General features: G+C 36.4%; 12 protein-coding genes, 1 long non-coding RNA gene and 1 other non-coding gene across 23 annotated transcripts; 10 read left to right on the forward strand and 4 right to left on the reverse strand.

Annotated features, from left to right (window-relative positions):
• Window positions 1-10477: 10477 nt before the first annotated feature.
• Window positions 10478-11841, forward strand: LOC113703878 (uncharacterized). Its single transcript, XM_027225370.2, has 2 exons — window positions 10478-10925; window positions 11055-11841. Exon 2 carries the CDS (start codon window positions 11075-11077, stop codon window positions 11522-11524), a length of 450 nt encoding a protein of 149 aa, XP_027081171.1. The 5' UTR covers window positions 10478-10925; window positions 11055-11074; the 3' UTR covers window positions 11525-11841.
• Window positions 11842-12525: 684 nt separating this feature from the next.
• Window positions 12526-13881, reverse strand: LOC140012894 (uncharacterized). The gene is made up of 2 exons (XR_011819863.1): window positions 13313-13881; window positions 12526-13166 (listed from the first exon to the last, which is right to left on the reverse strand). It is a non-coding gene; the product is annotated as an uncharacterized lncRNA (long non-coding RNA).
• A 2227-nt stretch (window positions 13882-16108) lies between these two features.
• On the forward strand, window positions 16109-17062 carry LOC113703664 (copper transporter 5-like). Its single transcript, XM_027225103.2, has one exon. It carries the CDS (start codon window positions 16465-16467, stop codon window positions 16930-16932), a length of 468 nt encoding a protein of 155 aa, XP_027080904.2. The 5' UTR covers window positions 16109-16464; the 3' UTR covers window positions 16933-17062.
• A 1047-nt stretch (window positions 17063-18109) lies between these two features.
• On the reverse strand, window positions 18110-22826 carry LOC113703663 (G-protein coupled receptor 1). Of its 3 annotated transcripts, XM_027225102.2 has the most exons (9): window positions 22257-22804; window positions 21471-21502; window positions 21199-21368; window positions 20913-21016; window positions 20710-20811; window positions 20526-20582; window positions 19311-19454; window positions 18930-19000; window positions 18110-18693 (listed from the first exon to the last, which is right to left on the reverse strand). In XM_027225102.2, the coding sequence occupies exons 1-9, from the start codon at window positions 22437-22439 to the stop codon at window positions 18591-18593; spliced, it is 966 nt and encodes a 321-aa protein (XP_027080903.1). In that variant the 5' UTR covers window positions 22440-22804; the 3' UTR covers window positions 18110-18590. The 3 variants fall into 3 exon arrangements, with proteins under 3 accessions (XP_027080903.1, XP_071917422.1, XP_071917423.1); XM_072061321.1 differs by lacking the exon at window positions 20710-20811 and having other exon boundaries at window positions 22257-22809; XM_072061322.1 differs by lacking the exons at window positions 18110-18693; window positions 18930-19000 and adding an exon at window positions 19873-19933 and having other exon boundaries at window positions 19364-19454; window positions 22257-22826.
• Window positions 22814-22895, forward strand: TRNAS-GCU (transfer RNA serine (anticodon GCU)). Its single transcript has one exon. It is a non-coding gene; the product is annotated as a tRNA-Ser (tRNA).
• Window positions 22896-32102: 9207 nt separating this feature from the next.
• Window positions 32103-32690, forward strand: LOC140012986 (uncharacterized). Its single transcript, XM_072061814.1, has one exon. The coding sequence runs from the start codon at window positions 32103-32105 to the stop codon at window positions 32688-32690; it is 588 nt and encodes a 195-aa protein (XP_071917915.1).
• An 8553-nt stretch (window positions 32691-41243) lies between these two features.
• Window positions 41244-44679, forward strand: LOC113704206 (uncharacterized). The gene is made up of 4 exons (XM_027225939.2): window positions 41244-42100; window positions 44046-44141; window positions 44300-44367; window positions 44457-44679. Exons 1-4 carry the CDS (start codon window positions 41474-41476, stop codon window positions 44572-44574), a joined length of 909 nt encoding a protein of 302 aa, XP_027081740.1. The 5' UTR covers window positions 41244-41473; the 3' UTR covers window positions 44575-44679.
• A 1690-nt stretch (window positions 44680-46369) lies between these two features.
• Window positions 46370-53790, forward strand: LOC113704179 (guanine nucleotide-binding protein alpha-1 subunit-like). Its single transcript, XM_027225899.2, has 15 exons — window positions 46370-46509; window positions 46664-46817; window positions 47912-48082; window positions 48235-48307; window positions 49388-49425; window positions 49529-49618; window positions 49793-49870; window positions 50122-50229; window positions 50387-50488; window positions 50830-50885; window positions 52192-52326; window positions 52598-52691; window positions 52880-52939; window positions 53024-53103; window positions 53356-53790. Exons 3-15 carry the CDS (start codon window positions 47996-47998, stop codon window positions 53531-53533), a joined length of 1179 nt encoding a protein of 392 aa, XP_027081700.1. The 5' UTR covers window positions 46370-46509; window positions 46664-46817; window positions 47912-47995; the 3' UTR covers window positions 53534-53790.
• Window positions 53791-55716: 1926 nt separating this feature from the next.
• Window positions 55717-61775, forward strand: LOC113703035 (fatty-acid-binding protein 2-like). 2 transcript variants are annotated; one of them, XM_027224246.2, is made up of 11 exons: window positions 55717-56220; window positions 57131-57682; window positions 57844-58066; window positions 58504-58579; window positions 58671-58773; window positions 59671-59739; window positions 60269-60305; window positions 60395-60469; window positions 60549-60600; window positions 61136-61180; window positions 61336-61775. In XM_027224246.2, the coding sequence occupies exons 2-11, from the start codon at window positions 57201-57203 to the stop codon at window positions 61431-61433; spliced, it is 1260 nt and encodes a 419-aa protein (XP_027080047.1). In that variant the 5' UTR covers window positions 55717-56220; window positions 57131-57200; the 3' UTR covers window positions 61434-61775. The 2 variants fall into 2 exon arrangements, with proteins under 2 accessions (XP_027080047.1, XP_071918066.1); XM_072061965.1 differs by lacking the exon at window positions 55717-56220 and adding an exon at window positions 56901-57031.
• An 847-nt stretch (window positions 61776-62622) lies between these two features.
• On the forward strand, window positions 62623-65595 carry LOC113703596 (endoglucanase 16). The gene is made up of 8 exons (XM_027225010.2): window positions 62623-63084; window positions 63180-63392; window positions 63468-63668; window positions 63842-63919; window positions 64118-64267; window positions 64415-64523; window positions 64621-64784; window positions 64907-65595. The coding sequence occupies exons 1-8, from the start codon at window positions 62884-62886 to the stop codon at window positions 65237-65239; spliced, it is 1449 nt and encodes a 482-aa protein (XP_027080811.1). The 5' UTR covers window positions 62623-62883; the 3' UTR covers window positions 65240-65595.
• Window positions 65596-69018: 3423 nt separating this feature from the next.
• LOC113703888 (protein OXIDATIVE STRESS 3 LIKE 1) lies at window positions 69019-71632 on the forward strand. Its single transcript, XM_027225391.2, has 2 exons — window positions 69019-69738; window positions 70962-71632. Exons 1-2 carry the CDS (start codon window positions 69392-69394, stop codon window positions 71500-71502), a joined length of 888 nt encoding a protein of 295 aa, XP_027081192.1. The 5' UTR covers window positions 69019-69391; the 3' UTR covers window positions 71503-71632.
• Window positions 71633-71899: 267 nt separating this feature from the next.
• Window positions 71900-105063, reverse strand: LOC113703887 (myosin-15). Of its 6 annotated transcripts, none has more exons than XM_027225386.2 (39): window positions 104839-105063; window positions 104589-104754; window positions 104323-104466; window positions 102022-102167; window positions 101767-101923; window positions 101556-101614; window positions 100786-100942; window positions 98385-98534; window positions 98142-98278; window positions 95800-95946; window positions 95602-95703; window positions 94843-94900; window positions 94639-94740; window positions 94186-94223; window positions 93965-94091; window positions 93701-93874; window positions 92930-93061; window positions 91969-92078; window positions 91270-91330; window positions 91007-91184; window positions 90096-90301; window positions 88900-89019; window positions 82020-82118; window positions 81016-81237; window positions 80566-80705; window positions 79875-79986; window positions 79629-79679; window positions 79453-79542; window positions 79132-79302; window positions 78778-78930; window positions 77962-78138; window positions 76997-77134; window positions 73765-73835; window positions 73588-73687; window positions 73440-73496; window positions 73300-73356; window positions 73135-73215; window positions 72978-73060; window positions 71900-72446 (listed from the first exon to the last, which is right to left on the reverse strand). In XM_027225386.2, exons 2-39 carry the CDS (start codon window positions 104706-104708, stop codon window positions 72308-72310), a joined length of 4566 nt encoding a protein of 1521 aa, XP_027081187.2. In that variant the 5' UTR covers window positions 104709-104754; window positions 104839-105063; the 3' UTR covers window positions 71900-72307. The 6 variants fall into 6 exon arrangements, with proteins under 6 accessions (XP_027081187.2, XP_071917416.1, XP_027081188.2 ...); XM_072061315.1 differs by having other exon boundaries at window positions 104589-104762; window positions 104839-105056; XM_027225387.2 differs by having other exon boundaries at window positions 79453-79539; window positions 104589-105056.
• Window positions 96948-97603, forward strand: LOC113703889 (NADH dehydrogenase [ubiquinone] 1 alpha subcomplex subunit 1-like). Its single transcript, XM_027225392.2, has one exon. The coding sequence runs from the start codon at window positions 97263-97265 to the stop codon at window positions 97464-97466; it is 204 nt and encodes a 67-aa protein (XP_027081193.1). The 5' UTR covers window positions 96948-97262; the 3' UTR covers window positions 97467-97603.
• A 3250-nt stretch (window positions 105064-108313) lies between the features above and the next one.
• Window positions 108314-117088, reverse strand: LOC113702672 (LRR receptor-like serine/threonine-protein kinase ERECTA). Of its 2 annotated transcripts, XM_027223788.2 has the most exons (27): window positions 115969-117088; window positions 115492-115630; window positions 115239-115310; window positions 115071-115142; window positions 114827-114898; window positions 114626-114697; window positions 114440-114511; window positions 114248-114319; window positions 114087-114158; window positions 113931-113999; window positions 113763-113834; window positions 113583-113654; window positions 113213-113284; window positions 112951-113022; window positions 112797-112868; window positions 112641-112712; window positions 112240-112311; window positions 112035-112106; window positions 111884-111955; window positions 111717-111788; window positions 111284-111352; window positions 111129-111200; window positions 110954-111027; window positions 110505-110633; window positions 109942-110289; window positions 109452-109822; window positions 108314-109183 (listed from the first exon to the last, which is right to left on the reverse strand). In XM_027223788.2, exons 1-27 carry the CDS (start codon window positions 116072-116074, stop codon window positions 108806-108808), a joined length of 2979 nt encoding a protein of 992 aa, XP_027079589.2. In that variant the 5' UTR covers window positions 116075-117088; the 3' UTR covers window positions 108314-108805. The 2 variants fall into 2 exon arrangements, with proteins under 2 accessions (XP_027079589.2, XP_071917418.1); XM_072061317.1 differs by lacking the exon at window positions 111284-111352.
• Window positions 117089-122519: the final 5431 nt, after the last annotated feature.

A 122519-nucleotide genomic window follows, 5' to 3' on the forward strand; every position in this document is an offset into this window, starting at 1 on the left:
ATCATTAATATGCTAACTACGGACGAAAATATCATATTCAACTAAATTCGAATTAAAGTTTTCGAGCAGTGATCTTTGCCAGTAATAATTTGTTACTTATAATACAGTTCATATGTATTCACTACAACTTGAGATGTCATGATATAGGGAACCAAATTCAAACCATTTTTTGGCTGCTACATTTTTCATATTGAACTAACCAAACTATCATATCGAACTAAAGTTTTCAAACGAGTGGAAGGATTTTATTTTGTTAAGCAGATTAATCCCAAATTATAAGTAGAGGACCATAGGTAGCAAAATAGTACACTTGAATTCCCATGAAATGATACACAAATTAGTTTACCAAGGTACCATACCATAAGCGTGTGTATCATTAACTTTGATAACCATCCATGCCTTCCACACCCATTTACCAAACGCTTTGGGACCTTTTTATTCTATTTTTTTGGATTTGAAATTACACTTCGACTTTTGTTTAGCTTTCTGGGTCTACCAAATTTAAGAAGTTTCTAGCAAATTTGCAAGCAAAACTTCAAGAATTTCTTAATTGGTGAATAGTGTATAACTAAGTTTATATTCCGTGCCATATGGGAATTACAAATTTTTAAAATCAATTTAAAACTTTAGAATAAATTATTTAACTTATATTATACAAAATCATCTAAAATCCTTGTAAGGAGATATAGTTTTAAGGAGGTGCGGTGTGTAAATACTAATGTTTAAAATGTGTAAGCATCTTTCGCACTAATCTAAAAAAATATTAATTTTCCTTAAAAAGATGAGATATAATATAAAAGCATTTGTATCCTTGCTTAAAATGACAAGACAATCAGTAAAACTCTTTACCTATATAATATGTTTGAGGGAAAAAATATATTGCTTTTATCTATATAAAGTAGTTACGTATTGATGCTTTTCAATTTGTTAAATCACTTATTTAAAATTATAATATCCTATGTACTAAAACACTAGTGTGAATACCCGTACTACGCACGGTACTGACATTATTAAAAAAATAAAAATAAAAGGGTGAATTTAAAAAGCTTAAAAAATTGTACCAACACAATTAAAATATAATATCTGTCTAACAATAATTTGAAATATAATAGAATGTGTATATTATTGAAAAATTACCTTTTTCGGAAGATAGATTCTGAAAAAATAATAGAAATTTATGTTAGAAAATGAATGATATATGAATAAAAATTAATGTAATTAAATGTTGTTAAAATGAAATACTTACAAATATTATGCATTTGATTTGATAATCTTGTATGAAGGTGCGAACACTCTTCATACCAATCAACTTTTAGTATGAAAGCCAAAATTGGTGATTTAATTAATTCTGTTGAATTTTGTGAAATGCGCACTACAAATGAAAATGCACGATCTTTGCATGAATTGATTCGTTGGTTGAACAACCTATAACCATTGTCCTGAGAATTAAGTACGTGCGAAATTCAAAATTAGTGTTTTTTTTTACATAGTTTATAAATAGCATTATAAAAAATAAACATATATCAAGAAATTCTACCTTCATTTGTAATTCTCTGAGATACGAAGTATCACAACCAAATATGAATCGTGCATATCTGTCATGTAGATTAAGATGCATGTTACCACTGGAATCTTTGATTTGTATGTTAACATTGTACCTGTTTGATAAATAAAATATTATATATAATACATAAAAAATTGTTGAAATTAAAGGTACATGAAATTAATTACCTAACAACAGTATCGACTACATCATTACAATGCATACACACTGTTTGTGAAAAGTGACATTCACATAGTTGTTCACAATTTTTGCATAACTCATAGAACATAATTTCTATGTTAATGCTCTGAATATAAGCAAGTATTCGAAAAAATTTGACCTAGTAAGAATGAAAGAAGGTATAGGTTACGAATATAAATTTTAAAAAATTGTACAGTAATAAAATTAAATAGAGTAAGTTTACCGTATGCATGATTGTATATTCGGATATCCATATTCTCTTTGAATTTGCTATTAACAATGCTTGTGATGTTGCAAAATTGCTTGACCTCAACCACGTAATTAACTTTCGAGCACATGTATCATTTTCAAACCTACAATTTTTTGAAATACATGTTGATAAGAGTATGAAACAACATTAAAAGTTTGATGTAGTGTTACTGATGAAACTCACCAACTGCACAGGTATCGAGCAAAATCTAAATTGTGATTGATATACAATTTGCTAGCTCCAATTATACAAAGTGATGGTCCTGCATAGTATAGTTATATTCGTTAAAAAACTATTCATATTATATAGAATATAAGTAAAAGCATTTGATTTGTCTCTGAAATTTCGTACGCAAATACTACATGCTAGTAAAATATTATTTTTTGTAGCAGACTGATATTATATGATTTGTAGTGTATTCAATAACTTGATACTCAAATCACCGATGAGGCAAAGTTTGCCTAAATAAGCTTTACAATGTCATAACTCCTTGCAAAAAAAAAAAGCGCTAAATAGGCCCAATTCGCATCGCAAGTTACGGCATCTAGGCCTAATTTTTTTTTAGGTCAAAATCTAGTCCTAATTGGTTCTGCTGTTTCTTGATCATGTTGTATGCTTCCGAATTAAAATTGTATTAAAATAGCATGTGAACGAGCATTTGTCTTTAATTAAGGAATAAAAAGGATTTAAATTATAAATAATAAACTATAAACGGTTTATAAAGTAGATTATGGGAAAGTTTTAAATTTTAAATTTGACTGGTGATAGGATTGGTTATAACCCACTACTTTTTATGTATTAAAATAAATATAAAAATCTATAACCCACTATTTGTTCTGTTCTTGGGATTTTTTTAGGGTTAAATATAGTAAACCCCTTAACTTTTCATTTACCTCCGCTTTACCCCCTCAACTTTATATTTAGTTGCACATTTGTGATTTTTTTGAAACGTGATTGTAATTTGCGAAACTCATTTGTAGGGGTGGTTATAGTAGTATGGTGACAAATATTTCTTAATTATAAAAATATAACATTGTATTAAAATAGCATACAAATGAGCATTTATCTTTAATTAAGGAGTAAAAAGAATTTAAAGTATAAATAACAAACTATAAACGGTTTATGAAGTAGATAGTGGGAATGTTTTAAATTTTAAATTTGATTGGTGATAGTGTTAGTTATAACCCACTACTTTTTATGTATTAAAATAAATACAAAAATCTAAAAAAAAGAATGAGAAAAACCATTGAGAGGGTCTCTGCTAAAAACCCCTTCTGCAATACATATAGATATAGATTTGGCAAATCACAATATTCTCCATGTGTCATTTGCAACTAAAGAAAATGTGAAAACAGAAAATTGCCCTATTTGGTAAATGAGATTATTGGGTATTTGTCCAAAATTTTACTATAACTTACTGTAGATTTTGTAGAAATCCTTTTAAGCTGATTAAAAAATTTTTTTGAGAAAAAAACCTTCATTTTTCCCCCTTTTTTTCCTTTCTTTTTTTTTCTTTTCCCCTTTCTTTCCATTCCTCTTCTTCTCCCCCACCCCATTACTCTTCTTCTCCCTCCTTTCCCACTAATCAACCTCTCTCGCCGGCATCTCTGCAGTTGACAGACGTTAGAAACATTTTTTTTCTCTCTCCTTCATGTTTTTCCTCTACTTCCCTTCTACCTCATTCCTCTTCCCTTCCCCTAGCACGACCAGAACTCCCCCTCCTCTTCTTCCCTTCTCCCCCTCTCTCTCCCCAACGCGACTAAATCTAGTTGGTCCTTCCCTTTCCCCCACCATCTCCTCTCCCTTCCCTCCCTTTCTCTCAACGCAACTAGATCTAGGAAAAAATATTGGATAACTTTAAGCAAACTCAATAAAGAATAAATATTCCAAAAACCTTGGCCAGCGACGTCTAGGATTCTTGAACATAAAGTACGGACAACTTAATGAATGCCCCATAGGGAATTAAACATTTGAATTTAACTAACATATAACCATTAAGCATAAATCAAATGGGATAATATCAAAAGCTTCGCCTTAGATTTCTGAAACTTGCACTGACCTATCCCAGGGTTTCTATAATAATGTTGACCTCCCCTAGCAGTGTTTTGGGACCTATTGTTGACCTAAGATATCATGAATTTACTTGTGTATACTAAGCCATTAAGGTTGTTAACAAATGAATTTAGGGACAAAATAAGATTAGGCTAGCAAACTCGAGAGCAACTAATTAAACTTGAACATAATGTTGTTTGTGATACTAATTTTGTCCTCGCCTTTGTGGATGCTACCCAAAATTGCGAAATATTTCTTTAGTTAATGCTCAAAAATCCTAGATTCAAAGAAATTATACTTTCAAATGATGACAATAAAAACTTCTGTTTTGAGCGAAATTTATAACAAAGTATTGTACAAATTTCATAATCTATAACATTAGTTTTTTTCTACTAAGAGAAAAGTTCAACTTTGACACTGAAGAGTGAGAATTCTTTGTTAAGGTAAATATTTTAATAAGTAGGAAAAAAATGCATTAAAAAGAGAAATATTGACCAATCAAAATCATTCATAATTGTCAGTAAAATAAGGAACAAATATAGTATTAGTATCCAATTTTCATCTACAAAATGCATATTTTGTGCAACTTTTGACGTTGAGTTTAAAGGATTTGACTCCTACTTAAATATTTTGAATTATAATAGACAATGAAGATGAAATTTATTCATGAACCATTTCTCATTCTAAGTTGGATGCAAGAGCCTCAATATAAATCTTTACTTTTTCTATTTTATTAAGATTTTAGTCTCATATTTTTGAACTTTTTGTACCACTATTCGCAAAAAATTTTTAGATTATAGTCAATATATTATGTGATTATAATTATAGGCAATGTAGTGTACATTATTCTTACTGTTGATAGTACATAATTTTAACAAAAATTACACTTTATGTGATTATAATTATAAAAGGGCTGTGTTATATGATGGCATACTATGAAATTGTATTTCTAACTTTGTACTCTTTTATCTGATTTTATTTGCAATCACGCAACAATTAATATTCTAATATTCACTATTTAATTGTTTAAGGTACTGTTGGTACATAATTAAACAGCTAATATCAACCGAGACACCCAACATGACCCCACAATTTTTGTTGTGAGAAAAAGCAAAAAGGCCATATGTGCAATAAAAATATCATCTCACTCTTCAAAATACTTTTCTAGCGCCACTTTCTCTGGCATGGGGCTGGATCTATTAGCAAAACATTAAGCTTACGGGAGGTTAGCGTAATTTTAGAAATCTTAGGAGAGGTCAGTACAAGCGTTAGAAACCTCAGGGAGGCTTCTGAAATTATCCCAAATCAAATTTATTAGAGAATAAAATAATTCAATAATATTAGAAAACATATGTAGAGTATTAAAAATCTTCTAAAATATCTCTCTTCTAGTGAGTATGGATTTAAAAAGTCAGATTAACGCACTGTTCTAGATGACCCTTTTAACATTATGCTTGTCCATGTACATTAAGCGTATCAAGATATATGGGGGCCGTTTGGAAATAAGTCATGTCGGATATCACCAGACTTACTCAGGACTGAGAATCAACTGGTATATATGTATGAGCTTATCTTTGATAATCGAAGCCACACACATATTCATATTTGTTGCTTGGTTTTCAATCTCACCAGACTTGCTGTAAGAAGATTCCTCACCAGACACATAAATGATTGCCACTTAATAGCATTTATGCTGCTCGAGACTTGCTGACCGAGCTTTAATTTCCTAAGTTGTGTAAAAATTTGGTACCATATTGTTATTTTATCTCTCAATATCAATTTATATATATGTATAATCACAAGAAGATTACAAGTTGGAACATTTACCAGTTTTTGTTCTTATTCTTATGAATTTGACTTTGAATTGTATACAACAGGCAGGCATACGAGGCCTGCAACATTTATTAGCATTTTACCAATTGACACGAGCATAAACATAAGAATTTTTTGTAATAGCCGTCAATTAAGACTAGATGATCATCTGTCCCTTAGAAGTTAGAACCTATACGCCACTTATCATTTTGAGCAATTACAAGAATTTAGACCATTTTTAGACATAAAGCATAATTGAGCCATAGTCATGATTATCAATGATCTTTGACAGTTCGCAGCCTATTGTGCAATAAATTATTGTGTATGACTCTCAAGTAAATTTGGAACTGCGCGCGATTCTTCCGAAAAATAGTTTTTTAAGGCAAATTTTGACTTGAAATACCTGTTTTGCCCTTCAGACCTTAATAAAACTACCATGACTCTTCTTGAATTTCGCTCCAAACTTGCAGAAAACGACGTTTTTTGCTTATATTATTAGTGAATGAAACTAATGAATCAAAAATCGTTTGTTTTAGGCTATTTTTTGCTTATATTATTAGGGCATTTCTTTTATTTCACTCAAAACCGCTTGTTTTAACGATTTCTGTCAATATTTCAAATTACTTCAAATCATGAGATACCGACACGTATGATTTGAAAATACAACGGACTTTTCTGTAAGATGGTTATACCACAGGGGGCTTTTAATTTTTTTTACCCAAGATCCTAAGGTCTCTACTAAGTTAATTATATAATGCCACCTTCAAGACCGTACAAGCCATTTCAAGAATTCTATATATGCTTGTTGTCTAGTTTTGATATGGTACTGATTTAAATAGATCATCCAGCGAGGGATACACCCCCGATTTATCATCCCACAAATAAAGAGGTTGTATAATCATTTACCCAAACCAGCCTCAAGTTAAAAAAGCTAACGAGAAACATTTGGAAAAGTTGACAAGAAAGACTCCTCAATTAACATGTGGCTGTTTTCTATCGTTTGGAAAAAAAAAAAAAAAATTAACATGTGGCTGTCAAGAGAAAGGCCAGTACAGAAGTAGTATCGTACACGCATGATATACGTATATACAAAGTGATAAGGACCACGGATTATCAAGGGGGTCCCTTCACAATACATTCCATTTATCTGTTCAATGAGGGATCCTCATTTTCTATCATGCAGCAGCAGTATTTATTTTTGTTGGTTTCTCCTCCTTTCTTATCCCGACTCTCGTCCATTTCTTTCTCCATGCAACTTGTTATTTCCTGAATCGAATCAAGTCGCAGTTTCAGTTCTCTGATTATTACAGTACATTAAATAGTACCCACTGCTAGAAATCATCTGTTTAAATGGAACAAAATAAATAAATTCTGCAAATTTGTGACAGTTCCATATGTTCATCATGATCTTCTCTTGCATGCATGCATGCAGTAATTAGTCTAACAAAGGAGAGACAAGCATTGATTATTGATCAAGTCCGGCCCTCTGGATGAATGAGTAGTAGTATCTGCAATTTGAGCTATGGCGCCTGCAAGGCTACTCACTAAATCATTAATTCGTGAACAGTTTGGGACCCTAAAAGATTTTGAGTCATCTGGCTCAGGGTGCAAAGTGTGGGAATTGTGGATGTCGTATTAGAGGGGAGGAACATGGTCTAATTTGTCTTTAGCTTGGGAAGAATCCAGGCGTACCTTGTCCTGGTGTCAGCTCAACCTCTCAGTGATCTTTTCAGAATGAGGAAGGTGGCCTGGATTTTCTTCAAAATGAATGATGGTTGGTGCTTTGTTCGCATGCTTGAAGACAAGTCTAATCCTAATTGTCTAGTCTTAATCCCAACTTGGGCCATCAATTTCAGTCTTAATTAGCCAGATGAACTTATGTTCTAATCTACTCTCCTCCTATTTTGATTAAGAAAGGCAACTTGGATACTTGACAAAGTTTATTGGTTGATCATAAAATGTTTAAGTCATTTACGTGCAAAATTGAACATTCAAAATACAACCCTTGAAAAAAAAAAAACACATTTCTATAAACCATATATAGAGGAATTATGTATAGCAACAAAATTCTCTACCACCAAAAAAAAAAAGAGCTCTAAATTCAAGAATACTGCTGTAAAATAAAAAATTTTTCCTTTCTTTTCCTCTCTAAAAACTTCCAAACAATAGTATACTTGTCACGTGTTAATCCAACGCGCACTCTCGAGTAGCATCTGCAATTTCCTTATAATATAGAAGGATGTTATAATAATCTTTTTCTCTTCTCTACTTATCAGACCTACACAGCTTTCTCATCCTTTCATTTCTATCCTAAACTCCCAAACTAGCCAATGGTGTTAATTTATTCCGGAAGTAAGTGCAGACCCTGTTGAGTGTTGATTGAAAGCAAGAAAGACATGCTAATTCTTCTCACATTGTCAGGTCTAAAAGTCCGGGGGGTACTAGGAAAAAGAACAGCAATATGGCTATTGGGCATATTTATCATCAAGGATGATTATGAATAAGCAAAGGTCATTAATGTGTCTGAGGATATTAGCAATGCGAGAGAGAACCAATAGCAGCCGAGCAAGAAGAAAGGGACTCTGACTCTGGTCGTGGCCGTATTGGCCGCGGTGGTGACCCACGCGTTCCGATTACCACGTGGGGGTCCTGCATGTTGGCTCCGGCGACTCGCTAAACTGTCTTGACAGCTGGCTAAGCCAGCGACGCAATTCTATCACCTGTTCCGCCCACCACATTATCAGCCTTACATCCTCGCGGTTGAGAATTCCACTTGTGCACGATTCCATGAGATGTGAAATCAGGATGGACCCTTGTAGTCTCCTTTCGATGTCACTTTTGGCAGCGTCCCTGCTCCAAGTACAAATGAGTTTGTTTGGATTTTGGATTATTCGGGATAATTTTTTTTTTAAAAAAATACTATAATACTTTATCCATGTGGAATAACTTTTTACTGATTATGGGAATTTTTTTTTTTGAAAATATATTGGGACCAATTTACTCTTATAACTAAGAGTATATTAGAAACTTTAAAAAGTGACACTGTATGTTTATACCATGCAATGTTGCTCTTTCTTCATATATTGTACAGATTTTCTCTCTATTACACCTAAATAATTATAATTATAATATTATTTTTGAAAATCAAAATCATCCGTAATATGTTTCTCCACATGTTTAACATATATACTAGTAAATTGAAATTAAATTGATTAAAATTTACCGTTACGTCAAACTTTATAACTTTTATCATAATTTCAACTCGTCTTGAACCGTCCAAAAATTGGTGCAAATTTAATAACAAAGCGTTCATAGATGAGTTTGATTTTTTAAGTGTGTTAATCTACTTGTGGAAATAAGACTATTGGCATAAATATATTATTTTGTAAAAATTTATTTGTATAGAGATAAGAAGAATAGATGCATAAATGGAAAGAAAAATAATGAAGAGGATCTCAACGCTATCATTAGGTACTTGTTAAGAGTGTTTGTTTTTTCAACAAAACTAACTATAATTTAAGAAAGTGTATAAATATAAGAGTGAAATAAATGTGACTGTGTGTATTTTTTTTGTCAAAGCAAAAAGAATATATTTATATTAGTAAACTCTCCCTCTCATGTTTCTAATATTTTGATTCAACATGTATACATAGTTGTAGTAACTCGTTGACGATCATAGCTATCATAAAAAATATATAAGGCTCTCTTATTATGTGTCTTTGTGTACACTAGATAGGTCTATATATTCTTATTTGAAAAAAAAATTAAATTCATGATGCAAAAATAAATGCAATGCAAATGGAGATAAGATCAAAGTTTTATTATGTATCCTTGTGTATACTGGATAGATCTATATATTTTTTATTTAGAAAATAATTTGAAATTACGATGCAAAAGTAAATGCAACTCAAATGAAGATAAGATCAAAGTTGAATGGTAGACCTTATTCTCTTGTTTTTTGTGTACTTGTATGAAAGCTAAAATTAGGATTGTTTTCCTTTAAAAATTGCAAATCGTAAAAACGACAGACTGAAAGTATAATATACTTTTTATACTAGCAGTTTTGGATATATATATATATATATTATACGTGCATGATTTAAATTTTAAATTTGAATTTATATCATATAATGTAATTTAAATTTGTTAGTATAAAAAAAAATACGATGATAGTGTATAAAAAAGTTATTAAAAAATATACTATAAGAATCTAATGTTTGTAAGTAAAAAAGTAATTAAAAAGTGCGTCAAAAGGATATTCAAAAATATTTCCTTGAAGGTCCAAACTTCATCGATTTATTTGGATAGTTGAAACAATTTGACATGACAGGACCGTTCATTCTGCAGATAACCATAGCTGTCCAAAGAATTTAATCACCGCCTAAGAAAGACACCTGTAACTTTCGACCATCACAGATCAAAAATTTTACAACGATGAAGATATGCAGTGCTGATTGCCCAAGAGCAGCAAGGCACACGTGTTCCATAGAGCACTGAATAATAGCCCTCCCAGACAGGTCGTGAAAAATCTGACGTGCACAAATTTACTGTGGGCCTCAGTACCGCCAATGATTGGGGTCGCATCTTTTTGTCTATACATTGCCTCCTACGTAGGATAAAAAGAACCGCCCACCACAATACCTTTGGCTCAGAATCCCATCTGAAAACTCAATCTCCCCTCTGATCTCTCTTGCTCATCAGGGAAGGAAAAAAGGAAGATGAAGAAGAATTCAGATTCTTGAACCTTCTCTTCGTCTCCTTCCAAACAATCCCTCGACGAGAATTAACCAATTCCCCCCACTTTCAAGTGTGAAATATCCAATCTCAAAGAGCCAAACAAGGCTCTGAAATGTATATGGTATTCAAGCTCTTGATCATCGGTGGTGAGATTGTAGAAGAAGAAGGAGAGTGGGAGAAAGAAAGATAGAATCTTCCTTTCAGAGATTCAATTTTAGGAAAAAAAAAAAAACCCTCAGATTTGTCAGCTTAAAAAAACCTGCCAAACTCACAATAATATCTCATCCCCAATTTCCCTCGTTTGTTTATCTGCGGGATTCAAGCCTCAAGGTAAGCTCCTTGGTATAATAGTCTATCGATTACCATTATTTAATGTTTTACAATTCGTTAGAAAGTTTTGAAATTTAAATGGGATTCCTTTTTTAATTTTGATTTTTGTTATATAAATTTGGATGCAAGATCGGGAAAGTATCCCGAAAATGACTGCAATTGATACTCAAACATCCCCTGAAGCCAGCAGCTTGAACATGACAAAGATGTCATCATCAAGCAGCAGCAGCAGCAGCCCTAATAGTGATTTGGAGTTTGCCAAATGCGAGTGCTGCGGATTGACTGAGGAATGTACCGAGGCATACATCAAAAGGGTCCGTGAGAGGTTTCAGGGGCGCTGGATTTGTGGGCTGTGTGCTGAGGCAGTCAAGGACGAGGTGGTCAGATCCCAGAGGAGAACTGGAGATGAAGAAGAAGCCCTGAATTCCCACATGAGTTTCTGCAAGAAGTTCAGATCCTTGCGGCCACCCCCCAATCCAACTCATGATCAACTCATCTCTGCTGTCAAGCAGCTTCTGTTGAGGAGCTTGGATTCTCCTTCCCCCAAAAAGGAAGCTTTGGTTCGATCAAGAAGTTGTTTTTCAGCTCTGGATCGTTGAGAAACTCCAGTACTACTTTATACAAGTCAATTAGTCTTGATTCTCGATCTTAAAATAATTGAGACAAGGTTGCTTCAGTAGTTATTGATGATGCAGAATAAGTTAGCGGAAGTTCAGGAATTAGACTATCAGCAATTCAGCATTGGTAGTTTTTCAGTTGTCCGATATTAATGAATAATGGCATGTTTAGTAATGTTAATAATCATTAGGTGACTGCAGTTCACCTGTCAAAAACTGTTGCATTGCCTACGTACTTGTTAAAGATGTGTTCAAACCTTTATGAAAATTTCATTCAAGACTTTAGTTTTGCATAGTAATTCTCATCTTCCTGAATGTCTCCAATCTCATTCGCTCTGTGTATCCTATTAATTCTGTTCAAGATTGCTTTTGCAGTCCCTATTGGATAAGCCGATAAGGACGAGACTGTGGTTTTGCAGCTTTTGCCTTTGTCACACACGTAGTAATATTTGCTTTTCATAATCATAAAGAAATGTTGACAGATTCATCAGAAGAAGTAATATTCTTGTTGGCTTCCTTTGGGGAACAGTACTTTCTGTGGCAATGCTTAAAAGGTAATTTTGGGGGCCAGGTGGTGCATAGAAGAATATGCTTGGAATTAAGCAGCCATTTACTAGTGCTGAGATGACAGTCAATGGATTTGCAGTAGGGTTTTCTCAAGTCTGTATTTTCTGCTTAGCACCTCAAGAATCTGCTCTAGGAGAAGACACATGAACCATACTATTAAATGCAATTGCCACTGATTTGCTTGAACAAAGTTGGTGAAAATGACCAGAGTTAATGAATCTCAGGGTAAATATCTTACCGATGGTTGTGGGATGGGACAGAAGAAGATTAATGCACATCTTGTACTCCCCTTTGGTGGTCCTCTTCCTCTTAAAAAAACATGCAACAATTTTCTAGTTGTAAGTAAATTTAACAAAATGTTCTTCTCAAGAGCAAAGATTCCATGTCAAGCTCTAAAGTGGTTGGAGTACAGTTCGTTTCATCTTTGTTTTCACTTTTTTCCTTCAAATATGAAGCTTAAAACAAGAATTTTCGTCAACTCTCTGATATGCTCTTAAAAGATCATGATTGGTTTACGCAATTTTTTGTAATATCAAAACAACCATTAGCATAATCTGAGCATATGATTAGCAAACCAACTCTCAACAAACCAGTAGAATATACAGTTCAGTTGAAGTGGCTTTTGTCTGCTAGATTTGGTGGAAATGTGGTGCAATGGCATATTCAACGAGAGTATGAAAAAGATCTCATACTCAGTTAACTGCTTTAATAAAATATGCCCACCAAACTAAGGCGAAGGGAATTCAATTATTGCATGCTCTTCAGCCCTTCCTTCCTTCCTTCCTTCTTCCTCTTCTTCTTCTTCTTCTTTCTTTCCTCCAAGCCTCCACAGTCCACTTTGTTTTTGTTATTGATTACGTATGGAGAGTTAGTTGATGGTCCACCCACCCACCAAATAATTGCCAAAGCAAATGTTTTTTTTTTTTTGATAAGAGGTCCAAGAGCAAAAACCTGCATTAAGTTATTGCAGCTTATGTGGACGCTTAGCCATCTCAATCTGAAATTCTCTGCAATAAAATTACTATAACTATTTTGCCATCCGAGCCCTCCCAGAGTCCTGAAACAAAAACAACTATGTCAAACCTAACAAAAAGAGCAAAAAAAACATTACAAAAAAATCAGATCATCACAACTGATAAGGCCTTTATAACAATAGAAAAGTAAAACAAGTCACTATCCACACTATGCCCAGAAAAAACTTACTACATAAGAAAAACAGATTTGATGGTGAGAGGACAGACCCGACAAAATGAAGCAGTGCATAAACAATTTGCAAGAAACTTCAAGAAGTGCTCAAACTGGTTATTATATAATACTCGAAAGGTAAGTATTATCAGTCCACATAATAATATAAGTTGGACTGGTTAAGTGCATGGCTTTTGAGAGATAAAGAAGAACTTATCATGTCTACTTGGCATAGCAATCCACCACTACAGGAAAGAAGAAAAAGACAGAGAGCTCATTTCTTGTTGCCCCTTCGAATGAGCGAGACAAAGAGAGGAATCCAGAAAATTGGGCTAACATCAGATTTCCCCAAAGTATTTTAACATCCACAGAATATAATGTTTGGCAGCTTTTATGTGAATCCAATCTCTCTTTAGGGTCAAGAGAAACTTGTTTAATTACTACCCTACGAGAAATGAATGCTTGAATTTAGACAATACTGCTGTCGAGATAAGCTATAAATTGACAATTTCGAGATATTTGAAACGTGCAATATCAAGCACTGATATGGCCGAACAAACTGGAAATAACACTCTATCACAGGCCTGTAGTTTAACTGTGAAGGACTGGATAGGGAGGCTGAGTAAGCAAGTCACTATCTGTTGTATTTTTGGACTTTGATCCATTTTTCTTTCTTTTCCACAGATTTGTCTGCTTACGTGAGGAGGAGGAGAAGTGTAGTACCGTGACTATGTTGTATATCGCTGGCCATTTTCAGGCCTGTACTGCATTTCTTGCTGTTGTTTTTAGGAGTCTTTGCTGTTCTGACCACATTCAGAAATAACCCCACCAAAAAAAAAAGGAAGAAAATGGACAAAATTGAGTTATTTCGGTGCTGATTAATTTGAAATCTTTGCATGAAATGCACCGCAAATAATGCTAAGAAAAACTTGTCAAGCAGTACTTAGTCTTTTCCACTTTCTTACTACCTTTTTCTGTTCCCCCACATTTAGAATGGTGTACTTTAGATACCTAAAATATTATTAGTATTCAAATGCAACGTTTTAGTTCAGATTTTTTATTTCTGCTCACTTTTCACCTAAAATACTCATGCCTAAGCCACAACTCGCATGTTAATGAATTAGGTGACGGAAATGATGGAACACTCTACTTTCTTGCAGGAAGAAAGCCATTTATTTATCACATGATCCTGTCCCCTCCCTGCTGCTTGTGAACTCGGTCGTACCTAGGAGTCTGGGACTAGAAACAAACGAGGTGAGTCAAGTCTGAGTTTTGATCCAATTAAGCCAAATCTCGATTTAATTTTACTAAATTTGAGCTCGATGAGCTCTCAACTTAAAGCTCAAACTCGAGTTTGACCTCAAATTCGAGTCGAGCGGAGTCAAGTTTGAGTTTAAAAAAATAGAAAACAATTTTTTTATTTTTTATTTTTAAAAAATAAATAAAAAAGTAATTTTTCTTAACAAATAATAAAATATTGCGCAAGCTAGCTAACAAGTTGAATATCTTTGAACTTGAATTCAAACTCAACCTCAACTCGAATTGCTCGCGATCGGCTCGCGAGCAACTCGACTAGTATGCAACTCTAGTCGTACTCCAAAAAAAAAAAAAAAAATTGCTCGTGAACTCGGTAAAAATAAATAAATAAATACAAAATGAGACAGCTCTCATAATGGGAGCGGTCCTCTCAGGGATAGAGAGGAATAAAAAATAAAAAAGAATTAATCTTTTTAATACTGACAGTGTATACAATATCAATTTTAGATGAATCACAATCGTGCAAATTTGGAATTTGAAATTTAAATTTTGCACGCATATCATGGATCCAACAGTAATAGTGTATATATTGTTAGTGTATATTAAATTTACTCAATAAAAAGAGTGTAGAAATGTAAACAAAAAACGTGAGGTCATTGAGCAAACCAAAAAACAAGGATAAAAGAAGGATTAATTTATATGACATTGCACGCATACTATCACGATTAAATGCAGAATTATATGTAAAATTTAAATTCAGATTTAAATATAACCCTGATAGTATGTGTACTATCATTGGTGGATTTTAAATCTAATCATAATAGTAATGTATATATTGACAAATTTAAATGTGATAGTGTATACATTTTCAGTGTATATAAATTAACTCATAAAAAAAACCTTGGAAAAGCAAGATTATCAATCACCATGGATGGATGGACATGAGGTAAGGCCTAAAGTTTTTCTTTTCTAAAGAAAAAAAAAAAGAAAAAGAGATATAGGTGGAGATTCTAAAGATGAAGAATCTGAGTTTCCTTTCAATTAAAGCATGAAAAATGAAAAAGAAAATTTGCACATGTTCAAAGTATACATATTTGGTTATCATGATTGACCATTTCCTTTATTTTTGGCAGAACAATGCTAATACATGTACACAGGATTAAGGATTAGGTGGATGAATCAGTAATGATTTCAAACTATGTCATCAAATGTCTAACTGTATGGTAAATATATGTATAGGTTTATTTGCATATCCTATCCAATCTTCTATAAAATTTATCTTGGTTATAGAATAAATAAGATTCTCAGTCATCTTTTTATATTTTTTGTTAAAAATATTACATCATATAACAAAAAAAAAAAAAAATCCTCTACACAAACACTTTTTTTTTTTTTTGCTACAAAAATAATAAAGAACTCGTATTCTTTTATGGACGAGTATTCAAGTACTCAATCCTTAACTTAGGGAAAAAAGCAAAAAAAAAAAAAAAAAAGGTGTCTAAAGACAATTGAAGGCTCAAGAGTGTAGTACAAGTCAAATTCTGATGAAAGCAAACGTAGCACAAAAGCACAAGGCACCCTTGTGTCTCTTTGTACTCAAATTATTCCCTAATCCATCAGCGGCAACTGACTTTTTCATCTTCTTGCAACAAATCCAATTCTGCCAAAGCCAAGGGCCAAGCAACAGGCCAAAACCATCCTCCCACCAACCATTCAACCCTTCAACCAATCCAAACAAAAAACAAAAACAAAAACAGACATATATACCAAAGTCCCTTGAACCGCATCAATCAATCCTTGGATCCTCATCCCTCATCAGATCAGATTATCTATCTAGTTCCAGACTAGTGGATAATCGATCAGAGTCTTCAAATCAAGCAAACTTCTTCAGAAAAACCAACAAGAAAATCAAGATGATGCACATGACCTTTTACTGGGGTAAAAAGGTGACCCTTTTGTTCGATTTCTGGAAAACCGATTCTTGGACCAGCTATGCATTCACCTTATTGGCCTGCCTAATTGTCTCGATCTTCTACCAATACATGGAAGACCGTCGCCTTCGGTTCAAGCTTCTCTCCACCAACAAAACAACCGTCGCCCCGCCTCCTCAAGATGGTTTTGCTGCCAATTCAACCACCACCCCTCTTCTCTACTCCAAGCTTTTGACCCCTAATGCCGGGAAACTAAGCGTTGCAAGATTTGCTGGGGCTGTTTTGTTTGGAGTCAACTCTGCCATCGGATATCTCTTGATGCTGGCCATCATGTCCTTCAATGGAGGGGTGTTTGTCGCCGTTGTTGTAGGTCTGGCTTTGGGCTATTTGCTTTTCAGGGCTTCTGATGAGGGCCTGGTCGTTGTAGATAATCCTTGCGCTTGTGCTTGAGCTTTACTCTTGCAGTTCCTATTGAATCTCTACTGATCCTATTTTATGTTTGTGTCCTGTAAATCTTAAATCAAGAAAAGGTCAATCTTCTATGGTTGTTTCAACTATATGCACAGTTTTTTTCTCTTCATTTCCTGGATTGTTTAGCTGATTTTCTGATTAGATCTGTTTTTTTAATTTTATTTTCTGACCTGATCTGTGTTTCCTATTATTCGGTTATGAACCCTTTTTTTTACTGTTCTTGATCGTTTTGGTAAGAATGGAAGGCTGATCTTCTTTGCTGTGACGGGCGAAATCTGAAGCTTGTTGGTTCAACAAAGACAGGACAAGGGATTTGCTGGCTCATTCAGAGCCAAATATTGACGTCCCACCCAGTCTTGACACGTTTGGGGAAATCACAAAATGCACAGTAGTAGTGATAGCTTCTCGTGAATTAGATCAGGTATTGGGGACCATACATGGAAGGATATTTCTGTTTAAGCTTTTGCGTTGTCAACTGGAATGGAATGTAGCAGTTATTGCAAAGTCCAAATATTTTCTTCCATCCTCATCTCGCTTTTGCGTGGAAAAAAAGCTAGCAACTAATAAACTAAACAAGTTCTTCCGAGTTCTGATCTGACACATGCCTTGATTTTTGCACAGAAGCTTCACAAACACCTAATTGGTTTTCTTAAACAATGTGGTACCCATAACCATTTAGCCGTTGACTTGCTCTCTCATTCTGGTTGAGACAGGAGAACTTAATAGATAATTAGCTTGACAACTCATTCTAACAAATTAGGTACTAGTAGGTATAGCAAATAGAATACCGATTTGGGACGGTCCAGAAGCTGCACAATCCAGACAGAAAAGCCTTTACGTCAGTTTCTAAAGACCCGTCGAGGATCAGGCCAGGCTAATTAACAAAAGAAGGAACAGGGTGATTCCTCCAAGCGTAAGATAAGGGGACAGGATGATGCCACCAAGCATAAAATATTTGTGCAGAAGATACGTCCATGTGCAGGAATTCTGGCCTAGAATAGATTTACACCACGGAGACCGGCAGAAGCATCATTGACCAGTTGTTGCACCGATTAAAAAATATACAAGTTGTTCATGCAGGGTAGGATACAGTACAGACACCACACGGAAAATAACATTGGAGGAAGCTGAATGGACATATGACCCAAAACCAAAATGGTGTAAACAAACTCAATCAATTAGGAGTTTAAAAATTCCATAATCACCAGTTACTGCACGCAAGAAAGAATGATCAATTTAATCTTCTGAGCACAAGTTAGACTTTAAAAAAATCTATAACCCAATCTTAACAGCTATCACAGTAATGCATTCCCAAGTTCCCCCAAATCCAAAGTGATGCAACGTTTGTCTATATGTCTGAGTCCATCCACTGGTATCTTCTACTTGGTACCCTCCATGTAGGCCAGATTGAATATGAGCATCGGCAGTGGAAATTTGCAGCAAAATAGACTAGAAGAAGGCCAACCAGAGAAAAAAGAACTGCCCCTCCTTCCATGACGAGAGTGAACCAGAATGCTTCAGATAATCTGTACGCTGTAGCTGTTTTGAAATACAACTAACCCCAGTGGAACTTGTAGGTGTTTCACTTAGCAGAGACAACCTCATCCAGCTAAATGTACAAGAAAATCATGTAATTGCTATTGCTGGTCCTGAATTTTTAAGGATACTAATTCACTTTCCTGTTGCTGACCTCTTGACCTCAAACTTTTTGGAAACCATTTTCTCAGCCGTTCTGGCAACCTGGAAGAAACTAACCAATCACAATGCCATACAGAGATAGAAGTATTTCTTAAGTAATAACATGAGACAGCCAAGCGGTAATAAAGCTGTCTTCACTAAACATCATGAAAAGGAAAGGAAATATGTCAATGCAGAACTAGGAAAAAGACAGCCAATAGTAGATAGAAGAACACTTGCTCTTACGAACTCTGGCAGTCAAAATAGAATCAGAATGTACAGGTGAAATCAGCACTTACAGATCCATTCTTTCATATATTGCCCTGCGTACTGAAGAGTTAAGGCCATATGCAATTGAGTTGAACAGACCCTGCAAAATGGTTTAACAAATAATTGAATCCAAATTATTGAAATAAACCTGTGTGCAGCACGATGATATGATAGTTTGACTAATAAATACTGGTAAAGCTGTACTAGGCAAGGTTCCCATCTTCTAGAACTACACATCAAGAATGTCTACCAAAACCTGACCCATGCAACATAAGCACATTAGGTACATGATGCATGACTAAACCAACACAAACAATTATCATGAGAGCAAACAACACATTCTTTTAAAATAATAGATCGACAAAGTAACAAGGAACATCAAATGAAAAGCTATCGAGGTAGAGATTTACCATGAGTGCAGCCATTCCTACATCAAGAAGAGAAAGCCAAAATATCTTGTGTCCTGGTTCAATAAAATCGTGGATGCGGTTGATTGTGCCAAAGAACCATGATCCTATTAGAATGAGAGGATAATAGCCCCAGCGGTTCAGTACCTGCACAGGACAGGGAAAGGAGAAGAAATAAAGGAGTCAAGAGAAGAAATGACCAGTTCTGAACTATTCCGCATCTGTGCAACATGTTGCTTCACAAAGTCAACTTAACAATTATCTCCACGCTTACAATTTGCATTCACACAGAATGAAGAAATGCTATGTAGTTTTTAATGCTCAGGATGGTTCAGGATTCCACAAATCTGCAACTTGTTCTGATCAATCAAATATCACCATTGCATTAATAACACTCACCTCCCTTGAGGTTAGGCCAAATTACAAGTCACATACTTGGGTTTGGCCAAACTATAAAAGATCCCTCAAACTCATGACTTCATATCGAACACCCCTGTGTTTGGCAACACATATTGACCTCCTAAAAGTGATGATGTCAGCAAAAATTTTAGAATATATATGATACCTATCATATCCCTAACCTTCCTCCTCTTCTTGCAAAACCCCACACAAGCACAAGCCTTGTCCTGCACTAAAATCCCAAAATAGATTTAGCTTGATCCTTAAATGAAGGAAGGTATATGTAATTAGCCCAAATTGAATTAAATCTCTTAAAGCCATTATGCTTGACAAGGGGTTTCTGTCTCCAGTGACACAGTCAACCAGCTTGGTTTGTATGTGTGGTTTTTTTTTTTTTTTTGGGTTGGGGGTTGGGGGGGGATTTTGAACTGGAAAGCATACAAATCAAATACTATTCGAGTTTATAAAAGACAGGAGAAAAAGGAACAAGCTGGAGGAAGTTTGAGTATTAGGTAGCTTCACTGCAAGAGAATTAGCAAAGGAATGAAGAAAACATGAACTGGACATAATTCATTTATAAATAGGCAAAGAAGACTGAACCAAGGGCATCAGCACCATATGGGGTTGCAATGATGGACTCACTAGAAACAATAACCTCTGTGCACAAGTGTCATTGACATAAAGGAAGACACAAGTTTTAGTTGACTCATCGGCAATAATGACTACAACCAAATATTTCCGCTTTTATGACATCATTAAGAACAAAAAAAAAAAATATTGTGTATGCTTCAAAGAATGATCAAAGGAAATGCAGGCTACCTTTACATCTGGCCGTGAATCAAACTGGAATATCCTCTCCGACATGCCAGCTGCCATCTGAAACACCAAAGATCACATTACTACAAGCTTGACTGTTAAAATGCCACTTTTGAATATCCAATGCCTAAACCCCCAAAGAAAAACAAATGCTGAGCAAAAGAAAAGATCTGAACTGGTCACTTACACGGGTTGCATTTTTTAACATGCGTATTACTTGGAAATAGGTGACAGCATTAAAAAGAATTGCACCCCAAAGAGGAGCATAAAATGTTATAAAGTGAACCACCTGCAGATTGAAGTAAAAATTTGAGAATAAGTACTCAAATGAACCAAAATGCAGAGCATTGAAATTGCAGACAAACTTGATACCACAAAAATCATACTTGCCTTCCCTGTACGTCCTGTTTGGGCCCAGCACCATGCTCCTATACGACTTATATGCCCATGGTCATTGCTGATAGAGCGTATTACAGTCACAACTCCTGAAGTTCCTGTTAAAGTCATCCAAGTTAGCTACCGCATAGACCAGAAGTATGAAAATGTCATGCAGTAAGCACTAAGGTAGACATCATGGTGGCTAAACATTAGGACAAAGAAACTTCTGCATTCCAGAAGAACCATTCTGATGAATGCTTTGAAAGAAGCAAACTCATTCTTAAATTTAACATCATACCCCAAACATACAAATGAAACATGGGCTCTAAATCTTCCACATCTGTTTTATGTCTAACAACGGTTCGATGAAGTGTAAAAGCAATTGTTGTTGTCCACAAAAAAGAAGCCACACAAAAGAAATGTGTGGTATAGCCTTGAGCATAACAGAAAAATCCCTTTGATGGATCCCTGCAGAACCAGAGAAATCGATTATCACATATATAAAACTTATAAGAAAGAAATGAAATCAGAATCTGATTAAACTTGACCCCCACGTGGCATCTTCCATACCCTATTATGCTGAAGAAACTACACAGCATGTCCTGCAACCAAAAAAGAACGCAAATAGATGGTCATACTCCTCCTATTATGGGCAGAATAATTGAACAGACTACTAAACATTTGAATTGGAAGAATAACAAGGAAAAACAATAGAACAGCTGAAGGTTGACATAACTATTACCCTTTCACCAAATAATTATTACCGCTCATGCAATCATGAACACCCAACAACAGTCTTCACTCACTCTAGACGCCAAATTGACAATATGGATCACATCTAACACGTGCAATTGCGAAGATCTCACTGTTTTGGCAAGTTTAACAATATATATGGCGTCATCGACGGCTTCATCATGGAGCCTTAATAAGCAGAAAATGAAATCACCATATGCACATGAAAAACAACACCAAAGAGAACTTCGAATGACTAAACTTAAGGCTGTGTTTGATTCTCTCTCACAGAACCGAATAGCTTGATTCCAATAGTCTACAATTATTGTGTCTTAAACGGAGCCGGACATTACGATTCCAAAAGTCACATTTTTCATCATCAACAATTCCAATTCAGGTCTGATTTTACAGTTAATTGTCTAACCAAATTTCCATCTTTCTAGCAGGATAAATCAAATTAATGAAAATGGTCCAACTAAATATAAAACCCTAACATTTGAGACCTTTCGAGGAATAAGTACAGAGAAAGCTTAAGCGTTTAGGAAATTCAACACAAAATGTGACGAATGCTAAGTACTATATGTTGAGGTAGTTATTAGTATCAGGAAGCTGAATAATGCTTACGGAGAGGGCGAGGAAGAAGACGAGTTTGAAGGAGAACTTGCGGAGCTCTTTGAAGAGCAAATAGCAGAGCACTATGAATCCGGAACCGATAAATGAGAAGGTGGAGGCTCCGGTGTTGACCGCCGTCAGTATTCGCCGATCACTCGCCGACAGATTCCCCATTACTGCCTGCACCGTCGCCATTCCCCAATCCCCGCCTTTTTCAATGACTTTCAGTAATATTCCGGCTAGTGTTTCACTTGATTCGATTTCTACTCCCAAAACAATTTTAACATCTCTTGTTAAAATTCACCATAAACGGCGTACTATTTCTAGTATTTCACTTGATTCGATTTTCTATTTCACCATAAACGGCGTATTATTTTCTGCTGCAGTAACTAATCACAGCTAATAGAGTTGCCGGTTTTGAGGTGTCTTCTGGGATAAAGGTTAATAAGCAAAAGTTTCGCCGTTTCGATAAAAAACCTAATCACAGCTAATAGTGGGAATCTAATTTAGTCCTTTGCGTTTGCGTACTCTTCAGTTCCAGTTTCCTTAATCGTTTTCCACAGCAACATGTCGCTTTGGCCGAGTGGTTAAGGCGTGTGCCTGCTAAGTACATGGGGTTTCCCCGCGAGAGTTCGAATCTCTCAGGCGACGTATTTCCTTTTATTTTTTACTTCTTTTTTATAAATGCACAAGCAGATTTGTTTCGCAAGATCTTTTAAATTTCTTTTTTAAATGTACAAGCGGATTTTATTTGGCAACGTATTATAGGCAAGTTTTAATATTGGCCCAGAGGGATTAATATGTTACTGTTGAAAGAGCAGAACTTTTAAAACTTGAGCTCAACTTAATTAACTATAGGGTCTAGATTTTTTGGATTCAAGCTCGATTAAAGAAAGGCTTTCGGTAAATTTTAATATCTCTTTTAACAATAAAAGTAACTTTTCAAAATAAAGATTAAAACAAATATATGAATATACTACTCGATCAAACTCGCAAAGTAATCGAGGTACTTGTTTTTATACTTGTACTTAGCTGGGGGAGGGTTGGATTGGGTGGTACGAGGGAAGGGAGTGTAAGTGAGAGGTTTTGGGTTCGAATCCTCCTGCTCACACTTAAAAAAAAAAAATACTCGTACTTAGCTTGAATTTTTTATCCAATAACACTTAAACTTGACTCGAACTTATTCAACATCAAATCTATATCCAACGGTTGACTACCATGATTATGTCCCAGTTGAGCTCTCTCCCAAACACAAGAAATATTTCAATGCATGTAAAACAATTCAGGACCTTCGGGCGTTGTAAATAGTATATAAGATCTAATAGAAAGCTGGATGCGCCTAAGCCCTTGTCTATTGATACTTGTATCTGCTGATCTTTCGAGGCATTTGGAGCCAGGAGAAGTCTACTTAATCTCACCTTTCTTCCTGGATACCAATGGCCACAGCTGTAACTTGGACCAATCTACCATCTATGTGCATTGACAGACAAAGGACCTGTTTGGTTGGTCCATGTTTGGAACCTGAGTTTTTTAGAAGTTTGTATAAAACTTTACCGTAGTGTACTGTAGAAGTTTTTGAAAAAAAATTTTTAAGATGAAAAACTTTTTTTTTCTTTTCTTTCCTCTTCCTCTTCTTTTTCTTCTTCCTTCCCCCTGGCCCTTCCCTCCCCCGTTACCTCTGCCTCCGACGAACCAGCAGCCTTGTTCAAAAAAAATTTTTCTTTTTTTCTTTTTTTCTTCCCCTCTTCTCCCTCTCTGCTCCCCTCTCTCCCTCTACTCCCCTTCACCTTCCCCCTCTCCCTCTCGAAGTCAGAGAACCAGCAGCCATGGCATGCACAATTTTTTTTTTTTTTGCTTTTTCTCTCCCCATCTTCTCCATCTCCCTTTTTGTGCAATGGGTTATTAGATTGGGTTCGGGACTGTCGGCGAAAGTTAGTTGCCACGGGTTGCGTCGGCAGTCGTGGCTGCTGTGGGTTGCGAGGGAGAGATAATGGAGGAAGCGGCGGGTGGCACGCGGCGAGGGTTGGACAGCGAGCGTTGGTGGCCGAGGGTTGGCGGCGACTGTTCAACGTTGGTGGGGAGGGTGGCCAGGGAGGGGAGGGGGAGAGGGGAGGGAAGGAGAGGAAGAGGGGAGAAGATGGGGAGAGGGGAGGGAAGGAGAGGGAGAGGGAGAAAGGAAGGAAAAAAAAAAAGAGAAATGCCGGCACCGGAATAGGTGGCGGCGGCAATGGCTGGCGATGATGGTGTGGTGGATTGGGGTGAGGGAGAAAGAAGAAGAAAAGAGGAAGTTTTTTGTGTATTAGATATTTTGAAATGTGTAGGTTAAAAAATTTGATAAGTTTTTTTGGATTCCTATAACAAAAGTTGTTAAAAAACTAATAGCTAAAAAACTTGGTGAAAAACTAGGCTTCCAAACAGGCCTTTCTGGCCAAGACAACTTGTTACAAGTTTTTTAATACCTTTAACTACTGTAACTTGAAAAAAACTTCTCAAAAATTTTAAACTATATATTTCAAAATATCCAAAAATTTACACACTTCAAAATTTTTTCTTACAATTTCTTCTGCAGTAAGTTACAGTAAAATTTTAAACAAACACTCAAAAAACTTATTTGCCAAACGGGCCTAAGTTTCTCAAAGCATGATTGATTCAGTACCCTTACACATTATGTGTTTGACACTGTGGCCAATTTTATAGTTGTAGACAATGAAATTTTAATTAAATTCTAAAAATTACCATTGGTCTATTAAAATATTTTTGTCCAATCGGATATTGCTATATGTCATGTACACTTGGAAAATTTGGTTATTAAGCAGCCAATTATATTTTGCCACGTGTTAAGGTGAGGTGTTCCAAATCAATTCAAATTGCAGGGGTATCTCCACCAACCAAATCATATCATATCATGTATTTATTGGATAAATATCTAAGTATTTATTTCTTATTAAAGGGATAATATTTAGAATTGTTTAATCCAAGTATATCTCTTATATACTGCAATGGCCTGGCCAGTAAAATGGCGCCACGTCACGTGTCCCCACAAGTCTGGCCAATCGAGAAATTACTTATCTCTTTATTAATGAAGAGATAATATTTAACTGGCACAGTCCTAATATGACTGTACGTCTTGCTAGGCAAGTAGAGTGGTGTACATGATCTCAACCTCCACCTCTTGCTACAACTATAAATAGAGGTCTCTCAACCAAGTTAAGGGGACACAGAGATATCAAGAAGCATCTCATACACTCAAGTATTGAAGCTTCAAGCTACGAAGGTCTGGGTCTCAAAGCTCCTCAAGTCTCCCGCATATCAAGGCTTGAGCCTTCAAGTATTTTCAAATCCTTCAAATCTTCCATATCAAGATTTGAAGGAATCGGTGGTGGATCCAAGAACAAGCTGCGAAGCCCTTGGATTGGCGTTCGAGGAGAAGAATCGAGGGAAACTCTCCACAAGTTCGAGAAAACCCCAGAGATTGTACCTACATTCTTTTCTAAATTTATATATCATATATTTGTCGTGTATTTTTCGTGTCGTTTTGCAGACTTGAAATTTTATCGCGTACAAATTTTTGGCACGCCCGGTGGGACCATCTCTGCCTTCCATCTCTTCTCCTCGAATATTTAACTACGTCTATCACCAATGGCACCAAAGAGCAACAAAATCATGATTGCACGTTCCAAGGCTACTGATGCTAAGCTTGTTCAGGAAGCTGCACACGTTGCCACCAATACCCGCGTTATTGGCCCCGTGACAAGGAGTATGACGAGAGCCTCCACCCAAAGTAGCATAGAACCCTCGGCGCCAACTCCCGTCTTCGGGTCAACATCACAAATGAGCTATTCCTCCACGATGGGGGTCCAAGACGTTTTCACCTCGATTGAGAAGGCTCTTGTCATGCTCGAATTTGGATCCGAACCCAAATTTTATAAGCATGACGATGATTCATCAAGCACTGGATCAGCCTCTTCACATGAAACTCTTCATTCAAGATTTTGTATTGAAGATTCTGCTGCTTCTTCTGCTGCAATGCCAGCCATGATGACAAATACTTTAAGTCTCGAAGAGCAGGTTTCGAACATGTCCAAGATGATGGAAACCATGATGAAACACGTTAAGGACCAAGATGCTCTCATTGCTCAACTGCTCACCCAAAAAGATCATGCTCGTGAAGGAAGCCATGCGAATCATAAGGAGCACCAAGAGCGTGAAAAAGGTAAAGACAAGGTGAAGGAAGTATATGTGACCGCCGATGGAGCTATTCCCGTGGAACAACTGAAGGAGCTTGTTGAAGGCGTGATCAAAGATAAAAAGGAGGGTGGTTCAAAGTCAAGCTTTACCTACTGCAAGCCTTACACTGCTAGAATTGACAACCTAGCAATGCCCGCTGGATATTAACCGCCTAAATTTCAACAGTTCGATGGGAAAGGCAGTCCAAAACAACATGTGGCCCATTTTGTCGAAACTTGTAATAACGCTGGAACCTATGGTGACCTGCTAGTCAAACAGTTCATCCGATCCTTGAAGGGCAACGCATTTGACTGGTACACTGATCTCACTCCGGGGTCCATCGACAGTTGGGAACAACTGGAACAAGAATTCTTGAATCGCTTCTACAGCACTAGAAGAACCGTCAGTATGCTGGAATTGACTAACACTCGTCAGTGGAAGGATGAACCTGTGGTCAACTATATTGATAGATGGAGAAGTCTGAGTCTCAACTGCAAGGACAGACTGTCTGAACCCTCTGCCATAGAAATGTGCATCCGAGGAATGCATTGGAGCCTAAGCTACATTCTGCAGGGTATACGCCCAATCACATTTGAAGAATTAGCTACTCGTGCTCATGACATGGGGTTAAGCATCACGGCCAATGCAACCGATGGGTTTCCTATTCAAGCTCCGCGAGTGCAGCCGCCTCGTCAAAGCAATGACAGGCAAGAAAATAAAAATGGGGGCAAGCCTCCTTCAAGATTCAATAATAAGGAGTCCATGGCAATAAATACAGCTCCCATGAAAATTGCTACCAAAGTGAGCCGAAAGGTTACTGAGAAGTTGGATCTATCTCAAAATAGGTCAGTAAGAAGACCCACGTTGAAAGAGATGCAAGAAAAAGAATACCCATTTCTTGAATCCGACTTACAAGGGATGTTTGATGACCTTTTCAAGGAAAAACTCCTTGAACTTCCTGAAATGAAGCGCCCAGAGGAAGCCGGTCAAGTCAATGATCCAAACTATTGCTGTTATCATCGCCTGATTGGCCACCCTCTCACTAAATGCTTTGTCTTTAAAGACAAAATTATGGAATTGGCCCGTCAAGGAAAGATCCTCCTCGAGTAAGACAAAGCATCGGCAAACCAAACAACAATAATGTTTGGGTCTGTGTGTTGTCCGATAGAAGTTTTAGCCACAACAAGCAGTGCTTCTTCCAAGGAGGTTGAAAAATCCTCAATTGAAGACGTTATTGAAGATGACAACGAATGATGGACTTTAGTCACTCGAAAGAGGACTTGCAAGCCAAAAATAAAGAAGTACATCTTTTCGAAAAGCATTCATTCGACAAAGAAACAAAAGAGAGTGGCCACAAAACCAATTCCTTCAGATTTTCAGCTCCTTCAAGAGGTTCGGCAGCCTGTGACACTGAGAGAATTTATACCCAAAGGGTATTTAAATGACGATAATTCCACCTCTTGTAATGTCGTCAAAGCTGAAAATCCTCAAGTTACACAAATTAGCACGGAATTTGAGGAAAAACTCAAAATCATCGATAAGTCGCCAGTGGATTGTGCAACGACTATTATTTTTGATGATGATGATTTAACTGTTGAGTTCAAGACCCACAATCGACCTTTGTTTGTTAGTGCATATGTTCGAGAACAAAAGATGAATCGGATACTCATTGATGGGGGATCTGCTGTCAATATCATGTCCGTACGTGCTATGAAAGAGTTAGGAATCTCAAGTGATGAACTCTCCCAGAGCCGCCTCATGATCCAAGGATTTAACCAAGGGGGGCAAAGAGCAATTGGCCTCATAAGGCTTGAATTGCTCATTGGTGAGCTGTCTTCAAGCGCGTTATTTCATATCATTGAAGCCAAAACCTCTTATAACATGCTTTTGGGAAGGCCCTGGATTCACGAGAATGAAATTATACCATCTACTCTGCATCAATGTTTCAAATATTGTCGAGACGGTATTGTTAAGAAAGTTACTGCCGATGACAAACCTTTCACGGAAGCTGAAACTCACTTTGCCGATGCCAAATTTTATCTTCACAAAGAAGCAAAAAGAAAGGAATCGGTAAGGGAAGAAAGTCAAGATTCCAAAGTACCCATTTTGCGGTATACTCCAAGATCAAAAGGAGAAGACGGTCAGTCTCCTTTTATCAGAAATGACACATTAAATGTTCCGCTCACCAAGATAGAGCCTGTTAAAATTGAGAAGGTGAGCTTGCAAGGGTTTGTCCGTCCCAAAGAAGAACCGGCAGTGGAACATTACTCGTTACCAACTAATCGGACTCAAGAAGGTTTTGATCCAAACGCCTATAGACTTCTTGCTAAGGTGGGTTATAACCCAAATGAGAAGAATACATTGGGCAAACTCCCTCCTGAAGTGACTGGCGAGAAGACTCACGGATTGACACCTACGCAGAAAATGTTGAAAGAAAGGGGCTATAATGTTGAAAGTTCATCGATGGGTCTTGGTTATCAACCGCCCTCTCCTGTTCGTATAATGATCAAAAGAGCAAGTTGTAACTACGTGAACGAAGAAATGGAGGTCACAAGCCGGAAGAGATCTGTGTTCGACCGATTGGAAAATAAGTCAAAACGTACTTCTGTGTTTGACAGACTTGGCCCGCAGCCGAAAAATCTGAAGTCGCCCGTCTTTGAGAGATTAGGCAGTAAGAAACAAGAGTACCAAGTTGCCAGGGAAGAAAGTCTTACTCCAATAAAGAAGAACAGACCAAGAAAGCGAGTCTCCAATTTCTTCATGCACTATGGAGACTTAGTCAATGTAAGAATTGAAACCATTTTTGAAGAACAGGGTCAAGAAAGTACGGCTTCCTGTCACCATATTACGATCAGTGATCCCGAAGAAGAACAAGAAGAAGATGCAGATGACGCTCCCCCTGAACTTGAACAAGGGGTAAAAAATACAGTCGATGAGCTAAAAGAGATTAACCTTGGCACAAGCGACGATCCTCGCCCAATTTACATAAGCTCTTGTATGACTCCTGAAGAAGAAAAAGAGTATGTTGATTTGCTGCTCGAGTTCAGGGACGTCTTTGCCTGGAATTACTCAGAAATGCCTGGTTTGGATCCAAGGGTCGCCGTTCATAATTTATCTGTCAAGCGAGGAACAAAACCTGTCAAGCAAACGCAAAGGCGCTTTCGGCCCGAATTGATTCCTCTGATAGAAAATGAGATAAATCGATTGATTGAAGCTGGATTCATACGAGAAGTAAAATATCCAACATGGATTTCAAACATCGTCCCTGTAAGAAAAAAGAATGGGCAAATTCGAGTTTGTGTTGACTTTCGAGACTTAAACGAGGCTTGCCCCAAAGATGATTTTCCTCTCCCCATCACAGAATTGACGGTAGATGGTACAACCGGGCATGAAGCACTATCTTTTCTTGATGGATCGTTTGGCTACAATCAAATACGCATGGCGCCCGAGGATGAGGAGCTAACTGCCTTCCGCACTCCCAAGGGAATTTATTGCTATAAAGTAATGCCATTTGGATTGAAAAATGCTGGAGCGACATATCAAAGGGCAATGCAAAGAATATTTGATGATATGCTCCATAGAAATGTGGAGTGCTGCGTTGACGACCTTGTGGTGAAATCAAAGAAGCGAGATGATCATATTCAAGACCTTCGAAGAGTTTTTCAACGCCTTCGGAGGTACCAATTAAAGATGAATCCTTTGAAGTGCGCATTCGGAGTCACTTCTGGCAAATTTCTTGGTTTCATCGTTCATCAACGGGGAATAGAAGTCGATCGATCTAAAATTGATGCCATTGTGAACATGCCTGAACCGCGAAATATTCATGAATTGAAGAGCCTTCAAGGGAAATTGGCATATATCCGGAGGTTTATCTCTAATTTGGCCGGACGATGCCAACCCTTTAGTCGACTGATGAAGAAAGGGGTACCCTTCGGGTGGGATGAATCTTGTAGGAATGCTTTTACAAGCATCAAAGCGTACCTCGTGAATCCCCCAGTGCTGGCTGCGCCCATTCCAGGAAAACCATTGATTCTCTACATTTCCGCTCAAGAACGGTCGGTTGGGGTCTTACTTGCTCAAGAAAACGATGAAGGTAAGGAGAATGCACTGTATTACTTGAGCCGGATGATGACATCTAATGAGTTGATTTACTCGCCCATCGAGAAGTTGTGTTTGGCACTTATATTTGTCATTCAGAAGTTGAAACATTATTTTCATGCACATACTATTCGACTCATATCTAAGTCTAATCCCATTAAATATGTCATGGCAAAACCTGTACTGTCTGATCGGCTCGCGAGATGGTACCTCCAGTTTCAACAATTCGAAATCATTTATGTACCTGCGAAAGCTGTCAAAGGACAAATATTGGCAGACTTTTTAGCCGATCATCCCGTACCTGTCGAGTGGGAATTGACTGATGAACTTCCCGATGAAGAAGTGTTTATGGTCGATTCGCCGTGGTCAATGTATTTCGATGGAGCTGCTCACCGCGATGGAGCTGGTGCGGGAGTTGTCTTTTATACTCCTGAAGCAGATATATTGCCATACTCTTTCACTTTAACACGCCGGTGTTCAAATAATGTGGCCGAATATCAAGCATTGATTCTCGGTCTGGAAACGGCCGTAGACATGAAGCAATTGCATCTTAGAGTTTATGGCGATTCAAAATTGGTGGTAAATCAACTTCTTGGTATTTATGATGTCAAGAAACCCGAATTAATCCCATATTATAAGTATGTAAGACAGCTCATGGGATATCTGGGTGATGTCACTATAGAACATATCCCCAGAAACTTCAACCAACAAGCTGATTCTTTAGCAAGGGTGGCGTCCATGATCACTCTAACTTCTCATCGAAATCAGATTTCAATATGTCAAAATTGGGTCATACCCCCGATGTTTGATAAAGATGATGATGGTGAGGAAGAAAATACTTATCATATTTTTGTCCATGAGATCGAAAAGGAGGATTGGCGTCATCTCATAGTAGATTACCTTAATCATGGGAAGTTACCAGAAGATTCCAAGAAAAGGGTTGATATACGTCGTCGAGCGCCACGTTTCATTTACTACAAAGGGACGCTTTACCGAAAATCATTCGATGGGGTATTTCTACGATGTCTTGGGGAAGATGAGGCCATGCAAGCAATGGAAGAGACTCACTCTGGGATATGTGGTGCTCACCAATCTGGCCCGAAATTACACTTTCGCATTAAAAGAATGGGATACTACTGGCCAACAATGGTGAAGGACTGTATCGATTTTGCTAGAAAATGTCAAGCTTGTCAATTTCATGGCAATTTCATCCGTCAACCTCCTGAACCATTGCATCCTACTGTGGCGTCTTAGCCATTCGATGCCTGGGGTTTGGATATAGTTGGACCACTTCCAAAATCTTCTGGCGGACACATTTTCATTTTGGCGGCGACAGATTACTTTTCAAAATGGGCTGAAGCGGTTCCTCTAAGAGAGGTCAAAAAGGAGAATGTAGTAGATTTCATTCGCTTGCACATCATTTATCGGTATGGAGTCCCGCGGTATATCATCACCGATAATGGTAAACCTTTTTGCAATGTAGCAATGAACAAATTTTGTGAAAAGTTTCATTTCAAACAATACAATTCGTCCATGTACTACGCTGCTGCAAACGGACTCGCTGAAGCATTCAACAAGACCTTATGTAATCTGTTGAAGAAAATCGTGGATAAATCGAAAAGGGATTGGCATCTTCGAATTGGAGAAGCGCTTTGGGCATACCGAACCACTTTTCGAACTCCCACACAAGCAACCCCATATGCGCTTGTTTACGGTGTTGAAGCTGTTCTTCCACTTGAGTGTCAAATACCTTCGCTAAGAATTGCAATTCAAGAAGGGCTCAGTGGAGAAAATAATGTTCGTCTTCGCCTTGAGGAATTAGAAGCACTCGACGAAAAGAGATTGAAAGCTCAGCAACGGATTGAGTGCTATCAGGCTCGCCTTTCAAAGGCATTTAATAAGCACGTTCGACCCCGCTCTTTCCAAATTGGAGAGTTAGTACTCGTCGTTCGGAGACCAATCATTCTCACTCACGGCGGACAAAGAAAGTTTACTCCTAAGTGGGATGGTCCATATGTCGTTCGAGAAGTATTTAAAAATGGCTCATACAAGTTGGTTGCTGAAGATGGATTAAAGGTTGGCCCCATCAATGGCAAGTACCTAAAAAGGTACTATGCGTAATCGGAACCGCGCCATGCTCCTGACCCGCATGAGCTAAAACTGTGGATGGCAACCACCAATAGTGTAGTATGTGGTTAAACTGCTGAAACACTCCACCAAGTCTAAGGTGGTAAATAAATAGATGCTCCTGACCCGCATGAGGTTAAAATGTGAACGACAGGAACTACGTGTGACTTGATTCCCTTGTTGGGATACGTAGGCAGCTTGGAGGGCATCCTCTAAGTTCAGTTACACCGCTCCAAATCAAATCCTTGTCCCTTACAAAAAAAAAAATGAAAAAGAATTTTCTCTTTCCAAAAAAAAAAATATATAAAAAAATATAAAAAAATAAAATGCTCCATTTGAGTTCTTTTCTCTTAAAAAAAAAAACAACAAGAGATAAGAAATGAAAAGCATTTTATTATTCAAAAGAAAAACTCATTACATGGAAAAAAAAATTAGTGATAAAATAATTCAAGGAAAAGAAGAACATGGTGGAAAGTCTAAATATCAAATTTGTATTCCACTACAGCTACTTTATATGATTCAAGTGCAGGCTTCATGTCTTCAAGTTCCTTCATTGCGTCATCAGTCATGATGCTTGTATTTTCAATGGAAGATAGCTCATCATGCGCTTGGGTCATTTCAGCCTGGATCTCCTTGAAGGTCTCATGCTTTTGATCGATAGTCGAACTGATTTCCAAGCCTTGTTTCTCCAAACTGATGAGTTCCTGTTGCAGAACCTTCTTCCTGTCTTCAATGGACTGCAACTTTTCTTCAAGACTTTGCAAGTGACAAGTTAGTCCTTCTTCCTTTGCCTTAACTCTCTCGAGTTGGACGGTCGCATTGGAAAGGAGTTCTGCATGTGTTTCTTTGCTCATCCTTTCCCACGATGAGGATGCCAGAACATCATATGCCTCCGCCTTGGCAAACAATTCCATCAAGTGATCTTTTAAAGGGAGACCATTGGTAGGATCCGTTCTTGTGATTTCCGCAATGATTTTCTCTGCACACTCTTTTAAAGAAGAGATCTGCTCAGTTGGAGTGTCAAGAATCTGTCCGCGAAAAGCCATCCACAAACTCTGCAAGTACTTCCTTCGATGCGCCTGGATCAATTTTTGACCATGAAATTCTGAAACCAATGCTACCTTCGGTTTTTTCCGGATTTCGTGCAAATTAGTTAGCTCCTTCTTTGACAAAGCGCCTCCACTGGGGGCAAGTTACTTTGGGATGCTGATAATGACTTCGTCACCTTTCTTGTTTGAAATTATAGCATCAGTCTCAAGTTCAAGTGGTGAATTGGTACCAACATCTTCTTGGTGGAATTCAAGAAGTAGGGGCTGAAAAAAAAAATGTGTTTTGAGGGTTTTTTGAAAAAAAAAAAAAAAGAAAAAAATGATTACCTTAAGTGGCGACACTCCAACCGACGGTGGTGAAAAGGAAACTTCCTCCAAATCAGAAGATGTCCTTTTCTCGATCGGTTCCAATGACGGTCTTGGCTACTACTGCCACTCGCCAACGAATGGGCTCCTCTTTGGGTAGATTCGAAGCCCTGAGCTTGAGTCCCTTCTTGTTCTATAGCCTCGAGAGAATCACGATAGTCCATCGGTTCAATTTCGACATCTTCTTCTGCATGAGTCACTGGTAAAGGTTTTGAAACCTTGGGCGGCATCTTCTTTGCTGGAATCACTGGTTGCGCCTCTTTGATGGCCTGTCGAGAGTCCTTGGAAGACTTATTTCTTATAATAACGTTTTCCAAGGGGCTACTAACGGTTTTGTTCTTCCGCAAGGTGGATGAGGTAAGACCCGTTACAATCTCTATAACTCCATTAGGATGCTCTGACTCGTTGGCGGAGGTAACATTACCCTTCTTCACTGATTGTTGAGGGATCTTAACAGTGAATTTTAAGGGAGTTGAAGAGACACTATTTGACCGAGTCGACCACCAGGCATCATAGTCTTTTTGTGATCAATGGATGCTTCCTGTGCATGGGTATAGTCATCCGAGACCGCGTCTGAGTGCGAACTGAGGAATCCCATAGTTGAATAGCTTCACCTAAGGTATAAGTGTGAGTGATCTCTTTCAAGTTGTTGGGGATGTCCTGACAAAAACCGAATTGCCTGCTGAACCTGCAAGGATTATATTTTTCAGTAATGAAAGTATTGTCCTTACGTAGAGTTAAATGGCAAGAGCGTTGACTAATAAAGTAGCTCGTGAGTCTTGATGATAAGGATCCGTCATCGATCAACGCCTTTTCTTCATTCTCAGTCCAGCACGATTTAGGAAGCATCAAAGGATTCGTTTCTTTGAAAATTTCCGCAGCTTCCAATTGGCCATAAAATATTGTCATTTTCTCACCACTAAATCTTGTCATGCGCGCGTGGTGGCTACTCACTTGATGGTTTTCGTAGTACACATCGAAGTATTGACCAATCCAAGCATAGACGTAATGAATTGGAAAAGTTACCCCGCATTCTCCAAGGTTAGGGGCGTGGACGATCTCCCTCAACCCATGATATATGCTCGCAAGGACGGGAATTGTAAGACAAAATCTTTTTCCTGTGGCCATTAAGCATGCAACCTTGAAGACACTCGGGCGAATACGATCGACTTTTTTGCTTGGCAAAAGGAACTTGCAAATCCAACATGCTATGAATGCCGCAATATAGGTTTCCTTTCTTAGAGACCCTGGGATACCCAGGGTGTCAAAAGGGGCGTTGAAATCATTCGTATCGGCAAGGTCGTAAGGCTCCACGCTTCCAGAAGGGTTGTAAGTCATTTTTGGTTTAGATGTGGTCTTCCTTCTATTCGCTCTACTCGGAGGAGTCCTATACCTAGCCTCTCCTTTGAACCAGAAGCGAATCCAGTCCTTCATCCATACCCCTTGGTCATTCGTCCAAAGGTGGTAGTAGGCGGAAAAGAGGTGCCTGCAACTCTCGGGGAGAAGTGGCTTCCCTTCTTTGTCACGAGTGAGGAGCTCCCGCGCTGAAGGAACAACTTCATCGAAAAACGTGCCGTCGATCGAAAGGCCACCAAGTCGATAAAGGTCCCAAAGTGTGATGGACAACTCCCCAACGGGCGTATGGAGTGTGTTCGTCGAGGGACACCAATATTTGAAGAAGGCTCGCAAGATATTTTCACAGCGGTCGTAGGAGTATCTCGACGCGTAGACGGCTTCAAATATGCCAGCGCGTGTGAGTATGTCTTTATACCTTCCAAGCATGTCCTCAACCCACTCCCAATAATGGGAGGTGAAGCACGCCTCACCGAAAAAGGACAAAGGGGTTTTCCATGTAGTTTTGTCAACATTGAAGCCCACGAACGGAAGCGTGAATTTGGCTATTTCTGGATCTCCATTGTGAAGTGACGAGTTTAATACGACAACTTCTTCTTCCCTCGACGTAGAAGAGAAAGTCGACGGTGCCACCACTTCCTTAGTCCACTTGCTGGTCCAATCTTCGAGATGAAAGCATCCTTCGAGGGGTATGAAGGATTCAGCGAGCGGGCCGATTGCTGGTTTGTAAACATGTAGTGACAAGCTCTTTGATTGAGTTCCTCCCCGTTCATCCGTCAGTGAAATATGCGGCAGTGGCACGGCGTAGTCCTTAATTTGCATGATTGCTGGAATTTTGAAAAAAAAAAGTATTAGACAATGAAGGGAATTTCTTACAAAATTTTGGTAATTAAATTACCTAATCGGTGGCTCTCTTCAAATCCTCAAAATTGTTTCAAGCTCCTTTTCAGGCACAAGATGAGGTATCTACAAAAGAGCAAGTTAGTAAAGTTGAGATATTGACATGGACTGGGGCAAAAAAAAAAAAAAAAAAAAAAAGAGATTGAGGTCAGAGTTCTAGCAAAAAGAAGGGAAATTTCTGCTCAAATATCATATTTGGTATTGTCCTAATAGATGAAAAAAAAAGGGGCTCAAATACCATATTTGGTAGTAAAAAAAAAGGGGCTCAAATATCATATTTGGTATTACCCTCATAGATGAGCAAAAAAAAAAAAAAGCCTCAATTATCATATTTGGTATTACCCTAGTAAATGAGCAAAACAAAAAAAAAAACAAACAAAAAAAAACACAAAAAAAAAAAGAAAACAAAAAAAAGGCTCAAATATCATAGTGGGTGTTATCCTAGTGGTTAAAAAAAAAAAAAAAAGGGGCATCAGGCAGGTGGCATCAACTTGGTAGAATCAGCCGTCAAATATTCCTACTCTGAAGCGAGAAAAAGGGGTGCCGTCGATATGAAAGGGTACGAATATTTATGGGCAAGAATTGGAGGTAATTACCTTCAAAATTGTGGTAGAAGCAGGACCAGATTTTGCAAACAGCTTGCACGAGGTCAATGCAGTAGAAACAAGTCACGAGGAACGAGCAGTAGCCTGATAACACTAGCGGAAAAATAAGAGGCGGTTCGCCTTTGGAGTGTGGGTAAATTAATGCCCCCAACCATCGGGTATATATAGCAGGTATGCGGTCCATATTCAAGGAGGATTCTGGTAAAAGGTATTTCAATTTGAGGTGGCAAAGGGCTCATTATTTGCGGCTCAGCAAGTTAATATGTCAGAGCCGAGAAAGTTGACTCACAAAAGAAATTGGTTTCTTCCTGTCTAGTATAGTGGGACAAGGAGAAAGAAAGGACGTACAGTTCCGACTCAAAAAGGCTTTGGAGAAGAATTGTTTTTGCAATAAACTTCCTCTTCGAGTTGGGTTCCTGAATAATTGTGTCAAACGGTTCCTCGGGTTTCGAATGTGCTCAGTGGGGAAGTTAATTGGTTAGTCCATCAATGATTAAGTACCACAAAAGTATGGAATTGGTCTAAGGTAACAAATGTGAAGCTACTACGTAAACTGATTCGGCCTCGGGAAATTGAAATCACTGGAGCATGCAATCATCATTCCATGTTATCAATTAAGAGCTGTGAAGCTTCATACATTAGTGGGCGTGAGTTGGAGATTAATAGGACAACCGAATTAAGCCAAGAAGAAAATAAAGGAAATCGAAACTTGTTCACTCAAAGCCTGCTTTAATTTTTTTTTTTTGTGAACAAATTTCGAGGGGGCATTTGTAGACAATGGAATTTTAATTAAATTCTAAAAATTACCATTGGTCTATTAAAATATTTTTGTCCAATCGGATATTGCTATATGTCATGTACACTTGGAAAATTTGGTTATTAAGCAGCCAATTATATTTTGCCACGTGTTAAGGTGAGGTGTTCCAAATCAATTCAAATTGCAGGGGTATCTCCACCAACCAAATCATATCATATCATGTATTTATTGGATAAATATCTAAGTATTTATTTCTTATTAAAGGGATAATATTTAGAATTGTTTAATCCAAGTATATCTCTTATATACTGCAATGGCCTGGCCAGTAAAATGGCGCCACGTCACGTGTCCCCACAAGTCTGGCCAATCGAGAAATTACTTATCTCTTTATTAATGAAGAGATAATATTTAACTGGCACAGTCCTAATATGACTGTACGTCTTGCTAGGCAAGTAGAGTGGTGTACATGATCTCAACCTCCACCTCTTGCTACAACTATAAATAGAGGTCTCTCAACCAAGTTAAGGGGACACAGAGATATCAAGAAGCATCTCATACACTCAAGTATTGAAGCTTCAAGGTACGAAGGTCTGGGTCTCAAAGCTCCTCAAGTCTCCCGCATATCAAGGCTTGAGCCTTCAAGTATTTTCAAATCCTTCAAATCTTCCATATCAAGATTTGAAGGAATCGGTGGTGGATCCAAGAACAAGCTGCGAAACCCTTGGATTGGCGTTCGAGGAGAAGAATCGAGGGAAACTCTCCACAAGTTCGAGAAAACCCCAGAGATTGTACCTACATTCTTTTCTAAATTTATATATCATATATTTGTCGTGTATTTTTCGTGTCGTTTTGCAGACTTGAAATTTTATCGCGTACAATAGTATTGTACTATCTTCATAATTGGAAAGACTCTATTAACACTAAATGAATAAAAATATTTTAGTAAACAGATGACAAATGAACTACACTATTAAGTCTTTCCATTCAAACTTAATTAAAAAAATTCATAGTTTTTTTTGTCAAAAAAAAAAAATTCATAGTTGAGTCACTGCACATTCCAATCAAGTTGAAACGATTATACACCAATCACACAATAAAAAGCGTATGACATGATACTTAAACCAAACAAGTGGAGACTAGGGAAGGTTTTACATGCTTATCACACAACCATCATTTTCTATAAATTCAGTCGAGTACAACTTTTTTTATATACACTAACAGTATATATACTGTCACGATTGAATGCATGGTACATGAATAAAATTTAGATTTTAAATTTAAATTCAGATGAATTGTCATGAATCTAATAGTGATGGTGTATACAAAACCTATCCACAGTTATGTACTGTGAATACATTGTATACGCTGTCAGTATATAAAAGATTAATTCAATGGTGATGATATATACACTATCAGTATATCAAAGATTAATTTAATTCTCAGTTACAAACGTCAAACCTATCCACAGGCCTAACCAGACCGTATGCAAATTGATGAAAAGGACTGTTTCAAACTATGAATTATTCGCACAACTAGAAACCAATTTCTGGCCAAATTGCAGCAAATAGTAGAATTAAATTAATGGGAGAGGGCAATGACAGCTACGCAGAACGGTTTTGCTGAATTAAACGAAATAAAAGTTCATTTGTGCAGGATGTAAATCACTTTAAACACAAAATAGACATAAAACTAATTTTTATGAGTTTAAAAAACATATACATTAAAAATAATATACAGAGTCTTATGTATTTTTCAATGTCAATCTTGACCTTCAATCTCTTTCAGGAACTGTTGCTACAGCAACCACCCCTGCCCCATAAACTCATACAGATTGAGAGTCCTAAAAAGACCCAGTAACCGAGATGCTGGGACTGTTTTCATGGTGATTCATTAAAGAAACCCTTAAATAGTAGTACGATAATTTAAGAAAAACCTCTCCCATAACGTATTAGCAAGTTGGTAAGACATCCTTCATTCTTTCTCACCTATAAAGAGCCTACAGTAACGGAGGTAAGAATTTAATCTAGGGTACTCCATATATATATATATATATATATATATATATATATGCATGCATTTTATATACTGTTGAAAACAAGAATTGTTGAATATTCATTAATTCGAGAAAAAAGAAATGCACAAATTATATATGTATATGAAGTTATTGTTTTCTTAGTATAATTTTTCATATTGACAATTTGATTAATTTGGGTAGACTTGGTACTTAACAAATATCCAAATTAAGATTTCTAGGTGCCAACTGCAAACCAATAATTCTTGTTGAAATAATAAAAAAAAGAGCAGTTAAAAAATGTTTGAATTACACATTATTTTTACCTTATTTACACACACTGGCTTTTTTGTATCATCAACACATTTTTCAATCACCTTTCTATCTCACATACATCACATTAAAAAAGTGATACAATATATTTTTACAAAATTATTTCAAATAATTTACTATCATTAATCCTATTCTTTGGAGCAGTCAACAAATGGGATTAATCCTATTCCATGACGTCTCATACATGTCTAGTGGGTCATAACTTAATTGTTCACTCTTCCAAAAACAAACCCTTTTTTTTCACCAAATTTCAATAGTAGATTAGGCATAAGATAGGAATGAAAGGAAAAAAAAAAAATCAATACTCAAGACTTGTACCGCCTTTGCCACATAAAGCTACTGTTCTTTAATGGCACCGTCGAACACCATCTTGTCATGACGCTCCCATGCTCTTTATCTCCTACTAAACTCAATTAATTGCTGGTATATCTCCACAATTAAATCTCATTAATAAGACCTGTGATCCACGACATAAAGAATTTCAACTTGATTAGCATTTATTATTTATAATTAGTCGGTATGCCAGATTATTGTAAACGTGAACTAATTAATCTTGAGATTAAGTTTTTCTCAAGTAGTAAAACAAAGTCATGTGATATGCGGTACCCTTTTTCACGCAGAAGTAATAAAGGAAAGAGGCAAAAGGAATACGTTAGATGCATAGGATGTGAAGCAAAACAAACTTGCAAATTGGGAAATAGGAAAAGTTCCCATCAACGGTGACGCGTGAGTGTGTTTGGGTAGGAATGATATGAAAAAAAAAGAGAATAATTTGCTTGCATCACAAACACAAATTTCAATACACTTTTTTATATTTTCGACCATTTTATATCTCACATACATCACATCACAAACAAAAAATGATACAGTAATTATTTCAAATAAATATTTCAAATAAATTCCTGTCCAAACACAATTAATATTTTCAGAGAGGTTTATTATTAGAAAAGTTTTCTATTTTTTTCAGGGAAAAAAAAAACCTCTTATGTGGTCCTTGTTTGCGCACACTACTTTAAAGTTTCATGAACAGCAATTTGGTTCACATGTGGAGATACATACATGTACGTGTGTGTGTGTGTGTGGAAAAAATCCCCAATCTTCATGGATGTTGAAGCCAAACAACCACGATACAAGGACTTGAAAGTCACATTCACCCAAAAAAAAGAAAGAAAGAAAGAAAAGAAAGAAGTTACATCAGCAAGAAAATTATATACCAAACCTATCAATCTAATTATGTAAACCATTAACGAGTGCCACCATCCTCAAGTCACTCAAACTCAAAACCCCCCAAGAAAGAAATCAAGAATCCACTCCGCCTCCCAAGTCCCAACTCCCCAACTCCCATCCCATCCTTCCAAGGCCAAGCCTGAGGATCCTTCTTCATCCGACACCAACAACCAAAAATGGTGGCTTCTTGTTTAAGCATAGTCACCCTCTACGGCGGCTTTCTCCACCGATGCATCTCCGCGGCCGGTTTAGCCTCTCAAGCAACAAACATCGACGACCAAACCACCATGCATTTTTGGGGTCCGACGCCAAAAACCTTTTCTCCCACTAAACCTTCATTGATCCTGATTCACGGGTTCGGACCACACGGGGTCTGGCAATGGCGCCAGCAGATCAGCTACTTCGCCCACAAATACAACCTTTACGTCCCCGACCTCGTATTCTTCGGGGACTCGGCCACCAAGTCCCCCGAAAGGTCCGAGGTTTTCCAAGCTGTCTGTGTCGGCAAAATGCTGGAAAGGATTGGCGTTGATCGTTACTCGGTTGTAGGGACCAGTTACGGGGGGTTCGTGGCGTACCACATGGCGTCCATGTGGGCTGAACGGGTGGAGAAAGTGGTGGTCGCGAGCTCAGGGGTTAACTTGAGGAGGAAAGATAATGAGGAGCTCCTGAAGAGGGCCAAGCAGGAGAGGATTGAGGACCTGCTGCTGCCGGCAAATTCGGCGCAGTTAAGGACTCTGATGAGTTTGTCAGTTTTCAGGCGTCCGTACACCCCAGATTTCTTATTAAATGATTTCTTGGAGGTATGTATTGTAATGTTCCTTGAATTTTTCCTTCATAGCTACCGATTTTTTCCTGCTTGCATTAGATCATTAATTTAATTAATTAGTACAATGGACTACTTTATGTGTGAACAAGTCATTGTCAATCACGTCAATGGATTGTTTCTAATTTTTTGTTGCAACTACTAAAGCATTAGTGGTTTAGACTTTTGAGTATTCAATTAATCATATGTTGTTTGGACTGAGAGTTTATTTGTTTGGATAGGGTATTATTTGAAATATTATTTGAAATAATTACTGTAACACTTTTTGTGACGTGATATATGTAAGATAAAAAGGTGGCTAGAAATATAAAAAGGTGAGTTGAAAAATATGTTTATAATACAAGTGAAATATTATTTGAGATAATAGTGCTATCCAAACACTCCCGTCTATTATTTCAAATAATTATTTAGAATAATTACTGTAGTATTTTTTGTGATTTGACGTATCTAAGATAAAAATGTGGATTGAAAAATGTGTTATGATACAAACGAAATATGATTTTAGAAAAATTTGACATCCAAACATATGCATTAATTTTCTTGTCTCTATTAATATACAAAACTCTTTTGCTGGTCGCTCTTTTTCTCTCTTTTACTTCTTTTTTTTTTTTTTCTAGATCATGGTTAAAATTCAATCAATCCCATTTGCTTTTGTCTCTCGATTTTTTGTTTCTGTGATGTTGTACATGGCAGATGGAATGAACTATTTAAACCAGATTAATATGATTGGAGTTATAATCTTGATCTTATAGCTAAGATTAGCATACTTAAAATAAAGAGCTGTCATAGATTTAAAATAAAACCAAACCTAGATAAGAAATTGTCAAACTTCTTGTGCCCCCAAGGCCCCAACAATAAATAGCTGTGCAAGTGTTGTCAAAAGGATGAAAAGTCTGGTTGAAATTATTGGGAAAAAAAAATGTAAAAGATAATGTAGCCAAGCCCACCGGCTTGAATTATGAATGACAACAATTTGGCCTTAGGGGTCTGTTCTTAAATTCGTGGGTCAATGTCAGTTGGTTGTTTGTGGAAGGTGGGAATATGAACCTTAAATTTGCAGCTTCAAGCATTGATTCCATCGCAATTTGTACAAGATTTACTTCTTGGGCAGTTGGGAGAGTCCGGAAATTCGCCAATTTATGAAAAGCCAGTCTAACTTTGGTGGCTCATCATAGCTATTTTGTGGCGGGCCAACTTATCCTAAAAGGGAAATTATGAACTTTATTATGATGACTGAATTTGGCATACATAGGAAAAAAATTCCTATGATAGGTAAAAAACTCATAAAGATTTTACTCGTTATGCCCTATCATCTTCTTAAATAAGGAAAACCAACCTCTGCATTTTTATTTTTTTTTACTGAATTTGGCAAACATTGGAAAAAAATTCCTATGGTAGGAAAAAAACTCATATAGATTTTACTCGTTATGCCCTATCATCTTCTTAAATACGCAAAAGCAACCACTGCATTTTTCTCTTTGGACATATCGATGGCCGTTAGAAGTTCTTAAGTGCAGTTGTTATCCTTTCAAATGCGGAATGATCTTTCAAGAACACGTATAATCATGAATATTGTAGATGACACTTTCATCTATAAGTTAGCATTTTTATATGGGGCGTTTAGAAATTAAAAAAATACGGGGCGTACGTCAAAAATTTTAGTGATTCTGAACGATTTATTTATCCTCCAAAAGTACATAGATTACGTTTCTTTTTTCTTTGTGAATCTTGGCATGTAGATTTCAACTCGAGATGGCTAAAAATGCCAAAAATTAACCCATGATCATGGCTCCATGAGTCAAAAAATTAAAATTTCATTCATTATATTAGCACGTTTAAGTTGTGTATATTCTCTAGGGTAATTGACCCTTTAGAAGGAATATGACATCCTTGTGGGAATTAATTAACAATTGGAAATGCAGAAATTATACAGTGAGAACAGGAAGGAGAAGATGGAGCTCTTAAAGGGATTGACTCTTGGACGAGATGACAAAGTAAACATAACCCCTCTTAAACAGGTATGTCTATATATATATATCTTGAATGCTTCATCCTCGATGGACTACAGCTTTTGTTGATGAATTTGTTTAACTAATACTAACTGCCTGATCACTAATCATGCTATTAAGGTCATTAATTCAGTACCTTCATCCAAACCTGCAAATTTTGGCTGCAGGAAGTTTTAGTTGTTTGGGGAGACCATGACCAGATATTTTTGTTGGAGAAAGCATATGAGCTCAAGAAGTATGTACTCCTCTTTTCCACTAATCAACTCTTTATTGTGATGCTAGGAAATTGATCTAAAAAACTGATGATGGGTTTTCCATTTGCAGGTGTCTGGGAGAGAAGGCAAGATTGGAGATCATAAAGAAAACCTCGCATGTGCCTCAGCTAGAACGAGCTCGGCAGTTCAATAAAATTATTAACAACTTCTTATGCGGGTTGTCATGATTAATGTGACATTTTTGTAAAGAAGAAGAAGATGAAGAATTGCTTCAGGTCCTTTGTATTAATTACTAGTGATGTATGGCACGAGTGTTGATTTTGATTTGCTGATTTGTGTGTTGCAAAAAAAAACTATCATCAATAGTGCTATGTTGATGATATTAATTGGCCTTGTTTGGAAAGCCAGTTTTCACCAAAAATTTTCTGCGTTTCTCGTGAACACATTTTCTAATCATCTTTTTATTTCACGTATATGAAATCGCTATAGTATATTTTTAAAAAAAAAAAACTCCAGAAAATTGCAATCCAAACAATTCCCGTTAGATTGTTGGATCTTTTGGAAGTATATAAATAGTCCAATATAACTCAAAAGTTCATTCGAAAACCTCAACTAAAAAAACTTGGTTTACAGGTCATGCAAACCAACTCGCCTTAGAGAGCAATGAATAAAATACAGTAGGGATAGAGAGTTTTAAATGATGTTTTAAACAACAAGATTAAGTTCCCTTAAGGTTTGTTTAAAGGGATGTACACAACAAATTGTAATGATATTTTAGAGGTTTCTAAAACCTTAAGGTTTTGAGAGGTTTAAACCTTTGCATTAGTAGTAAAAAATTCAATTCAGAACGTCTGCGGTAATCCATCCTCTGATTTATATAAAATTCAGTTGGTTTTCTCTTAAGTTTCTCTTGGTCCAATTAGACCTCTCCAATAATATTAGATTAGAGGAGTAGTATGGCCTAGTGTAGGTTGAATTAAGAATACTACAAATGTTATCGACTGATGGAAAAATATAAAAAAAAATAATCAATGTTGGAGGTTAATCAATGTTGTTAAACTCGGACTAGATAACGACTCAGTTAAACTATTAAGTTAGGTATCAAATGGTCGAATCGGTCGGACTGTTCTCAAAACTTTGCCTGCATCAAGATGATGTCATAATTATTTTATACTTTTATAAGTTTCAGAAATATTGAAATTAAGTTATTAGTTATATTTGGCCAATCATACAAAATATTCCAAAAATATTAGACTTGCAATCAAATATACACCTAATAATTATATATGAAAAATGTAAATTCATGATTAAAATATATTCATTCTCCAAAACTATTTGAAAATCTAAATTAAAACAAATTAATGCAATTCGAAATCACTGGTGCTAAATTGATAAGATGATAGGGATGAAAACATCTTGATTTAGAAAATCATTCAGGAAAGCGAGTGATTTTGATATTTACACTAAGTGAGTGGCGTTTTCTTATTCTTATTAATAAATGAAAGTGTTACAATTTAGGTAATTGAGATTATGTTAGGGGAAAACAAGAAAGTAAAGTTTGAGAATCCGGTCAACCAATTGAATCGAGTCATTAATTTAGTCGATTTTTGACTAAAATTATTTTGTGCTACAAATCAATTCGAGAAGAAGGTCGATTTACGGCCGGATCGATCAAACCAACCTGTTCGATCCAGGTCTAACAACATTGAGGTTAACTCAAATTTAAATTTTTTAATTATATTTAAATTCTCACTTTGATCTTTAAATTTTAAAATGAGATGCTTTATAAAATGCGAGCCTGATATTCCAAACAATGCCTTGAATATGATGAGAAAGTGAGAACTGTAAAGACAAGTATATAGATTACAGAGATAAGAAGAAGGGGGAAAAGTAGAAAAAACCGAAACAAAAGAGAGAAAAGAGTCAAAAATACAGTTGTACTTTGACTGGCAAAAGTTGACCGAAATTCTCACTTCTGATTTCTGTCTGTAGATACCAAGACCCACGGGCCGTGAACTTTGTGAGTGAAAACTGAAAAGAGCAAACTCAGGGAAGAAGAATCCAATCAAGGAAGAGAAGCAGCAAAGCGAAGAGGGGACCGAGAAAGCTCTCTGCCTCTGCCTCTGCCTCTGCTGTGGTCAAAAAGTGATTCACCCAAGTATGTATGTATGTATGGTTAAAAAGTACACCAACGCCAACACTCTCTCTCACACACACGCACTCTCCCTCCTACTTCTACTCTGTGTCTGTAACTCCATTCCCCTGGCTGTTGTCATCAACCCCTCTTCTTATTTTTTTTTTGGATGTGCTGTACAGCCCCAGCAGCAACTCGGCCTCTGAGCCTTGACGGGTTCAAAAACCAAAACCCCCAGCTCCTTGCCTCCTCAACCCTCAGATCAGCTGAGCTCTTCTTCTTTTCTCGCAGATCCGCCACCTCCCGCCCTTCTCTTCTATTACTATCTTCTATAAGGTTTGTTTCTTTTCTTTTTTTTTTCTTTGTTTTTAAGTTTTTTTTCTTTTATTTTCCCCCTTTTAAACGTCATTTCTTGTTTATAAGTTAATTCTTAATTTGCCTATTTAAGCTTCCATGTATTGTGTGAATGATCAGCCTTTTTTTTTTTCTGAACATTGAAATTTCATTTGGATAAAGCAGCTCTGGTTATGATATATATACAACTGAGTATAATATATAATAGGCCGACAAACAAGTTTTTACCCAAGTCTACAATTGCATAAAATAAAGGGGTGGATGTAAAATTTTCGAAGCACTTTAATTGGAGCATAAATTTTTTTTCTCGGTTGTTTGACTAATACTACCAAAATTCAGTGGGGATCAAAGTCAAATCTTTTGAAATCTTGGGGATGCATCCCTCCACCTTTATGTATTTATTTATTTATTTTTATGGCAGCAACAATAGTTTTACAAATATAAAACGAGCCCAGTGTAAGTTTTAACATCCCATCTGCCTAGAGTGTTTTTTACACACTCAATGTGTCTGTGCATATCTTGAAGTGGATAGCAGAAAGAATTGGAGGTTGGTAGTTTATTAACCTGTAGGGAAGAAGGCTACTTTTCATGTTACACAAAATGACACCGAAATTTAACGCCAGAAGAAGTGCTCCTGCTTTACGTATAGTGGATAGATTTAAATGTTGCAACTACCAGCAAGTAACCGGGTTATGTTTGAGGAGTGGTCTGCTTTATAATCGCAGAATACTTGATATAACGGGTGGATCAGCGTGTAGTAAGATCGTCATTGATGAGTATCAATGATATGAGCCGGTTGAGTATAATGCAATATATTTCGAGACCTTATGGAGTTTGCATTTTCTTTATTGTGATATTAAAATGGAGAAACCCTTGGTTAAAGTGTTTTGGCATATTATATTTGACTTAAACATTCAGAATTGAATTCCTTGAGTGGCATAGTAATTCTAAGCTTTGATATCTGCCAAGACGAACCAAAAATTCCTGTGGAATTGTTTCAATTCTTGATTTATTAGGCCTGCATTTTGCTTGAGCATGACTCGATATTGCATTTTGTGTATGAACGTTACCATTAGGCACTTGAAGACCATAATCCAAGGCTAAGCAGGGGTACTGCAGTTTTCTGATGCCTGGCATAGCTTGACCAATACAGCATTTCTATGCTTATTACTGCAATAGAAAATATGGGCTTACTCTGTAGTAGACACCAAGAATACAATCAAGCTGATTCTGAAGAAAATGCACAGGTTACTTCTGCTTTATAGCTAGCTGTTCTTATCAATCTTATTTCATTTTGTAAAAGCAACTAGATTCTTTTCAACCTTGCACACTTTTTGTCTTCCATTTTCTTTCCTGCACGTGCCACCTTTGATCGAGTTTTTAACTGTGGTTTCTTCAGACTGCAGAAATAGAAAGAAGAATAGAGCAAGAAACTAAAGCTGAGAAGCATATCCAGAAACTACTTTTGCTTGGTATGCATGCTATGCCCCATTTGTTTTAAATTGCCATTGTTCTTGGACTGGTCATGTGCACAATACTCTACTTGAGCTCCACTTCTATCTTTTTCAAATTAAAATGACTAATTTTTTGGTAGGGGTGAAGGTGTACAAAAAATTATTGGGCTTTTTGTATATAACTTGTATGAGTATCCAATATGGCTATGTTGTTGAGAGCTGAATTACCAGAAAAATAGGCAGGCTTAACAAAATTACACTACATGATTTTCATTCACTTTAAGAAAACTAAAGGTTAACAAAGGCTGGTTCTTTTTGTATTATGTGCTCCATAGAAACATATATTATGAAAAATAGATACATTTCATATTGTTTCATTCTTTCCCTCACTCTAAGAAAACAAAAAGTTAACAAAGGCTAGTGCTTTTTGTAGCATGTGCTCCACATAAACATTAAAAAGACAGATTCAATTAAATGGTTTTGTTTTTCTTTTTTCCTTTAAGAAAAGAGAAAACTAAACAAAATTAGTGCTTTTTATAGCCTGTGCTTAGGTTCAAATTTAATGGATTGATTTTTCTCTCATTATTGATCTCCCAGAAACTTTGAGCTTTGCAGACCTTTCCTTGACTCATAAAGATAAAATCATCATGTCGTGGCATAACTATATACCAAATGTTAGAAGTATGCCCTTCTCTCTTAATCAGTCCTTGCCCTGTTCAAAATGGTATCAGATTCTTACTACATTCCTGATACTCTTGTAAATTGAGATTGTTGTCTGTGTCTGGCTGTACCATTTTAGAGGGACCACGCTGTATTCATAGAAAAAAAAAGTTGTTATTTTTACTCTCAACTTGTTTCGTGTGGAAAGTTGTTTGACTGTAATTCCATGGATTGTAGAAGAGATACGACATAAAATGTGCATTTTGTGGTCCTTGCTTAGTGTTTTGACATGCAGTTTTACATAAGTCGGACTAGATTTTATTTCTGTAATTGCTCTTTCAAAATGTTAGCACTGCCTTCCCCTTTTTGTTTTGTTTTTCTACTATTATGGATCTGCCATGTGATAATTCTCTAGTGCTCTTCTTCTTTTGTGGATAGGTGCTGGAGAATCAGGGAAGTCCACTATCTTTAAGCAGGCAAGAAATCACACAAGTATTCATGTTAAATTTGGATTTGTCCTTTTATGTTCTTTGAGTTCCACACTTACTCCAACATATGATTGATTTGATTGAAATCCAGATAAAACTCTTGTTCCAAACTGGGTTCGATGAAGCTGAGCTGAAGAGCTACATACCAGTCGTCTATGCCAATGTCTATCAGACAATAAAAGTACGGATACTTGGAAACGGTGTGTCGGTTGTTTCCCTTTTTTATAACATTAAAAGGGTAGCATCATGTTAGAGAAGCGCTTACTTTTTCCATGTTAACTTAATTTGATCTTTGATCCATCTCAATTTTGAGATGTGGTAATATATATTTAGTTATAGGTTATTTTGTGCACAGACATTGTATGATGGATCAAAGGAGTTGGCGCAAAATGAAGCAGATTCCTTAAAGTACGTTATATCTGCTGAAACAAAGGTTTGAGTTAACCATCTTGTTGTTCAATACATAGTTCCCTGATTCATCTGTTTTGCGGCTTGGGTCTTTCTTCATATAAGAGTTTTCAATATGAAAATGAAAAATGTACTAAAGTTGTGTCATGAAATTTCTACTTTCAATTTTATGTAGGACCAAGGATATGATTTTTTTCTTGAAGATTTTAGTATTTGATTGCTTACTTGTTATCTCGGGAGATAAATCTGTGAATGATTGTTGTTTCACTACATTAGGATGTCGCAGAGAAACTTTCATCAATTGGAGGCAGGTTGGATTACCCTCATCTTAGCAAAGAATTGGCACAGGAGATTGAAACTCTCTGGAAGGATGCCGCAATACAGGTGATTCATACGTAATTATGGTTGCTATTATTTAGTTGCAGAATCTTTCTTTACTTTTCAGTAGTTTTGCCGATTAGATTTTACTTTTATATCTTTTAAGTGTTATTATCGAGTTTCCATATCAGCTCTTCGACTGTGACTGGTTTACAACTTGCAGGAGACATACTCACGCGGTAATGAATTCCAAGTTCCAGATTGTGCCCATTATTTTATGGAAAATTTGAGTCGATTATCTGATACAAACTATGTTCCGACAAAGGTACAATGGCACTCAACTCATTGTTTTCTTACGGTTTTTGTTTCTGGGTGAATGGTCGAAGGAAACAAGTACATGGCCTACTATTTTGAAGGGGATTTAAAAGACAAAAAATATGTTGAACTCTTATGCAGCATAGTTGAGTATTCCATGCCATTGCTAATCCAATTTGCTGTAAATCAAGTTAAAAACCTTGTGGTAGGAGTAGTGGTTCAATTACTTTATGGTGCCCACTGGATGTCTAACATCTACTTGTCCCTTCCCAATTTTCTTTTCCCTTTCTTGTAGTCATTTTCATTGACAACATTCCTGATTCTTATAGTTGCTACTCTATTTCCTTGTAGGAGGATGTTCTTTTTGCAAGAGTTCGTACTACTGGTGTTGTAGAAATCCAGTTCAGGTGATAATTCTTTTTCTCAATGCTTCCTACAACATAAATAGAAAGAATTTAAACAAGAAAAGCAACAATAGAAGAGAGATGTACTACTCTGTCAGCCCCTCGTCCTTTGATAATTTCTTTGTATTCACTTCAGATCAAGTGTCCTCCTAATGAGTAAAAGTTAGTATATCTTAAAATCAGCGGAACACTATAAACATAGATACAGTTTAATAGTAAATTTTGTACAACTTCAATCCCGTCTTTTCCAACATTTACTCTTGGGAGAACAAAAGAGAAATGGAGAAATAACTGTCACTTGGGGGTTTTGTTCTTGTTTTTTTTTTGTTCTGCTCCCTGTCTCGCTTCCCTCCTTTTACAGATAAAATTCATCGACTGAATCTCTCAGTAGTATGGCCTTTTTTTTTTTTTTTTCCTAAAATACTAAATAGAGGGCCTCTCTTAATTTGTTTAAGCTTATCTGGAAAAAGTGATCTGTTGGACTATATGTGTTCTTAAAGCATCTCCAGCAGTGCTCTACACAACAAACTAGTTTCTGCTTATAATAAGCCAAAGGCAGAGCAGATCACCTCATATAGCTGTAGCTTTGAAAAAATTAGAATTTGCTGATTTTAAAAATTTGAGAACAAGCCAAATGTCTTTTTTGAAATTTCTCATTACTGTTTGTCAATTGTTGTGTTTAAATCACATTCCACTCTTATCTTATCCCTTTCTTGGTATTTTAGTATTTGCAGCTGCGATGTTGCCAATATCATTTGAACTGATGTCCGTGTATATGTTGAAACACACTGCCCATCAAAATTTTCTGCTTTTGTTTCAGCTTTCTTGATCTTCATTATATCTATCAGCTCTGTGTTTTCTGTAGTCTGTCATCATGGATGGGTAAATTAACATCTCTACCTTCTCAATAGTTCCATGCAGGTGTGGAGCCATGTTATGGCCAGGGCGGGTAACTACCCCCTGAACTTTAAAAATTAGAAATTTAGCTAGTAAAAATTTTTGATTTTGTCAAATTGTCTTATATTTGCACCCCTTGAAAGGTTTAAAACTCCCTTTACAATCCCTATTGCCCCACACTAATTTTTCTTAAATTTCTTCATTTACTTTTATTTTATTGAAAACTAAAACATCACCACTGGTATATAGTAAATATGAATATCTTTTAATTCAACTTCAATGACAACTAGAAATTATTTGGTTTACATTCTTTACTGAGATGCATTTGTCAAAGTGCTTGCACCCCCTAACCTCTAGGTCATGGCTCCGCCACTGGACTTCTATGTATGGCTAACTATTAAAGTATTTGCAGCCCTGTGGGAGAGAACAAGAAAAGTGGTGAAGTGTATCGGCTTTTTGACGTTGGAGGCCAAAGAAATGAGAGAAGAAAGTGGATTCATTTGTTCGAGGGTGTCTCGGCTGTGATATTCTGTGCTGCTATTAGCGAGTGAGCTTTTTGCTGCTTTGAATATTTTCAGTCATTGCATCGTATGCTTGTGATGACAACGATTTCCGACCTTATATATCTGTTAATTAAAATGTGATATCTTTTTCGGTAGTTACTTCCTTTAAATTACTGTACCTAGGATGAAACATCAGGAACTTGACAAATGGTTAATCAGATACCAAATTGGCTACTCATTTTTTTGCTGTATCTACTTGATGATAACCTAAATCACTAAATTGCAGTTCGATCTACTTATCAGTTTTATTTTCAGGTATGATCAAACTCTTTTCGAGGATGAAAACAAAAATAGAATGATGGAGACCAGAGAACTCTTTGAGTGGGTCCTAAAGCAACCTTGTTTTGAGGTCTGTCAATTACATGTGGTAGAATACTTTCCAACTTCTCTTGTTTCTTTAAAAACAAAAGTAACTTCTGAAAGCTTCTGTTTGCTCTTGAAAGATTTTATTGCACAAAGCATGATTATTATTTTTAGGTTCGGTGTTGAATCCATTGACTTTCCATCTAATGCTTTTCATCTTTTCTGATTCTGCAGAAGACATCATTCATGCTGTTTCTCAACAAATTCGATATATTTGAAAAGAAGGTTCTGAATGTAAGGAGACACATATTCTACTTTTTCAGTATATCAAAAGCCTATCCCCAGCATAGCATTTTGATCAATCTTCTCTTTGCTTAGGTTCCTCTAAATGCATGCGAGTGGTTTAAAGATTACCAACCAGTTTCAACGGGAAAACAAGAAATTGAGCATGCATACGAGTAAGCATTTTTTTTCAGGCTCTCTCTTTTACATCTGGGAATTGTCTAGGACACTGAAGAGGCAGGAATCCTAGCAAACTTCGTATCTAATATGTCTAATCTTCTGATGGCCACCTTTTCACTGGCTACGTTACACTCTCTCTTTGCTTCTCACTTGAAATTGTTGCAAGTCTTCCCAGTATAGGTTTGCTTTTCTTTTTCTTGATTGCATATGTTGATTATCCATTTGGTGTGCTTATCATCTTGATTTAGGTTTGTTAAAAAGAAATTTGAGGAGTTGTACTTCCAGTGCACTGCCCCTGATCGCGTGGATCGAGTCTTTAAGATCTATAGAACCACTGCACTTGATCAGAAACTTGTGAAAAAGACATTCAAACTGGTGGATGAAACTTTGAGGAGGAGAAACCTTTTTGAAGCAGGTCTGTTGTGACCTAGAAGGTTTCTCAAGAGAGTGTCAAATTCTCAAATATTCTGGAGAGAGATTTATCAGGTTTTTTTAACCCCATCTATGATAGGCTATTGGCATATCTTAATCCACAGGTTAAAATTTTTGCATTTCATTCTTTTAGCAATCTACTTACTAGGTAAAGTTGATTTTTCCTTATTTTACCGTGTTACCATGGAAGATTCCGTCCTAGGACGTATTTCAGTCCATCATATTAAGGTATTTCAAGAATTTAACTGGCATGTCAGTTTTTTTTTTTTTTTTTTTTGACTGGCATTGAGGATAATGCCATTGACGTTTTGAATTAACTAACTTGCTATCTTAGAGCTTTATCCACATAGGAATTAACATTGAACCTTGGAGCATTACAGTGAACTTTTCAATCTTTGTGCTCTTCCTTCAATTTAGTCCAAACAACAAAAAACAAAACATGTATCTTGAAAATATCAGACTTGAATCTTTTCCTCGTTTATTGAAACACTCACTGGTGGGGATGGAAATTAACGTGAAGGTTATACAAAGTTCGCTTTTTTCTGTCCGAATATGGAAAGTAGGGGTGTACGCGAACCGAACAGTTTGCGAGCACTTATTGAGGTATTTGGTCAACGGATCGTTTCGTTTTTCCTCAACTTTGATCGAGTTCGAGTAGCAGTATATTATAGAAATAAAGAATTTCTAAAAGGTCTAAACCCTAACTTAACGATTTGAGTTTAATCGAGTCGAGTTCGAACTCGTTAATGATCTCATTAAGTCGAATTTAAATTGCTGTTCTTTTGCTTGATCAATCTCGAACATCACTTTGAACATAGCACTGCTCGAACTCGTTCCGACTCGATTACGCCCTAATGTGAAGTATTCAACCTACCTTTTCACCATGCATGAAACATATGGATGGTTAGCTAGCCCTTGATGTCAATTCTTGAGATGGCCTCCATGAGAAAACTTGGCCATATTACGCGTGTAATCCCAGGAACAAATTCCTTAGATCCACGAGTGCGAAGTACCGTATCATATTAGGGAATGGAGAAATGTGACCGACCATTACACGGTATCATCAACCCACACAATAATGACTGAATAATCATGCATGCACCAAAAGCTCATGTTACACGTGTTTGTAAAGTATCAGTCTTTTTTCCTATGTAAAAATGTGAAAGACCTTTTTGCTTTTATGAACTCAACTTTCTACGACTTTTTCCAATGTCCGAATTCTTACAGAAAAGAGTCACTTTCAACCTTAGTCAACATTCATAATCAAGAAGGATTTGGCTTCCACGAAGAATAGTAATAAGACAAATAAAAAAAAAAAGGATTTGGAGGAAAAAAAATTAATAATTTTCATTTTCTCATCTCACCCTGTCATGATCAAATCAACATCCCGTTGACCTAATTACTTTTCTAAATATACCGAATCACCCTTTTCTTTTTTCTTTTTTTTCCTTTTATATTTACCAGAAGACAACTTGTAGTAGCAGAATACCAACAGTAAAAACTCCGCAGTGTCCATCCAGATTTGCAAATGTAGAACAAGGAAAAAAAAACTAAAAATTGATGCTAAAAGTATTGGAATAAAAAAAAGGGAAATGGAATATACAGTAGAGACCATTCTTTAGTTTTTTTTTTTTTTTTGGTGAAAGAAAAAATTCTACGCTACTACTAAATTGGTCTACACTAAAGAAGGATCATAATCTAAAATTCATTAAAATAATCAATCGAAAACAAGTTTACGCCATGTTGTGTTACTTGGTAGTTCCAAGAGAATATTTGAGCAATTGAATTCGAAAACACTCAAGATACAGTAGGGCCAGGCCATTTGGATTCAGTAGAGGGCAGAGTGCTCATGAATGAGGGAGGGGCAGGAACGGTGCCAAGATTTGGCCAAAAAAAAAAAATATTCATATCGTATCTTATATATAGTTTTTCATATCACGTGTGATCGTATACAAAATTTTATTTTATAATTACACGTTGTTGAAATTGAGTTATATCATATGTATACAAAATTACATCTTGTGTATTTTGCATAAAATCGACCCGAACGATTTTTCCGGCAACCGTTCAGGCCCTGAGTCCGTCATGAATTGATCCCAAGAGACTTGCGTATGTAGTATAGATAATCAATAATGTATGTGAACGCAAAAGAGGGGAAAGGGCATTGAAAGGAAAGTATCTACATTTGAAAACCAGACCAGAGAGTCTTCCGTCAGGGGACCATTTTCAGCCCTCAAACCGAACGCGCAACAGCTTCTTTTCAAACACCGCTCGTCAAAAACGTAGAAGAAGGGTCACTTTCTTTGAACAAAAACAAGTATCTTTTGAACCTTTCCCAAGAACTGCAATATAATATCAAATCAAATCGAAATTGTTAACCCAAAAAAGGGCACATGCAAATAAATTGCAATATTAACTCTTCCTTTCTTCTTTATTTTTCTTGCATTTACTATTTCTGCCGTCCTTTTCAATAACACGTTTGTTTGCTTTTGAAAGTCATAACGGCATATTCTTTCCTTTCATCCATATATTCTGCTTTTTCTTTTGCTTTCAAACCAGACTCAAAAACCAAAAGCCGTCTAGTATTTTATTTTGTCGAAAGTTTTCAATTTCAATAATGGGTTGTTGCTAATTTGATCGATCCGTCAATTGAAGCTGCCAAGTTCCTATTTTTTTTCCAGGTTTGTTCTGGTTTCTTTTCGACGACATTGGCCTAATAGTATTTAGATTGACTTTTATCTAAGTTGATGTATTGCCTGTTGCATGCAGAAGATAATAGAATAGAAGTAATCTATTGTTTGCGTCGAATTTAATCCCAAAGTTTGAGGGCTTTCTCTCATTGTATTGGAAAAAGATTGGATCTTTGTAACTAGGTTGTTTCTCATTGAAGAACTCAATTGATCAATGTGATGGACTTATTTCCCATTCTTGATCTGGATGGCTTTATTTTCAGGTGTTAAAAGTTATGTCTCTTATTTGTAATTTGGGAACTTCAAAGTAATTTGCCTGTTCTTGCATTGGACTTTTTTTATCACGTGTCTGAACGTAAAGCAGTTTTTAATGAAAAATATTGCTCTAAAAAATCTCATTTTCCCTAGCCTTTTTTTTTTTGGTCTCTATGCAGTGTCCAGCTTGATTATTTTTGTAACTTGCGTGTAGTGTTTGTAATGAATCGGCTACTAACACAATCTTAATTGGAGCACTATTCGTACTTCTCCAACCCCCCATTTCTGACCGAGCAAGTCCATGTACTTGCGTATTTGAACATATCTTGAAGAAATTAAGTTTCAAAGGATGACAACCAGATTCCAAGTTGGATGTCCAGTACGGACATTCTGTTGCATTATAGTGTTTGCAAGTGGCCAAGTTGAGTTAATGTGTTAATTGGGTATTTTTGAAGAAAGCCCTCATTGCAATAGTATTGCTTGATTACACGGAAGTCCGTCTTTTTCCTTGTTTAGATTTGTTGGCACAAAATGAGTCATTACAATGGTTTGTAATCTTATTTTGCTTTCAATTGTACTTTGTTGGTTACTTGTTTTGAGGATCAATTGAAACTATCGCTAATCAGTGAAATTGGAATTTTTGCAGGGATTATTTATTAGTGCCATTGTGGCTCTTATTAAGAATTTAATATAGTGGAACAGTTTGATTGGTTCCCATGGATCCCAATGGAGGTTCATCCAACATATTTCCAATGGATCCACTTGTACCACATAGATTCAGCACTCATTTTTTGTCGCACATTGTCTCATTTGTTGACAATTCCAGATACTTGTGTGTCCCTGGAACTTTGGCACTTCAAGAAGCTTTCAACTGTTTTTCAAAGTTTGCTGGTGCTTTCTTTATTTGGTTTGCTAGTGGTTCAAATTCCAATATAAATGGTAAGATATTGGGCAGACATGATGGTTCAAATCCTATTAATTGTAAGGGTGATAACCAACTAAAGCGTATAATATCACAAGGACAAAAGTTTAAAGGAGTTTTAGACAATTGTATATGTGAAGGGAAATCAAGCATCCCTTTCATCTTGGACAAGATTTCAAGGTTCTCTATGAAGCAATTTTACGTTGAAGCTGAACACCTCCGTTCATTTCCTGCGCTGTCATTAGCTGCTGCTCTGGTACCTCCATTAAACAATGTGTAAGATCTTCTTTCCAGCCAGACCGAACATTTTGGTGAAAAGTTCTTAACTTTTATTAGATAATGATTTAGGAGCATGAGTTTTGGTGTTCTCTGTTGGTTTAGTATCCAGATGGTTTTGATTTTTAATCCGAACTTTGTGTTTTGGTGGACTTTATCAGCTATCCAGATGTACTGGCCGTTCCTTTGGAGGCTGGTGACATTGCAACACAGAGATGCTTGAGTCAGAGGCCTTGTGAGATTGAGGATCAAGGGCGCAACGATATTTCTTTTCAGAGTCTGAGCTGGACTGGACATGCTGTAGAGCCTAGAACAGGCATTGAGTTCCCTACCATCTTGGATAACAGTGTAGCTGCAGAGCATAATTCGAGTTTCACATCAGAGGTATGTTTGGAACAGGAAACATTGTCGATTGAACATGTTCTGCTCATTTGCATGTTTGAAGCCTTACTGGAATTTTTGGGGTCATATTCACTTTTAATTTCTGAATTTAACTTAAACTTTTGTGTTTTTTGTACTTGGCATTAGTCCAATGCTTTGCTGCTCTTCCACTATTTTCCAGATATTTTTGCACTTTTTTTTAATTGAATGCTCACTATTGACACTGGAGGTGATTTACAAAATTGACTTAGTGGGTTGGTTCACTGTATATCAAATCGAAAATGTTTTGCTCATGAATTCCCTTGTTGGTTTTTTTCCTTGTTTGTGATTTATGTTTGCATATGAGGTTTCACTGCACTTCTTCATCGGTAATGACTGGGGGATTTTTTCATTTCACCTTTTAAAAGAAATGATTGATTACAACAACGCATCTGTATTAGGTACTTGTCGGCACTGGATCAAGAATAATGAAGATAATCAGAATCAAATCTCTTAATGTCTATGCATTTGGTTTTTGTAAGTTCCTTATCAACTGAGGATTCCAGTTTGTAATGTCTAGTTTTCTGAATTTCTACTCAAGATTTGACTTTTACTGTATTGTGGATAGATGTTCATCCTTTTGATATCTGTGAGAAGCTGGGTCCAAAGTATGGTTCTCTTCCAGTTAGTGAGCTGAACAAGTCTTGTGATTTTTATGAAGACCTCCTCAGGTATTTGAACAAGTATTGAATAACCCCAGCCATATTATCTAGATTCCCTTTTTTTCTTTTTCTGCTTGTATCTCTAGTTTGCTGAACAACACTGAATATGGAAGATGAAAGAATAGGACATTTATTCAGGCTTTTTTGCATAAAAGAAGCATAGCTCATGGTGTGGTATCTGGATTAAAAAAAAAGTTGGTTACATCTTTAACTAGGAAGAAGTCATTGCACTTGTTGGTCATCAACTGAAGTTGTCTACTGGGATAGGTTTATGAGTAGAATAGAGGTCAAAGTTCTAAGGTGTGTTCCATGGTCAAATCAATATTGTGGTATGTTGTGGAGGTCTTAATTTAGGTTTCTCATCTCAAGCAGCTAGCATATTTGAATTCCAATGGCAAATGCGTAAATATTACTGTTGAAGTAAAATTATGTTGATTTATTTTGAATATTGTTTTCCTAAATAAAAGATTCAGAAAGAGCAATTTTATTTTCGTAAATTGGATGAATTTTTTATGTTTGCAACACTTTGCACAAATAGCCACGTGTAGCATCATCTTCTAGAGGTTGTCCCTTCAAACAGGAGGCTATGCTCTTAATAATGGTAGTGCACTTTGCATTTGAGCATTGCCATGTCCATGATTTCATTGTACGTCTTCTATGGCTTATGGTAATGGATTGAGACAGACACCAAATTGTTTGTTCTGGGTGCTAGAGCCTAGAATAAATTTTCACCTGGTATTTTTTTCTTTGTAGAAAAATGTTAATTTTTTGAAAGACATGGATTAGTTGGTTGGCTTACTTGATGTCTATGGACTCAGATTTTTTGGACAAATAATTCTTGTAAACTCATGGAGACTTGGAATCATTACAATTATTTGTTTGCTAATATTGGCAAATATGCTGCAGGGAAGACATTAATATGACTGTCAGGCTTGTGGTTAGCTGCAATGGGATCAAAATTAACACTGTTAAGGAGTAAGTTGATTTTTTAGCAGTATGGTTTTGGAAAAAAATACGTGCAGTTATTGTGTCTATGCTAAATTTGTCCCTGTAACATACTAACTTTATACACTTATTTCCCTAATTATTGGTGATTGATTAATTCCCATGAATCCTTTTTCTTGTTTCTTATCACCACTAGTGCCCCAAACAGTCCATTTTGTTTGCCATTTACCTTTCCACTTGTCTTCTTACTATTTCTTTCTGCTTAGTGTCAAGAATGGATTTTCCCTCCTTTCTTTTTGGAACCTTGCCTTGATTTGTGACCTAGAGGAAGAAATTTAAAATGGCCTTTAAATATCTTGACTTAGAGTTTGAAAATCTATTAATTTTTGTGCAAAAGGTTGCTGCTTGATGAATGGGCAAAAATTCACAGTTTAATTGGATTCTGTTTAACAAGCAAAAAGATTTCTCTTTCTTTGTTGTTGACTGCAGGTCTTTCTACATGTAAACTTGTGCAAATTCTTGTGACTAATATTAGCGTCCTTATTTATCTTTTCTGCAGTGCTTTTGAGAAATCTCTTCGAGCCCGATTATTGAAGGTAAGTCATCTCTTTTAAGCTTTATTTCTGCAATCCTAATTAACTATTTTGTCAATCTGGTGCACTGATATGTTTTTTTTTTTTTTCAGACCAATCCTGACACCGATTTCAGCTGCCTACAAAGATTTGGTTCTATCTTTTCAAATGACATTCCTTTGCATGCTGTAAGAAGTCTTTCCCTAGATCTTGTAATTTGAGGTGTAACATAATTAATATCTCTGACCTAAAAATTGAACTTTTCAGGGAACCACGATCAATTTTCGTCGTACGGCCGATGGATCTTTTATTACTGAAAGTAAGTAAATATGACTGAGGAATATCTATTGAGTATTCTTTATTTGTGTGGGGTTTTATAGCTGAAAGCTGTTCTGATGGTTAGCTCCCAAGCTAATTAGAGCTTCAATACATTCAGGTTTTCTGTTAACTTGTCAAATGCAATGACATGATCTGTAAAGATGAATCTGTATTACAGAATTAACCTTTTGAGCTTGGTTTTGGTAAAGCTTGATTTAGTGTGGATCAGATCATAAATAAAGCAGTGCTGAACGCAATGGTGAAACTTGTTTAGAAACTCAAGCAGGGTTGGAAAAGCTTAATGTTGTTTTAATTTAATTATATTTCCTAGTGTAGCAGTCCCCATCTTCCCATGTTAGTTACCAAATTTCATTGGCATGGTATCAAGGTTTCTCATTTTGTTTTTGTGTTCGAGTACTGCCGGTTTACTACAGAATGGCCTGTGTATTTTAACATCGGCGATAGTAAAGACAGCAAAAGTAAAAGCGTTTGGATATTCATCTGTAGTCCTTATATTTTAACTGTTATTTGTGCAGTTGGGGATAATCAGCTTGGAGCGGTACAAAGCAAGGAATTATGTAGTAAGTTATTAGGCTACTGTTTGGATGTTCAATAACCTCTAGTAGAATGTGGACCAGTTTTGTTTTTCAAACATATCCTAAAGAGGAAACGAGAAAGTAGATTAACAACAAAAGAATCAATACTAACATCTATTTTTATGCATCTTTTTGCCCAGGGGCTTTCTTTGACATGTATATAGGTGATATTCCTGTCTGTGAACAAACGAAGGAACAGATTGGGGAGAATGTGGCGAGTATAATGCGGAGATGCTGAGTCCGTCGAGTTTTGGTTTCAATCTCATTTTCTTGAATGAGTTGTTTGGATTTGGGTCAAATTTTTGGCACCCATGACTTCAATATCACCTGACTGAAGCACCACTCTTCAGTCTTGGCTCCTTGGAATTAATTTTGTATGTGCCATTCGTCTGGCATCATGGGTTCGTAACATTTATCCAGTGTAGTTAGCTAGGGTCCATAAACTTGTAGGATTTGTTAGCATGGTAGGAATCCTAGTTGATTGTAGTAGTATTATGAGCATTTGCAGCTATGGAGTTGCTGCTCCAGCTGTTGTACATTTCAGTGATAGTGAAATTTACTGGCACCACCATTTCGATTATTTGTTTTTGGTTCGGACTTGATCATATCCATCTTTGGCAATTGGGTTGGAAATTAAATTTCAGGTTTAAAATCACAAATCTTTGAACTGGAATAAAATAGGTGAACCAGGATTCTGTGGAAAACTTCATTCGGAATACTATTGTATGCTTCTGCAGATTGAAAATTTGTGTAGCAGCAGATTAGATGCGAACCTATACATTAGTCCGCGGCCTCTTCCTACGTTACTCCAAGACCACAATGTTGTGAAGAACTACTACCGTATCAAATAAAGTTTACCTTTTTTTGTTGTCAATAATCACCTTTTATCTATAGTATCCTACATTATCCTAATTTAAGGGGGAGATTCAACTGGGTCTAGGGCGGGACGGTGGGGGCTGAATCACCACCGAACCAGACTCCACTTAATGTGCCTCCCACCCCACCAAGCCTTAAATGGTTTAGTGGTGACCACCAGTCCAAAGGCTAGTGGTTGTATCAAATAAAGTTTACAAAAACTTGGAAATAGCCAAAGTGAAATGTACCATCTTGTTGCTTTCTTTCCTTGCTTTCATTGAAAGAAAGGGTGAACGTAAATTTCCATATACAAATGAATACTAGTATTTTTTTTAAGAGGTGGATGAGAAAAGTAGGGAGTGATTTAGTTTGAAATTGTAGGTATATCTAAATTTATGGGAGATACGGATTAGCAAGTGATATGATGGTTAGCAGGCACGGGACAAGTCATTTTTCTAAACCTTATGCAATTAGCTAATGATGAACCATGGACTTATATAAAAAAAAAAAAAAAGAGAGGGTAAAATATGCATGGTTATAATATGCAACAATTCTACCACTAGTTGCTGGCTGCTTGTTGAATTATTCATGTTAGAGAAAGAAATCAGCAAGACTGTTATCTGACTGTTATCCATCTTCTCCTTACCTTACATTTCCAATTTGTACTGTGAACCAATGAGCAGAATTGGTGGGCTAAGTTCATTTCCTTCTATTTCCGGTTGAGAATCTCCAAACTGAACTGCCTTCCTTAACTAACTTGTCAGATATAGACTTCCCGTCTAGACTATCCCAGGAGTTCTGCAATCCATGGTCTTTAATGTCAGGTTGAATTCATGGAATTCTATAAACATATGTTAGGAGCCTTTACCTTGGCGTGTTATTTTGTGTTTGTAGCTAATGCACAATTTAATTATCGAGATGCACTCAGCAAGTCAATCATTTTTCTGGAGGCACAGAGATCAGGAAAGCTTCCTCCCAACCACAGGCCGCCTTGGAGAGGAGATTCTGCACTTCAAGATGGAAAACTTGCCAACGTTCGTATATCCCTGTCTCTATATTGGGTCAATATTTGAGATTCTATTGAATTCATGTGATTTTACACAAGGGATGTGACAGTTTTTTTCATTAGGTGGACCTCGTTGGAGGATACTATGATGCAGGGGACAACGTAAAATATGGCCTTCCAATGGCATTTACCATAACTACCTTATCCTGGGCTGCAATCTTCTACCAATCAGATATCCAAGCAGCTGGAGAATTGGCAAATGTTCATTCAGCCATTAGATGGGGCACTGATTACTTACTGAAAGCTAGTTCTAGGAGAGACAGATTGTTTGTGCAGGTGAGAAAGATTCATAGAGGAATGTAATTTACAATCATTGTACTCATCTACTTATGTTTGCACTTTTTGGTTAAGGTAGGAGATCCAGTTCAAGATCATCAATGTTGGATACGGCCAGAAAATATGAAAACTCCAAGAAATGTATTGCAAATTGACCAAAGTGATCCGGGAACGGAAATTGCAGCAGAGACTGCAGCAGCAATGGCAGCTGCTTCTGTTGTCTTTAGATATTCTGATCATGCCCATTCTCGTCGCCTCCTTAATAAAGCCAAAGCGGTATTTTTCCAGCCAAGATTCACTTTTATTAATTTTCTCCAAGGAAGCATCGTGCATTACCCTTCCTGCTCCACATGAAAAGAATTGAATTTCTTTATTGATTATCTGAATGCTACACTGTGAGTATCTGCAATATGCTGTCCTCATACTTGGACTGAATTTTGGCTTTGCAGCTTTTTAAGTTTGCCAAGACTTACAAGGGCACATATGATGGAGAATGCCCCTTCTATTGCTCTTACTCGGGCTATAACGTAATCTCTCTCTCAGTCACTCCTCCTAAAAGGCCAAAATTAATGGACAAAGCTCATTAAAAACCAGAAAGAGATTCGGGAATGTAATCATTCATCTAGGGACTAGTTATAGCAAAACAGGAAGAAGAAATTTGACACGGTTGAATTCATCTGATTTGTGTTTGATATCTGGTTTCTTGCTTACATGTCCTACTGCAGGATGAGTTGCTTTGGGCAGCTACATGGCTATACGTCGCAACCAAGAGATCTATTTATCTAGAATACATACAAGAAGAGGCCATCACTGCAACCGTTAGTGAATTTAGCTGGGACCTCAAATTTGCAGGCGCCCAAGTTCTCCTATCCCAAGTAAACGTTTACTCATTCCTTTCCTTGTATACAAATCATTTAACATGTACGAAAGAAAATATATTAGCAGATATCATATTCTTTATTATAGTCAACTCACAGGCCCTGTTAATTGCACATTTCACATTTTGCTTTATAATTGACCAGTTATACTGGGAAGGCCACAAAGATCTAAAGAACTTCAAGCAAGAGGCTGATAGTTATATTTGCTCAGTACTTCCTGATAGCCCCTATCACCAGGTTTACTTCACTCCAGGTATTTCTCCCCTCCATCCAAATTTCCTTTGAAGCTTATATCTGAGTACTACAAATATATGTGTAAAATTTACTCATGTCTCTGACTATTCTGTTAGGTGGTCTGATTCACCTGAGAGATGGAGCAAATGCACAATATGTAACTGGCACTGCTTTTCTGTTCAGTGTCTACAGTGATTTATTGTCCATGCACAAGCAACAAGTCACTTGCGGAAATAAAGCATTCACTTCTTCCCAGATCATGGCTTTTGCTAAACAACAGGTGACAACTATTCTTCAGACCCTCTTCATTATTCATGATCATTACATATGAATGTGATCAAGAAAAACAGAGAAGTTTCCCAGTGTAAATTTCCCATTTTTATGCCGTCCGTACATCTGCAGATGGATTATCTACTTGGGAAAAATCCCAAGGGAAGATCATACATGGTTGGGTTCGGTAACAATCCACCAAGACAAGCCCACCACAGGGGTGCCTCTGTCCCAAGAATGTCTTCTAGTGAAGTTGTTAGCTGCCCAATGACCTTCGTCAACTGGTACAACAAAAATGGACCAAATCCTAATGAGCTGACTGGGGCTATTGTTGGGGGCCCTGATCGGAATGACAACTTTGTTGATCAACGTGCAAGCTCAGCCATGACAGAGCCCACAACATACACAAATTCTTTGGCCATTGGGGTCCTTGCAAAGCTGGCTAAGCACCATGCTGTTTCTTGATCCATTAGTCTATGAAATCAGAATTTGATTGTGAGGGAGGAATCTTCGACCTGTCCCAAAATTCCAAATTAAAGCAGATTAGTAAGTCTGTTTTCTTGTACACAATAGATATATATTTTTTGGTAGCTCGGGGGATGTAGATGTAGAGGTTGTCGAAAAGTCATGGAAGCCGAAGCTTCCAGCTGCGTAGAGTAAATCTGATGAAATGCCATATTTGGTACTGTGGTTTATAGGATTTATTATGTTCATCATAGAGCGTTACGTTACTTGCATGTATGCTAAAGACTAACGTAGTGGACGCTGTGCACTGTGGTAGAAATTTGTCCGTCTTGAAACGAAGTTCTCAGTTTCCAAGATTTGATTCTCATCCATAATAGAATTAGAAACCATTAGTTTCAATGACAACTTCCATTGCAGTATTATGAAAAAAAAAAAAAAAAAACGGATCTAGTGAATTTATTCTGCTGATATTGGTATTCTGTAGCGCATTATCCGCTATTAAGCAATGAATCATAAGTAGAAGTGAATCCACAGCAACAGAATAGAAGAGGAAGATAAATCAGTGGCTTATTAGTAAACGCCGCGAGAGATTTTACCGTCTCTTTTGAATATTATATTTATAAGTAAAATTCATCAGTAGATGATATGATAAGTGTTATTGACTCTTAAATTATAAAAAAAAATTTCAAGAAATAGAAGTGAGAGATTGGTACTTTAAACAAAATTGTAGGACATTTTTTTGAATTGTAATGGATTTCTAATCAATTATCAGGGCTGAGGTTTATCAAGGACAAGCTTGTGCGCAGAACTACCTGTTACACATGATTTATATGGGAAGCGGGAATGCGACAGAGAGCGATTTCTTTTTTTCTTTTTGGTAATAAAAGGGATTATTTATTGAACAAACTTAAGTTATAGGTACAAAACGAGGGAAGCAAATTCCCTTAAAATCTGCATCTACTAGATTTCTCAAAACATGAGAGACACTGTCATGACATACAAAATTCATGTCTTGTTGAGCATCCAGTTTCGCCAATCTGTCAGCACACTGATTTGCTTCTCAGTAAGCATGTTTAAGTGTGACTTTCGACAGAGAGCAGAGATCAGGAACCTGTGCAATCAAAGATAATTGGGGCATGCTCATGAGTTGAGATAAAAAGTTTCTGCTGTTGCCAAGATAGATGGAACAGCAAGAAAGAATGTAACACTACTATTAAAGACTTGTCTTGGCTGGGAAGTCGTCACTTTCAAGTGGATCAAGTGGGCTGAAGCATCCGTACAATTGTGAGTCAGAAACAAGCGACCCACAGAGGAAAAGGATCCACAGATTACAGATACAAGGATAAGGACTTTTTCCAAGAAAATTGACTCTTAAGCGCTTTGAGCTTTGAGGGAGGGCCAGATAGAATTATGCTAAATCATAGTAGATGTGTAACACAAAAAGCAACCTGCCATTCTTGTTAGCACTTATTTTAACTAATAATACAAATAATAGCCAATTCAAGCAATTGAGACTAGTATGTTGTCTCTTTCAATTCTCATGTAAACACAACCAAACCTGCATCTTAATCTTCTAGATTACACTTTCAAAGCATTAGTAATCAATGCTTTAGGATTTGGAGATGTTGGCCGTGGTGGCGGTGGTGGCTGTGATGTTGGTGGTGTTGTTGAGATCTTATCCATTTTAGTGCAATAGATGAAGGGACCCCACTCCATTTTAACGAGAGTTGAGGCTTTTTTTCATTTAGTAGCACTTCTACACAGCACTGGTTATTCATTTGGATAAGCTTTCAACTAGAAGTATCTACTGTGGAGAAGTACAGAGCCAGCTAAGCAGTGTGTAATTAAACCAACAGCAGTTCGTGCGTGCTGTTGATCACCGCTAATGACTTAAAGTTTTGATGGGACGGGAGGTTAAAGGTTCAAATTTTATCTTCCATCGCATTGTTATTACGTGACTTCTCTAAATTCATACGAGTGATATATAGTGCACAAATTTGGTCCGATGATGGTTCAATCCTTTCGTTGACCTAGTTGGACCTCCTCTTAAAATAAGTTAGAGTAGAAATAGGAGTAGGAGTAGAGTAGACGGTGACAATTGATAAAAAGAAAAAAGAAAAAAAAAAGTAGTTTGTAATTAGCCCAAGAAACAAAAAATGTAGCGTGTAATTGGCAATTAGCAATAGTCATTATTGGTAACCAAAGATTCTATAACCCGAGGTGGAAAAATGGGGAATGAAAATGTTGGGTTGGGAGTCCCAAATCAAATGAATGAAAGCCACGGGTTGAAATTTGTTGGTGGTTCGAAGATAACAAAGGAAGATTGAAGGAAGAATTATGGATAAGCACTAAGAAAAAAGCTACCCACATCAATCATTGTTTTAGACAAGAGACATTAATTGTCTCCTCTTCTCCAGCTACTCTACTCGATTTCCTCCTCCCATCTTTTCCTCTTTCTCTCCTTAAAAGTTAATTCTATCCCACCCATTGTCCTTTGATTTCTAATCATCCTTTAATCTTCTCACAGCTTTGGCCTAATTGTATTTGACCCATAAAAGCATTGCACAAAACAAACAAATTAAGGGCCCTACCATTTTCACACTCTTTAACTCATGATCACATTAATAGCAACAGTCATTTTTCATCTCAATAGCCCTATTGGATGGAATTTTGCACCAATAAAACATCACATCAGATAATCAATCATCTAGCCTTCTTTTTTTTTTTTTTTGGTGAATTTTGCTATTGGCTACGCATTGCATTATTTTTCCAGTAATTTATAGGGATGACAATTGGACAATTGGCCCGCGGGGGCTACTGGGGCTTTTTCCCCCCATTTAGAAACGGGGCAGGAGAGTATACCCCCGTCCCATCTCCTATCCGGTCGCCTATTGAAAAAAATTAAATAACTTTCATCATGTGGATTATATTTAAATAATTTTTGTTTGATTATTTTTATAAGTTTTAATTGTAAAATTATAATGAATAATAACTTGATGATGTGTTAATATTTTATTACTTGATTATTTGCTAAAATTTAATTATGATAAAATTATATAACAAATTTTTATTAACCCCGCAAGAACACTCACGAAGGAAACGGGCAAGGACAGGGGTTGGACGGGGGAAGCCGGGGACGGAGATGGGGCGAGAGTGGGGGAATTAGTAGGTACCGGGGCGGGGGCGGGGGACCCCAATTCCGCCCGTTGCCATCCCCTAGTAATTTTTTTTTGCAGCATTTTTGTTTTTGTCCTTCTATAGTAAAAGAGACATACATATACATAATACATACAGGTTAGCAAAGCTGGTTTTTTGCCCCAAGGTTAGGACATGTTGTTGTTGACGTTAATCCCTTATTATTGCTTAGCGCATGGTCTAGTCACGCATGAAAATATGGATAACTTTTGGATGGGAGATGATTAAGACCAGTTTCATTAGCTTAATTAATTACCATTAACTAATCATAGTTGATATTTAAGTTACTAGAACTCAAATTTGACCACAAGTTAGGTAACCACTAGGACTTAATTATAGTACTTATTGATTAAGCAGAAACGCAAACCACTGGATAACTTCCCCCCTAGAGTTAATACCACAATAACTAATATCTTAATTAATTAATTATAGTACGTTAAAAGGCTTTTTCTTTTCTAACAGGGTGACAGACAATGGATGAGGATTGAGAGGATAAGACCTAACCTCCCCACTCTTTTCACCTATTTAATACATACATACTTCTATATTAAAACACCTATATTATCCAATTCAATCCTCTCATCATACTTTTTCATTCATTTTATTTTATTTGTTTAAGAATTCGGATAAAACAAATATTATTTTGTCTTAATGATAACTTATAGTAATACTACCAAACATGGCTTCTCTTGTGATGGTGCATAATTCACTTCTTCTTCTGTTTTTCATCAGAGATCTCATCATTATCTTTAATGGCGAAACCATCTTTCCTCCATAGCAATATCATACTAACCATCATCGTCATCTTCATCAACATCAACCTTTCCTTTAAGACCTCATTCTTATAGCACAGAACCCTTTTCTTTTCTTTTCTTTTTTTGGGTAAATTATTTCCTTTTTGTGGGTTCTGACTGTCCGTGCATTGGTACTATCATTTTGTTGATTCATGAAACTTTGATGGTTCTAGGGGAAAAAGGGTCCTTAAGTTTGATGAATAAAGGTGGGGTAAAGAGTTCTGCATACGTGCATGGGATGTCATGCATATCCACGATCGATTCCCCGGAGATTTGCAATGAAGACGGGAGATGTTTGGTTGAAGAGAAAGTGGTGGGAAAGGAGACCAAAAGAGAAGATTTTGAGGCAATGAAAACATGCTGCAGCAGTTCCTCAACATCATCCATTGGAAAGAACAGTGATGTTTCCGGCAGGTCAGTTGAGAATCCCGGGGACTCTGCTGAGGTACAAAGCTCCTATAAAGGCCCCTTAGATGCAATGGAAGCTTTGGAAGAGGTTTTACCCATAAGGTACTTCAATTCTTGGTCACCATTCCTCGAGTACAATGTGTATAACACGATCCAACTGCGTTGTTTGTAGATCGATCGATTAGTGGTGATGAGCCTCGATCTCCTGTACTCTCTATCCTTCTTCTTTTTTTTTTTTTTGGGAAAATTCTATTCAGTTTGTGGTTTGTGTGAATCTTGGAAACTCTTCTGGTCAAATATGTTAACTAACACACTCTTTTGCTGCGTCAGAAATGACGGCAAGCCAAGAAGTCTCCTGGGCATTCATTATGGTACGCAGTATTACTAGGGAACTGCATTGTTTAGCTCAATAATAGATAAACATACTAGATTAGATATAGTTTCTTCTAGTAATATATTTTGGCCTCCTTATAAAGGATGCTGCAACTGATAGTATGGAATTTATGTCTAGGAGAGTGAAAATATTGCAAAGAGCAATGGATCTGTGGCGGATTATATACAATACATGAACAATACAAGTAGAGATTCCACCATGACCTCTTTAACATTGTACTTGAGTGGTTTGACACCTGATAATACTATTAAAGAATGATTGAATAGCCGGAGTACGATATACTATGACTTGTGAAAGCTTTTAAATAATGTACTAGAAGTTTTGGTCGGCTTTATTTTATGTGAAGTTCAAGGCAGAAAGCAAGTTTGAGTTCTGGCCAGTGGTAATTGATCTTGGAAAATGCCCCTATCTCCCCCCTTTTCTCTTGCCTATGTGAGCTAGTCAAATACTGAAAGGGTGGCATGAGGTGGAAGGGAAGTTTATTGAACCAAAGTTACTACTAGAGTAACGGATCACAATTCATAAGCATGATTACAGCTCATGGTATGGTACTCTCTCCTGATCAAAGGCAAATGTGGCAACTTTCACCAATAATAAATATAGCTGGTGAGACCCATCCGAAGTGGAAAAGATTTTAGTATCTTCAAAAGTTAATCTGGGATTCCCTTTAGTCAATGTCATATTTCCTTTGTAACCCTTTACTTCTTGTTTTAAATTTTATTCCAACATCTAGGAAAAATAGGTAAAGAAAAGTAGTAAAATTTTTGAAGTTTTTCTTTTACTGCATTGTTAGTGCTAGTCAAGTTTTCTGTTGTCTTGCATATTAGTAGTAATACATTCAGGCTTGAATGAATGGCCTATATATATATATATATATATGCAACACGAGATATTCCGTGGTGGGATGATATATCATCTTGTTATTGTGCAGAAGAGGCATCTCAAGCTTCTACAATGGCAAGTCGAAGTCATTTGCAAGTCTAGCTGATGCTGCTTCTTCAACCTCCTCCATCAAAGACATCGGGAAGCCGGAAAATGCCTACATTAGGAAGCGAAGAAACCAGCTTGCCTGCAGTCTTGCCTGGGACAGCAACAAGAGCAGAAGTTCCCCACTTAGAAGCAACAGTGGTGGAGTGTCAAAAAGAGTTATCAACTCAGGTCGTACCAGTTTGGCTCTTGCAGTCACAATGAGCAGTTCTGGAATCTACCACGCTAAGAATGAAAATGCGAGTCCTGGGCCGAAAGATATGATATCGGCTTCTCCACCTTCCCTTCTTGGAGCTTGTCACCATTCGCAATTCAGAGACTACCACCTGCATAACGGATCATCCTTGGCGGCGCCGCTTCCACGGCAGAACTTCTCTGCCTGGAGATCACTCTCCTTGGCTGATTTACAGCAATGTGTTTCCATTACAGCTGCGTGTACATCTTCTAGTACAAGTCGGTTAGATATAAAGCCCTCTAAGACATAGTTTTCACATGAGACTCGTTAATTTCTTGTTAACCAAGAAGAGCTCCAGGAGAAGCCATATTGATCAGTAGACTTGTAAATCTGCTCCTTCCCTCACTTCTTTATTTATTGGAGATCCGGTCTTTCTCTGAGGGATCTCTTCAAGCCTGCATTCCCCAACAGTTTGCTTTTAACCTGTAAATCTTACAGGTTGGGAGCACATTGACACACGAAAGCCCAAAATAGTCTAATTACTGGGCGAACAAAGGACTGCTGCGTCTCAAGTCAATATTTCTGAAACCCTTCAATGCATCTCAAGTGCAAATTCACACCATACAACAGGATTTTGCTTCAAAGACGATAATACAAGGCACACGTCTAATTATTGATTAAGAAGCCGTTTAAGGGTGCACAAGTGCTAGAGAGGCAGAGAGATGAAACGATTGTATTACCAAATATTACAAGATGATGTACACTGTACAGAGCTCAAAAGGCTAATCTTTTGAGAAGATAAATATTGTGATTCAAGCAGATGTTATCTATCCCATATACAAATCATCCACTTCCTAAATAAAAGTGTGACCTATCTAGATTCTGGGGATTTCACCCCTAATGAATCCCCATAAACTAAGAAAAAGAAATTTCTCTTTTCCTGCCGATAATTATAGCAGCATCGAGAAACTACAGACTGGCCTTGGAAAACAACACTACATTGTATTAACCCTGAGCCCAATGATGATCAAGAAAAGAAATATGCTCAGGATGCAAAGCTGGTCCAGTATCTCCTGAACTGAGCTCAATTCTTTCAGCTGAACCACTTGATAGCATCAAGGCAAGGTATTTACATTTACGTTCTTGACCAGGAACTGTGCAGAAGGATATTCTGACAAAAACTTGGGGAGCTCCACATCTGATGGATCTACTGGCGGAAGTGCCATATAAATATCCTCCGTTGAGAACGGAATGCTGCAAAAGATTTACGATATGTTAAGGCGAAGAAAACTCTCTTAACTGATTCAGTGATGATTTATGTGTGATGGACAAAATGACATACACAGGATGTAATGGCAGTACATTTACAGCATCCAAGGTTAGTAACATACAGCTTGCGATGCACAGGACTCAGAAGCATAGCATTTGCTATTTGTTAAAATATTGGTCCTCTAAGTTTCATCTAAGGCCATGAACCAACAAATGCAGACAAAAGGTAACACGGAAGCTTTAACAAAAAGCAACTCAGTGACATCAGCTAAGAGCACACATACAAAAGTTAAGGAAAATTATATATTTATTTATATGTACAGGATGAATATCTAATACATGCAATGCAGAAACTAACAAATGGATGAACAGAATAGACTCCAAATATTGTAACTACAGTAGGAAATATAGAATTTCAAAACGACAACCAAGATAGAAAGTTGCAAACACAATCCTGTATTAACATTCTCTGCAAGAACACAATACTGAACTACCACAGAATTGACAGGTGATTACCTTAGATCATCATCCAACAAGAATGAATTTGATGTCAAATTTTGAGAATCTTTATTTAGGGTCTCTCTCATCTGAGCAACAACCTGCAAATTAAATTTCTCCAAAAACTCAGAGGAGTACTTAATTAGACTAAAGAGGTTGAAAACAAGAAACTTACCTCATTTGACACACTTTGAGTCCCATACTTGTCATCCCAGTACATTGTACTTATGCGATAGATTTGCCTGATCGTCAATGCCTGAAAGAACAAGGTAAGAGTCATGAAAGGAGATATTGGACTAAAAGGAGTACATGTCTAGTAAGACACTATAGAAGATATTACCGGACAAAGATCCTGCATTATCTCATCTAATGATTTTTTTCTCTTCTGATGAATCACCTACAATAAATAAATAATCGAGTAAAAGGTTGGGTAGAATAAAACAGAGTATAATTATATTTCAGAAGCAGTATGTTTCATACCAGAAAGCCAACAGCCTGTCTAATGTAATTTAGTTCATGCCAAGAAGTTCCTGCAAACTAGATTTGGTAATAATGTTTCAGGCCTGGATGAGTATGAGAAACAAATTCTGCACACAATGTCAATAAATCAACAAAACAATTTTAGAACCTCCTCTTTTGCAGTCACTATCCATTTCTCCAGTTCAGCCAGACCAGATTTAACATATTCTCCATTTGAAAAAGTGCAACACTCTCGTCGAAGCAATAGGCTGCAAATTAAAATTAGGCAATCTAAGTGATTGGAACACTTGGACAACTAGAAGGCTATGAATCATTATATACATACCTGTTAAAAAGTGATATATTGATGAAAGAGAAAACTTGAGTAATGAGCTTGCGGATGAAAAATGAAGGTACCTGCAGGAAAATAAAACATAAGTTTTGCACCTGAATGATCACTAGCAAAAACACACTTGTGCCTACCAATTTACATCACCAAATGCATGCAGTGAACAAACATGGAAATAGGAACTGTATTCACTTAAATTCTGGCATTCATTCCACAGCAAGACCACTTCACTTTAACAACCTATTTGGTTAAAATTCAACAATCACCAATCACTATTAACTAGTTTATAGGAATGGGTTGTTATCAAGACTCATAGAGTGTGTTAGATTTTGGTTTCTTAGATTCAGGAATAGATTTTATAGTTTATTTCTTCGTTTAAAAATGTTTTACTTTTCCTATTTTTTCTTTTTTATTTTCGTTCCCACTCCTCTAACATCACCTTCTGAGAATAGAAATCTGCCCATTACCCACTGCTGCCGCCTCATGCCAGCCATCGTCAAACCACCCTCCTCATTGGCTTATAAACACCATAAAATACATCATATAACTTCTCTTTAGGCTGTGAACATCTTTCTTTGGATTTGGTCAAGAACACAACAAAATTTTGCTTCAGGAAACTCTAATATTCAACAAACCCACGTAGATCTACCAAATATGCAATTAAAATACATCAGAGTGCTCCTCGCATCATCTATTTCAAGAACAGATAGATTTTTCATTCCGGTCAAGGAAAAATAGTAGGACAAATAGTGCAAGCCCCATTGCCAATGATTCTAGAGAGATTGGCTGCTTTGCAGTTAGGCTATAGAACAAAATGCTTTACAAAACTGATGAGATGAGAATTAAAGGTGTAGGCAGAGGGAAAGGTGAGAGAATGAGTGATGGAGGAGGAAGAGGAGGAGAAGGTGAGAAAATAAGGTCGAAGAAGGAAGCAGAGGAGTAGGTGAGACAGTGAGGGTTGGGGTTGACAAGATGAAGATGACGTCGGGTATTCAGCTTTATTTTTTCTTTTTCAGTTTTTTATAATTAAAACATAAGCGTAAGTGGGTAATCAAATCGATACCCAACTAAAAGCTGGTTAATCACGAAACCCATAGAATTGGTTTTTATTCCGTTGATTAATTCTGGTTGGCCTCAAACAAACACAATGTATGGGTATCTTTTAACTTAAAACCCCATTCCTGGCATTGAAACCCACTTACCAAACGCCTCTTAAGATTCTTTCACCCCAAAAACAATATAACACTTAATCGAGACTGTTGAAGATATGTGATCTGATATTATGGCAATATTTGCTATTGTAAATATTAGGAAAGATTTCATTATAGTATCATATATTAATTAGGTAGTAGATTGATTTAGATTTAGATTAGGTAGTATATATAATTGTATATTGTGTAGTCCAAAGATATGAAGAAGAGTATTTTCTCTCCCTTTTTTCTTAGTTTACATGGTATCAGAGCTTCAGGCTCTGTTATCAGTTTGTCTTTTGATGAGACCCTATTGAGTCACTTTTAGGTCTTTCTTGTGTCCCTATTGAGTTTGACGTGACCCTATTGAGTCACTTTTAGGTCTGTTATCAGTTTGTCTTTTGACGTGACCCTATTGAGTCACTTTTAGGTCTTTCTTGTGTGAATTATAATGGCAAATATGAAAGGTAGTAGTAGAGAGATGAAAACAGAAATTTCTGATGTTATTCCTACAACATCAAAAATTACTGATCACAAATTGAGTGGAAAAAACTTTTTGGATTGGAGTAAAACTATTCGGATATATCTGCGCAGCATCGATAGAGATGATCATCTCACTGATGACCCACCCGTTGATGGGGAAGAAAAGAAGGTTCGGCTAAGGGAAGATGCAAAACTATTTTTCAAGTGGAGAGAACAAAGCATATCGAAATTGATTGCCACTTTGTTCGTGAAAAAAATCCAGCAAAACTTGATCTCAACCAGTCATGTGAGAACTGGAGAACAGTTAGCTGATATTTTCACTAAGCGTCTAAATGGTCCGGGAATTAATTACATTTGTGGCAAGATGGGCATGATTAACATCTATGCTCCATCTTGAGGGGGAGTGTTGAAGATATGTGATCTATGGAAATATTTGCTATTGTAAATATTAGGAAAGATTTAATTATAGTATCATATGATTATAGTATCATATATTAATTAGGTAGTAGATTGATTTAAATTAGCATAATTTTAGGATCTAAATTAGGTTACACTTGTGTATATATATTTGTATATTGTGTAGTCCAAAGATATGAAAAAGAGTATTTTCTCTCCCTTTTTTCTTAGTTTACAGAGACCAAGAAGGATGTTACGCTTTTTCCATAGTTGCTAATCTATAAGAGATACAATCATTATAAACAGAAGTAAGGCACGGATCATAAACCAAAAGACAGATCACAACTCAAAACAAAGATTACAACTGTACAAAATACAACCTGATGGCATCACAAAAAATAGAGATGACTACCACATGTTAATGCATAGAAATCTGAAAAAATTAGATTTGTTAAAAACTGACAAAGCGTATTTGCATAGGTGCCAAAAAAGAATTTTTTAAGATTATCCAATGAGACCAGGTGGTCATCATTCAAGGGTAAGATATAAAGGAGACAACTATTGCATATGAAAATTTTGGTTTGCCCACTTGTGCTGTCTGTACAGGTCAGTCTAAAGCAGTTGAAATGTATTTAGGCATTCAAAAGAACGTTCAACATTTCAGCTGCTTCTTTAACCCATGGCAAGTCATTCAGCTCTTGAAATCCGTCAAATTCAGATTTCAGATAGTTTCGTTCCTCAAGCACAAAAAGAAACTTCACCACATAGAAGGAATGGTTCACGTTTTACTTTGCCTCCTCAAATAGTGTTTTCATCCAGTTGCAAATATATTGCTTGTCCTTTATTCCTTTTGGAACATCCAGAAGTTCCATTACATGGTAACAAGAGCAATAAGGAATTTGGATTCAAACAGCACAAAGCACTTGCTAAGTGCCACTTCACAAGGTTAATGAGGTATCTGATATTAAACCCCAAAGCCTAGAACCTAAACAGAGACCATTGGGATTCCTTTAAATGGTATGAGAATAATGAGGCATTTAGGTTCAGACAGCCCAAAAAAAAAAAAAGGAACAAGAAGAAGAAATAATAGTAAAGGCAAACCAATAAAAGAAACTCAAGTTCAACTACTACCCAAAAATTTTAGAGGAAGTCTAACATACATGATTTTCTCGAAGACGGCTCATAAGGGAATCCAAAAATTTGATGATGCTATCCCACTGACTACTTGGCGACTGTTGAGGAACTCCTCCGGGTGATCGTGATAGTTTACCTCCATGTACTCTTTGATTTTTAGGAGCCTTTGGAATTGCAAAAAATTTTACCAAGCAATTAGTACATATCCAATTAATACATCTGGAAAAAATTCCCAAAACTATGACTAAACACTAGGAATAAAATATGCACAGTTGAAGCAAGAACTTTTACTTCAAAACCACGAAAATCTTAACAAGCAAAAAAAATTCTTTTGCTCTTTAATTCAATTGGGTGCTTAACATCTGAGCTATCGTTAGAAGAATGTGAACACTCTTCTAGTACAGAGCTAAATGATGGAAGTCTTTAGGCAATTAGTACACACGAGCAAAAAGGCCAAGCTAAATTCCGAACAATCCAAGTCAAAATCAAAGATATAGAAAGCAAATTCTACCATTTATAATATATTATGAGGATAATGAAAGGAAGCCAAAATTATAGTTGTGAAAGTCAACCATGCAAAAAGGAAAATTTTCCAGTTCTCACGTCGTTCTAACGCATGCAAGCATCACTTCAGCTTCAGAAATTGTCTTACTTGAAAATACATAAAGTTTTATTTTCTTCGTGTGACAAAAATAGCCAGATGAAAGAGAAAAAAAAAGCACAAAATTTATACTGAAATTTGGTAAAGATACTGAAGGTGCGTTTTAAAGAAGATTCAGTAACCTAAACCAACTAAATCATTTCACAGCCATAACCGCAATCAAATCAGCTCAAACTTTAAAAGAAGTTCAAAAACATAGGAAATGGAATGCAACCAAGCACTTTTACAGTTAAGTAAACCATATCAACAGAAATCTCTTTTTTGTTTTTGCTCTAAATCTTGGGCATGGGTTGTGTGTATGCATGTCAGCGAGGGGAGGGAGGAACCCACCTGAATGCATAGACCCAGAAGAGGGGATATTTCTTTCTTCAGATTGTCACGTATCAACCCAAAAATCTTCTCCACACAGGCAGTTAACTGTTGTTTGAATAAAAGTGAAGGATATTTTGCTTCCACAAAAGATAAACCATCCTCCAATCCAATATATTTGAATGGTGATTTTGAAACCTGAAAAGGTGACATTCAAAATTAACCATAAGTACCACTCAAGCATAAAATCATAAAAAACACAAAGGTTTCACCGCCGTAAGCAGTTCACAGAATATAGCCAAGTGCAACACAGCCCATCCTACCATAGAAGTTGAACTATGAAGCATAATAAAATCATAGAAAAGCACAAAGGTTTCACCGCCGTAAGTAGTTCAGAGAACACAGCTAAGTGTACCACAGCCAATCCTACCATAGAAGTTGAACTATGAAGCATATGAAACATACGAGTCATGCCACATTTACTTGCCCTACAAATCCAAGATAAATGGAAAGATACAATGAAAGAATAACAGGAGGCAAACATGCAGACCCGGATAATAACAAGTAATTAGGTGCATTTTTCAAAGACATTAAGTGAATATGGTTCCCCATTAACACACCCAGAGGAACAAACAACTAAAGCAGGAAAGATTCACTTGCACAAAAAGTAAAATATGTTATGATACTATCAACCACCAAATATTGCTTAATACCAGTTATAACTTATGAGCTGCAGCACACCCACTCAGCGAATGGGACATTGTAGTTCACCAAAATGAGTACATATTAGTCAAAAGTAAACAGTAAATGACTGATCAATCTCATTGGATAACTTACATGTGTAACGGTGCCATTAAGCCCAGTGAAACCAGGGGAACGGTGAGAATTTGCATTTAAGTATCCATTGGACCGCAAATTCTTTTGAAGAAGGCACAGAAGAGCGGATGCATTTGACAACCAGTAAGGCAAGGTTGTATCCTCATTCCCAACCTAAAACAGTAACAAAAGCATATAACTTATCAATTGCTTCAAAGCTGCATTTTCGTTTTGGCTTGATCAGTAACAAATTGCAAGCATCAAGAAGGCTAAAACCATTTAATATTATCTACTTATTTGTTGACTTTGAAAATTGTTTTGCATTATAGTCAAAGGCACAAGAGGAACAGTACAGGGTTCAAAAGCGAAAATCACCTTTAGAACCTCATTGATTCTCTCAATGATAAAGTCAAAAATCGAAGTCCTCTCAGATTCAAAGGCATGCCAATGGAGGAGGCATCTATAGATGACACAAGCAGCAACCGGCTTGCTATCTTTAAAACCCAAATTCTCTTTTATACACCTTGAAAGTATATCATAATTCTCCTGCAGAAGACCTTTATCTTTAGGAGTAATGAGAAAAGTAAGAAAAGGCACTTGCTTCATGGATCAAGGTACATTTGATTATTTTTTTTATAAAGCAACAGTAAGTTGTATTCATAAAATTCACAAATTAGCGCAAGGAAAGAAGAAAACCTGGTGCCTTTCAGTGGTTAATTTCGTGTAGCGAGAATCAGATAACCCTTGTGATAGAGGAGCTATAATTTTTGACGGAGTAGGTGACTCCTAAGTCAAAAAAATTTAGTGTAAGTACATAGGAAAACAAACTGGAATGCACGATTTATCCGACAGTGCCAGAGATCCAATCTTACAAATGAAGGCTTCCGATCTGCAGAGGAAAGAGCAAGTGCTCCTGAAAATTTCTGTGGAGAAGAAATCAAGCTAATGATGAACAGTATTACCAAAGAAAATTCAGTTATTCAGCAGGCACATACAGCTGAGGTTAAGCCATTCCATTGTTCAAAGAATGCATTTTGGCAATGTGAAAACCAAACAAGAACAAAACAGTGTGAAGCATAATATAAACATATATGAACTATGACACAAATGGTTCTTACATCCAGAAAAGGCTTGACATAACCAGGACGGATGCTCTTTGGAGTTGCACTTATTGCTTTTTGTCGAAGTACATGGTTCTCATCTTCCAAATTTGAGAGCTTTTCTTCCAAACTAATCACAAAGACAAAGATGATAAAAAATAGAAGAAGCAATTTCTAAAACGCTAAGAAAAAAAAAAGAAACATGGTGAGACAACAATTGAGTTTAACTTGAAGTTAAACGATAGCGAACAAAATACGTGTAAGAAGCAGCTCCCTAGATTTTTGTAGTAGTTTACTGTATAAATGCGTACTTTCAAAAGCTTGCTATGAATAACAACGGGGAAAGAAAACTAATCCATCACATAATTCAGGAATATTACCAAGAATAACTTTTTGGTGGCTAGAATTAGCCCAGTTATGCAAACAAAACTCCCAGTTACCCCATTAAAAAGGTATCCAATATTTATAAAATTGCCAATTCATCAAGCAAACATGTTCCTAATAGATCCCCCTAACCTAAATGAAAAAATAATAATAATAATAATAATAATAAAGCCCCATATTGACATTTAGAGGCAACCTTTTATGATACTTCCATGACCATCTGGAAGCAAGAGCTTAAGTGTTGGACTGTTCCTATCTCTTATTCTTTACAGTTACAAATGAGGGTCATAACAGAATCAGAAAATTATACAATATGAAAGAGCACCTTCTTAGATTTTGTTGAAGTTCTGAACAGGTGAGGTCAACTTTTTCCAGCTTTTGAATAGTAGAACTGGTATCTTGTTTAGCCTTGACAAGCTCGCGCTCTAGTGCAGAGTTCTTCCGCTCCAAGGAAATCAGAGAATTCTGCAGCAAGAACCAGAAATACACATGCATCAAGGTTCAAAATATGTAATGATGTTACAAACAAATCAAAAATTTGTCATACCAACTGGCAGAAATCAGATAATTAGATGCATGACAATCTTCATGCATACTGTAATTTAGAAGGACAAATAGAAAGACAGAAAACGAAGAAGAAGAAATACTATTGACCATTTCCTGACTTTTAAGAGTAGTCAAAATGACCAAAATCTATACCTAAAGACGTAGCGACACCACCTGGTAGATTGGTCATATCTAATGCAATACAAGAAGAAGAAAATCAGAGAATTACCTTCAAAATCTCATTTTCATTCCTTAATTCAGACAGAGCCACAACTTCTCTTTCCAAAGCAGATTTCCCCTTCATTGATAGTTCTAATTGCCTTTGAAGCACTGCACTCTTGTTGAACTCATTGACTGTAGCAAGTTTTGCAGCATCTAATTGAAGGCTTAACGATTCGACAGTCTTGTGAAGTTTTGATATTTCCCCCAACTTAGACTCTTCATTAGACACCTGAAATTTGCAGATTTTGTTTACATATATATAAAGAATAAAGTATCTCTTGAAGAATCTATATCATATAACCTGCAAATTATCAACCCCATTTTTGTCATTGGAAAGTTAGAATGTGTACTACTTTGGTCACAACCAGCCGAATACACTTCTAATGAGCTAAAACAAAGCAAGCATCATGTAAATCTGCAATACTGTCGCAAAAACAGAACCAATCATCTAAGTGAGCAAATGTGCTGATCAAAAGTTGAATTTCACAGGGTCCTATTCTACAAAACATGCGCCACAGTTGCAATTTAGCTTATTGGTCTAAATGACTTACCATTTACATGTAATCAAGCAAGAGCAATCAACCTACAAAGTCAGTGATCTCAAGCACTAGACATTGTTATACCAATAAGACAAACTTGAAACTTACATCAGCTTCTTCTCTTTGTTCACGGGGAAGGGGGGTGAAGCAGTTAAATATCTTGATACCCTATATTTATTCAACTTTAAAGCGCCAGGCAAAATGTTTCGAAACCCTCACAAAACAACAACACACATTTTGCTTCGTACATGTAACCTTCCCATAGGTAGCCTCCTACTCAAGGTGTCTCCTAGGAACAAGGTTAGCCAGAGTCGATAAAGCATCAAATTGAATTTCTTTATTACCAAAAACAAATCTAGATTTCTGTAGGAACACAAAAGCCAAGAAACTTTATTCAACACTTTGAAAGGTATTCTTACAAATCCAAGAACTCCAACACATACAACATAATATACAAATTAAAAATTAGTACCCGTAATTTTTTTTCCAAGTGCAATCGCCAGGTAAGATCTTCTAACTGCTTCTCAAGTTTGGTCTTCGCTACACGCAAGGCACCAGCTTCATTAGCCTCCTGCACACAGAAAAATAGGATAAATCAACAAAAGGATGATTCTCAACGAAATAACAAGCAAAATTTATTTCAACAAACCAATACAGGCAAAACAATAGATGCTAAAAGGTCCGGCAGCTGCAAACTACTAGAGATGCCAAGACCTCTGAGACACTTCATTACCCCAAACAATTTATATCAAATCTATTTGTGTAAGCCTTATCAATATTCTCAAAAAATTGATTGTCTGTAATTAGCACATTTATAAAAATATAAATTAAAATAGCAAATATTTGTCATCACTTTAATCGCAACCATTAACATACCATCCTATAGCAAGGATGCATAGTGTTCGTGGCATTTCATATGGTTTAAGCAACACAAAAACACTACAATGCATGCAGCCCTCAATTTTCACCTAGGATATTTATGAGAAATGCTTTTCCAAGTCATCATTTCGAAGCTAGAGGAGAAGACTCTCATTTACATCTAGACCAATTTTCTGCATCCCCCTCTCTCAACAAGGATGCTACACTTTTCAGTGACATTGAAGAACCAGGTACTGGTGAGCATAGAATCTAGCTTTCATGACCTAGTCAATAATATCAGTTCAAATTACATATAAAAGAAATTTTCCCGAAATCACCTCTCAGATGTAGTTCCCCAAGAAAAGATAAAGATTCAATAACCCTGAGAAATACACTCCTATTTTTTTTCCTGGTTTTGTCTCAACACAGGATATGACACTTCCTACAAAAATTGTGAAATAATATCTCTTGTATTCTGTGAAATCAGTTCCCAATGCTTGGATGCATATCACAAAGAATAATTTACTACCTTAGTATCTGGGAGCAAACAAATTTAGCCCCCTTCATGCAGATAATCACATTCACCATGCACAAAGCATAGGTTATCAAATATACACACTTTTAGGCATTTTCTTATTATTTTCTTTCTTCTTATTAAGACCACTATTAGTCTTGGGTATCAAGGGCAGTAGTTGATTATGGGATCTGGTCTACTAAATGCAAAAGTCAAGAACAGCTGCTTATGGAAGTCAAGGACAGCAGCTGATTATGGGATCTGGTCTGCTAGCAAAAGTAAAAGTCAAGAACAGCTGCTTATGGAAGTCATGGGCAACAACTGATTATGGGATCTGATCTGCTAGCAAAAGACAAGAACAACTGCTTATGGGATCTAGTCTACTAATTGCACTAATCAAGGAGAGCTGATTATGGTCTACTATATTAGATGTATATTAGCATATCTGTAATTAATACATTAGGGAGGTAGATATTCTGACGGAGGAGAGAAGGTACAGAGTTTTTCTATTTAAATGGAAAAGATGCACAAAAGATGCATTCAGTCTTTGATCTAGAAAACTTGTCATGGTATCAGAGCCAGTTATTTGAATTTCTCAGCCTTTCCAAACTTTCTGAGTTGTTATCCTTCTTGGGTTGATTATTTTGATCAATCATTTGGTTTCAGGATATCCTTTTGGGTCAATCATATTGTGGTTGGCAGCTTTTCTTGTAATTCAGATCTTTGTTTTTTTTTTTGAAAGAATGTCTATGGAAAACTCTTTGGGAAAAATACATACGGAATCTTTGTCCATCAAGTTCACTGGAAAAAATTATGCGGCATGGGAATTTCAATTTAGGATGTTTCTAAAAGGCAAAGAGCTTTGGAGTCATATTGACAGGTCTTCTACAGCACCTAGAGATGGAAAGGAAATTAGTCAATGGGAGGCAAAGGATGCTAGAATTATTTCTTGGATTCTAGAATCTATTGAAGCTCATATGGTGAACAATTTACGCTCCTTTAATACAGCAAAGGAGATGTGGGATCATTTGAAGCGTGTATATCATCAAGATAATACAGCAAGAAGATTTCAGCTTGAATTGGAAATTAGTACATATAGCCAAGGTAATCTCTCTATTGAGCAGTATTATTCTGGATTTCTTAATTTATGGAGTGAATACTCTGGTATAATCTATTCTAAGGTACCAAGCGAAGCCTTAGCCGGTATTCAAGCGGTTCACGAAGATAGTAAGCGTGACCAGTTTCTAATGAAACTGAGGCCTGAATTTGAGGCGATTAGAGCTGGATTGTTAAATAGAAACCCAGTTCCTTCTTTAGACGTATGTCTTGGTGACTTGTTGCGAGAAGAACAGAGAATGGCTACACAAACTATCATAGGTACATCAAAGGAGATACCTGAAGTTGTCAATATTGCCTATGCTGCTCAAGGGAAGAATCGCGGAAAGGGACAAGTACAGTGCTATAGTTGCAAGGAACTTGGGCATATTGCACGCAATTGTGGAAAGAAATTTTGCAATTATTGTAAGCAAATTGGACACATTATCAAGGACTGTCCTACACGCCCTGAGAATCGAAGAGTCCAAGCCTTTCAAGGTGCTGTCCAAGACTCTAACACTATTGGTTCTACATCCACAGCCACAACACTTACTCCAGAAATGGTTCAACAAATGATTCTTTCAGCATTTTCTGCTCTTGGACTTCAAGGTCAAGGTAAAATTGTTTCTACTCCTTGGTTAGTTGATTCTGGAGCATCAAATCATATGACTGGTTCATCTGTATCACTACATAATCTACGGCAATATACTGGTACACAAAATATTCAGATTGTTAACGGCAGTAATCTTCCAATTACAGCCATTGGTGATATTGGACCTTCTTTTCGTCATGTATTTGTCTCTCCAGGGTTGTCTACTAGTTTGATTTCTGTTGGTCAGATGGTGGATAATAACTGTGATGTACGGTTCTCTCGTGATGGTTGTCTTGTGCAGGACCAGGTGTCGGGGAAGGTGATCGCGAAGGGGCCTAAAGTGGGCAGACTATTTCCTTTGCAATTTTCAGTTCCAAGTAGTTTGTCTTTGGCTTCTATGGTTGTTGACAATAAAGTTGAAGTATGGCATCAACGATTGGGTCATCCAAATAATGTCATTTTATCTCATTTAATAAAGCACGATTTTCTGGGGAGCAAGGATCAGTGTTTTAATCATAAATTGTCTTTTGATTGTTCTACTTGTAGACTAGGGAAAAGTAAAATATTACCTTTTCCTAGTCATGGTGGTCATGCTAATACAAGTTTTGAGATCATTCATAGTGATGTTTGGGGTATTACTCCTGTTGTTTCACATGCACAATATAAATATTTTGTGACATTCATTGATGACTATAGTCGTTTCACATGGGTATATTTTTTGCGTACTAAAGCTGAAGTATTTGCTGTTTTTAAGAAATTTGTAGCTTATGTAGAAACACAATTTTCTACTTGCATTAAAGTTTTACGCTCTGACAATGGCGGGGAATATATGTCACATGCCTTTCAAGCATTTTTGCAACAGAGAGGTATTTTATCTCAACGATCATGTCCTTATACCCCTCAACAGAATGGGGTGGCTGAACGTAAGCATCGCCATTTGTTGGATATGGTACGCACCTTACTCTTGCAGTCTTCGGTTCCATCTAAATTTTGGGTGGAAGCTTTATCCACTGCAGTTTATTTAATCAATCGTCTACCTTCTCAACGGTTGAATTTTGATTCTCCTTATTATCGTCTCTTTGGTGTACATCCTGATTATGGCAATCTACACACATTCGGATGTGTTTGCTTTGTTCACTTACCTCCTCATGAGCGTCACAAACTTACAGCTCAATCTGTAAAATGTGCTTTCATGGGTTATAGTACAACTCATAAAGGATTTTTGTGTTATGATGCTATTGCTAATCATCTACACATTTCTAGAAATGTGATTTTCTTTGAAAATGAGCACTACTTTCCATACCATGTTTCCTCGTCTGAAGGTGTTGTTCTTCCTAGCTTTGATGATATTGCTCCACCAGTTGATCGATTTAAACCTGGGATTGTTTATCAGAGACGACAGGCTTCTTCATCACAACCTCTTCTTGACACTAATCCAGTCCTTGCTCCAACCACTCTTCGAAGGTCCCTACGTCTTAGTCGTCCCCCTGATCGGTATGGTTTTTCTGCCACTATAACTGACACTACAGTTCCTACATCCTATTCACAGGCAGCTAAACAAGCATGTTGGGTGAAAGCTATGAATGAGGAACTTCAAGCTCTTCAGGAGAATCATACTTGGGATATTGTTCCTTGTCCCGATGGTGTTAAGCCCATTGGTTGTAAATGGGTGTTTTCTGTTAAATTGAGATCTGATGGCTCACTTGAAAGGTATAAGGCACGATTAGTAGCTCTTGGTAATCGGCAAAAGTATGGAGTACATTATGAGGAGACCTTTGCTCCTGTGGCAAAGATGACAACAGTTAGACTTGTTCTAGCTATTGCTGCTTCTACAGGCTGGTCATTGCGACAGATGGATGTTAAGAATGCCTTTTTACATGGCGATCTTCAAGAAGATATTTATATGACTCCACCATCAGGGTTTTTTTTTACATCTTCTTCTGATGTTTGTAAGCTCAAACGTTCACTCTATGGCTTAAAACAAGCTCCACGGGCTTGGTTTGATAAGTTCCGTTCTACCCTTATTAGCTTCTCATTTGTTCAGAGCCAGTATGACTCCTCTTTGTTTCTTCGCAAGACTGATAAGGGACTGGTTTTACTTCTGGTATATGTTGATGATATTGTTATCACAGGAAATGACTCTGCATTAATATCTCAACTTCAAGAGCATCTTCAACGTTCTTTTCATATGAAAGATTTAGGTCCTCTACAATATTTTTTGGGCCTAGAAGTGCACTCTACCTCAGCTGGTATTTTCTTACATCAGCATAAATACATCCAGGAATTAATTGCTTTGGCAGGTCTTCAAGATGGTCGGTCTGTTGATACTCCCTTGGAAGTAAATGTTAAATATCGCCGTGATGAGGGTGATTTTCTCTCAGATCCCTCTCTCTATCGGCAATTGGTGGGAAGTCTTAACTATTTAACTATTACTCGGCCTGATATTTCATTTGCTGTTCAACAAGTTAGTCAATTTATGCAGACGCCTAGGCATCTCCATCTAGCTGCTGTTCGTCGCATTATTCGCTATTTACTAGGCACTTCCTCTCGTGGTCTATTCTTCTCCAAAAATTCTCCTATTCATTTGGTAGCCTATAGCGACGCTGACTGGGCAGGGTGTTCAGATACTAGACGATCAATTACTGGTTGGTGCATGTTTCTTGGAAATTCTCTTATTTCTTGGAAAAGCAAAAAGCAAGATAGGGTGTCTAAATCCTCTACTGAGTCAGAGTATCGTGCTATGTCCTCTGGATGTTCTGAGATCATTTGGCTTCGAGGCCTCTTAGGTGAGCTTGGGTTTCCCCAACTTGCACCTACTCCCCTTCATGCCGATAATACTAGCGCTATTCACATTGCTGCTAATCCTGTATTCCATGAGCGTACAAAACATATTGAAGTTGATTGTCACTCTATCCGTGAAGCATATGATGATCATGTTATTTCTCTTCCTCATATTACCACTGATCTCCAAACTGCTGATATATTTACTAAAGCTCTCTCCCGTCATAGACACAATTTTCTGGTTGACAAATTGAAGCTTGTTGGTCAACCAGCATCAATTTGAGGGGGGATATCAAGGGCAGTAGTTGATTATGGGATCTGGTCTACTAAATGCAAAAGTCAAGAACAGCTGCTTATGGAAGTCAAGGACAGCAGCTGATTATGGGATCTGGTCTGCTAGCAAAAGTAAAAGTCAAGAACAGCTGCTTATGGAAGTCATGGGCAACAACTGATTATGGGATCTGATCTGCTAGCAAAAGACAAGAACAACTGCTTATGGGATCTAGTCTACTAATTGCACTAATCAAGGAGAGCTGATTATGGTCTACTATATTAGATGTATATTAGCATATCTGTAATTAATACATTAGGGAGGTAGATATTCTGACGGAGGAGAGAAGGTACAGAGTTTTTCTATTTAAATGGAAAAGATGCACAAAAGATGCATTCAGTCTTTGATCTAGAAAACTTGTCATTGGGGTGTATTTGATAAAACTGAAGTCTGAATCCATTAAGTTATTGAATTGTTAAGTATTAAATCTAATACAATTAAGTGCATATCACATTCAGTGATAAGTGAATAGCTTATCACTTAATTTTGAGAGCAAGTTGTCTATAAAATTCAATGTCACTTAATTAATTCAGATGTTCAATTTTGGTTATCAAACGGTCTACATATGTTAAAATCTGAATCCATTAAGTTTAAGTACTGAATTGGGTTATCAAACACAGCCTTAGTGTGCAAAACGAGTCAATATATCAACAAAATCTGTCCGACACAAATCTAATCTTAGTTTGAACTAATATTCAACACAATGAATGAAGTCAAGGAACACTCAAAATCCGCACTAGAAACTCAAAATGAGATGTTGCCTGAAATAAGTGAGTCCAGACAAAGCTATAACCAGTTTGGCTTTAAACCAGTGGCTGGAGAGATTACTTTTGTTCATATCCTATTTTCACCAAACTGGAAAATTGCATCAAATATAGTAAGGCAAGAAAAGAGGACCCACAAAGGAACTCCCACAGTGGTTAGCTCAACAGAACAAGAAAATTACTAGCACACCACAAGATACATGTTTCTAATCGGATAAATAATGTAAACAGCAAAAGCAATTGAACAATGAGAATTACTTGAATGCTAACCATCCTTTATCCTGAATGACATTCACAATGTGTCTTGCCAAGTCCAATAAATAAACAAGAAATAAGGTGTGTGGAACAAGCATTAATGCACAACAAAGGTCTCAAAACAGACGAGCGTGCTATAAGCATCAGTAACGCTTTGGTCACCTGTTTAAGCCTTCTAAATTCTCTTTTAGCCATCTTTTGCCTCCAAAGACATTGTATAGCGATAATATTAGATTGCCGGTGACAGTAAGCAGAGCGAATCTTACACATCCTCCAAAAAGCCTGTGGGATAACAAGACAACAGTTCAGAATGTACTTGCAATTGTAATGCAAACTAACAAGACAACACACGCAGGATCAGGATACAAACACAAGGAGACCAAAGTAAAAGGGAATTTTAGGGGTTTAGAACACGTGAAGTATTCATTTCTTCTCCTCCTCCTCCTCCTCCTCCTGGTACCAAAAATTCACTAGCTGAGGTTACCCCATCCCAAGGCCAAAGCATGCCATCAGCCCCACAGGGACTTATGGTGGTTCTTCCAGATTGCCTACAGACCAGGGTCCACTAGCAGCTGGATTTGAACTAAAGCTTCTCTCAGCAAAGGCATCATGATGTCACCAGTTGAGGCAACCCTCGTTGGTTCAGTTAAGTATTGATTGTGCACTATTATGGCACACATCTGATGCTTCTATGTGTTTTCACATTGTAAAGAATTTAACAGGGATTTACTCATCCAGCAGTCAATAATTTGAGAGGTTACGGCATAACTAGCGAGTTCAGCAGGAAAAAAATCCAAGAAAGTCTTTCATACACCAAAGGAGAAAAATAAAGAACTTCTTCAGCATCCATGACTATCTCAACAACTCTATAATGCATGCTCACAGTGGGCTTAAAAGTATCATAATCTCCCATCATCCAAGAATATCTTGCTTCTATGGTTCCTCGTCTGCCCACTTTCCACCAAAATGGGACAACATACTCTTTCCCAGTACATACTTTACGCACCAAAAAATGCAACTGTCCAACACTAGGCTGCACAAATTATTTAAATCTCTTCAAACTACTCAAAATTTCAACCATCTCACAATACTTGTGCCCAACCAAACATACATGTAATTTGTAAAAGAGAGCATGATTTCTTGTTCTTTAAATAAATCACTACTATACACTTTCACTGAGGCGAGAAGTAGATTGTTTTGAATTCAGTCCACTTCCAAGAAATGTAGCTCGTGAATGTGTTACTAACATCACAACATGAACAAAACAAAGCTGCCAAGTACTTCAACTTACACATCCATATTCCAAATGTTTCGAAGAAAACTACAAAAAAGAAATATGGCAAGGTACAATTCTCTACCTGAATTATAGAAGCAGCTCTGTGCTCCTTCCTGTACAAAAACTTTTGCCGTGCAGAGAAACCACGGATGCTAGACTGTATGAATACAATTGACATGTAAAGCTGAACATAGGCATGCCTGAACAACCATCTCCGGGCATATTTCTGTATGATAATAGCAGCTGTTTCCTCTCTTATTGAAGTATACAGTTTTCGAGCAAGATGACCTGCAAAACATAAGCACCGTACTCAAGTGCTGCTTCTTGGGATAAACATAAAAGCAACACATAAAAGATTCTCTCATAAAACCATAAAAAAATTTCAATAAAGACTTTGTTGTCAAACCATTAAAAATTTTCAATAAACCATAAATAATGGATTGAAAGTCATGAATAAGATTCAGTATACAACACAAAGATGCTACTTGGTAAAGCACGTGAGCAGATTTCCAATCCTTTAAATAATTTAATTTTTTTTTATTTTTCTCCCATATGAAATAAACTCCTAAAAGAGTAATCGAGTGGAAAAAGACAAACATTGTATTTAAGATGATGCAGGAGATCAGCGCTTAAGCACAACAGTCTGCTCATATCTTTACACCATTTTCTTTATTAAATGGGAAAAAAAAACTTAATCATTTCCTTCATTATTATTTGTTTACAAAGGCTAGTCAACTTAGTTATGCCACGATTAGTCCTGCATTTACTAGGCCATAACAGAAATTCAATCATGTTTTGTTAGTTATGTCTCATTAATAATTTTGTGAAAAGAAATTAAACAGCCGATAAATTTATTTAAGCATCTAATGGAGTTCATATTGTTGCCAGGAAGATCAAGGAAGATGCGAAGAGGATAACACAAATAAAAGCTAGCAAGTCCCTTTTACAGGAGCAGCTGCAGCTTTTCATGGATATAGTTGAGGAGACAATGACCTCTACAGCATGCTTGTAACGAAATTCCAGCTGACTGGTGCAAGAGAAAATCCCTGCGTGCAAAAAACGTCCGCAATCTACCCTGAATACACTTTGCAGCAGAATCTAAAACCTCTGCACGACGCGTGTCTAAGACAGCAATTTGACCAGCTCGGAGGAAAACTTTGGTCTTTCCCAACTGAGAAAGAGAACCCAAGGATATATATTTCTATTCAATTGAGTAGGAAACCACTAGGTATAACTTCAAACAAGTCAAAGCCAACCTGAAAGTTCCTGAGATTTAGTCTTTGTAGTATTTTCTCAGTCATAGTTTTCTCATCATACCTGTAAGCAGATACCAAAGGATATTGGTGAAATCCATTGAAATCTCCCTATAGACCATAGGATCAAGAAGCCAAAGTACGAGTCAATATACTATCTCCTCTATGCTATGCAGTTTAACAAAAGTCAAAATCAAGCCAGCAAATGTATCAGATTAACGAAGGAAAATGATCCATTCAAAGTAGATATTTCACTGTCCAAGTACAGAAGACATTGTAAGCCAACAAGAGAAAACCTACTCGCCCAAAATGAATAAAAGGCAAAGAACCGAAACCCACAAAAAAAATAGGCTCTTCAGTCATTGGATCATGATTGTTCATTAGTGAAATTAACTTTATGACAGGGAATCACATTAAGTTTCATAAACCAACAGATAAACCCACAGACAAAGGAGAATTCAGAAGAGTGACCAAGGAAAGGGAGAATTAGAAGAGGTAAAGGAAGTGCAAACCCACAGAGAACCACACTGAAACCAATGAAAACATTTGGGTAGGTCTAAAAAGCAACAACAGACAAAGTTCAACTGAGAAGCAATGCATTTAACTGGAAAATGGACATATGAGGGGAACATTAGGTGAAAGCTCCAGATATGGCCTACACCAAATACATTCAGAAAGTTCAACAAACGTTTACTAACTCACCGTCCATCCATCATGTCCAAGGCTATAATACCAAATCGATCAACAAACTCATGATAGGTCTTCCGAGAGGGGTAACCTGCCAAACTTATGCGAACAGCTTCTAATACACCCTGCACAATATCAGGATATCAAATATATGAGACCTCAAAATAGCACACAGTTTTACTTATATAAACTCTTTCTACAGAAGAAAATAATTGTCTTTTCTTCAACCCCTAAACACTTTGCAGTAAATGAACAACTATTGACATGTAGGATCTAGCACCTACCAACCAAAATTGACTAGAAACTTGGTGGATCAGAAATTTTATATCAAAAGAACAAGTACTAATTTAACTTCTGGTTTTGTATTATTGTCAAATGGTTGATGCTTTTCTCTAACAATTCCCTTTACAGCAACCAACAAGAATGTATCTTTATTTTCTCAGCATCAAGGTTGCAATTATCCTAAGAGCCCACTCTTTAGATACTTGAAACATCTACCTGAATTGATCATGTTCAGTGAATTGGGCCGGAGCATAATCTCCAGACCAATTGACTGTATAATAACAAGAGCACATGAGGCTGAAATTTGATACAGGGAGAGTTGACAAAGTTATTGCATCCAAACAAAGCAGCAGTGCACTGAAAATAATTTGATAATTAATGATACCTCCTCAACAAAGAAAGCAACATGAAAGCAAAATACTAGATGCTGGCAAAGTGTGCGACATAAATGAAAATAAACATTAGTACGAGGAATGGAACAATCAAAATTGTGATGCAACAACAGAACATAAAATAAACAATAGTAATATGGGAGGAAAAACAAGAATTATGATTCAACAGCTAAACATGGCGGAACCTAATATTCTTGAGCAGCAAAAACAAATATACAAAATCAAGAGAATGGAATGATACTTAACTTGAAACTTCGAATAGACAAACTTATAAGCAACTAAAAAATACAGATAATACTGACCCCACAGCGTAACTGGTGTAAGATGCTTTGATTCTCAAACTTCTGGGGCCGATTAAAAGAGTTTGGCTTCACGCAGCGGATATAGTGAGGCTCCGTAGAACTAAGGATCTCCATAAGAGATTGAAGTTGTTGCTACAAGCAAAAAAGAACATAAATATTTGTGCTTACGCTTAACACTTCTGTCAGGAATCACTTCAGACATCATGATAGATCCAAAAGAATAACCAACAAACAAAGAAAATGATACATTCACTAGAAAATTAACAGCGCTTAACCAAAAAAACTACAGAAGCTCACTCAATAAACCAGCCTAAATGAGAACAGTAATCAACAGCAGCATGTAAATGGACCCAACCATAAGATCTATGACATTAACAAAGCATCAATGCACCTTCCTTGAATGATGCCCTACCTACCCAATCTAATTTTATTTTAGGTGACCAACGAAGGATATAGATGACAACTGCTCCCTCAACATAACCAGTCCCAATAGACCATTTCGAAAGTGAAGTGCATTAGATACTTCTCTCTGCTACTTTTCATTCAGTGCCTTCTCAAAATCCATTTACATGGTTGAAGGCCCATAATAAAAAATGATCGTCTCTGTAAATCTAAAGAAATCGATATATCTTAGTCCTTAGATGTGCTTACTCGTCCACCATAACTATACTCCCTTCAAGTCTTCATGTTCCAAAATCCACATAACCCTTACCATATTTACGTTGGTAAAGACAAGGTTTTCGAGTCTTTGGAACAGTAGAAAATTCATACCTTAAACCGAGAGGCCACTGAAGAAAATTTATATGAAGATCTAGAAAACTCTTCTGCAGATGAAGGAAAGAGACCAGCGATGAAGGGACATTTTGAAGAAGATAAGAGATTGCAGTGCTCAACTACAACATAATCACGATTTTTATCTAAGAATGTTTCTGTCTGATATGAGACCTGCAGATAGAACAAACATTAAAAGAATTCCCAGTTTCACAATAATAAAACTCAATTCACTTTCAAGCAGTCTCTAAGACATCAACATGCCTTGCCAGCATAGTGGGAAATGGTGAAATCTGTTTCAGAAAACTTGGCCTTCTCCAACCGTGGATGGGTCCGGAAATTCTGGAATAATTTGTTCGAAAATGTTCCATGAGTTGATTTAGGGAACATGCTGCAAGGGTAGGAAATCAGGATGAGGATAAGCAGCAGCAAATGATTCCCGAAAGAGCAGTACGCACCAATTGACATATAAGATATATTAATACCAAGCTTCATCCAGAAGTGCAATTATCCCAATGGGCTTCTGCAAAAAGCAGGTTAAAAAAGGCATGAAAACAAAGGAAAACAGCAAGTAAAATGCATTTGATAGCAAAACGTCAAGGCAAACTAGATGTAATTTTAAATCTTGCACTAAATGCATTTATACTGAAAAACTGTATCTAGGTAAGAATTATCAAAAGGTAAGGCACCCCAAGGACAAAACTCCTTGTAAAAGTTGCATGGATCAACTAGGACATTGAGCAGCATTCTCATAAAAAAAATGCAAGACAGATGCAAGTGTGAAATATGTTTAAAGAAACAAGAAAAATTAGATTCAGATTTCCAACTACATTTCTAAAGAATTGCTGGACTGATCCAATTATCTCATTCCAGCACATGCTATCTGCTCAATAATACTCGGAGCTTAATCATGCAATGAGGGGGAGCTAAGAAAAAACCTTCTCAATCAGATCCAGGACATCTTGGTTGTCTATAAATTCAATGTAACTCCAATTTATTTCTTCTTTATGATATTCCTCCTGCTCCATCTTGAACACATGCTGGAGAAGTGCAACAAAGTGAGAAGAAAACTTCATTCCAAAGTGAAAAGGCAATCCAAAATCTAAAAAACAACACAATGTCATAAAAACTTCATGCCGCACCTCATTGAAATGTTGTTGAAGCTTTTCATTTGCAAAATTAATGCAGAATTGCTCAAAACTGTTGAATAGAGTTTCCAACGATTCATTAGTCACAGCATATGCAAACCAATGTCAGTTGTCAAGTTCCTTTAGACATGAAAAAGAGTGAGCTTTTCACAATAAAGCCTAGCACTATCTTGTCTATGGAAAAAAGTCTCAAACTTCCCCGAAAAATAACAAAGAGAAGAGGATAAATTGATCAGGACAAACACACTGCCTCAATAGTGCAACTCCAGAAGGACTCGGACTAAGTAATGTAGACATCAACACATGGAGCAATTGACAGCTAAATACGTCCAAAAATTAATTTTTTACTGAGAAACAGGTAGTTTGCAAAAGTTAGTTTGTTTGAGAATCCTAAGGGGCAGTCGGCAAATGGATCAGCTACTTCAGATTCATGGTGACATGGGTATTTTATGGACAGTAAAGCTAACAGAATCTTTAAGTCAATTATAGCAACATGGCATCCTGAACCTAACTGAATTAATTTTTTATGAGTAAATGCTAGTTTGCAAAAGTCAGTTCACATGAGAATCCTAAAGGGCAATGATAAACGGAGCAGCCACTTCAGATTCATGATAACGCGGATATTTGAAGACAATTAAGCAGGCTTTCTTGTCCAAGAAAAAACCAATTCTGCTAATTTCTCTATTCGACTTTCTGATTTGTTTCCCTGGCACAATGGAATAAAAATATGAATGAGAAGCCATGACAATGGACCTGTTATGTTTGAAGCATTCAAATCCGTATATGTCCAAAACTCCTATTTTTATCCTTGAATCATGATCTTGTCCAACAGATCGATTGATCTTTTCAACAAGCCTGAAAAGACGCAAGGAGTACAGTGTCAATGCCAAACAATTTAGTTCAATATAACAAAACCACTATTTTACATAAAAGGCCAGAAAATGCCAGCACCAATCAAATAGCCGAGCATAGATAGTTTTTGCCAAAGCATCCCGACCAGCTGTGGCTGCATTGCAGTCAAGAGCTTTAATGATGACCCCTTCAAGAGTTTGTATTGAGCGCGTGCAGAGGGTAGCCAGCAAAAGATTCACATCACACCTAACAGAACAGTCATCAAGATTCACATCACAGAACAGTCATCAAGATTATCAGAAAATTCATTGTTGAACTGCACAATGAACTAAAATTGTTTGTGCACATGAGATGACAACAAAAAACTAACAGATCTAGATTCAAAACTCAGAAATGATTAAACAGTAACATTATACGAATACATGAGGCAAACAAATAAATAACACTAAGAAATGAAAATGGAAATTCATTCAGATAAAGAGGCTAAGCGACACATTTTCCATGTTGATGCAAGAACATGCCCACTTAAGATAATGGTTCACAGTCAATCTCCTCATTCCAAGCACATTTTCAATTCAGGGTCAGAGAAGATCAATAGAGAAAGACTAGACTGATTGCATATTTGTTGCTTAGCTGTTTGAACTTATTTGCTTAGTTGTTTGAACCAGTAAGTTCCGCCGTTCACTTGTAACCTAAGAATGAAATGAGAGAGAGACAAGGCAGAATAAGGATTTCACTTGATTCAGCAAACATGTTGCTAGATTTTAAAAAGAATAAAAATTGTATGGTTTAGGCCTTCAGGCTATAACACCAAAACTTTTTATGTAGTTTGAACGAATTAAGGCAAACCAGAGCTACAAGAGACGAAATTAAAGGTACCTTTCGAAAAACTAAGTTTCAATGATGAACTCACAGCTACAAGAAAAGGGGAAGACCTATTTACTCAAGGAAATGAAAGTCCAAAAGCTGAAGATGCAAGCTACTGAAGAAGTTGAAGACAGTAGAGAATCCAAATTCTATTCCAACCAACTAACCTGAGCATTTAATAAAATTGCTCAAAAACAAAAAATGTGATGTTTGCTTATCTAACTCAAAAGCATATGAAATAAGAGTAAAAGACCTGGGGAGCCCTTAAACTATCACCGTTGTCAAGTTTTGGCCCCCGATCTAATTTTTGTCTCCGATGAGCCCCTAAACAATTAAAAATGCATAGTTTAAGTGCTTCCGGTCATTTTATACTGAAGTCAAGCCGGAATTAAAGGGCAATTTCGTCCAACTATAATTGAAACATCAGGACCAGAATTAGCATTAGATCCATTAGACAAGAATTCTAACAAAAAAAAAGCATCAGATCTTCACCTTGAACCCTTTTAGATCCATTAGACAGATTTCTAATAAAAAAGCATTAGACCATCTTCACCTTGAACCCTTTACCAATAGTCTCCTTGTACCTAAAGATAGAATCCAACCTCTGCAAGCAAAAGCTCTACCAGCGGTGTGGGGAACAACACAGTGACTAGCAACCCAACCAATCAAGCATCCTGGTGGTGGTGGTAGCGGAAATGGCATGGGTGATATTGGAAGCATTTCTACCATTGGAAATCATAGTTGGCATGCTTTTCGTGATGGGAAATGCTCAGGACTTTATCCACAAAGCCACCCATGGCTGGCCGAAGCACATCGATAACAACGTTTGGGATGTGGCCATGGAAAGACGGGACAAGAAGCTCATGGAGATGCTATCCTCTTCTTCTACTCCTAATTAACAATCTAACTCAGGAAGCACTATGGCCTATCGGTAAATTTTTGGATCTCTTCATGTTTTGCAAGCATTGAAGTTGTAAGCAGACAAGTTGAATTGTTGTCTTCCTTTTGCAGCTTACTTTAAGCTTTTGAACTCAAAAAAAAATAAGGAACAAGCTATTGATGTTGATTGCCTGGATTTGGTAGATGATAAAATAACTATAGATGTTTGAGTAATAATAATAATAATAAATCCAGCTTCTGCTACTTCAACTATTACTTGAACCTGTAGATGAATCATTAACTGGAAAGAGAGAGAGATATATACTTTTCTTGATACTTCAAATATGGTTGGACAATAATGCCATTTGCTTCTGGCTCGACTCACACATAAAATGACCGGAAGCACTTAAACTATACATTTTTTATTATTTAGGGGTTTATCGGAGACAAAAATTAGATTGGGGGCCAAAACTTGACAACGGTGATAGTTTAAGGGCTCCCCAAGTTTTTTACTCATGAAATAATAATAAGCAAAAGAAGCAACACAACCCACAGATATTAGGAATTGTCCATTAGCAAACAATTTCCAAATCAATCCAAGAGAAAGAAGCATTGATTGGAACCACCAATCAGCAAAGGCAAAGGAAGAGGTATTTTGGAACAAGGAGACTAAATCATCGAGTAGCAATCCTTACATAAGAAGGTTTGAGGCCATCTGCAAATGGAAGTCAGACTTTTGATCCTTTATAGTTGATGAATCATGCTCTTTACCAGGAGAAAAATCTACATTTCCAAGATGCAGTATGGCAGCCAATGTCCGAAATATTGCTTCCTGATGAAGGAATGAACCACTTAAAACACATAATCAGAATATTCTTCAAAACCACACTAAAATGGACCTAAGATTCCTCATATCAAATTAACTATATTTGGAATACCTGTTCCTCAGAGCTAATGCCAACAATGTCCATTGCCCTTCTTGTTTTGACGTATTCCTCGGCATTGCTCACGCCATCCAATTCATAAATCTTGCTTTGATTCAGGTAGTGGAAGGTACTTGGATGGCCAAGTTTGTACTTCTCCGCATCCTGCAAACAAAACATTGTAAAAATGGCCTAATAAGACTCCCGTTATACAACTTTGTACAACCATAATGGCTTAAGAAACATAAAACAAGGATGAAAACAATGAGAATTCTTAACATCTGGATCCAAAATTCCTTTAGGCTTAGTTTGGGAGTTTAGGATAGAAAAGAAAAGAAGGGAAAGCTTAAGTTATGAAAGAAGAGAAGAGAAGGGAAGAGATTGTTATGTTGTTTGGGAGTTTTGAGAATTAGTGGAATGATTTTGGACATAGAAGTCATTAAATATTTGTTCAAAACCTTTTTAAGGACAAAATAGGCATTTTAAAAAAAATATCAAGCTTTCTCCAAACTTTCTTCCCATTTCTTTCCGATTTGGGAGGAAGCATTTTCATAACTATTCATCCTTCCATTTCTTTTCTTTTCTTTCCTACTTAAAACTAACAAATGAAGCAAAAGTAAACTTTCTCTTCTTTCCCTTTCTTTTCTATCCAAATCTTCCACTCCCAAACGAACCCTTAGTATGCCATTCTATAAATGTATAACATAAAAATGTGCATATACTTGGATCAAGAATCACGAATGCCTGAAGGTCAGACTCACAAGTGAGGTAACAGAAACAAGAGAAACCAAATTGAAAACATTTGTCCTTTAATTGTCACAAATCCTCCAGGAGGTTTCATTGCATTCCCAACAATGAGCAGTTCTACATTACACATGCTGGATAGGACAAGGATAAGGAGGTTATAGAATCACAGTCTTAAAGCAAGAAACAATTATTATGCATTTCAAATCAGACCATCATATAAGATCTAAGTCCATTGTGATAACACCTAATTTGTAGAGGGACATGGCTAAGAACGTAAAATTTGGAATCAATAATATCTCAGACCCAAACAGGAGTTGAGGTTCAATAATAACCTGCACCCACATAAGGTTCTTACAGCCATCAATGAGAGTGTATGAAAAACATGAGGGCGAAAAAAAAAGTGCAGGAGAGACTTATTTCCTATCATGTATATGCCAGCATTTCCTGCAGGCAACACTTTCATATTCAAAATTTGCAGGTTTATGATGGAAAGTTAGATTGCACTCCTATGACTTTCATAACGAACAATCAGCTACCTGTGATCCTTCAAAGTCTTTTCTGGTAAAACAAACATGAGAATGTAAATGCTGGATTTCCTTTACTTAATTTTCTTGTGAAACATCATCTTGCTCTACTCAATATTGTAGAACATAAACCTTTCTCGATATTTGAAAGGACCATAAATGTTGGCCAAGTAGGAAATGCCTCATTCAAGTAGAAGCTATATAAATATTCCTTTCTTATGGGAGGAAAATGTTTGTGGGTTCCCAAATGACAGAAAAAGCCGAAATATAAAGAATAACTCAACCCTGTCTAGGACAAATATGCTGGTTAATGCATAAAAATTCATTCTACTTTGACAAGCCAAATCAACACAGAATCAATATGCTTATTTTCTAGAGCTTAATTCCGGATTAACTTTAGTAGGTTAAGATTCTTGATCAAGGCACAACTAGAGATTAAGATAAGCACAACTAGCACATAGCACACCGTTCCAACATACCTATTTCCTTGAATGCAACGTTTTGTAAGTAAAAAATTATATTTCATACCTAGCACATATATCAAAGAGCCCCTACACATTTGTGAAATAATAAATCTGTCCTTAGTTATTGGAGAGTTGGAATGAACACAAATAAGTCATAACCAATTATAGCCATATTAGGTGAGATCACACGTGGCTGCTACCAAACCCGCTCCAGCAGCAATCTAACAATTAATTAAAAAAAATTTCATCATTTGGACAATCAGTAAAAGTTAGTTAGAAAATGAACCCAAAAATAAGCAAAGTTCGTAGACACACTAGGAAGCTTACACGGACTTTTAGTAGCAAGCTAAGGGCATTCATTGGGATGAAGTCCAAGTTTCCACTAAGGCATCTACCAAGAAAAGATATCTTCTGTTGGTATCCTAACCAATGATGACCTACAAGACTGTCCAACCAATTCCTTTGACATACTTAGCCAGGTTATCTCTAAGGCAAAAATGATAATTATATCACAAAATGACAATCCTCATCCCCTGCACTTGCAACATCATATTACTAGTGACATGATAGAGTAAGCATTAATCTTTAGGACAAAAATGATGAGCTCTTCATAAAACTAACACAGAAATTGCAAGTCAAGTATGTTTCATGCATAGCAAGTTCTATGGATAAAGAGTCTACCAATCCAGAAGCACACAACTGGTAGAAGCAGTGGTAATTTCTTTCAGGATCTGTTATTTGAACAACACGTGATCGCTCCAGAAGGTACGTTCTAATTGCAGCACCAGATATTCTACCACTTGCATCAAACTGGATCTCAACAAACTTCCCAAAGCGACTGCAGTGAATAAGCAGAATAAACATTGAGCATGACTCCCCTGACAAGAATGGTAAAAAGGAAAAAGCGGACAGTTCAACAACCATAACAGCATCATACTTGAAATGCTGGCACTATTCTTGCCATTACATGAAGATAAACAACCTACAGCAAAGAAATAGGCCAAGATAAATGTCACAGCACTAGCACCGTGCTAGTACTGCTTGTACTGTGACACAGTATATGCAGAATCTTCACTTTAAATTGCAAGGAACACTAAACAGAATATACTTCATATGGACATCAATACGCAGAGCCGCCAGAACATTTGTTTAGTTGACAGTTTTTAGTACTTTAAATCATCAATGTGATGCAAAGCAGGAAATGAAACACTGCTCTAGAACCAATGACGATGCTCCTATTCAAATTCCACGTTGAACAGATATGTACGTGCTTAGTACATCCACAAATATTAAATTAAAAGAAAATCAGCATAGCAAAATCCATGATGCACATCCTAATATCAGACAAGAAGAATCAAAGACGATTCAGTTTTTACAACTGAGAGACATTGTCTCAGCCATGCTGTACATTCAACCATTCAAGACTTGCAAGATAAAGGACTCAGACAAACCTTGAATTATCATTTCTCACAGTCCGAGCATTACCAAATGCCTCCAGCAAGGGGTTTGACTGCAACAAGCACCAAAGAGAAAATATCAGCCAAAAAGTAGTTTCATTTGAAGGCTATCCACTTCCCTCCTAAAACTTTCAAAACGGGATATTAAATAGAATATTCTTTCAAGCCAAAATCCCCTTAACACTGACTAATTTTCTTTACTTACCTCAAGAACTTGCTGTTCAACAGTTCTGTCATCTCCAGCTGCACGACCACCAACATAAGTAAGATACTGCATAATTAGTTTTGTTGTTTCAGTTTTTCCAGCACCACTTTCGCCACTAACTAATATGGACTGGCTTCTACCCTCCCCCATCATTGCCCTGATCAACAAGGTTAAAAGAAACATGAACCACATCATTTTGGTAGCAAGCACAGCTAATGTTACAAACTGCAGCATATTTGATCAAACTTCACAAACCTATAAGATGCATCTGCCACAGCAAAAACATGCGGATTCAGCTCGCCAAATGGAGCCCCATTGTACTGTTCCATCATGTGTAGGTTATATAGATGAGGAAGCTTTGTGAATGGATTGACAGCAATAAGAATGCTTCCAGTGTAGGTCTAGTGTAGGCAAATAACACAAAAATTCAAAAGCCATGGAAGAATGTCAGTTAAGCATTTCAGGAATATCAAATTCAAAAAGCACAAAATGACAATCTCCTGTTAATTGACAATGGAAAAAATATTTAGGCAGTTACCAACTAGGTGACATTACAAAACATGGTGATCCTTGAAAGGAATCTAATGCTGTAGCCTTCCAATCTCACGAGAAGTATCCAGGTATGTGTGTGTGTGTGTTACACATTCACAGTTACTTTCTATTAATCTCAGGCTTTTCATGTTTTAGCTAGCACAGGTCCTAAAGATCTCGGTTAGTTAACCCGATGCTCCTATGCTGAATCTAATGAAAGTAGCAAATGCAAAGTATCTTGAACGAAAGAAGAATTTAGCTTGTGATGACAATAAACCATCTAAAGATTTTAAGCTTTTTATTATTATTATTTTTGTCCAAAAGCCACTCTTTCAGCTCTAATCTACCATGAAAGTACATGTTAAACTGCCCTTCATCCCCATCTCTATATTGACATACTACTAGAAAACTTCAACGTTACTTTTGAAGCAACCAGTATATATGTCTTCTCACCCACATTGGACAGCAATAGGACTTAGATATAGGTTCAATTCTCTTCTTTCTAACATTAGGAAGTAAAAAGGTTGATGCAATTAAATTTTTTTATTCCTTTATAACAAAGAAAGAAAAAAGGCATTGACAAGAAGAAAAACTCAGCTCCAGAAGATAGCTATCCACCATTCTCAGGAAAGCATAATAGTATCAAAGATTTCTAATCCTCATGTTCTTGAACTCCATATGCAACCTATAGACGTTTAGCGCCACTCAGATAAGAACCTTTTACACCCTTGGGGTGCAACCCTATCCATTTTCTGTACAACCATGTATTTGAAACTCAAACTCAAGAATAAATTGAACAGAGTACAACAGTTAACTTGAAGCATTTTAGTGAAGGTTGTTATTGCATAATGTTGTTTGTTTCCTGAGTAACTTGTTTTCGGGGATAGGTTGGTCAAACTGAGATTCTTCGTGGATAAATTGATGATCAAATTTAAGTAATGGAACCATTGGCATGAGCTAAAATAAACTTAACCCTTGATGATCTTCTCCCTCAAGCTTACTCTGCACTGAACTCCAAGAAACCACGTAATCTATCTTATGTACAAATATGACAAGAATATTGATTGTCAAATGATGGCAGCAATAGTTTTCTCCTTGTCATAGCGGACAACTCATTATCCCTAACATTCAAGACCTTTTCAGAAATAAGTAGCAGATTCACTGAAAAAGACGTTAATCTGTATAACAAAATTTCACAGTTCCCCATTGGCCACCAATGCACAATATGGAGCTGACTGAAACACAAAGCACCATCTGTTGAAAAGGCTTTTACAAATCAATTTTACTAGCAACCCAAAAGACAATTTAAAGCAGCAAGTCAACAATCCCAACAACTGATGGATTACCAGCTTATTTGGCTAGTAAATGACATTAACTAAGTTTTTTCCTCGTGTCCATTTATTTGTCAGAAACATTGTCAGATGGTAAAGTTAGGATCTTCACAGAAACTCGCGTACTTCTTTAATGCACTTTTTTAGATTTCTGCCTTGTCCGGCTTTTTTTCCAATTATCTGTCAACATAATTCTCATGTTGTTCTCATAGGCTTCTCTTTTTTATATTTTAATTTTCTCCATCTTCACCTTCATACAGAAGCCAGAAGCAGAACAATTCCAGACACCAAATATACCCACTCATTCCAAATCTGAACCAGCACAATTATTTCTCTGTTTGGATGGGAGTGTTTTTCAAATACAATAAAAATTTTTAAAAAGTACTCTAAAAAGAAATCTAAAAATTAGTTTAAATTTTTTAAAAATTTTAAAAAATATCTCAAAATATATTCTAGAAACTCTTCTACTCTTAAATATCCCAAAATATTTTCTGAAAATATCCCAAAATATAATCTAAAAACTCTGCTACAGCAAAATTTTTCAAAAACACCCTAAAAAATAGCTAATCCAAACGGAAATAACTTTCACTGCCTTCAACCTCAAGTATACTGCTTGCTCATAACAAATTAACCATTTTTTACTCACTAACACATTTCTAGAGAAGAACTAATACTAATAAAAATCCAAACTCACGTAAATTTCATTAAGTCCATATCTCCTCTGAAGATTATCAAGCACTCCAGGCTCATTCAAGTACGTCAACTTCGTCATATCATCTACTCCTCCGTGGTCCGCTTCCGCATCCCTCGGATGCAGCTTCTCCGGCAACGCCAATACCTACATAAACACAACCCAAAACAAACAAAACAGCCCAAACCTCATCAAAATTTGAGCAATTCCTCCACATGTTCAATCAAAAATCAGCAAAAAAAAAGAACAAATTCCTTCAAAAATCTTACCTTTTTACCATTCTGAGTGAGAACTTGGACTTGTTTACCTATAAAATCGGTCACTTCAGCTGCGACCCAAGCTGAGTCTCTGTCTTCCACCCAAACCTTGGAGCCTTTCCGCAAAGTCATCTTCCCTATCTCCTCCGTCTTGCTAGAGCATCAAATTGTCTGAAAACTGAAAATCTTTGAAGAAATTTAAATACTAAACTTTTTGAATTTTGAACAAATAAGCCCTAGAGAGAGAAAGAAACAAACTGACAGCGCGAGAGCGGAGAGATGTTACGGGCACATTTTTCACTTCCCGCCCTAATCAAAACGTACAACTCAATAGAATAATACTCCACAACTAGTACTAAATCTGAATATCTGCTCCCCTGTGCCAATTTGAATATGAATTTGGTTTGATCAATAAGATATAGTAGTACAGATTCTGCCCCTCCAACTCCAATATTTGTTGGGTATTTTGTGTGATAAATTTATGAGTTTATCATGATAGAATATAAAATTTTAATTAATTTATTTAGAAGATTAATTTATTATTTTATATCTTATATCTTATATGTATTGATAGAATTTATTATCTAATAGAATATCTTATATATATTGACAGTGTATACACTATCACGATTGGATGTACGACATATATGTAAAATTTCGATTTTAAATTCGAATTCGAATTATGTGTTATGCATCCAATAGTAAAAATATATACACTGTCAGTGTATAAAAGATTAAATTTATTTAATAACTTAAGTTACTCGCGTGCAGAATAATAAAAATTTTCGCGTGTCGGATAATTATCAAGTACTTACATTAAAAAAATTGTGTTTAGACAGGGGATTATTTCGAATTTTTTTCAAATAATACTTTTTCGCAAACGTGTGACATAAAATATAATTAAAAATATGTTTATAATGTAAATTCTTTTTTTTTTTTTTTGTAAATAATCACCTATCCAAACAAACCTGTTTGTCCAATTAAAATTTTAGAGTGATGTTTCAAATAAAAAATTTTGAGCAACTTTTTAGAATCACCGAAGAAATGATATGCTTGATTAGGCTTCTTTTTTTTTTATTTTTTAGAATGATTAGGCTTGTATAGATGCTTTTTTTTATATAAAATACCCCATAATTTCATTAAAATATGTACTAATCGTATAAATTAGTGCATCAAACCTACACAGAAATACAAATCAAATACATGTATGCTTATGAACTTACTAGTATTTTGCTTCGTGTGGACATGGTATGTACGTGGGTGACACGTCAAATAAGACTAGTTAAATAGCTTAGCTGTTAAGTCTTGGTTTGAGTAAGACTAGTTACTGTTAACTGATTGCTGTGTTTTGTTCGCTAATCACTAGGTAATTATTGCTTTAAGCTTCAGCTACGGCTGTAAAAGGATTATTGTATTTAATTGTATAGATTAGAGTGCCAGGTTTCACCTCATAATTTCTCAGCTTTTCACGTAATCCAAGTGCTTTTTCTTAAGTTTTGTCATCCACGTCAACTTCTTAAATCGGTAATACAATTTAATAGTTTCACATGATTGGACACTGCATTTGAATTGAGGAATTTGATAAATAATTTGAAATCCTTCCAAATTACTTTAATTGTTTATATATTATTTAGAAGATATTTAAATTAAATTTTTTTTTATCAAATTTCTCGATCTAAACAAAATCTTATTTGTTTTCGTATACAAAAGCAAAGAAAGCAAATTTTTTAGTCATTTTAATACCCAAAAATTTGATGATGTAAGGTGACAAATTCTTGCTTATTAAAATTATTATGAACAAAAAATGATGCTCTAATTTCATGCACAAGGTTTAATTAATATACTCCTAATCTTTTTTTTGTGAACAAATGTGTTTGGACTTTGGATCCTTCGGTTTTTCTAAAACTATTTTAAAATATATTTTAAAAACTCTACTACCTTTAAATATTTCAAAATATTTTTTAAAAAATCCTAAAATATACTCTAAAAGTTCTGCTATAATAAAATTTTTCAAAAACATCATAAAAAATAGCTAATCCAAACGGGGCTAGCAAATAAAAAATTCGCAAAATCTTGGCTAAAGTTGTAGTGCAAAAAATTTGCCAATAATGGGCCGGGAGGGAAGGCGGGGCACCAGGCTCGAAGGAAGATTCCTTAAAAGGGTGTCAGCATGTGGATTGGGCTTAACTTTGCCGCCTTCGACATTGTGCTTTATGACGAGATACACAAGGCCGCATCCGACATGGGCATACTCGAGTCAGCACAGTTCTTCATTCTTCCCGCTAAGGCAGGCTTTGGAATTTAATTAGTAATCTTCAAAATTTTGAATTTGGTTTTTCGTATTTGTCTGGATTGACATTTTTTGCCTCAAAAATTTTTTTATTTTTATTTTTGGTGAACACATGTATCATTTACTTTTTGAATTCACATATATCAAATCGTTATAATGCATTTTTCTACCAAAATTCTGAAAAGTAGCAGTCCAAAAGGACACAAGACTTGTTTGGTAAGTTATTTTCCTCCAAAAAAATTCTACGTTTTTCATAAACACATTTCTCAGTCATTTGTTTATCTCACATATGTTAAATCGCAACAATACATTTTTTTACAAAAGACTCAAAAAAAAAAATCAATCCAAACGGGAAATTAGCATGAATGTTGAATTTTCGTCTAATTCAAGCATACATCATCTTGTGTAGTTGGAAATTCACCCGTGTGAGTAGTAGTATTAAACTAGGCCCCAGCAGGTAACTCGGTGGTGACCTCATTGGATCCCTATCCAAATGTCACCGTTTCAACTCCCGCTTGTTACCGTATAGTACCGTATAGTACATCTTTGTGACCGGCTCTGCATTAACACGAGAAACTAGTTTGACGTAAGCCAGGAAACCCTTGCGTCAATTAGAAAAAAAAAAAAAAAAAAAGGAGTAGCAGTATTAAATTGTTTGCATGTTCAACTACAAAAGATTCAAGATTAAAAGCATTCTCAAGTCTCAACTAAGGTTCGGGCTTTGGACACCACCAACAATGTCGAAGACCAATGACAGAAAAGCTAGGTTAAGGTGATGAATAAAGTCAAGATCTGCAAGCTGCACAATTATGGGAGGGAGGGAAATTCTATGAAATGCTGCTTCCTAGTAGTACTACTAAGTACTGACTACACCAGCCTAGGGTGCTTAGAATCCGCAAAACATCAACCCATTGCAAGTACTCCACTGCTCTATTTTCAAATTCAAATCCTTTAACCCTTGAACACAAACGACAATTATTTGTCCATGCACTACATAATAATTCGTAATTTCATGCTAGTAAATCGCTCAAAAGCTTTCTTCACATGAATCAAGAACTTCAGATAGTCGCATTATTGTTTCTTTTGATAACTTGTAGCAGTACCAATTCTCACATTTTCTACAAGATGATGCCTAAATATTTTGCTGAATTGCACCACCACTACCTAGTGAGCACAATCTTTCATTTTCCACAAGATGATATCTAAAGGTTTTAGGGTTCTGTCAGCATACATCTAGAGATTCTGGACAAGCAAGAATTGACCAATAAGTGGTTGTTGGATAGATTCTTTCCCTAATGCAGCTATTTGCAGAACAACTTCATATACATATATATCACCAAAAGAAATATAACCCTTGTTTCTTTTTGTCACTGAGAACCCTTCATTGTCCATCACCATAGATATTTTACCATAATAATAATGTATACTGCCAATGTTGGTAACTGGGTACTACCAAACATGTGCATTCATTCATTCATTCTGCCAAAGTGCCTAAGGTCCACAATGCATTATTGCTGCTGCTGCACACAAGAATGCAGTGCCCTTAAGCCTCCTTCGGTCCTTGGGTAGTACCAGCCAATGATCATAACAGCCGGTCCGCTCCAGAAGTACAATTACCATCCCTAGATCGGGGGACCAGTGGTCCCAAAACCCAGGACCAAATCTACCTCCATACTCATAAGAAAAAAAAAAAGGTTTCTATACAGATCAAAAGAGCGGGATATCATACTACACGGTTTTAACTGCCAGTAAAAAGCCTGCCTATCTTTTTGAGTCTACCAAAGTACTACTGCAATAATTGGTCCTCTGATATGATACTACTACTCCTGCTACTTTATACAAAACTTTCAGGATCTTGATTCCATCTACCTTGCGGAAAATATATGCTTATTTTATCCATGCACTTGGAATAGTGACTTCTTTTTTTTTGTCCACAGAACTAATTTCCCTCGCTATTTTGAGATATCACCTCTCCAAATTTAAGAAATAGTTGAGCATCAGAAGTGCTCATGGACGAACAGTTTACCAACTGGGGAGTCTTGAGATTTGCATATTCATCCATGTAGCATGGTACTTTAGCTGATGGAAGTAGATTAGCTGCTGGGTTGGTTGTCAACATTTTTGCTGTCGATGATGGCATTAAGCTCCCCAGGACTCGAGCCACCTCGTGCATGGTAGGCCTTTCTGATGGCTGTCTCCTGGTGCACAGTAAAGCAAGCTGAAAAACCTTCTTCACTTCTCCAAGATCCTTGCAGGTGGCGCTAATCTCGGGATCAACAGTCTCCATCACGGCATTGTTTGCTGCTTTGATCAGGATCTACAAATGAGAAAAAAGCCACCATGAGACCTTATAATAAAAGGATGATCTAGAACAAGACTTTCCACTTCAAATGCCAGAGGCAATAGGTAGGGCATTAAAAGTTAAATTTCAAAATTCATAACAGCTCATAACTTCCACCTCACGAGGATCATTCTTCGATTTCAATTCGCACTAAATATCAGTTAAAAGAACTCAAAACACTCAAAACAAGTTTCAAATGACATGGCTTCAGAGTAAACTTTTATGGGAGGCACTTAACACTCACCAGATAGTGGAGGTTGGATTCGTTATCCACTGCTTTCCTTCCAGTAAGCAACTCCAATAGAACAATTCCATAGCTGTAGACATCAGATTTCTCAGTGAGACGCGAAGTACCAGCGTACTCGGGATCTATGTACCCGATGGTTCCCATTATGTAGGTAGAAGTGTGGGTCTTAGTTGCGCACAAACTCTTTGCAATCCCAAAATCAGTGAGGTGAGCCTCAAAATCCTTGTCCAGCAAAATATTGGATGACTTCACATCCCGGTGTATAATCCGAGGACTACAATCGTGGTGAAGATAGGCAAGCCCTTCCGCTGCACCCAGTGCTATGCGAAGACGGGTATCCCAATCTAACTTTTGCTTCTTAGCAGGCCCTGGAAAGCATTGTGAATGATAACACAAGTACCCAATGCATCAAACCACCTAACACATCTAATTTAAACTCATTTCTTGAGTCAAGATAGGATGCCAACTAAAATATCACAGCACTTACCATGAAGTAGATCCCAGAGGCTGCCATTTTCCATGTAGTCATAAAACAAGAGATTCCCTAATGGTGAAAGGGAATAGCCCTGTAGGCTGACTAGGTTACGATGCTTGATACTCCCTACAGTCTCAAGTTCAGTCTCAAATTCCTTCAGGCTTTGGGGGTAATGAGAATACAGTTTCTTGATAGCCACAGGCTTGCAATTTTTCAGAACACATTTATACACGGTGCTTGATGCTCCATATCCAATTATGTACTTCTCACTTAAGTTCTCTGTCATCCTCATTATGTCCTCGTACACGTGGAGTGCCATGTTCATGTGAAGGATTACAAGTTTTGGCATTGAGTAGGTTACTGTCCAAATGGGAAACAATCAATGGTAAACAAAAAACTTCTTGATTATTTCATCTCAATATATTAGAACATAATTTCTCAAAAACAAACAATTGAATGCCTTGGATCATAATTTCTCAAAAACAATTGAACCTTCCAAGTTGCTTGCAAACTTAATGCCTACTTGTGCAGTTCTAGTAACTTAGATATCCTTCGGCAAGCTGAAGATGGGATACCTGGTTTGTCCAATGATCCTTCCATGAAGTGTGCAGGATTGTGTGGACGGCAAGCCGCCACTAAAATCATAAGAAGAATCACCAAAGCACCCAAAGCAATTCCTAATATAGCAGCTTTAGAGATTGAAACTGCAAAGGCAAAGGCAGAAGAAGAAAAAGGAACATTAGGTGACTTCCAGATCAATACAACAATACACACTACCTTTGAACAACGTGATAAATGACTCAGCACTCAACTTATCACACACCAAATCATGTCCAGCCTTTTTTATTCCAACATTTCCAGCTACTCATCAAAACGAAAACTAGGAAACATTCACACAGACCAAGTTTCTTGTTTTTTCCCCCCTTTCATTATATAGAAAAAACTTATCTGGGCATACACACAACCAGTAATTATCGTCCGTTACTAGTTATGGCTGAGAATCTATGGTTCAAGGCATTCTTACCTCGTTCTGTCTGATGAGATGCATGACAAGGAGAACTGAGCCAATATCCACAAAGACTGGGATTTCCTATGAAGCTGGTGTTGTAGGATAGAGTTGAAAGGAGATCAGATGGAAAAAAATAATTCAATGGTTTACTACCAAATTATAATGCGAAAACAACCATGTATTAACTAACCTATCAGGTGAAAACCTTGAAAAGTTATTGCCTGTAGGAATATTTCCAGCCAGGTTATTGTAGGACACATTTCTGCAGATATAAAGGAAGATTAGCTCAGTCAGATAATAAGTTTTCAAATGCAAGATATGCATTCAATATAATCATAAACTTACAGGACTGTCAGACTGAGGCAATTGGCAAGTGAAGTCACATCACCTGATAAGTTGTTGTTTACTACTTTCCTGTGGTTAATTATTTTTGAGAACGAATAAATAAGTGCCAGGAAAGGAAATCATGCAGATGACTTCAAAATCAGAACCAAATAAATTGCAGTGCTTCAGGGTGACAAGAGTAAACAAGCTTCAACAACAAATTAAGACATGTTTCTAAAGTACTGTGACTGTCATACTTTAGGATGTAAAGAGTCCTCGTAAAAAATTCTCATGAAACAAGTGGCTCAACCCAAAAAGTAATGTACTTTATAATTATGGAGTCCAGTAAAGACATAAAAACGACAAGTAGAGAGAAAGCCTAACCCTCTGAATAACCAGGAAAATAGCCAAAAGGAAGAAGCACAAAGAGGAATTTTATTCAAAAAATACTTACAGCAAGAAAATATTTTGAAGTTGACCAAGTTCTTGCGGTATTGCGCCAGAAAGATGATTGTTTGAGAGATCTCTACAATGAAAGAACACCATGAAAAGTACAAGCTTAGAATTGATCAAAAGATATAATAGAAGCTTGTTCAATCTCACAGTTACAGATTATCTTACATCTCCATTATGCTTCGTAAGTTGCCAAACTCAGCTGGTATAATCCCAGTTAATGCATTGTTGCTCAAGTTTCTGCACAGGCAAGTAAAAAGTTAAGACTACCTACAAAGCAAACCTTTGAGAGTACAAAAAGCCAGATGATAGTACTCACAGTTTCAAAAGATGTTCCAAGTCACCAATGGGAGAAGGTATGCAACCACTGATTTGATTATTTGATAGGTCCCTTAAGCCACCAAATATACAAGTGAGATTAAATGGACTTGATCTCAATCTCTCTCCAAAAAAAAAAAAACACATGAAAAATGTATAGAATGACGTAGAATTACCAGGCAACAACAAAATAAACCATCACTTACAGAGTATCCAAATTTCCGATGCGAGAGAGCTCAATTGGAATGGGTCCTCTAATGTTGTTAGAGGATAAGTTACTACCAAAAATTAAACAAATCACGATTAGCTTACAATCCCTAGATCTCACACATAATCAGAATTTAGAAGCAAAACAAAAGAAATCCCTAATACTCATACATGGAAAAGGTATATTATTCCATGAAAGTACAACTAATTTATAAGCAAATTTCACCCCCACTCCCGGAGGTGGTGGAAGATCGAGGAGTTTCACCCCGTGCTACATCGAACAGATGCATATCAAACAATAAAATTTGCTGTTACTCAGCCATTGCTATAACCTAATACAAATTCCACATAAAGAAAATTAAAGATTTCCAAATTTGAAAGCACAAGGCGTGAAACTCACAGATAAGTCATACTCTCAAGCCTTTGAAATGCACGGGGGATGGTCCCATTCAATTTGTTATCATGCACATTCCTGCCACAAAATGAAAATTTAATTATTTTGCGTGAAAGCTATGAATGGATATAAAGGAAATCAAGTGACAGATTTTATTCTTACAGGCTATTAAGATTCGTACAAGAGCTCAGATTTTCAGGTATGGGCCCTTCAAGGTTGTTATTGGCAACATTTCTGCAAACAATTTAGCATAAGTAACCTTTCTGCAGGCCAAGAACAATCATCCCAGAAAATTTTAAAGGGAGACGAAATATACAAGTCAAACAACTCTGTGAGCTTCCCAAGTTCTGGTGGAATACGGCTGCTAAGTCGATTATCATTCAATTCCCTGCAGGACAACACCCCAACTAGGACCATGAATATTTATCTCACATTCATAGCCACTGACCATCATATTTGAGGTCAGTATGCAATCTAATCCTGATAAACCTATTGAACAGTGCATAGAACAGTAGATGTAAACAGAATTTAGTAAGAAAAGGGATCAGAAAATAAGAGGGGAAAAAACAAAAACATACAAATAGTGGAGTTTTGTCATGTTTCCAAGCTCTGGTGGAATAGAACTGGTGAGCTTATTTCCATGCAGGTACCTACAACATGACGTAATAATTGAAACAATAACTTCCTTAATTGAACCAGTACAGTGTCTTCAGAAACCATGCACATGATGGCAATTCAGCAGATTTGTAGTTTTAAATTAACAAAAGTATAAACTAAAACCTGCAAAAATCAATATTTTGACTTTAGATGCTTTATACGTTAAACAGAACTTGGCCAGCTATCCGACCAAATGAATTGAAGAACCATTTGGGATTACATTGAGTAGATGCTGAAGACATGTCAAACACTGAAATTAAGCTTGATTAAACAGATGATTGTAAAACTCACAGTTTCTCCGTGTAAGTTAAGTTTCCCAGGATTGGAGGTATCGGTCCACTCAAATTATTGCAGCTTAAATCTCTGCATATGAGAATTCCACTAACTCAGCATACTTTGAGCTACTTTACCATATAACTGACTTTGGAAAGTCTTTTTATAAAATTACACAAGAAACTCAGAAGTCCTTACAACACAGCAAGTGCCTGCATCAAGCCAATAACTGATGGAATTTGCCCAGAAAGCTTATTACCTTGCAAAGATCTGGGCATATACAGCAGAGTCAGAGCAGAAATAATAGTACCACTAAAATAACAAGCCAAACTGGACCATAAAGTACAGGAATATGCAAGCACTTACAAGGTAGCCACTTGCAAGAAACCGATATTGAAGGGAATCTCACCAGTCAACTGATTATACGACAAATCCCTAGGAATGATGCAAAAGCCAGTTTAAATTTCAAAACACTAAAACCAATTCAAAATTCGGTTCAAGCGTTTTTGTAGAGGTACATACAAAACCTGGAAGGCTGTACAATTTCCAATATTCTCTGGAATAGAACCAGTCAAGCTGTTGTTTCGGACATCACTGAACAGACAACTGAAACACATGAGCAACGAACCTGATGTAGCAGGCTAGTGATATATCAAGTTTGAAGTAAAGCACAGGTGACTTACAAGTACCACAGGCCCGTGAGCTGACACATATCTGGTGAGAGAGTTCCAACCAACTTGTTCCCACGCAAACCCCTGTATAGAGGGCATAGCCGCACACATTTTTAAACTAAACTTGGATCCAGAACTTAAAAAATAGTTCATTAAAACATAGTAGTACTTGAATACACTTAAAATCCAAATTACTGTACTCACAAATATTGCAGTACTTCATTCCAATATATGAGTCTTGGTATTTCTCCGCTCAAACTATTTTGTGCCAAGTCACTGGAATGGTACAGTTTCTGACGTTAAGTACCAAAAGCTTAAGTAGAAGAAAAAAAAAACTCTCATTTCCTCTAGAGATTAAATTACTCTAAACCAGTAATATCTTGAACTTACAGAACTTTCAAGTTAGGAATCTGAGATAGTGTGGAAGGAATTGGACCAATCAACTGATTATTTTTCAAGATCCTGTGGCACCCACACAAACAATAACTGGTTTCAGACACCAAGCCAGATTATAGCAAAGAAGAAAAGTTGCGCAAGAAAGTATGTTGACAAAATTTTCGTAAATAGTCTACAACTGCGAAACAAACTTACAAGAATTCTAGTTGTTTCAGCTTGGAGATTGAAAAGGGAATATCGCCATACAGTTCGTTGAAGGAAAAATCCCTGGTCACAGGTATCCAGTAAAGGTTTAACCCCCAAAAAAAAAAACAGAGCACAATTTGAAGGACATTTAAAAAGACTTAATCAGGTAGAAATGTGCATAGGTTCTACATGCCCTACCAAATGTACTAATGTAGCTACATTAAATAAATGTTAAGTCTAATCAGGAGCTTACAAGCTTGTCAAAGCAGAACAATCACCAATCTCGTCTGGGATTTGTCCAGAAAGACGATTTCCCCTTAGATCACTGTCACATTGTTATGTGAAATCAATTTCCATAATAGTAACTCGTAAAAATGAAATCCAAAGATAAAAAGTAAAGCTACAAGCTTGAAGACAGTACATTGAGAGCAGTGCTTTGAGATGTCCTACTGCAGGTGAAATTTCACCATCAAGATTCAACCCTGAGAGATTACTACCGCAACATCGAAAAAAAACGTAAAGTTAAACTCTTGGCTAACTGCAAAAACATACCATATGATAATTTGCCTAGCTGTCTGTTCCAAAAACAATGGCTCTGTTTGGATTGTAAATTATTTGAACTTGTTCTAATATGAAGTAGTATTGAAGGAGATAAAACAAAAAGAGAAGCTTACAGTGCAACGACATTGAAGGTGACATTATCGCACGTAACACCTCTCCACACACAGCAATCTGAAGATGGTGAGTCTGTCCAGTCATACAACACATTGTCTACATCTCTAAATGACTTCTTTATCTCCAGCAAAGTAGCTCCTTTTTTCAATGAAAAACACCAAAGGATGGCCCAACACGAGCAAATTAGGTCGTATAAGAGTAGCTTGGAAATGGAAGTACAGTGAGGAATAATCAGACAACGACAATGGCATAACCGAGGCATAACAAGGTCAACAAAAACGATTAAGAATGGAATTAATTAAATAAAGGACGTGCAAAACTTCGGGTTATTTTAACACTGATATATGGATTAATATATTAGTCCTCCAATTATTTAGTACCATGTACCTCATTAAAAATTAGAAAATCTCCAAAACCCAACCGAAAAAAAAAAAGAAACAAAGGAGAACATAGTACCGGTAACATCAACAACTTACCATCATCTGAATCCACGGAACCAAAACTGAAGCAGAGAAGAAATCCCAGAAGAAGAACGACTTGGTTTTTGCTACTTCCACGTACAAGACTGAACGTAAATGCCATAATTTTTAATCCCAGAAAACGCCCACCAATATTTTTGAACGAATAACTTCCAGCAGTACAAAGTCAAAAACTTGGAGGGTTGGCCCTGAGGAAGCCCGGTAGTAATGGCAGTAATGATGCCGGGGTTGGACACTTCACCGACATTGGTGACAGTTGATACTAGATACTACTGGTTAAAAGAAGGAAGATGGGGAATGGGAGAGAGAATAATTACTCAACGATTGTGAAAAAATGTGAAGGCAAGTCAGAAAGAAAAGAGAAGAGAAAGAAAAAAAGAAAGAGCTCTCCGCCTCCGAGGAGTACTGCTCACTGTCCTTGTTCAATCACATCGGTTCTGTTTTTCTGGCAGAGATGTAGTACTCTCTATTACACAGCGGCCATATTCACACACACTAACACAGCAACTGAATGAGCATTTTATACTACTACGATATATATACTGTATATATATATATATATATATATATATAGTGGAGACTGGAGAGCCAGAGTGAGAGAGATTTTCTTCTTTTTTTTTCTTTTTTTCTGGTTTTCTTGGTGGGGTGCCCCGGGTGGGTTGATATAGGAGAAGATAAAGTTAAAAGGGCATATGGCAGAGCTCTGAAACAAGGCCTGCAGCATTACTTACAATAGAGAGCGTACAGGTACAGCTCTCTTTTCTGAGTCCTAGCCCCTGTAGCCCACATAGCACAATACACAGCTAGCAAGCCTCAGCCAGAGCCAGCCCTTTTATCATTAGTACACGCAGAAAAGTGTGTGTGTGTGTGTGTTTTTTTTTGGGAGTATAGAGAAGAGAATCATCACATCAAATTCTACTACTACTACCAGTAAGTATCATAGATATCTGTGTGGAAAAATTAAAGCTTTATTAATGGTGGGTAATGGGGGGTGTCTGTATGTGAAAGAGCCTGAGGCAAAAGGCCATCACAGGTCGCTCTCCTGGCAGAGACCCAAAGCTGAAGAGGGTAATGCTTACTTGTGTTGTTGATGATGACTTCTTCCATCATTTTACACACAGTTTCTTCGTTTGTGGGAGTAAATTTTCATGTTTTCTTGCTAGCACACACTACTCTGTTCTGTTGTCCATCTGTTGTGTTACCACCGCTATTGTTTCGTCTGCTTCTCCACTAGTAGAAGTACATCGCGCTGTAATTGCATGGCTGGGGAGGGATATTATGTAACTTACTGCCCGTATCATTTTATAGGTACTAGTTATTTATTGTAGTACTACTACTACTACTACTGTTATTATTAGGGTTAATCACATTTTATCTCCTTAAAGAATACCCATTTCTCAGTTTACCCCCTAACCTTTAATTTTGCTCACTTAACCCCCTTTAGGACAAAATTGTCCTTGCATTATTTTGACTTTTCATTTACCTTGTTTTCCTTTCTTTTATTTCTTTTTCTCTTTCTTCTTTATTTAATTTTTCCTCTTTCCCACAAAAATTTTCACCTTAATGATTGAAATTAAAAAAGAGAAATTGCAGAGATCTATCTTCTCTTTAAATGATTAAAAAAATATTCAAATCACTTCCCTAAAATACAATTTTTTTTAGCTTTTCAATTTTTTTAATTTTGGGTTTTCCTCTTTCCTTTCTAGTTTCTCATTTTATTTTCAAGAAAATATCATAAGATGAAATTGTTTTTCTTTCTTTTATTTATTTTTCTCTTTCTTCTCTCTTTCATCCTTCCCAATAGAAATTCCATTTCAACGAAAATTTTTGTCTTGAGTTTGTAATTGCATATTTCTGGGTGACATATTTCTGGGTGAAGGTTTAAAAGGTATCAAAAACTAATTTTAATTTTTTGTATAATGCAACGTGTCACAAATTTCAATTGATGATTATTAATCAGGTCACAATTTCATCTTAAGATATTTTTTTGGGAATAAAATGAGAAACTATAAAGGAAAGAGGAAAACCCAAAATTAAAAGAATTGAATGACTAAAAAAATTGTATTTTAGAAAAGTGATTTGAATATTTTTTTAATCATTTAAAGAGAAGATAGATCTCTGCAATTCCTCTTTTTTAATTTCAATCATTAAGGTAAAATTTTTTGTGGGAAAGAGGAAGAATTAAATAAAGAAGAAAGAGAAAAAAAAATAAATGAAAGGAAAACAAGGTAAATGAAAAGTCAAAATAATGCAAGGGTAATTTTGTCCTAAAGGGGGTTAAGTGAGCAAAATTAAAGATTAGGGGGTAAACTGAGAAATAGGATATTCTTTAAGGGGATAAAATGTGATTAACCCTTGTTATTATTATTAAGGATACAAATGCAGCATCATCTTTCCCGTTTTGATTGCATTTTTCTAGATTTTTTGTAAAAAAATTACTGTAGCAATTTGATATATGTGAAGTAAAAAGGTGATAAGGAAATCTGTTCACGGAAAACGTAACAATTTTTCTGAAAAAAATCGCATTTCAAACGGGGCCTTAAATTACTCCGTGATATTTGATTTTAATTTAAATTAATTAGACACTTGACATCGAACGAATGAATAGCACTGAATTGCCAGTGGCATCGAAAATCTGATAGAGCCGAATTGCCACTGGTTAAATGTCACCGAGAATCTGATTTTACATCGACAGCTTTGAGCTTTCACCTCTCTAAACACCATTTTATTGTTTGCAATACCTTGTTTGGATTTTATTTTTTAATGGAAATTTTTTCCTCATTTATTAGTGAATATTTCTTCCACCCTAACTTTTATCGCCACCATGAAACGTGCCCTGTTAAAGATAATGAATAGTTACTTTAATCTTCTCACAAACATTACTGAATAAGTGTAGTCGTATTAATTATTAAATATTGCCTCGAGCTCCACGGCCCAACGTAAGTCGTTATGACTTAATTTCATTCCTTAGCATTTGCATTTAGTAGGTATCAAGTATCAACAAACTCATTGATTTCATGACCAATTCTTGGGCCTCTCCTTTCATTTGCTCATGAATATTAAAGAAGATCAGGAGCTGGGGGCATTGTATTAATTGAACTGTTTTGACTTTTTGGTTAAATAGTTATTAAAATCAAGGGTAATGTTGTCACAATTTATAACATTTGATGGGAATATTTAGCGTGTGTTTGGATTGCATTTTTCTGGATTTTTTTGTAGAAAAATTATTATAGCGATTTGATATATGTGAGGTAAAAAGGTGATAGGGAAATGTGTTCACGGAAAACGTAGTAATTTTTCTGAGGAAAATCACAATCCACACAGATTACGTTTTTTGTAAACACATTTTTCAATCATTTTTTTATCTCATATATATTAAATCGTTACAGTAATTTTTCAACAAAAAGTTCATAAAAAGGCAATCCAAACAAAGCCATATTTTTGACAAATTGATATGGGAGGCATGTGAGATTTTAAAAAACTTCAGAGGAGTTGACTATTATGACAAACCTCAAGTGAGGTTTCTGAAATTATTTGCAATGGGAGGTTATTCATTACAAAAGTTTCATCTTCCGTACGAGGAAAATTTCTTTTTTTTGTTTTGGGAGTACTATCACACAGTAACCCTTTTCTTGACTCCTGGAAGGAATAGTTGTTTGCATTTTTGTACTTAAAATGTATAGAATAACTATTCTACGGATTGCGTAAATATTTTGATGTCTTAAATTTTTTTTGGAACCCCTTTCCTCTCTACGTGGAATTTTCTTTCCTACTTTTAATTTCTTGTTTGGATTGTTTTTTTTTTTTAAGTCTTTAGAAGTTTCAAAACAAATTTGATTGGATAGACCTTTTTTAAAATATTTTTAGGTGTATCATAAATTCCTTTTTCAAATACCTTTTGATCTTCTCAACTATTATTTTATGTTACATACATCATATCATAAAAATATTTAATATTACTTAAAAACTATAAATGATCTTTTATTTAAAACATGCTACATTATAATTTTTTAAATATTATATATTCGAAGTGAAAATGTAACTAATAAATGTATTAGGAAAAATCATTCAAAATATTCCTCACATCTCATCGACTGATTTTTTTGTTCTTCATTTTTAATAATATTAACTTTACATCCATTACAAAATTATAAAATTAAATTTCAATCTAAATTTTTGACTACTTTTTATCTTGAATTCATTACAAAATCTCCACATAATCAATTTTTTATGATAAAAAAGTTAAATCCCAATTGTAATTAAACAAATGACACAATCTATATTCATTTTTGTTCCTTAAAAAAAAGATCTAACGTTACCCTATTCATTTTTCCAAAAATGGTGATATTTGACTCAATTTATATTCATTTTTTCACTAAAAATGTGAGATTTGATGTTTTTATACATAAAAAAAATCACTGCATATAGATCATATGGTGGTTTCAAGTTAAAAGTGATTAGAAACTTAAGTTAGAAGCACATTTTACTAACTCAAATTTTCAAAGAATATAAAAAGCCAATATTTCAAAAGTAAAGAATAAAAAATTATTAAACGAGATATGAAAGGCATTTTAAATGATTTTTCTATTGTATTGATAAAATAATTTTTAAAAAAATTCTCACAAAAGAGTAGCAATCCAAACAAGAGCAAACAAAGGGTAGAGAGGTCCCACTTGTACTTATCACGTTTTTAACCTCTGTAGTCAATGAGAGTTACCTTAGCAATTTTTTTTTCTGCTTTGTAAGTTTCACCTCGGGAAGGGTCATCTGGCGTCGTCAGTCTGACTCCGTCTGCGTCAGGCGTCAGTCGACCCCATCACATTTTCTTCTGACATGTAAAACGGGTCCGGGTCAATGGGTCCGCTTCTTTTTGCCAAAGCCTGACAGCCAATGCAGCCAATTCACAACCCTTTTAACGCCGTTAACGTCGCTGTCATCTCATCCTTCATCATGCAATGCAAGTGGCCAAACCCAAACCCATCCTGGGCCGTTGATGTTCCCCAATATCTCTTGCGTTCGACCCGAGGATCCTCGATGGGCTTTGCCTTGCCACGGCCAAGGCCCGTGGGCTGATACCACATTATAATTTAATCAAGTATCAATTTTCTTCTTGTTGTTATTTTCTTTTATGAATTTCTGGTTTGACTCTAAAACTTTTCTGTTTTCCATTTTTTTCTCTTTTTGAAGTGTGTTGTAAGCTACATATTGCTATTATTGCTTATCTTTTTTAAAAGAATTTTTTTAATGGATGCTCAATAACACACCTAACATTAATCTAACCTATCACACATATATATACACGTACTAATAATTATTACTTTCCCTTACATTTATATACTTTCTCTATTTAATCTTAACTACCTTCCTTTATATTTATTTACTTTTTCTAATTAATCCTACAATTTAAAAAATATGACACCCGAAATATATTTTAACAAGTACCCTGCAGCACTCTTTAGAAACCCTTAAAAAAATAATCTTTACAACTACCCTCATGACAAAATTAGTTGTCTCTAATTACCCATTTTTTAACTAAAATTTGTTAATTTTTTTAGACGCTTATTAGTTAGCATATGTTTTGTAATTTGAGGGCTTCAATTGGACACAATTGTATTTTGAGGGACAAGATGGAAAAGTAATAAGTTGTTTAGGCTTCATTGACATAAATTTACCCTAAATAGATATTAGATGGGACTTACACTAATGGACCGTTAAGAAGGTGCAAATGTTATTATCTAAAAAATTGAAGTATAGTAAGAAATGTATTTAAATGCAAACTAACCACGAGCGTGCATTCATATGATTACTTTTGTGTGAATTATTTAATTTTTGATTTGTCTAACGTGCGAATACCAGCGTGCACTTATTGATTGGGGTTCTACGTGTTGATTTCTTCAAAACTATCAATTAAATTGAAAAAAATGTGATGATGATAATAGATTCGAACATATGCATTAAAATAAGTGAGTTCTATGCTTTTATGAATGCACAACATACCAATTAGAACAAAAAAAGATTTATCTCTTATAAAAAACTATGGGTATAAAAGAACGTCTGGGTCAAGTTCAAGTGTTGCAATACCCGAGCAGTGCAATGCAAGCTTGACTCAAACTAAAATATTTAAGCAAATCAATATTGAATTTGTTTTAACTTACTTCAGTTCGAATTCAAATTCAAACTCAATTAGATGCAATGCAATCTAGCTCAATTGAACTTAATCAAACCCAATCGAGCTTAAGTTATATAAGTTAACATTTTATATAATTATAAACAAAGAAAATGATAGACATTTCACACTAACAAGTACGAAAAGTACAAGACATATATAAATGCTCGAACTTGAGTTTATATACATGCGTTTAAGACTAGAATAAGACAATAAATTGTCAAGAAGGCATCGATCTTGTAATTAAGATTGAAGTTTCAAAATGTAGAGATTCGAGATTCTAATATCTCTTTGTTCTCTTCACTGTTTAAATTTCACCCTGCTCTATCTCTTACTAAAAAGAAATTAGAAAAAACTCGAATAAGCTACCAAATTAACCTAA

This window comes from Coffea arabica, chromosome 8e (assembly GCF_036785885.1).
Source record: "Coffea arabica cultivar ET-39 chromosome 8e, Coffea Arabica ET-39 HiFi, whole genome shotgun sequence".
In the NCBI taxonomy this organism is placed as follows: domain Eukaryota; kingdom Viridiplantae; phylum Streptophyta; class Magnoliopsida; order Gentianales; family Rubiaceae; genus Coffea; species Coffea arabica.

Bases quoted from the DNA above. Each gene is read 5' to 3' on its own strand.
- LOC113703878 (XM_027225370.2), top strand. From the start codon at position 11,075: ATGACTGCAATTGATACTCAAACATCCCCTGAAGCCAGCAGCTTGAAC.
- LOC113703664 (XM_027225103.2), top strand. From the start codon at position 16,465: ATGATGCACATGACCTTTTACTGGGGTAAAAAGGTGACCCTTTTGTTC.
- LOC113703663 (XM_027225102.2), bottom strand. From the start codon at position 22,439: ATGGCGACGGTGCAGGCAGTAATGGGGAATCTGTCGGCGAGTGATCGG. The intron at 21,017-21,198 runs GTATGATGTTAA...TGACTTTAACAG, and splicing joins GTTTCATTTGTATGTTTGGG to GAACTTCAGGAGTTGTGACT. The intron at 18,694-18,929 runs GTAAGTGCTGAT...AGTTTCTTCCAG, and splicing joins ATATATGAAAGAATGGATCT to GTTGCCAGAACGGCTGAGAA.
- LOC140012986 (XM_072061814.1), top strand. From the start codon at position 32,103: ATGTACTACGCTGCTGCAAACGGACTCGCTGAAGCATTCAACAAGACC.
- LOC113704206 (XM_027225939.2), top strand. From the start codon at position 41,474: ATGGTGGCTTCTTGTTTAAGCATAGTCACCCTCTACGGCGGCTTTCTC. The intron at 44,142-44,299 runs GTATGTCTATAT...TTTTGGCTGCAG, and splicing joins ACATAACCCCTCTTAAACAG to GAAGTTTTAGTTGTTTGGGG. The intron at 44,368-44,456 runs GTATGTACTCCT...TTCCATTTGCAG, and splicing joins AAAGCATATGAGCTCAAGAA to GTGTCTGGGAGAGAAGGCAA.
- LOC113704179 (XM_027225899.2), top strand. From the start codon at position 47,996: ATGCTTATTACTGCAATAGAAAATATGGGCTTACTCTGTAGTAGACAC. The intron at 49,426-49,528 runs GCAAGAAATCAC...ATTGAAATCCAG, and splicing joins AGTCCACTATCTTTAAGCAG to ATAAAACTCTTGTTCCAAAC. The intron at 50,886-52,191 runs GTGATAATTCTT...AAGTATTTGCAG, and splicing joins GTTGTAGAAATCCAGTTCAG to CCCTGTGGGAGAGAACAAGA.
- LOC113703035 (XM_027224246.2), top strand. From the start codon at position 57,201: ATGGATCCCAATGGAGGTTCATCCAACATATTTCCAATGGATCCACTT. The intron at 58,774-59,670 runs GTATTTGAACAA...AATATGCTGCAG, and splicing joins TTTTATGAAGACCTCCTCAG to GGAAGACATTAATATGACTG. The intron at 60,470-60,548 runs GTAAGAAGTCTT...TGAACTTTTCAG, and splicing joins ATGACATTCCTTTGCATGCT to GGAACCACGATCAATTTTCG.
- LOC113703596 (XM_027225010.2), top strand. From the start codon at position 62,884: ATGGAATTCTATAAACATATGTTAGGAGCCTTTACCTTGGCGTGTTAT. The intron at 63,393-63,467 runs GTGAGAAAGATT...TTTTTGGTTAAG, and splicing joins GAGACAGATTGTTTGTGCAG to GTAGGAGATCCAGTTCAAGA. The intron at 63,669-63,841 runs GTATTTTTCCAG...TTGGCTTTGCAG, and splicing joins TCCTTAATAAAGCCAAAGCG to CTTTTTAAGTTTGCCAAGAC.
- LOC113703888 (XM_027225391.2), top strand. From the start codon at position 69,392: ATGGTTCTAGGGGAAAAAGGGTCCTTAAGTTTGATGAATAAAGGTGGG. The intron at 69,739-70,961 runs GTACTTCAATTC...GTTATTGTGCAG, and splicing joins GAAGAGGTTTTACCCATAAG to AAGAGGCATCTCAAGCTTCT.
- LOC113703889 (XM_027225392.2), top strand. From the start codon at position 97,263: ATGGCATGGGTGATATTGGAAGCATTTCTACCATTGGAAATCATAGTT.
- LOC113703887 (XM_027225386.2), bottom strand. From the start codon at position 104,708: ATGACTTTGCGGAAAGGCTCCAAGGTTTGGGTGGAAGACAGAGACTCA. The intron at 78,931-79,131 runs GTGATTTTCGCT...TTACTGTTTTAG, and splicing joins GAATCAATGAGGTTCTAAAG to GTTGGGAATGAGGATACAAC. The intron at 73,216-73,299 runs GTAATATCTTCT...TTGTTCTTTCAG, and splicing joins TAATGCAGGATCTTTGTCCG to GCATTGACGATCAGGCAAAT.
- LOC113702672 (XM_027223788.2), bottom strand. From the start codon at position 116,074: ATGGCATTTACGTTCAGTCTTGTACGTGGAAGTAGCAAAAACCAAGTC. The intron at 112,713-112,796 runs GTAAGAATAAAA...ATTTTGTGGCAG, and splicing joins TGTACGAATCTTAATAGCCT to GAATGTGCATGATAACAAAT. The intron at 111,789-111,883 runs GTAAGATAATCT...CTTTCATTGTAG, and splicing joins TTACGAAGCATAATGGAGAT to AGATCTCTCAAACAATCATC.